The sequence below is a fragment of the Eucalyptus grandis genome, chromosome 6 (genome assembly GCF_016545825.1).
Source record: "Eucalyptus grandis isolate ANBG69807.140 chromosome 6, ASM1654582v1, whole genome shotgun sequence".
Taxonomy (NCBI): Eukaryota; Viridiplantae; Streptophyta; class Magnoliopsida; order Myrtales; family Myrtaceae; genus Eucalyptus; species Eucalyptus grandis.
The window spans coordinates 19030408-19168080 of record NC_052617.1 but is presented as its reverse complement, the minus strand read 5'-3'; the positions used below and the strand labels follow the sequence as shown (position 1 = coordinate 19168080).

At 41.0% G+C, this 137673-nt stretch overlaps 16 protein-coding genes and 1 non-coding gene across 25 annotated transcripts in view; 11 read left to right on the top strand and 6 right to left on the bottom strand.

Annotated features, from left to right (window-relative positions):
- LOC104448792 (thioredoxin H-type 1) overlaps window positions 1–1402 on the top strand; it is a 1704-nt gene extending 302 nt beyond the window's left edge. Inside the window, exons 2-3 of the mRNA XM_010062691.3 lie at window positions 818–940; window positions 1050–1402. Of these exons, the coding sequence (XP_010060993.1) occupies window positions 818–940; window positions 1050–1196 (270 nt within the window). The 3' untranslated portion in view covers window positions 1197–1402. The remainder of the gene's footprint in view (window positions 1–817; window positions 941–1049) is intronic.
- Window positions 1403–2875: 1473 nt separating this feature from the next.
- Window positions 2876–6594, top strand: LOC104448791 (jacalin-related lectin 3). The gene is made up of 7 exons (XM_010062690.3): window positions 2876–3303; window positions 3412–3624; window positions 3951–4427; window positions 4513–4740; window positions 4847–5200; window positions 5545–5763; window positions 5862–6594. Exons 1-7 carry the CDS (start codon window positions 3301–3303, stop codon window positions 6162–6164), a joined length of 1797 nt encoding a protein of 598 aa, XP_010060992.2. The 5' UTR covers window positions 2876–3300; the 3' UTR covers window positions 6165–6594.
- Window positions 6595–7894: 1300 nt separating this feature from the next.
- LOC104448790 (ribosomal RNA small subunit methyltransferase I) lies at window positions 7895–12262 on the bottom strand. Of its 2 annotated transcripts, XM_010062689.3 has the most exons (9): window positions 11948–12258; window positions 11422–11489; window positions 11004–11100; window positions 10776–10904; window positions 10324–10432; window positions 10079–10223; window positions 9793–9835; window positions 8839–9012; window positions 7895–8446 (listed from the first exon to the last, which is right to left on the bottom strand). In XM_010062689.3, the coding sequence occupies exons 1-9, from the start codon at window positions 12179–12181 to the stop codon at window positions 8345–8347; spliced, it is 1101 nt and encodes a 366-aa protein (XP_010060991.1). In that variant the 5' UTR covers window positions 12182–12258; the 3' UTR covers window positions 7895–8344. The 2 variants fall into 2 exon arrangements, with proteins under 2 accessions (XP_010060991.1, XP_039170936.1); XM_039315002.1 differs by lacking the exon at window positions 7895–8446 and having other exon boundaries at window positions 8842–9012; window positions 10065–10223; window positions 11948–12262.
- A 1035-nt stretch (window positions 12263–13297) lies between these two features.
- LOC104448789 (hypothetical protein) lies at window positions 13298–18884 on the top strand. The gene is made up of 7 exons (XM_010062687.3): window positions 13298–13718; window positions 14130–14272; window positions 15150–15421; window positions 15730–15884; window positions 16467–16729; window positions 17171–17233; window positions 18044–18884. Exons 1-7 carry the CDS (start codon window positions 13433–13435, stop codon window positions 18299–18301), a joined length of 1440 nt encoding a protein of 479 aa, XP_010060989.2. The 5' UTR covers window positions 13298–13432; the 3' UTR covers window positions 18302–18884.
- Window positions 18885–19663: 779 nt separating this feature from the next.
- LOC104448788 (26S proteasome regulatory subunit S10B homolog B) lies at window positions 19664–23420 on the top strand. Its single transcript, XM_010062686.3, has 10 exons — window positions 19664–19890; window positions 20543–20662; window positions 20976–21112; window positions 21223–21384; window positions 21522–21608; window positions 21711–21797; window positions 21876–22013; window positions 22588–22779; window positions 22857–22955; window positions 23106–23420. The coding sequence occupies exons 1-10, from the start codon at window positions 19791–19793 to the stop codon at window positions 23178–23180; spliced, it is 1197 nt and encodes a 398-aa protein (XP_010060988.1). The 5' UTR covers window positions 19664–19790; the 3' UTR covers window positions 23181–23420.
- Window positions 23421–25870: 2450 nt separating this feature from the next.
- Window positions 25871–27608, bottom strand: LOC104448787 (bZIP transcription factor 11). The gene has a single exon (XM_010062685.3). The coding sequence runs from the start codon at window positions 26768–26770 to the stop codon at window positions 26270–26272; it is 501 nt and encodes a 166-aa protein (XP_010060987.1). The 5' UTR covers window positions 26771–27608; the 3' UTR covers window positions 25871–26269.
- An 11142-nt stretch (window positions 27609–38750) lies between these two features.
- LOC104448786 (mitogen-activated protein kinase homolog NTF3) lies at window positions 38751–42811 on the bottom strand. Its single transcript, XM_010062681.3, has 3 exons — window positions 42369–42811; window positions 40958–41384; window positions 38751–39812 (listed from the first exon to the last, which is right to left on the bottom strand). Exons 2-3 carry the CDS (start codon window positions 41378–41380, stop codon window positions 39117–39119), a joined length of 1119 nt encoding a protein of 372 aa, XP_010060983.2. The 5' UTR covers window positions 41381–41384; window positions 42369–42811; the 3' UTR covers window positions 38751–39116.
- A 9096-nt stretch (window positions 42812–51907) lies between these two features.
- Window positions 51908–55355, top strand: LOC104448785 (alcohol acyltransferase 9). Its single transcript, XM_010062680.3, is given in 4 exon segments — window positions 51908–52453; window positions 54196–54306; window positions 54309–54363; window positions 54366–55355. Coding segments are annotated over 4 exon segments (1449 nt in total). The 5' UTR covers window positions 51908–51997; the 3' UTR covers window positions 55193–55355.
- Window positions 55356–65263: 9908 nt separating this feature from the next.
- On the top strand, window positions 65264–70628 carry LOC104448783 (bifunctional nuclease 2). 2 transcript variants are annotated; one of them, XM_010062679.3, is made up of 11 exons: window positions 65264–65614; window positions 66332–66649; window positions 67798–67968; window positions 68123–68172; window positions 68284–68340; window positions 68414–68479; window positions 68788–68862; window positions 69333–69451; window positions 69670–69761; window positions 70232–70287; window positions 70416–70628. In XM_010062679.3, exons 2-10 carry the CDS (start codon window positions 66349–66351, stop codon window positions 70282–70284), a joined length of 984 nt encoding a protein of 327 aa, XP_010060981.1. In that variant the 5' UTR covers window positions 65264–65614; window positions 66332–66348; the 3' UTR covers window positions 70285–70287; window positions 70416–70628. The 2 variants fall into 2 exon arrangements, with proteins under 2 accessions (XP_010060981.1, XP_010060980.1); XM_010062678.3 differs by having other exon boundaries at window positions 70232–70293.
- A 2796-nt stretch (window positions 70629–73424) lies between these two features.
- LOC104448782 (phosphatidylinositol/phosphatidylcholine transfer protein SFH6) lies at window positions 73425–81240 on the top strand. Of its 2 annotated transcripts, none has more exons than XM_039314184.1 (14): window positions 73425–73552; window positions 73706–73902; window positions 76105–76204; window positions 76396–76662; window positions 76766–76843; window positions 76959–77060; window positions 77164–77213; window positions 77367–77466; window positions 77562–77660; window positions 77783–77896; window positions 79351–79480; window positions 79952–80349; window positions 80620–80694; window positions 80803–81240. In XM_039314184.1, exons 3-14 carry the CDS (start codon window positions 76148–76150, stop codon window positions 80833–80835), a joined length of 1503 nt encoding a protein of 500 aa, XP_039170118.1. In that variant the 5' UTR covers window positions 73425–73552; window positions 73706–73902; window positions 76105–76147; the 3' UTR covers window positions 80836–81240. The 2 variants fall into 2 exon arrangements, with proteins under 2 accessions (XP_039170118.1, XP_010060978.2); XM_010062676.3 differs by adding an exon at window positions 74695–74995 and having other exon boundaries at window positions 73448–73902.
- Window positions 81241–82806: 1566 nt separating this feature from the next.
- LOC104448780 lies at window positions 82807–87016 on the top strand. Its single transcript, XR_005551779.1, has 11 exons — window positions 82807–82989; window positions 83608–84149; window positions 84222–84605; window positions 84715–84762; window positions 85015–85080; window positions 85333–85385; window positions 85480–85536; window positions 85644–85809; window positions 85901–86024; window positions 86180–86286; window positions 86560–87016. It is a non-coding gene; the product is annotated as a putative bifunctional dihydrofolate reductase-thymidylate synthase (transcript).
- On the bottom strand, window positions 87010–88731 carry LOC104448781 (AAA-ATPase At3g50940). Its single transcript, XM_010062675.3, is given in 3 exon segments — window positions 87010–87410; window positions 87710–88164; window positions 88167–88731. Coding segments are annotated over 3 exon segments (1308 nt in total). The 5' UTR covers window positions 88669–88731; the 3' UTR covers window positions 87010–87059.
- A 2077-nt stretch (window positions 88732–90808) lies between these two features.
- Window positions 90809–95371, top strand: LOC104448779 (abscisic acid 8'-hydroxylase 1). Of its 2 annotated transcripts, XM_010062673.3 has the most exons (10): window positions 90809–91151; window positions 92702–93023; window positions 93193–93342; window positions 93578–93758; window positions 94067–94146; window positions 94266–94352; window positions 94465–94543; window positions 94642–94748; window positions 94870–94991; window positions 95069–95371. In XM_010062673.3, the coding sequence occupies exons 1-10, from the start codon at window positions 91093–91095 to the stop codon at window positions 95190–95192; spliced, it is 1311 nt and encodes a 436-aa protein (XP_010060975.2). In that variant the 5' UTR covers window positions 90809–91092; the 3' UTR covers window positions 95193–95371. The 2 variants fall into 2 exon arrangements, with proteins under 2 accessions (XP_010060975.2, XP_039170985.1); XM_039315051.1 differs by lacking the exon at window positions 90809–91151 and having other exon boundaries at window positions 92822–93023; window positions 93216–93342.
- A 5875-nt stretch (window positions 95372–101246) lies between these two features.
- LOC104448778 (hypothetical protein) lies at window positions 101247–102644 on the bottom strand. Its single transcript, XM_010062672.3, has one exon. The coding sequence runs from the start codon at window positions 102366–102368 to the stop codon at window positions 101541–101543; it is 828 nt and encodes a 275-aa protein (XP_010060974.2). The 5' UTR covers window positions 102369–102644; the 3' UTR covers window positions 101247–101540.
- A 9509-nt stretch (window positions 102645–112153) lies between these two features.
- On the top strand, window positions 112154–116943 carry LOC104448777 (glucose-1-phosphate adenylyltransferase large subunit 1). Of its 3 annotated transcripts, none has more exons than XM_039315971.1 (15): window positions 112154–112516; window positions 112794–113017; window positions 113237–113359; window positions 113449–113622; window positions 113719–113811; window positions 113901–113984; window positions 114065–114120; window positions 114319–114412; window positions 114564–114749; window positions 114920–115000; window positions 115316–115402; window positions 115477–115581; window positions 116114–116220; window positions 116337–116397; window positions 116475–116943. In XM_039315971.1, the coding sequence occupies exons 2-15, from the start codon at window positions 112796–112798 to the stop codon at window positions 116574–116576; spliced, it is 1575 nt and encodes a 524-aa protein (XP_039171905.1). In that variant the 5' UTR covers window positions 112154–112516; window positions 112794–112795; the 3' UTR covers window positions 116577–116943. The 3 variants fall into 3 exon arrangements, with proteins under 3 accessions (XP_039171905.1, XP_010060972.2, XP_010060971.2); XM_010062670.3 differs by having other exon boundaries at window positions 112154–112589; XM_010062669.3 differs by having other exon boundaries at window positions 112154–113017.
- Window positions 116944–119388: 2445 nt separating this feature from the next.
- Window positions 119389–121974, top strand: LOC104448776 (dihydroflavonol 4-reductase). Its single transcript, XM_010062668.3, has 6 exons — window positions 119389–119635; window positions 119800–119969; window positions 120350–120544; window positions 120671–120830; window positions 121278–121470; window positions 121559–121974. The coding sequence occupies exons 1-6, from the start codon at window positions 119518–119520 to the stop codon at window positions 121734–121736; spliced, it is 1014 nt and encodes a 337-aa protein (XP_010060970.1). The 5' UTR covers window positions 119389–119517; the 3' UTR covers window positions 121737–121974.
- Window positions 121975–128319: 6345 nt separating this feature from the next.
- Window positions 128320–135049, bottom strand: LOC104448774 (auxilin-like protein 1). Of its 3 annotated transcripts, XM_039315200.1 has the most exons (9): window positions 134486–135048; window positions 132858–133653; window positions 130182–132554; window positions 130030–130096; window positions 129685–129782; window positions 129534–129599; window positions 129335–129424; window positions 128703–128879; window positions 128320–128534 (listed from the first exon to the last, which is right to left on the bottom strand). In XM_039315200.1, exons 1-9 carry the CDS (start codon window positions 134857–134859, stop codon window positions 128496–128498), a joined length of 4080 nt encoding a protein of 1359 aa, XP_039171134.1. In that variant the 5' UTR covers window positions 134860–135048; the 3' UTR covers window positions 128320–128495. The 3 variants fall into 3 exon arrangements, with proteins under 3 accessions (XP_039171134.1, XP_039171133.1, XP_039171132.1); XM_039315199.1 differs by having other exon boundaries at window positions 129685–129770; window positions 130182–133653; window positions 134486–135049; XM_039315198.1 differs by having other exon boundaries at window positions 130182–133653.
- Window positions 135050–137673: the final 2624 nt, after the last annotated feature.

The following is a 137673-nucleotide window of genomic DNA, read 5'->3' as shown; positions in this document are numbered from 1 at the left end:
GGAATCCTTTTTTGCTACTTGATTGGCCGGGACGACGATACCCTTTTGTTATCATATGCATGCGTGATCTTTTTTTTTTTGCCGTGGATTGCTACGCGATTGGCTCGGTTTTGCGTGGGGTTTGGCTTGTTTTGGTTGTGTTTTTTGACCCACTTCGTGCCGGTTAGGTTATGGGGGTGGTACTGGTGGGTGATGTCGAGGAAAAGCTTGCTGATGGCTGCTTCCCTTGCCGTGGTTTTAGACAGGAGAGTGTATAGAAATGGGGGGTTTTGCATTTTCATTAGAATTCATTTGGGGGTGCAGAGCCTTAGCAAATGGGTAGGGGACATTGCAGACTAGGATGCAGTGACTGGAGTTCCTATCTGAACGCCTGAACTTGGCTTGCATTGGCTTTCACTTTGCCTTAAATTGGTTAAAAGAATTGTTTCTCCGAGATGGACAAAGCCCTTAGCGGAAGTTCTCTCCGCAATTTCGACCGAAGGGGTATCGGCTATTATGAAGCGAGACTCGTATTAGTTCGATCTATATCCATAGCTCTAGAATTGCATCGAGTAAATTAGCTCCTTGCTCTTGTTCTCTGAAAACAACTCTTTCTGACCTTTGTTAAGTCACTCTCAGGCTTTTCATGCCAGTGATTTTGAAAGAGTTTTTGCCGGTTGCCTTTGTGAGACAATTCATTAGAAAACTTCTGACTTTTGCGGTATGAGCGTACTAGACCTGAGTCTTCAAATTGGATGACGTGACACATCGCCTTGCAGTATCACAATTCCTATGTGACTGTTTTCAGTGTTTGCTGAAAGACAAGATTTTTTGCCAGGTGGTGGTGGATTTCACCGCTTCATGGTGCGGGCCATGCCGTCTCATTGCCCCAATTTTTGCTGAAATGGCCAAGAAGATGCCCCATGTTTTGTTCCTGAAGGTGGATGTGGATGAATTGCAGGTAAGCATGTGCCAAAATCTTTTCTGGCTTTAGAGTTTACTGCAAGTAGTATGGCTAGGCTTCATTTGGCTGAATACTTGGATTATTGCTGCTGTTTTTTCGTCCGCAGTCTGTTGCCACGGAGCATTCTGTCGAGGCAATGCCAACTTTTTTACTCTTGAAAGACGGCCAAATTGTGGACAAGGTTGTGGGTGCAGACAAAGAACAGTTGCAGGCGTCGATAAACAAGCACGCGACTGATGCAGTTGCTGCTTGACTGTATATCTAGTACTTCGTGAAAAAAATAAACCGGCTCCGATGTTGGATGCTTTGGAGTCTATATGGTTGGTGAGCTTTCCTGGATAAGTGATACACTGGTGTGTGAAGAACTGAGCTATTTGCAGATTTGATGGTTGATGTAACTTACGTCAATTGGCATCTATGACATCTTTATTTCGTGGACTGGCCTAAAGTTTGGCTGCATGTTTCGTTGCGCTGAAGTTTAAGTAGGCGCTTTCTTGATTGCGTGGCCGGAAAGTATCTTTTGTGCAGGGTTCAAAGTGTTGGTTGCTGGATCAAATTGATGAAAAAAACACTAGGTTCGTGTAAGTTCCGGTGATGTTACCGGCGTCACCGGAAGACTTGGCCACCGAAGCCTGGCAGTCCGATCGCAGGTTTTCCGACAATCTGGTGTGTTTTCGTCGAGCGCGCGTGTAACTTGGACTGTCTTAATCGATGGCCACCGGCTGGTGCGCATGATTAATTAGAGTTGAGAGAGGTTCTCTCATGTGCATATGACTAGAGGTTAAAAACATATAAGGGGTCTGGCGAAAATGAGTTTAAAAACTTAAAAAGTTTATCAAACTGGGTCCTTAATGGAATTTTTGAAGTACCTATTTTAGCTCATTCATGACCCAGTTGCCCATGGGCATTCTCGGTTGGATAAAGCAGGATTGAACCATACATTCTCACTCGGGTCGTCACACAAATTGTAAATCACGGTACCGCGGCGGCGGCCATTGAGGTGGTCGACCTTGTGTGAATGCAGACCTAGGATCGCGAGGGGGTGGTTGTATGTTCGTGTCAATGGGTCCTTTCTTTCTGTGGCCCTGAAGTGATACGATGAGGACTCGCTGTGCCCAACTAGTCGTGGCTATGGAGGTCCTTTCTTTCTGTGGCCCTCGTTGTCGACATTTGCGCTCGTTCTCTCGTTTCCTCAGCCTTGATGTCACAGCGAAGAAAAAGACCGAACATGGAAATATAGAAAAGAAAAAGATGAATAAAAAAGAGAACGTTTCTCAACCGTCCAACTTTAATGATAAAGATGTGTTCCAACAAAAAATGCCAAACTTTAATGGTTTCGAAAAGTATCTAAGAATTAGAGCCTGGGTTGGGTTGGTTGTGGATCGGGTCCGGATTAGATAGAGTATGAGTCGCTCTCTCTGGGAAGTTACCGTGTTTAAACGAAGCTGAACTCAAACCGGCAAAGACCAAATACGAAGTCCATCTACAATATATCATAATCAGAAGGCGAAAGACAGCATGTCCTCGATGCTTCGTTCTTGATTCCTTACGATCATTTCATGCTCGAGGATAGTTCTGCTCGGTGCTTGCATCGACAATGAATACTTAAACCGACAAGTTCGACTTTGAAACGAACCCGCGTCAGGACACCATCTGTTGAGCGGGAATAGACGGTAAACCTTTCGTCCTCGTTTAAAGGTTGATGTGCTTATGCAAACAGAGCACAATGAAGTGCGTCTACAATCATCTATGCAAAGTTTAATAGGGATCTCAGAGCATAATATCACCCTCTCCGGAAGAAAGCTGTGTGAGGTCCATATTCTGAGACAAAAGAAAGAGGCGAATATTTGATCGGCATGTCGTGGTCCGGATGTGAACAGATTTACCTTCTGTCATGGCTTTGCATCTAGGCAGATGCGCAATGGGTCGTGATCTGCCACGAACGATGCCTCAGTGCTCGAAAAAACAAGAGGCGCCAAAGCAAAGTGCTCGCATTCGGAGATGGGAGTGTATGTCCCACCTAAAAGCGAAATAATGAGCTGTCCATGAGCAAAAACTATGAAGAGAGAAAAGATTCGAGCATTTCTCCTCCCAAAGACCTTCAATGGAGAATTTTCATTCTGGTCATAACTGGAATCTGGTTCTCTTCCCGACCATCCTCTCCCTCCTTAGTGGAGAGAGAACAAGCTTCTTCGACATGATTCTGGAACTATTTTATAATGAAAGGGCACGATCTGAATCACCTTTTTAAGCTCGTCGAACCGGAACAATACCATGACTCAATGCAACATCATTGAACTCCCATCGTTGCAGTTCGCCGGCACCTTCCTCCGCTCTCCCACCCCAGCACAACCAGAATGGTAAGAATTTGTATAGATTGATAATTCACAGGCATATAATTCAAATTTCTACCATTGGCGATCATAAGTTGGGTGTTTCTTTCTTCTTCTGTTTTTTAAACTCTATAGAACATTGAGGGGAGCGGGAAGAAGACTGTGTCAGTCGGGCCATGGGGTGGTCAAGATGGGTTCCGCTGGGACGATGGGGTCTACTCAACGGTGAGGCAGCTGGTGATAGCTCATGGAGCCGGCATCGACTCCATCCAGATTGAGTACGACATGAAAGGGAACTCGATTTGGACGGAAAAGCATGGTGGAAACGGAGGTTGCAAAGTGGACACGGTTGGTAATCTCTAACTGTCTTGATTTGAACCTTGATCATTCAGACACGAGGACTTTTAGGGCTGATTTTTCGAAGCTATGACAGTTGCAATTGGATAAATCAACCGGCTCTCAGTAAAAGTGTATATGCAAGTTCACACTATTCAAAGTTTATTCGAAAGAGGGACTAAAGTCTCTTTTAACACAATTATATTCATCTGAATCTGACCGGAACTATGCTGTTCCACAGCAGAGGCATCACTGCATTTTTCCCTATGTGAAATCATCCTTCACCAGAACGTTTTAGTTAACTCACTAAGCCACATGATCTTACTAATTGTTCGCAGGTCAAGCTTGATTTCCCGGATGAGTTCCTAATCTCTGTTCATGGACACTATGGGAAAATCAATGACTGGGGACCCATTCTTGTTCGATCGCTCACCTTTGAGAGCAATCGGAAGACTTACGGGCCTTACGGCGTCCAGCAGGGGGGCTCTTTCTCTTTCCCATCGACCACTGGCAAGATTGTCGGGTTTCATGGCAAGGCCGGCTGGTACCTGGATGCAATCGGGGTTTATCTGAAGCCGTATCAGAAAGAGAAGGCATCTGGAACTCTGGTTAAAGCTCAGAGCGGTGTTGGTGTTGATGTTGGTTTCGGAACCAACAAGGTAGGCTACTCAGTCGTACAAGGGAGCATCGGGCAGAATTATGACATAGTGCTTGCCGTCAGGCAGAAGGAAGTTCAAGGCAATTGTTTCAGGAGCCAAATCTCGAGACAAAGTTCTAGTTCCGAGGAGTCCAGCGATGAAGAAACCGAAGAGACGGTAAGCTCTTTCACTTATCTAGCGCGTACATCTTTTCGGCAAATTGGGTGGAATGACGAATCACTAAACATCGAGTCTGTTCCAGATGCCCAAGGTAGAAAAAGTGCCCCGGAAAATTGAAGGGCTAGTGACGGTCGGACAATGGGGAGGTTCTGGAGGGTCTGCATTCGACGACGGAACCTACACCGGCATCAGACAGATCAATCTATCTCGGAATGTCGCTATCGTTTCTATGAAGGTTCTATATGATTGGAACGGGGAGGCGCTATGGGGAAACAAGCGTGGTGGAACTGGAGGATACAGACACGATAAGGTCAAACAACAATGTCTGGTTCAGTGCTTAAGCTAAATCCAAGAAAATAGTGAGAATATAATTGCATTTTCATCCTTCCTTTTTTGTTATCTGTACTTTTTCACAGATAGTATTGGACTACCCGGACGAAGTTTTGACGCACATAACGGGAACCTGCGGGCCTCTAATGTCCATGGGACCTACCATCATCAGATCAATCGCCTTCCACACTAACAGAGGAAAGCATGGACCTTTTGGAGAAGAGCGGGGAGCTTCTTTTACTTCAAAGTCGAAAGAGGGCAAGATCATCGGCTTTCATGGTAGAGGCGGCCTGTTTATAGATGCTATTGGCATCCATATGATAGAAGGGAAAGTACCGGTGGCCATCAAGAATAACAAGACTGAAGCAGATCTGGCTGAAGTGGACTATCCTCAATGGTCGAATAAGTTTGTCCTTCCAAAGCAAAGGCCAGCAGAAGAGGTACTGTTCGTTGCATTATGAATGCATCCATCTAATTGGCTCAATCCTATGCGCACACACGTCAATATAGTGTTCATGGTAACCTACAAGGTTCGAGTCTGAGCTAGGCAGGCAGATGGGTTATTGTGAAGCTGCTGGCCTTACTTGTAGATACTTCAGCTGTAGCAACACCCAGACACATGCCTACACTGAGGGCGAGCCCGCCTTACATAGCATGCAACGCACTCATTGATCATACTGAATGGAGCTCACTCATAGCCCAGGGGAGAAACATTGATTATACTGAAAGGAACTCACTCATAGCCTAAGGGATCATTAAGTTTGTTGTCTGTTGGATGTCCCAGGTTGCTTACGGAGTTGTCCATGAGCCAGCTCCATATGGACCAGGCCCCTGGGGAGGGGAATTCGGGCGGCCATGGGATGATGGTGTATTTTCCGGGATCAGACAGATAATTCTGACCAGAACCGAAGCTATCTGCTCCATACAGATAGAGTATGATAGAAATGGACAATCTGTTTGGTCAGTCAGACATGGAGGCAACGGAGGACTCACCACACATCGGGTAATCCAAAAAAATCTCTCTTTTGGAAGACAAATTATTCCTGCTAATCTACTATTTCCCACGAGATACTGAACTTATCGCTAATTTTCTATTGTCAGATCAAGCTGGAATATCCAAATGAAGTCCTAACATGCATCTCTGGCTATTATGGCCCCATCAGCAAAGATGAGTGGCCTCAGCCTCAGTTCATAAGGTCGTTGACATTCCACACGAGTCGAGGGAAATATGGTCCATTTGGAGAAGAAGTGGGTACCTTTTTCACTTCAACTACGACTGAAGGAAAGGTGGTGGGATTTCATGGGCGGAGCAGCCTGTACTTGGACGCCATTGGGGTCCACATGCAGCACTGGCTAGGACACCAGAAGCCGGTGAAGTCCTCCCTCTTGAGGATGTTCCATTGATCCACTGTTTCGAATTCACGATATGATCTTTCAAAAATAATTAAACCTTACTCTGTGACTTATGTTCAAATCCAGAGATAATTATGTATTGGCTCTTTGTAATTTATAGCCCTAGTTGAATAAAAAACACATTGAACTAGATTCTCTCTCTAGATTCACTTGCAGGACTTGAGCAAAAATATGAAGAACACCTTCTAGCAATGCATAGTTCGGACGACTCAGACTATGACTACAATGCTCGCGACAGACGAGACTACTGACCGTACAGGTCACTGTAGTAATTCTGACTACAATGCTCGCGACAGACGAGACTACTGACCATACAGGTCACTGTAATAAGTCATTGTAGCATTTAAACTAGGGAAATCATTGTTCACTGTCACTGTTTATATTATGTGAATAATTCCCTAACGGGAATTTCTAGAGCTTCTATATGTTTTGGACCTGTGAGCTTGGAGCTTGGTCCCTGTTTGTGTGTGACCTCCCACTGTCTTTAAAAGGCAAGGAGGATGTATTGTGTTGGGCAGAGCCCCTCGAAGTAAAGTGAGTGTTTTGTGAAAATTCTCCATGACTTTCTAAACTTATCTTTTTCTCCAATCTGATAGGATCATCTTTCTAAACTTCTCTTCTTCTCTAGTTTGGTAGGATTCTCTGAGAAATGCAGCTCGGATAGTTAGAAATGTTACTATCCTGGCATCTCTGAGTGTCTCTAGTCTCTAAACTAAAGGCAAGAGTAGTTTCTTGCTAAAAGACTATCCGAGCTTGAACGAGAGTTGTTTGCCCAGCATATTTGCAGGAAATTGACTCCATCCTCCAATTTTTTATCCTTTCATATTAAATTCGGATTATCCATTCATACATTATCTAATCTTGAAGGAATATGATTTCCCTGATCAACTCCGCTATGGGAATGACATCATGTAGGTGCTCTAGAAGTTAAGCTTCTAAAGCAATGACATCATGTAGGTGCTCTAGAAGTTAGGCTTCTAAAGCTTCGTTTGGTAACGTCTCTTCCAAGGAACAATTTTTGAACAGAAGAACACGTTTGGTAAACTTGTATAATTTCTATTCCTAAAATAAAAAAGAATAGAAACATGTTTGGTAAACTTATATAATTTTTTAAAAATATTTTTATTTATTATTATTTTTCTTTTTTTCTTCATTTTGGCTGGTTGCTAGCTTCAATCATGACCAGTGACCGGCCAACAAAAGCCAACGGCCTCGCTCTCGGCCTTGCCAAGGGCCGGCGACGCTCCAGTGAGGTCGTCAGCCCTCAACGGCCGGTCGTCGGCCATGGCTGAGGCCACCAGCCAAAAAAAAAAAAAAAAAGAAGAAAAAGAAGAAAAAAAAGTATTTCTCGAAAGTGTTCCGCGGAACAAGAAACAAATGTTTCTTATTCTTGTTTATGTTCCAAATTTGTTCTAAAAAATAAAAGTGTAAACAAACGCATTTTTGTTCTTCTTTTGTTCCCCGGAACAAAAGAACAAAAATTATATTTCGGGGAACAGAAACAAAACCCAAACAAACAGGCCCTAAATGGCAAAACATGAAGGATCTTGAAAGCAATGTAGCTGCGTAATTACGTGCAATTTTGACGCAATAAAAGGAAGATGAAAAGATTAAGGTATAATCTGGAGCTTAATTTTACATTCATCAAGAAAATTTCCTTGTGGGCCCATCTCTAACCTTTTGGGGAAAGTGGTTGACTCAACTTAGCAAGACAGAGAAAGAAAGAGACCAATAAACCAAAATTACTAAGTCCAAATTCCAATACATGCAAAAGTCATTCATAATGTAAATGATCAACCTTTCGAGAGACGCGTCAACTGCTCAACATAGATAATTATCGCCAACAGAGCCATGGCAATTGCAGGAATGCCAACGGACACAGTAAAACTAGCAGTTCCTTTAAGTAGAGACACTACAAGGAAAAAGGAAATTGACTGCCATGTCAGTCATGGACTCAATTTCTATATGTAAGGGATGCCGAATAACTCTCCCTTGGAGTCAAAGTTCTTGTCTCCTGAGAATGTTGACGCATGAATTGGCTAGAGATCACTCCACAGGCCGAAAAGTCCTTTCTGCCTTTTCACTTGCACTTACAGTCTGACAGAGATGAGCTAAAGAGCCTTAGCAGAAACTACAGCATAATATGTCCCAGGCCACAGCAAAATGTAAAGTCAGTCATCTCCACCCTTGCGTTGCTGTCCAAGTTTCCGCAATGCAAGTGAATACACTACCTTCCGACTAGTAGATGTTCCTTCAGCAACCACTTTGACAGCCTGAACAGAACCAAACTACATCACACATCAAGAATGCTGGCCTCATTTTACAAGGATTTGAAATAGATTTTTACTGCTAGAAACTGGGGCCCAAATGGCTAAGCTCTTGCAAACATACGGGTTTTTGAAAAAGGACAGTGACAGCCAGAGTAAACAACCAGAGCATTTCCATCAGCATGTGCCTGTAAGGAAACTTACAGCATGTTTTAATGCACTTCGTTCCTCTTTTTAACATGCATTTGCATTGTGGAACGGTGATACATTCTTGCCATAAGGTCCATAATCATCTATACAAGGTTTAATTGGCCCGGGCATGTGGTAAGCTCCACATTGAACTGTTTGAAACATTAGAAACTAATGCGCAACCAGTACATTCAAAATGAGATCAGTACCGCAGAAAGGCTATGCCCACTGGACATCAAGTGTCTTAGTTCATTTTCAAGCTGGTCCTCTGATGGCATCTCAACAGAACACTCTGTCTTGCCTTCAATCAACAGAGTGATTTCTCCCTTCACTTGACGTGTCAAAAATGCTTCTTTAGCTTCCCCCAATGAACCCCGCCAAAACTGATGAGGCATTACAACATTTTAATAATTTTATGAGGAAAATATAAAGAGAGCTCACCTGAAGCTTCAGATGAAAAAGGTCAATGAAGGTTGTGGTAGGATCTATAAGATAAATTTGAGACAAAAAACTACCTAGTAACTCTGTAGTCACCTGAAATACAATCACTTGGAGGAATGTGCATTTTTCTCACTCAGAGATGACTAGAGTGAAAGAGAAACTATTGACGAACTAATAGATTAAGTTGAATTACTTGAATTGCCAAATGTCACAAGCATCGCTTTGTAACTCAAGCTTGATTTATATAAGCTCCTTGATTCAATTACCAAAAGTAGCTCTTACAATATTATCTGAGGTTGAATTGTAACTCAATCTTAACCTCCACCTTTACAGTATAGTATGATATGATACCCTATGGGATTAAACCTATATACGAGCCATATGTTTACAGATATCATCACTATAGCTTTTGACTAGGTCTTCTCATGTGAATTCAATTATACTTGAATCTCAAGTAGTAAGTGGGCCAAACTTCTATAAGGGCCTATATGCACATTTAGTGGAGAGAGAGAGAGAGAGAGAGAGAGAGAGAGAGAGAAGGCCACGGATGTAACATAAAACTGGAATGTAGGGAGACCCATGTGTAATCGACTAACAGCATGTTCTCATTTATATTCGAACAGCAACAAGCAGACATACCAACAACATCTGAAAAAATTCAGCATGAACTGGGAGACAGCTAGCAAACTTAGCAATGAAATAACTTCTGTAGAATATCCTACCTCTTCATGAATCTTAGTAATTTCCCGAGCCACAACGCATCTTCTGCAAGACATCAAGGTACATTATCTCTTGCAGAAATGAAGCACATATCAGATGCATATGAAAAGATTAAGTTATTGAGAAGAGTCTGTCAGTTGGAGCTTGGACATGCATTTAGAAGGATGCAAGACTTCATAGAGTATTTTTCACTGCCTTCAAATTACATGGAAATTGATAGATTATACTTAGAAATCAAGATGTAAATTTAAACAGACAAATTTTACACACATACTCTGTCTTCTGTACCTCGACTCAATGAATATGGTTGAGGCTTCCTCAAGAAATTGATGAAGCTTATGAGGAGGAACATAGAATATCTGAGTCTTTGCTTCATTTGCAGAAATCAATAGCCTCTCTCTCCTTGCTCCAGAGTGTTTTGGCAGAAATCCAACTTAAGAAGAACGGTGAAATGTTAGCTTCTAAGACCAATTAATAACTAAAGGGGTACTCATTGACTTAGACTTGAATGGCCCTGTCTCTTTTGAACTTACCAAATGTAAACTCTTCTGTTGACAATCCCGAGGCAGAGAGAGCAGCTACCAAAGCAGAAGGCCCAGGGATAGGAATAACGGGAATATTTTCTTCCACACATGATTTTGCCTGGGAAGACTTGCAAGTGTGAGGGACTAGTTCAATGAAAGAGAGAGATTTGACACTATATAGCAATAACACCACTGGCACTTTAATTTCGATATTAGTTAGATATCTTTGAAGCAGTGTATCTCGGATTAGAGTCAGCTAGTTATTGAAGTGCTTCCCCATCCCCATAAGACTGTCATTATCTCATTGAAGATTAGTAACTTGCAAGTAACATCTGTGCATATGGGACCCAATGTTGTACAGTGAATAAAAAGTTTTAAATAAAAACATTTCTGTTCCAACTCCTTACCATCGAAAAGTTCTAAACAGATGTAGAATCTTGAAGAAAAGTGCATCAACTTACTAATTCCGTGCCTGGATCACTGATGCCTGGTGTTCCAGCATCACTGATCAACGCCACTATTTCACCCTGCTTCAACCTTTTTAGCACTGTGTGCTCCCTTTGATGCTCATTGAATTTATGGTAACTTAGCTGAAATCTAAAGCATGCAATTAGAATCACATAATAATGTATAGGCAAAAAAAAAAAAAAAAAAAAAAAAGAGAGTACGGTATTTCTATGGGAACTTACGAGAGGGGTTTTAATATCATAATGATGAAGCAACTTCCCCGAGTGCCTTGTATCTTCTGAAAGTATTACATCAGCTGACCTCAACACGCGAAGAGCACTGCATTTATGATTCCAAGATTACCAAGCATCAGAATCATCCATCATGCGCATGCTATGTACGAATAGTTTGCTAGGACATCAAACTAAATATCGGATGCACTAGGTTGGCCAATGTGCAGCAAAAGGAGGGGAAATGGCATTTTAAGACAGTGATACTGGATGTAAGTAGCCGCGTGATCACAAATTCTAAGACATACAAAATCAACAGAGAGCGCCAAAATATATACATAAGAACCCTAAGACGTATGTAAGACATGCAAGACATGCACAAGGGAAGAGGAAAGGCTTTAGTCACAGCAATTATCTGAAAATTAAGTACCGTAGAGTGATATCCTCGAGATTGCCAATCGGCGTTCCTACAAGATAGAGGCCAGGTTTCAGAGGAGCCTGCACAATCAAATTAAGGCAGCGTCGTGAGACAGCATCAGAGAAACAGTTATCGAAGCAAGCGCGAGAGAATTCGAAGCAAGAATGCATCATCAAGAGCTCATTTCCTTCTACAGAAACTTAAAAGCACACTGAGCATTTCGAGCGAGCTCGACACACTACTGACTGCATCATTACACCGCGAGACCTATCTAAGAACATATCTTCATAGAGCAACATGCTATCCATCACAACAGCAGAGCGCACAGTCTCTTCGAGAGCTTGGAAAATCGCCCGCCGGCAGTAACAAAAACAAGATGATTTCTCAAAGCGTTAACTAAGCTACCACCGTACCACCGATGACGAGCTATCTCCGTTACGCTTTGCTTCACGACAACGGAAATATCCAAACGAAAGAGTTCTCCAAATCGACGAGCGCGCGGATGATTAACAGAAAAGTCGGAGGCGAGAATGATTACGCGCTTCGAGGATTCTTCAGGCGCCGCGACGGAGGGCGGCTCGGGGAGCGGCCGCGAGGCCGAGCTGGAGCAGAAAGAGCGAGGGCGCGGCGAGAGCGAGCGGGAGAGGGAGGGAGGCGGAGTCAGGGTGGGGACGAAGCGAAACGGTGTCGGGCGCCATGGACGGGAAGGAGCGGCGCGGAGAGAGGAGGTTGCAGAGGACGGAAGCTGAAGCTGGAGCTGCCGCAACCGCATCTCCGTCGCTCTCCGGGGAAGTGCCGTCGATGAGGAGGGGGGAGGGAGGAGTGTACTCTTGTTCTTGGCGGCGGAACTTAGATTGGATGATTATTTATCGTTTTTCTTTTTCCCGCTCGTGATTATTTTTAGGGTCTAATATAAAGAGGCAGTCTTCAATTTAAACCATCCTGTCGACTGACGATTAAATTAAATATATAAAAAAAAAAGTTAAAGATCATATGTTATGCTAAAATTCGGGTTAAAATTAAAAAAAAATTAAAAAAAAAAATTAAAATTTCATTAACCTCATTACATATTCTAATATATTAAAATTTCATAAATCATTAATATCATTATCCACTTATATTATCTTTTAATATATTTATAAAAAAAAAAAAGACATGAGGTTTCTTATAAATTTCAAAAATAAGAAGAACACTTTAAATTTAGAAATTACAAGAAACTTTAAGCAATTGAAATTTTGAAAGATTTTCTTCTTCCAATATCCATTAACAGTCGGTCTCAATGCACTTTTCGAAATTATAAAAGTATTTTATAAGGTTTTTACTTTATTAAACAATATGACTTATTTCTCGAGGAATTATTTCGTAGACATTTATATTTATGTGATAAGAATATGGTGAAATATTATTTATCAATCGATTTTTAAATTTTTTTTATTTAATTCAAAAGTGTAAGTTGTACTTCATTTCTATTGACTAATGGCAGTAAAGAAAGGAAGCATTGCTATAAATATAAATAAATAAAGTGAGAGATAATAGATAAAGCATAAAGCAGATGTTATTGAATTGTGATTAAATCAAATTTGCAAGCTTGAAATAATAATGTCATTTTAAGAGGAATCTTGTTAGGGAGCATGTTAAGATCATTGAAAATTAATAAAACACAGTTTCGAAAATGAAGGGATTACAATACAATGCGTAAAGTCACCTACTTCAAATGAAATTTTTATATTATTAAAGCACAATTAATGAGATTTAACAAGTGCATTAGGCACTTTAATGTTTTTCTTTTGTAAGTTTTACGATTCATAAACTTTAATGAAAATAAAATAAAATAATTCCTTTTCCTAAACAGAAAATACAGTCTGGTGCTAGATCTGAAACAGAGACGTAGTAGTTGCAGAATATGTTTAAACCTGGCTCTTTCTCCTTGCCAAAGATGATGGAGGAAGTTGCAGATTGCCTGGTGGAAACCTCCTGAACTGCGCTTGATGCGCGCGAGCTCCACTCGACGGTAGCAACATCAATGGCGAAGCCATCGGGCGCGTGGATCGCAATGCAGAAGCGGCGATGGCCCCTGCTGATCCTCATCCTCCTCTTCTCCCTCTCCACCGCCCTCGTCTTGATCACCAGGTTCGCGTCCGATTCCTGCAACCCTAGCGCCGCCGCCGCCGCCGTCTCCTCCGGCTCCGGCGGCGCGCGGTTCGCCGGCGAGAAGGCCCGCGGCCCGCCTTCTGGGGTCTCGCCCAGTCCGCTTGAGTTCATGAAGTCGAAGCTCGTCCTCCTCGTCTCCCACGAGCTCTCCCTTTCCGGTAGTTACTGGCTGACTCTGAATCTTCCCCGAGTGTAGTTCGGATCGATTTGATTTCGGTTTGCGGGAGTTTCTAAGCTGTTTCGGGTTGCTGGCGGAATGTGAAGTGTATTGGAGTGAGTGATTTTGTTTGGGGATGCGGCGTGGCAAATTATTGAGATTCCGCTCCACGTGAATTGATTTCTGGGCAAATCATGCCACTTTTGGCATCATTGCAGTGTAAAATGCAGTATAAGCAAACTCAGTAGTGGCTTTAGATTTTTTTCTAACTTAAATCCAACCAGAGTTAGTTGCAAATGAATTGTATTCCCTTGAGGCAGGCATTCCAAGCAGGCTGTAGATGTAGTTTTTCACTTTTCCTGATGAGGGTTGCATTAAATCAATTGAAATTTTTTCGGTTCTGTGATGTAAGGTGGGCCATTATTGCTCATGGAACTGGCATTTCTGTTGAGAGGTGTGGGCTCGGAGGTTGTCTGGATTACTAACCAGAAACCAGCAGAGCCAGATGATGTCATTTATAGCTTGGAGCATAAGATGTTAGACCATGGAGTGCAGGTAAATTTTTAGCTCATGTTATTGCTTGGTAGTTTGTTCTTTCGTCAGTAAATATTATTCATTGCTCATTGGACTAGGATTGTGTAAAAGCATCAGAAGAATATTTGATATACTTGGGGTATAGGAAATTGTAAAGGTCACTAGCTTCAATTTGACGAGGAATTGGTAGCATTTTGAGAAATGTTTTGCACAATGATATGCAATCCTCTGGTTAATTTGGAATTCTACAAGTATCTATGGTCTATCTGTAGTGTCAATTGAGTCAAAGCAGCGAGTGTCTGGTCGGTTGCAGCACAAATTAGCATTTCCCGTGGGTTGCAATACTAGCAAATTCTTTGAATGTTCGTCATTGAAGACAAAATTGTCAATGGATTACAAATGAATCCATGAAGTGGCTGTAAAACCCTTGATGGGGCCTGTACAAGCGATGCTTGACAGGCCACGTTCACCCTCATTAATTTAAATCAGATTGGTGAGCTTGAAGCCTTAACAAAACCTTCTTAAGTAACTCCTGCTAAGAAGCCTCTTAGTTAAACACAAGAAAGAAATTTCACTGGGAAAATAGGCCTGGGTGCTTTTCTATTGTGCTAACTGCTAACTTCACTCTGAGGGGCACGGGTTTTGTTGGAAAAGTGTAGATGATCCTTCTTGCATGGGCCAGGGAGACAGAAACCTCCTCAAGAATGAGTAGTATGGTGTTTCCTCAGTGAAATTGCAACAAGGCGTGACATCATCACTGACATCCTACAAGCCTAGCTGATATAGAGTCACACCAGAAGGCTATTTGAGTGTATTTTGATTAGTTTTATAATACATATGAAATGAATAAATTACATCATATTGCTTTTGTCTGAGTACGTTCTGTTCATATAAATAGGTTCTCTCTGCAAAAGGACAGAAAGCCATTGATATAGCCCTTCAGGCTGATTTGGTGGTGTTAAATACTGCTGTTGCTGGAAAGTGGCTCGATGCTGTTCTCAAAGACAATGTTCCTAGTGTTCTCCCAAAAATTTTGTGGTGGATTCACGAAATGAGAGGGCATTATTTCAAACTGGAGTATGTCAAGCACCTACCTTATGTGGCAGGGGCAATGATTGATTCTCACACAACAGCTGAATACTGGAAGACCAGAACTCAAGAACGTCTGGGGTATTCTTCTTGCATATTAAATATTTCATGTTTCACCATGGTTTTCTAAGTCTGTTGATGCCTTTTTCACCAATTGCACAGTGAAGAACTGACTAGTGCTGGAGGATTTCGCACGTTCAACTATTCTTGTTTCTTTTTTTCCCCTTGCATTCTCGGCAAACTCATCTGCTTCTTATCTTTGCATTTGGATAGTTTTTATATGGATGCTTTGCAGCTTTCTAGTGCTGTATTCACTGACATTCACTGCTAGTATGTGGAACTCTGCAATTGTATTTGGCCCATTCTCTTTCTAATAATTATATTGGCAGGATCAAGATGCCTAAGACTTACGTCGTGCACCTTGGAAATAGCAATGAATTAATGGAAGTAGCAGAAGATAATGTGGCCAAGAGGGTTCTTCGTCAGCATGTCCGTGAGTCCTTTGGAGTGCGGAATGAAGATCTACTCTTTGCCGTCATCAATAGTATGTTTTCTACAGTAAATTTCTAATTTTGTTGACTGATTATGTCTACTTGTGCAATTCTAAAATGAGGCCTCTGTTAACTGAGTCCTTTCCATTGGAAGGTTTGGGTCCTTTTATTTGACATATTAGTGTGTAAGGTTGGATTAGACCTATGATGAGGATAATGAGAAACATGAACAAATTTTGGTTCATTGCTGAAGTAAGCCTCATGAGTTTTGTAGCACTGCTCTGCGTTTATGAATTTTTTGAGTGCTTCTTTGCTCCTGCATCCCCCCTTTGCACTTTTCACATCCTTTACTTCTGTGGAACTGCCACTTGGTTCATTCTAGGTATCTGAAGCACTGAAAAAAATGAAGTGGTTCTTTCCAAAGGCAGGATGCAACATAGAGTTCCTCCATTTGGAGCTCACTTCTTCATGAATGAGATCTCTGTTTGAGTTTTTTTTTTCTAAATGCTATGTCAAAATCGACTTAACTTCTATTAATTCATTCTGCGTACCATTTGTTGGTTTAATAGATCGTACTCCACTGGTATAACTTATGCTCTTGAACATTGCTTGTCTGTTTTCTGATCTAATTGCAGGTGTTTCCCGTGGAAAAGGGCAGGATCTATTTCTAAGGGCCTTCTATGAAAGTCTGCGATTGATACAAGAGAAGAAATTGCAGGTCCCATCTATGCATGCGGTGATAGTTGGAAGTGATATGAATGCTCAAACAAAGTTTGAGACAGAACTTCGCAACTTCGTAGCAGAAAAGAAAATTCAGGATCGTGTACACTTTGTCAATAAGACCTTGCAAGTTGCTCCTTATCTGGCTTCAATTGATGTTCTCGTCCAAAACTCTCAGGTATAATGGTGTTCATATTTTACCTCATTTGCCTGAGTAGATGCGTTCATGTTCTTTAGTTGGAGTATCCCCATCACATCAACCTCGTGTCTTCTATGTACCTCAAGACCTGTGCAATTAAAATGATTACTAATAATTCATGGTGGGGCTAGGCTTGTGTATAGTGGTATAAAGATTTGATAAAAAGGGAAGGAATTGTATTTCCAATATGAATGTAGGAGTATGACTCCTGCATGCTGAGTTGAGGATCAGTTGGAAGAGTTAGTTCACCAATTTTATTCTATGATGCACCGTTGGCTCTAACCATAGAATGTTAGGTTTGTTTAACCTTTAGTTTTACTTGATTCTAAATGCTGAGAGAACCACAGTGAGGCCGCTCATCTAGTGTCAGACCAATCGGTAGATCTGACTCACTTGAACATTGTACTCTGTCATGTGTAGGCGCGGGGAGAATGCTTTGGGAGAATAACTATTGAAGCAATGGCATTCCAACTCCCTGTACTGGTAAAACTTATTTAGTTATTGCTTTTCCTTGTTGACTGTTTTATGCATTCCATATTTCTTCTTCATCAACAGCAATTTGTGGTCTCTTGGGATGCTTCTATTATTGGGGTATTTGTTGCATCCTTTGAGGGTTTGTCTCTTGGGATGGCGTTTACCTTTGGCACTGCATATTGACTGTCTTTCATGACAACTATAGTGAATGTTAAGAAACTGTTTGGTTGACTTTTTGCCTTGTCCTTTTACTTTTGATGTTAACCTTTAATAGTTGACATGTTTTCACAAGAAATACCCGAAATCTTTTAAAATATAGAAGCAATTAAAGTCACCCAAAAATGGTCCTTTGTTTTTTCATATTAAAAGATCATTATTGCCTTGGTTGTACATTCAAATGTGACTGCTTGAAAGGGCTTTAAGCACAACCAAACAGGCTGACAGTTGACTACACATTTTCATACTTCTTATGTCATCTATCTGTTCTTGGTCTCATTGTACATTCCATTTTTTCCATTTTGGAGAAACGGGTAGAATTCCTCACCTTTTTTTGGTTTCTCAATGATGATGTTTGTGGAAATCATCTTTCTTATCAATTGTGTTCCTTATCCATCATTAATACTAGGATGTCTAAAGATTACTGCACGGAGTTCCTTCTCTCTTAATTGTGATGGCAGTGGTGGGATCATTTAATGCCCTTTGTGAGGTTTTCGTGCTGCTGATTCGCTTTTCACCATGCGCTCATTGTCTTTGAAATGTTTGCTTGCTTCCTTCTAATCTCCAACAGAAGAACGTTTGTTTTAACTCGTTTTAATCCAGGGGACGGCTGCTGGAGGAACCACGGAAATTGTGGTACATGGGTCAACAGGATGGTTGCATCCTGCTGGGAAAGAAGGCGTGATACCTCTGGCAGAAAATATCATCAAATTGGCGACCCAAAAAGAGACTAGGCTAACAATGGGAAAGAAGGGATACGAGAGGATGAAAGAGCAGTTCCTGGAACACCACATGGCACAGAGAATCGCTTTGGTTCTGGAAGAAGTGTTGCAGAATGCAAGAAGACAGAAGCAATCGTGATAATCTTTGTATTGCGATAAACCAAATGATCATGATTACTTATGCCTGGTGTTCATGGTAAATCCTTGGCAGACGGCATCAGCAATGGCGACCTCCTCAAGGTCAAAATTACACTGAAATGGCATGCTCCCAGAAGCTCCTCTGTATCATGAGACTGTACATAAAAAGCAAGTTATGGGAACGGTCCCGGTGTCGACTCTTTCCTCGGTTGATGGGGTTACAGCAGCATACCAGATGACATCTAACGTTATGTTACAATAGGAAAGATCTGAATGCTGTTTCTCGATCGGGACTGGGATGGCCAACTTCTGAGTCACCCTAACTTCACGAGTAGGTTTATTGCGCTTTTGACCAGTCGTGGAGCCATGCGCATTCCCTGTGTGTTTTAGATACTCGAACAGAGCATGTTCTATTCTTAAGCTGCACCGTCAAATCGAAGAGCACCAGCGACCTTTTCCCCTCGCACTGAAACGGGAATGGACGCAAGAATTGTAATGTTGCATTCATATATCCCCGCCAGCGCTACGTTGTTGCTGCCACGGTAATGACCTGATATTAAACAAAAGCAGAACGTTTCGTTTTCTGGTTTTAGCGGTCGGGTAGTGTTTCGGGTCATTTTTCTTGGACTTAAACTAATTCACTTCCCTGACCGCACAATGTTTTGCTCGTGGCAAAATTTTAGCACGACTTTGCAATTGTACACAAGAAAGGCAGAAATTTTGACACACAAGACAAAATTGACGGCCTCTACATGTAGATCGACCATCGAGTGTCAATCATCAACGTGGCAAATCGACTTTAACTTTGTACAAGTTGTATATAACCTCACATGTACAAATATACACTGCTGATATGGGATACGAAGCCCGAACAACGAATGTCGCACACTAACGTACACATGTACCATGTCTATTAGTTTTGTCAACGACGGAGCACATCACAAGAAAAAAGCTTATAAACTTTATTTAGCATAGTACCTGTATAATCTCTCACTCGAAAAAATGCATAACCGGTTATCCGGCTACCAAGCTATGTACAAACGCACACACCGGCATACTCCTAATTTGTGGTTTTCCTAAGAAACTTAATAAACTTGGGAACTTGTTTGGATTTGCTTTTTAAAGATTCGTTTTTTTTTCCCTAAATTAAAAAAAATAGAGGAAAAATATAGGATTTAAAATGTTCGGAAATAATCATATGTAAATGTATATGCTGATATTTTGCGAATTTTGAAAAATTCGTATGGGTAAGCAGCAGGATTTAGTAAAAATTATTTTTCTGGGCAAGAAATATTTATTTTTCGTAAAGTAAACGAAGCCTAAAGCTCAAATATTAAATTCAAATAGGTTTCTTTGGGAAAAAGAAAGGTTATTCCTCGCGGCGTGGAGAGGTATTAGGCTCAAACTCGAAGAGACTCGCTAGCACAGCGAGCGAACCCGCGAGCTACTTCTCCCGCAAGCACAAAAATTTTCCTCCGCCGAGCTCGACGATGAACGACGGAGATGACGCCGCGCGACGCCGCAGCGCCGTCGCCGACTACCGCAAGAAGCTCCTCCAGCACAAGGAGCTCGAGTCCAGAGTCCGATCAGGTCAGCTACCCCCGCCGGAACCCTAGCTCGTCCTTTTCGATCGCGCGGATCTGCGCGTTTCTCTTTCTGAAGCAACCGCTAGGGAGGTCCGATATCTTCGTCCGCGTACTCCTCGTGTTGACGTCGCGCTAGGCTTCTTACGGTAGATCCATTGTCGCGGCTCGCCCCGATTGGACCTTTTCCCCCAATTTCTGCTCGGTGGATAAATCTGATCGACGCGATTTTGAACTTTCGCGTCGGACGAGCGGGAGGTTTTGGTTCTTCGCTCGAGTTGACTGTGTTTTAGGGTTTCTCAGGGGAGGGCGGTTAATTTATGGCGGCATTTTCGCTCGTTTGCTGAGATTGGCTGATAAAAGCTTAAGTTTTGATGTGTCCTGTGAGGTGAAATTGAATTTCGCTTGTATCCTGTATTGGAGGAGAGATTTGATTGACTACTTTCCATATAGTCTGTTAAGTGCATGAGTTGTCAGAGTAACAACTTTTTCTTCGGTTGAATTTGTCATCTGGAAATCAGGGATTCTTTTTCTGTGAAGAATGCATGCTTTCTTATAGCACCGGTTTAGTTGCTTCTTGCAAGCTTAGAGCAATGCCAGTGTGCTAATTTATCTTGCTTTGATTGTGATGTTTAACTGGCATTGTGTAAAATATGCAGTGAGAGAGAATTTGCGAGGTGCCAAAAAGGAGTTCAACAAGACAGAGGATGATTTGAAGTCTCTTCAAAGTGTTGGGCAGATCATCGGAGAAGTTCTCAGGCCTCTCGACAATGAACGCTGTAACTTCCCTTCTTTACTTGTTACCTACTGCTGCTTAGGATACAATCTAATTAGCTATGTTTGCCTCTGCTTTTTCCATTCTGAAAGTAAATTGCTTGAGCTTCTCACTTAGCAAGCATTTATCATGGAGAGTTATATGTTGAAACTTTGACGTGGAAATGGATTTCCCTCATCAATGTCTTTATTCAGTTGATTATTTGGTTAAGGATTGATAAATAATTAACTCTGTAGCTGGTATTTGTACTTTTAGGATCAAAATCGAACTTTTTATCACTAAAGAAGTATCTGAAACTCTGGTTGATATATGAGCAGTGATTGTCAAAGCAAGCAGTGGCCCCAGATATGTGGTTGGCTGCCGGAGCAAAGTGGATAAGGAGAAGTTGACTGCAGGAACTAGAGTCGTCCTTGATATGACAACATTGACAATAATGCGAGCACTTCCTCGTGAGGTATTTGGGTTTTCCCCAAGGATATGATTGATAGTCTGTAAGTTTTTAGAGAGTCAATGATTTTCTCATGTGATCCTACTGTTTTACAATGGCACTTTATGAATTAACAGGTTGATCCAGTTGTTTATAACATGCTCCATGAAGACCCTGGAAATGTCAGCTACTCTGCTGTGGGTGGTTTATCTGATCAAATTAGGGAACTGAGAGAATCTATTGAGCTGCCTCTGATGAATCCCGAACTGTTCCTTAGAGTTGGCATTAAACCTCCCAAGGTGAGTAGTACGCACTCTTTAAAAGGATAATAGGTTGTCCTGTCTGTGCATGGAAGAGGTATGCTCAGCAGCATTCAGATGGACAAATTCTGACTCTCTCTCTCTCTCTCTCTCTCTCTCTCTCTCTCTCTCTGTAGGGTGTTCTTTTATATGGCCCTCCCGGGACTGGGAAGACATTGTTGGCCAGAGCAATTGCAAGTAATATAGATGCAAACTTTTTGAAGGTAAGATAATATATCTTGATATGCTGCAACGCTGCTTCCTCAGTTAGAATATTTTTTTATGTTAATTTTTTCTGTTTAATATTCACTCTTGCTCAAGTGTAGGTCGTCTCAAGTGCCATTATTGATAAATATATTGGAGAGAGTGCAAGGTTGATAAGGGAGATGTTTGGATATGCACGTGATCATCAAGTAAGAAACCCAACTTGCTATCTACTTACATAATTCTCCCAAGAAACCAATTACGAGATTTTTCTGTTGTTTGTGAAGCCCTGTATCATCTTTATGGATGAAATTGATGCCATTGGTGGACGGCGTTTCAGCGAGGGAACTAGCGCTGATCGAGAAATTCAAAGAACTTTAATGGAGTTGCTGAATCAACTTGATGGATTTGATCAATTGGGAAAGGTACCTTTTCCGGGCAGCCAGTTCATCTTTTATGCTGTTGTGCAGAATAAGCACTACCTTTTGCGGTTGAAATGCTCATATTAATGGCTGGTATTAAGTATGATTATCATGTCATCTTTTTTTAATATGGCTGGGGGGAGACTGTGCAGAGAAAGGTGGGGAGGAAATTTGCCACGTGCTATGTATATGTTGTAGATTGGGAAAGTCTTCCTTTGTGCTAAAAAACATCTTAATCACGATTCTTATAGTGCTTAAGTAGAAGAGTGCTCCCATGCTTTCATTCTCCATGTCACAGACTTCTACCACTTCAATAGCATGCTATCTTTGACAAGATCGTCATAAATTGTTGTTGCCTCAAGTTGTTGATTGGAATGTCAATTGAATTGTTAGGGACTTGGGAAATATTTTGAGTACAGTCCTGTGCTATGTAGTATGGGATGGAGACCTCTTTAGGTAGCTAAAATAGCTTTAATAGGTCCTTGTGGGTTTCAGTTGTTCTAGTTTCTCCTTCATTTTGTCTCTGTGGACCTGCATATGAGATGGTCACAACTGGTTGGAAATCTGGCATTTCCAGGTAAAAATGATAATGGCGACAAACAGACCAGATGTGCTTGACCCTGCACTTCTGCGACCAGGTCGTTTGGACAGAAAAATAGAGATCCCACTGCCAAATGAGCAGTCGAGAATGGAGATCCTTAAGATTCACGCTGCTGGCATTGCCAAGCATGGAGAAATCGACTATGAGGCTGTTGTGAAGCTTGCAGAGGTGAGTTTTGAACTGATTTGTGGTTGTTACTTTTATCCCTGGCAAATTTGTTCTGATTTATTTTTTTATTGCTTTAGGGCTTCAATGGTGCTGATCTGCGTAATGTTTGCACTGAGGCTGGAATGTCTGCCATACGTGCAGAACGTGATTATGTCATTCATGAAGATTTCATGAAGGTAAGAGGCCTTCCTCTTGCATAATTTTATATTTCAGTATTCGTCTTTTCGTCTGAGCAAGAACTGGTTACGTTATCATCACAATTAGAATAATTTTTGTTGTTTGCCCTGATTGAGGATGCCATCTCAATATCTTAATTTATTTTGCAGGCTGTTCGGAAACTGAGTGAAGCAAAGAAACTAGAGTCTAGTGCACACTATAATGCTGATTTTGGAAAAGAATAGTAGACGACTTCTCTTTTTCATTGCCATGGATGCTTCAGCCATAGTTTTTCTTGTTCATTCTGTTGTAATGTGCAATGGGATATTAAATTTATTTGACGAAGTTTCCGTACTCCAATGAAGATATTTGCAGTTCTTGGTTTGATCATCGGACTGCTGATTTGAAAAAGGATCTGTTAGCTACAGAACAACAATTACTTACCATCATATTCATTAGTAGGTATCATAATGGCCGTTTGTGAATCTGTGAATTGTCGCCTTGGTAGGAAGCTCGTTGGTTTTCTCCGTTGTGAAGTGAGACTTACCGGGTCGATGCATCTTTTGAGTCAGTCAAGAGCGATGCAAGAGGCTGGTTATTGCTCCGTCTCTTGTAACTTGCTGTTGGTATAATGGTGTGATCATACATTCTCTGTACCACATTATTCACTTGCTTATGGGTGGACTTGTCATGATAGGTCATGGACTTAATTCTGAAGCTAGGTTATTTGGGTCAGTTATGTTCAGTAAATAGGTCATATATAGGTTTAGAGTTGTAAGGCTTAGATAATGGGGGCGTTAAATGGGCATACAGCTTATGTTGACTTAATTTACTTTTACGACTTCTTTGACTCTCGATTTTATTCAATTTCATGCTCCTACTTTTTGCGCTCTTATCTTGATTGGGGAGTTTTCCTACATTAGAATCAATACAGAGTTATTTCAGTAATATTGGTTGGGTATGGTTTGAGTGAGGATTGTGGCAATAAATTTGTATTGCATGAAAATTTGTCGAAAGCATATCATATGGGTCAAATTGGTTGGATCATTTCTAACCTGACAAACCCGTTTAATGGGTCCACTTTGGGGTTTTTGTTAATGGCAAGACATAAGTTGCCGGCTCTCTCGTAGAGGATTAATCTCTACATTTAATTAGGGTAGTGCTTGTCCTCTCGGGAGCCAACATACGATGCCACTGATTCGAGAGATCATGAGATCGCATCTCTCATCCCACTCATTCGCATGAGATGTCACCTCGTTAAAGGTCCGGCCGTCAAAGGTAAGAAATTTTTGTCTCCCAAACCCCACAAATTGCCAATGAGAGACATCCCGAAAAATTGAAGAGACGCCACGGCCCTTTGCAAAAATTAAAGTTGCGGTCGGGCCAATAAAGGTTGGTTCGATGCTCATTGGATCTTTTCGTGGGTGGAGTGGGATCATTGGAGATTGGTGACGCTTTAACCCATAATAGCGGACGCTCACTTTCTCTATCCCTCTCCTTGAAGTCATAGAAATTAGAATATACTTGGCTGACAAAAAGCAAAGATGCTCAGGTTGTCACTGATGCTATCGTTTGAATTTTCTTATTGCTGACCATTAAGACAATGAAAAAAAATTTCGCTTATTTATTTTTGCGGGATAAAGTTAGGGTTTGAAATTCAAAGATTCCTAAGTGAGTCTTCAAAGTAAACCTTATCTTAAATAATTCCATGAAGTGGCCAACTTTACTAAGTTCATTGATTAAGGGGACTCGTTGAATTTCTTGTGGTAGTACTCATTTTCTGTTAACCATACCCTGATTCCTGGTCAAGGATGCTTGTTGACGTTCTTTCTTTGCTACTGCGAAGCTTTTTCCAAGACAATAGACCTGATAAAATTTCTATATATTTTACAGCAACCTTGTGGATACCGTTGTTTGTTGTTCTCTTCCTTTTCGTGGGTGTAAAACCAATTTGCGGAACAAGCCAAAATCTCTCTCCTTCCTTGTGAATTTCATTACCTCCACAAACCCCTCCCCCACCCCACATCCCCACACCCCACCCCCCAAAAAAAAAAAAAAAAAAGAACTCACTAAAAGGGTCACTCACTCCCCCAATAAGAAATATACATAGATGAAAATACGAAGAAAAAGACATTTTAGCTTTTCTCCCTTGATGCATCCTTCCATCATCCCCTCTTGCTGTAACGTGCAATCAAAACCCTTGCACAGAAAGGCATGACGAGAGAGTGCAATATGGGGTTGTCTGGTTCTTTTGGAGGCATACTATACCTAATTTCACCCACTTCTTGGCTCTTTTTTAGGGTTCTTGTTAGTTGATTTCACTCAGCATTTCTTTTTTTGGCATATCGATGATCGCATTGCCTTAGCTGTCGGAATGATTGCAATTATGTTGCTACACCTTGGACATCACCATGGTTTTAAACACCCCATCTGTGCAAGCATCAGGTGCAGAACATCCAATATACTGAGATTTTCTTCTTAATCACATTTGTGCTACGTCAAATGCACTCAATTCAAAGGATGGAATCGGTCCTACTTTTTTTTTTTTTTTTTTGGTCGAAATGATAGATGTTTAATATGATATGGTTCAACATTGCCCTTGGCAGCATGCATTCTGCTTGCTTGTGGACACGATCTCTCTCTACCACCAGCACTCCGAAAGCTCAATCAATATCCATTGAAGAAAATTTCACGAAGGCAAGAGTGTCTTGGCGTGTTAGTTCTAGCCATCCATCCAAAATAAGATACGGGATAAGTGGTGGAGAGACAAATCAGGTCAATTCGTTAAATCCCTTTTCAGATTTCTCGTCTTCCTTTCCCACCAATGCACAGAAATCGATGGAGCCTTTCACTGAAATTAACATGGCGTTGCATGGTGGGACTGAATTCAAGAAGGATCTTCATATACATATAGATATATACGAACCAAATGCTGTATTTTTAAAATATGTAGACCATCCCTTTGTGATAGCCAATCATTAATAGCCAAGCCTTTTAAAATACATTATCACATAATTAATTAATAACCCACAAACAAGAAAAGAAAAAACCACACACAAAACTATAGTCCAAAGTACACATCACAAGTACCACCCAGAATAGCTGATCCAATCCATTGCATCACTCACTCACTACCCCCCTTCTAAATAATTCCTAATTGCCCTTGCCATTTTCCCCCTTGGTCTCTCATGACTTGACCATGCAAAGTCCTAGACAAGAACCAGGACAAAGGCAAAACCCTATTACCCTATTCTTTAACTTCAAATGCTTGACCGAAGCAGCACCACCAACGCGCGTGGACGAAGATTTTCCGGTCCGGACGAGGTTTTCACGTTCAGTACTGAAACGCTTCTGAAGCGGCTATGATTGGTTGGTTCACATGATGGCCCAGCGAGCTGAACGGGTTCAGGAAATGGTCGTGGCTTGCTGTCCGGACGCCCGCGAGCTCGCCGATCTCGCAGGCCCCAAGATTGGTTGCGTTGATGTACTCGAGAATGTCGTTGAGGGACTGGAGCCTCTGGCTCAGCTCGAGAGCCTGAGCCCTCAGGATCGAGTTCTCGGCCTCGAGGGCCAGCAGGTGGTGGGTGGTGATGGCGATGCTCGTGTTGATCTGGTCGTTGCCCTTCCTCAGTCGACCCACCTCGGCCGTGAGCTCGTCCAAGTGCTGCTGCTTCCGCATCCGCGACCGCTTCGCCGACTCCCGGTTCGACTCCATCCTCTTCCTCTTCCTCTGGATCTGCAGCAGCTCGTCTTCGGAGCTCGAGTTTTGAATCTGAGCGGCGGCAGCGGCAGTAGTTCCCGAGGAGGAATTTGAATTCCGGCTCGAGGAAGCCATAGTAACAGTCGAATATTTACACCCGACTCGCAAAAACACAAAAAAAGAAAAGAAAAGGAAATTCACACCACCCAACTCTATCAAAATTATATTAATATATCAAGATCTGAGTCCACTAGTAGAGAAAAAGTCCAGGCAAGACCCAGATCCTAATGATGCCTAGCTAATTCAGAAAGCTATATGCGTATACGACTACTACGTCGAAGAACTGATGAGAGCAGATAAATTATGAAAAAACATAGAACCAGTAGAGGAAGGCAACGGAGAAAGACTGAACTAAGTGTGTCCTGCGCCTCAGAGAAGAACTGATCATATAACCCGAACGCAGGATCTCGCTGAGGACCGGATACATGAAGGTGCTCTCACGCGTTCGAGAACAGCACGACAGATGTCATATATCTAAGTTCATTTTCTCCGCGGAGAAGCACGACAAAAACCCAGAAGTACGGAATCTCTTTGGGTTCGGGGGACGGAAAGACGATACGAGAGGCGTTTCTACGACATGGGTTTTCTGCGGGTGGCGTCGTTCAAGGAGATTGAGCGACAAAGGCAGGAGCTTGCATGGAGAAACAGAGGGGAGAGACGAGGAGGACCGAGGAGAAGGTGGATATGAGAAAAGCAGCGGAACCTCAGGCTCCGAGATCTCAAGGAGAGAGAGGGAGCGAGAGGGGAAGAGGTTCTTCATGGAGTCGAGGGGCCAATTTATAGAGCCAAAAATGTGAACAAGGAAAGATTAAAGAAATCACATGAAGAATAAAGGTAAGAGGACTTAGGAATCTCCTCTAGAAGAAATTGGGTAGTTGGAAAGATAGAGAGAGAGGCAATTGGGGCTGTGGAAAAAGAAGGGAAATTTCCATGGCCCTCCAATTCCATCACAAAGCAAAGGAGGTGCTTGCTTTCTTTTAAGGGTCGATAGCTATTGGATCTTAAAATAGTAAATCATCACAGCCGTTAATCAGACAATGCTCCATGCGAGAAAATTAACACAAGATGCACGTGACTTTACTGGATGATACAATGGGCGGTAAGAAGAGCATGGTCATATTCAACGTATAAGGTGAATCTATTAAACTTGTGATTTATTAGTATCCCTAACGTTATTGGAAGTTAAATCTCAATTTCTCTGCTTTAAAGAAATGGAAAACTAAGTAGAACAAGACGACAAGAAAAGACGGCCGGAGACAGAAGTTTCTGACCGGGGCGGCTTCTAGCGAAGGAATCTAGGAATCGGAGGTGGCATCACTAATTCTCATGGAAAAAGATCATTGACTTTGGGTGAGATTTTAGGAGTAAATTTCAATTATAGAGACAAACCACTACGGCCAAAATCTTTTCCTTTTTCTTAAAACAATATATATTAAGTAGTATAAAGAGATAATGACATAAATATTTTCGTGTGTAATGAGATTCATGAATTTTAAAATTGTTTAATATAGTTTTGAAACTTTAGTACAATATGCGACGTGATTCCTAAATTTTTAATTAATCCTTAAATGTGATCACATCAAATAAATTAAAAATTTATAAACTATGTTGCAAACGTTGGGCTAACGTTCCAATATCACGTTGAATAATTTAAAAATTTAGGAATCACATTACATATTAGGCTAAAGTTCAATGATCGCATTGAACAAATTAAAAATTGAGGAATTATATTGTGTTATATTTCTTGGAATGAATTTGTCGCACCAAATTGAATAAAACCCTCCCATTTAATATGCAAATAGCAACATTACCCCTTCTCCTTTGATGATATTAACCAGAGTAGGACACTAGGCGATAGACTAAGTTTAGATTACAATCCTGACAAAGGCTATGCGTTTGGGATTTGGCGATCAAATTGGTCCAGCACATTATTTGTCGTATAGTCCTGATCTCACCGCTAGCCTCGGTGATTGATTAAAGTGTGAATCCATCACATATGGCCTTTAATTTATACTAATCAAGCGTGGGGACAAAAATATTAACTTAAGAAAGTCGGCTCCCTTGATAATGGAGCATTGAACGTGGTAACCAAGTGTTGCAAGACTTTTATGTGTTGGGAGGTTCGGTTGGTCAAAACCAAGGAGGATGTGCACGAGCAATTTTCAAAGCCCAGGCTGTCCTAAGTCATTAAACAACGGATTAAGCAAGCAGATATTAATTAAGGGTTCTGTGCAGCATGTGACAACAATGTGCTTGTATAAAACCTAATATATCTTTAGACCCAAAAAAAAAAAAACCGAAAAAACTAGTATATCTGCATTGGTAGCAAGCAATTTTTTTTTAATCAACATCACATAGGGCGGATATAACAAATAGAAAAGTTCATAGATTTCAAGAAAATTAAATCATAACAGGTTTTTTTTTAGTTATTTATTACTTTTTTACAGTGACTAACTTATATTTAAGTTATATATGATTGATTCACGAGATTTACATGGCATTTATGAGTGTTCCCTTAGTCGGGTCTTCATGTGTATACCTTAAAATAATGAAAAAGAGAAAAGGATCGACGTCCGTACTTGTCTTTCGGATTGGAAAAAAAAAGGGGGGTCGGATCTCCTATGCTTAATATATCCCAAAATAGATGGACATGTTTGAATGAGCCCTAAAGACGCAAAAGGAGATGGAAAATGATAATTTAGAAAAAGAAAAGCAAATAGGTCATTCGTGCTTTTAATCTATAGATTTAACAAAACATACTTTTTTTTCTTTTTCTTTTTTATCTCGAGTGGAAGTTAAAGCTTTTTTTCACTGCAAGACAGTTTGGAAAACCCCCACCATTGATTCAGTCTCTCTATTGCTGAGAGAATGAAAAAGGATAGAAAAGACATAAATTGATGGTCTCAGAAATTCATGGCCATGGCGCTTTTCATACACCCTTTCTTGATTCTCGACACAGTTCCCATACATTGGAAAGCATTAAAGGAAAATCTACAGCTCAGCCAACTTCTAGATCTCCCACGTGTGGCATTCTTGACGCGGACGTTTCCAATTTAGGGCGGCGCAATTAAGTAGATTTACAAGGTAAAGACTTTAATGAAACTAGACTCTTGCAACTGTATTCCTTTTCATATATAATTTCAAGTTCACTCTTCTCGGCTCAAGCTCGAGCTGGAGGCCGCTCTCTCGGTGGCCATGGAGAGGAGCCATTGAGCCCAACAATGGATGGAATAATGGGAGGGAGAGATGGCGTGGTGAGATGGAGACTATGGGCTACGAGGTGGTGGCTTGGCTCGCAGGGATAGGTGGCGACGAAGAGGCGAGCTTCAGCCGCATCGGAGAAAGGGTGTTGGATAATTGAATTATAGGTATCATACGTAAATGTAGAATTAATGGCGGTGCAAAATTGGTGCGAAAATGGCAAAGTTGAATATAGAACTTGATGTTAGGCGTAACTTGACTAAAAGTGAGTATGCCAATTGTAGATTTTCAAAAGGTGGGGATGTAAATTGGTACAAGGGATGGAAGCTGAAAATGACTTTGAAATTTTGTTTTTGTTTTTGCTTATATAAATCACATTTCTTTCTGTCCCATATAAATTGCTACTTATCAATTTTAGAATCATAATGTATATAGGGACGAAATTGTATAGTGTAGAAAAAATAGCTTATTGAAAATTAAAATAAATAAGAGAGAGGGGAAGAAGACAAATCTTCACTACGGCCCTGTTTGGTTCAGCTTTGGGGATGAGCATTTGGACTCCAAAATCCCTTGGCCAAATACAAACATGTTTGGTTGGGTTTTTTGGACAACTTTGGCGAGATGCAATTGCATCTTCAAGTGACTCTAACTCCAAATGGCTCTAAAGGCCTTTAGCCAAATGGAGGTTCGGAGGTGCTTTGGGAAGTTGCATTTTGAGAATGCAAGTTTGGATACTCTTCATCTTTCGAGGGTACTGTTCATCAGGCAAGGAAAACCACTGCACGAAGGCCGACGACCGCCGGCCAAGGGGTCTCGCGCGCCAGTGAGGCGCCAGCGACCGCCGCTTGAGGGTCGCTCGACCCCGGCAACCATCACCGGACCTCAGGCGACGATCGCCTGGGTCGCGCAACCTCAAGTGACCGTCGCCAGGGTCGCGCGGCCAGCGGCATGCCGCTGGGGTCGCACGACCTCGGGCGAACGTCGCTTGGGTCGCGCCCGGCCATTTGGCCGCCAGATCTGGCGGTCCGGCCGCCGGATCCGATGATCCGATGGTCGGACTTCAAAAAAAAAAATACAAATGTTTTTTTCTTTTTTTAATTTAATAAAAGTCATTTACAAATGCAAATTTTACCAAACGGTATTTTGGCCAAAGTTGTATCACAATGCAAATTTTACCAAACGATATTTGCATTTCGAAAAACCCCATTCACCAAAGGTATTTGCATTTTGGCAAATGCATTCCCCAAAAGCCGAACCAAACGGGCCCCACCTGAAATGACAGCATAATAATTCCCCACGCGGCTTCACCTTTTTATTATTATTGATGGTGAATTAAGCAGGGGATTCAAGGTTAAAAACCAAAATGATTTGATGTGATGGGAAAAAATTGGGGGAAAAAAAGTGGGGTCCACATCTAAAGATGAAAATTGAATCCTGAAATTCTTAAAGTTGAGATCTCGTGTGTCGGGGAAAGTTGATAGTTTAATACTTTAATAGACCGCACAGTTAAGTTTCCAATTTCACGAAGCTCCAATTGAAAAAAGGAAAAGGAAAATGAAGGAAAAATTTCATTTTTTTGCTAACATCTAGCAGTTAAATTATTGATTTATAATTTATTATCATGTAAAAGCAGTAGTCAATCAAGCGGGCACAAAATTCATCTCACATTATGCATATGAGTTGTAATGAGTTATAGATCGGATCTGACAATATATGTTTATGGAAATGGGATTTTGCTAAAAAAATGTGAATTTACATGTTAATGTTCAAATATTGCAAAAACTTTATATTTGTTGCATATAAAAAAGTCAAAGCTCATAGATTGCAACATGTAAATTACACCAAAAAGGGATAATAACAATAATGATAAGAGGAAGTTCAAAAATTTATGCCGATCGTACACTTGAGATTTAATACTTTATTTTTTTATCAATTGAATTCTAAAACTTGTGGCTCTCCTTCAAATTAGTCATGCATTTGGTTCGTTGCCTTTTAATGGACAAAAAAGCTAGAACATGCCTTTTTTTTTTATATATATATCTTCATTTCCGTTCACGTGGCTGCCATTTAAGTGACAAACTTTTTAAAGTCCAAGACGGTGTTGCTAAGGTATTGTGTAAAGGCATTTTGTTTTGCATTTGAAATTAGACTGATGGTTAAAAATCATGAAAATATAAAATAAAAATAAAGGAGGAAATCACCAAGACTAACACGCACGAGTGCAAGGAGCCTCTGTAGATGGTGGCTCGGGCAAGGGCAAGGCGAGGGTGCCTCTCATGAGAAGGGGCAGCTGCCCTTGGCCGGTGGCAAAGGGGTGGCACCACTGGGCCTCCTCCTTAACATCTCAACCTCGATACCTCTCTTTTCTTTTGAATTATAGTTCTTTTTTCTAATTTGCAGTTATTTTTATGTGGCGTCAAATTAAAGCCACAATATAAATGCCACATCAATGCCACTTGCATGAAAAAAAAAAATTTATAAGAAATGCCTGATAAAATTTTCATTCTGGCAATAAGAATTTCAAGGCTTATAGGATAAAAAAAACGAACACTTAAAATCAAAGCAACGGAACCACACGAATTTTGGGTTTCTCACCCTTATCATCCCATAAAAAAAAAAGAAGAAGAAGCAAAAGCCATTTCATAGAATTTTGAAAAGCCTTTGCTTAATTCTTGTGTCAAATCTAGCTAGACAGGCGAATGAGGAGGGGGCAAAATTCTTGAAAAACAATTAAAGATGAAGAAGGGCATGAATGAGAAATTGGAAAAAGATTGATGGCACGACATGGCACGATGGCCGATGCATTTCGTGGCCTAGCTACTAACACAAATGTGGCATGTGATAGGTGCGATCTTTTATCTAAGTTAAAAAAGAAAAGTGGAGAAGAAAAAGAAAAGAAGAAAAGAAAGACGCATGTGATCTTAGCACGTTCCTGTCGCTGCAGTGCGACCGGTAACGTACAGTCCTTACTCTGATTGCCGAAATGACTCTTCCAGATTTGGACCCCACCCGTGATCGTGCTTCCCCTAAGTTTCTTCCAGGAAAGGTTTCTCATATAAATCCTAGTGGCTGTAAGGGCATAATGGGTTGGTTTGATTTGGTAAGATTCACGTGAAATCTGTATAATCACCAACTAACGTGATTGATTTTGATCTGTGGCCAAAGCACGGGTAAGGATTTGTCCGAATTTATCATGTGTCGAGTTGGGATCAATGTGTTGTTTTTTGGATCAATGTGTTGTTAATACCGCAAAAAAATTACAAATTAGTATATCAGTAAAAAAAATTACTACAAGCTAATTTTTTAACTATCCAAAATCATAAATTAGTATACTTATGACGAATTTAACAAAAACTAGATTTTTTATCATTAAAATCCCTAAACTACTATATTTATAATACATTTATCTTTGATTAGTTTCCATAAAATTGGATTAATACCATAAACACAAATTGATAAACGTTTGACAAACAGAAAGTAAAAGCTAAATTGGTATACCCATAAATTATCGTGTGTCATCAAATTAAGTAATTTGACTGTAAAATTTGACATAAATTAATGGAGGATAAATTTATTATAAATGTACTATTTTAGAATAGTTTAGGATAAATTTATCATAAATATGCTAATTTAGAGTTCTTCGTGACGATATTCCAATAGTTTTTGTAGTGGCCAAGTAGTTTTTGATATGAGACAAATTTCACATCATTGTAAAGCATATCTAGAGGCTGAGAGCAACAATGATCCACCGTAGACTCGAAGGAGGGAGGCCAACGGTGATCGCTGCCCCCCAGCTTTAAGCACTCCGTATAAATTTCCTTTTTTATTAATCACAAATTATCTTTGTAACTTTCTTGCCAAATTTCTACATCTCACTCCTTAATATTCCGTAGAATTTCTTAACTCACCCTCGCAACTTGCCTTAGACGTTTCTCATCAAATACATATGTCTCGCTCCCTCGAAATTGAAATTTTATCAAATTTCTCAGTTAGCCCTCATAGCAAAATCTCTACGCTCGCCATGACAGGTGGCAGCGGCCATAACTAGCAAATCATGCGGATCTCGTGTCAAGCTGACATCAAGCGAGTTCAAATGCACTTGCGGGAGAGAGGGTGGTCGGTCCGTAGGGACGGGAGAGCAGGACCCACTGGCTTTATTTTTTGGGGGGTGGGGAAGAGATTAAAAGCGACAGAGAGACATCTGCGAGATGGGGGACATGCCCCAAATCGGCGAAGCATACCTTCCTTTCTTTGCGCATGAACAGCCGTCCTCCTCTTTGCTGTCACATGCACTTGTTCCTCTCCCTCCTTCGCTTTTCCCCGTAGGCCACTTTGAAATCTCGTTTTCTCTCTTTTGCCCCGCTTTTCGCCGCGGTTGGTTGCCCAAAAGTCCTTTGCACATGCCTTGCCTCCCCCTTTTGATTAGTACCCCATCATTTCCACTTGAAAATTCCAAATTCTCGCGCGAGCTTAGTTTCTTGCTCTTGACAAAAACTCGAACTTGTTTTCGTCCTTTCGAATGTCTCCCTCTTTTCCCAAACAAAAGAAGGGTCCGAGCGGTTCGGTTCGACTTTTCTTGTATCATGACTGGGCACTTGTTCCTTCCACTAGTCGTCGTGGTCGGTCCTTCGCGAACTTTCCTCCTTTCCTCCCTCTTCTTTTCAATAATTCAGGTGTACAAAGACGAGGACTTGACCATTGCGAGACCGACCACGTACCACGTGAGTCTTGCAAATCGATCAAAGTCTAGACTTTTCCATCCGTGCAGGCAATCCTGACCTAGAATGACTGGCGGGTAGTTGCTGGAATTCGAACGGGGCCCGGTTCTGCAACTAAAATCGCCCAAGCTTCAACTGACCGCGCCAATCGGGAGTTTCCTTCTTCCTTTTTTTCCTTTTTAAGCCAAGATTTTCTTCTAATCGATGTCGACTACACCTTAAAGTTTACGGATGCTTATAGCGAATACATACACTTTCGCAAGCTGAATATCATCCCTTACAACCTACCATGTTATCTCTCTCTCTCTCTTTCGCTGCGGTACGTATGGTCGGGTGCTTTTATGGTTTGGTCTAGTCTGCTCTGGCCAATGAAGAGAAGGTACGGTTAAAGAAGAGGGACAAGCCAAAGTTCCTCAGGACACGCACCATGCATGCTTTGCTTTTGGAACCGCAAAACAAAAGCAAAAGCATGCCATCTCCCTTCGACACTTTCTCTATCTTATCTTCTGCCACAATTGGTGAGCGCGCCTACACCACTTAAGCCTTGCATTCATTTGTACCTCACCACTCATAAATGGGGGATAATTAATGTGAAAAAAGAGAGTCAAAAATAGCAGGAATATCAATTTAATTATAAACCTTTTGATTGGGCTAATTTAACCTTAAGCTTTTGGACAATTTACTAATATAATTCTTATGTCCAATTTTGATCAAAAATCACTAACGTGATTATTGATCATCCTACATAGCATTATTGGTCTTTGGTGTGACAATTTTTACAAATTTTTAATACTTTTTTTGAATTTTTCCTTCTTTTTTTTTTTTCCTTTAACTCCAGGATAACAAGGGCACCACGGCCCTCATGAGATTTTAGTGAGGGCGTCTTGGTCCTCGTCTATGGTTGGCAACCTTCGTTGAGGTACCAGACTGGCGAGGGGAAATAAAAAAAAAGAAAAAAATAAAAGGGAAAATAAAAAAAAAAGGAAAAAAGGAAAAGAAAAAATTATTAAAAATTATCAACGTCAATGAATCCTAATCAAAATTGGCAAAAAGACTTTATTGACAAATCATCGATATGTTTAGAACTGAATAAATAAAACTGAAAGAGTTAGAACTGAAATTGTGTATCCGCATAATATGCTTAGCACTTCTTCTTTTTTCGGTAATCCGCCCTCCCCCCAACTTACGCATACCCCTTCCATTTCATCAGACATCAGACAAGATAAGTTGCTGGATCGATCCAAATGGGAAAATTTTCGTGGCCGATCCACATCAAAATGTCACACGTCGAGACCGCCTTTTTTTTCTTTTTTAATTTGCCGAATCGCCGAAGAATATTTCCAGGATCTCAAAAGGCGATTTTGCAGAAGCAATCACTAGTTTACTTACAAAGGAGTGTAAATGCGTCGCGTCAATAGGTCGTATCAAGTGCATGCCTCTCTCAAAAGGAGGTGGAAGACAACCGAAACCGAGAGTAGTCCTCTGATCGAAAGCCAAAAAGGGAAAGAGCGTTCTTAGCAAAGCAATGCCCGTGAATAATCTCATTGCGGAAGTCAAAAAACAACGCGGTCAGCGTTGTCCGGCAACACCAACATGTGTAGCTTGGAAAAAGTACAAAAAAAAAAGTCATAAATTTATTGTATTGATATCAATTCAATATTAAATTTTTCAATTTGACCAATTTAATCTTAAACATTTTAATATTAGTAGCAATTGAGTCCATCCGGCCAATTTTGGTCAACCAGAGCTGACGTGAACGTCGGTGAGGCGGCTTCACTCGGCCTCTCCCAGGCCGTCGGCGAGGCGGCTTCGCTCGGATCTGGGTGAGGCTGGCCTCGCCTAGGCCTTGCCGTGGGCGAAGGGGGCCTCACCTGCAGTAAGGCCTAGGCAAGGTCGGCCTTGCCCGGTTCGGGTGAAGTTGCCTTGCCGACGGCGGCGAGGGCTTTGCGGCCCTCGTCCAATGGCCAGTGAGGCCATGGCGGCCATCGCCAAGGCGAAGGCGAGGGCCGTGAAGCCCTCGCCAGCCGTTGGTGAGGGTCGCGGCCCTCGGCCCTCGCCTCCGCCTTGGCGATGGCTGCCATGGCCTTGCCAGCCACGAGCGAGGCTGCCTTCACCTATGGCAAGGCCGGCCTTGCCTAGATTCGAGCGAAGCCGCATCGCCAACGGCTTGGTAGAGGCCGGGTGAGGGCCGCTACCCTCGCCGGCCACCGTTGGAAAAGAAAAGGAAAAATTTTAAAAAAAAAAAAAGAGAAAAAAATTAATAAAAAGTTCAAAAAAATAGTAAAAAATATTAAAAATTGCCACGTTAGCGTTCGGCCGACGTCCACATCGGTGCCGGCCGGCCAAAATTGGCCGGATGAATTGAATTAGTACAAATATTAAAAGGTTTATGACTAAATTGGTCTAATTAAAAAGTTTAGAATTAAATTGATACCAATATAATAGGTTTATAACTTTTTTTGGTACTTTTCCCTACATAGCTTTACACCGTTAGGGAAAACCGGTCGCGTCTCCTGTATTGTATGAGCGAGCGTTGAAGTTTGTCAAGAAGAAAACATGGATCTTACTAATGCTACGTGATGCACCGGCGATAAAGGATCAAAATATAGCTCACGAGGAACTTCTAATTACGCTTTACACAACGGTGAAGTAACCCGACAAGGCTAGGAAGTGAACTCGATGAGGGAAAGCTCCTCATTCAGGAGGGAGAACGGAAAGATGAATTAAGCGGCTGTCCAGATCTTTACAAAAAAGGAAAAGCCGTCGCCTTAGTAAGAAAGCTGTGGTTGCTAAGCAAGCCTGGTTCTTCATCCTGCCGAATCCTGAAAAAAAAGGTCCTCATCCAGTGGTTGAGTTACTTCATTTCTTAGGGGGATTTATAAACCTGCATCCAATAATTCAGTCCTCGCTAGAACCGAATCCGTTCTATCTAATTGAGTAGGCAAAGGCAATGCTCTCGAGAATCCCCGGCTAAATAAAGCTGCGGTTCATGTGGTGCTCATACCACATGCTGACGTGATGTCATCGATGAAAAACCCTCTTGCCCAACGTGCCGTATATCTTGAGATATAGCATCTGATTCCCACGCTGGCGGGCTCGGTGACAAGTAGCCAAATATGCGTCTCACGCGGACATCGTACACTTGCTTTTCAGCTAATTAAGAATGATGAAACGGAATCTTGTTCTTAACGTGGTGGATTAAACAATCAGGTTCCACTCACGAACAGGGATTAAAAGCTGGAAAGAAAAGAGTTTGAATTCAAAGGAGTAGATAAACAAGCTCAACAGTGCTTGTGCATTCCCCATCGCGTTGAATCTGTCATGAAAAAGTAACCAAACAAAGCATCTCTAAATCTAACTAGTCCACTAATAGGTGCTTTTATCCAGAATTTCCATGCCTTAAGCAGACTCGTTTGTATTTAGGTACCGACCCTTATCAAAACTCATTGACTATATACCAGTGCCTTTTCAGTACATTCTTTTCTCCTGGAAGCTTCATGCATATCAGGTAATGGTTGGCAACTTCACCGGGCATGATGGAGAATATGGATATGTTCTTGACATGAATGGGACATTGATGGTGACGATGATACCTCTGATTTTCTTTTTGCAGACACGATATGGTCGGATAAACTCTGGGGAACGGTAGGGGGGAGTCAAAAGGTATCTAGGAAAGGATCTTGGCTGGTGAGCTAGATGTGGATAGAGTGAGTGAATGTTAGGCATCAATACTTCTCCTAGTCATACAGCGGTTAGTGGGCATGCGTGGAGAGAGAACCCTCAGGATTGAGCATACGTGAATTTGAAGACGTATTTGCCTGGCACTAAGAAAGAAAGGCAGGAGCAACGACTCACTTGAATGGATATGTCACAAAAGTTGCTGTGTAAATCATATTTAGCAACATGAAGAGATGTCAGCAACACTTCCAATGCAGTTGCGGGTGCATCGAGACCCGAAATTTAAAAGCATATAGACCAAACAGAGACAATGCATTTTTAGTCTCAGAAATCTAAAAGCATCGACCAAACAGAGAGAATGCATTTTAGTCCAAACCGTCAGTATATCAGATAACATAATCAGATATTCAATGGTGCAGTGATCTAATGCTGCGGACAAATCAAGAAGCACACCGTTGTTACAGCTTTAGAAGTACTCTTATTACGTCCAAACCAGATGTTATAAAAGCATCCTCAAGCATATGATATAATTGTACAACAAGTCTGAAGTCTCATAGCAATAAGGCTATTTACAGGTTAGATAGGAAACCTAGTACATGGATCTCAACCAGACATAGTGAAGAAGAAAGATAACGGTTGCTCAATCATGCATTTTGAACTTCCTGGGCATGATTCCAGCAAATTATTTTATCCCCTCTCTGAAAAAAAGAGGAAAAGCTAGCCTATATGTTAAGAGAAACTACAGAACCATCATAATGAAGTGCAGCAGCATCATGATGGAGTACCTTATCACAGAGAGGCGAGACAAAACAACTGAAGAATGCTTAAGAGTACACCTCTAAATTGCCCACAGCGACTTCGGGATGGTAATGGAGCATTTCCTTCCACATCATCTCCCTTATCATCTCTTCCTCCAGATCTTCATTGACATCTAAGTCGATGGGAACCTGCGCAGGAGGATTGGTATTCGGATCATACAGCGGTGACATGTATGGGTGTTGGAGAGCCTCAGTGACGCCAATGCGCTTTGATGGGTCGAAAATGAGCATCTTTTGCAGGAGATCAATAGCCAGAGGATGCGCATTAGGGTAAAGACGGGATAATGGAGTCCCTGGGGAATTTGGGAGAGACTTTATGAACTTTCTCGCCTTTGGGTTGTCGATAAATTCGATATCCTCCTCTCTTTGGCTGCCGAGGACATTGATGATCAGTTTCAGTTGGTTGAGGCACTCAGTACCAGGGAATAATGGCTTACGTCCGAGAAGCTCAGCAAAGATGCATCCGACAGACCACACATCGATGGATGTGCCGTAGTTGTCACAGCACAGAAGGAGTTCTGGGGCCCGGTACCAGCGAGTGACCACATACTCAGTCATGAACTGTCCCTTTCCATTGCTAGCTCGTGCCAACCCAAAATCGCAGATCTTGAGGTCACAGTTTGCATTGATGAGAAGGTTCCCTGGCTTCAAGTCTCGGTGGAGAATGTTCGCTGAATGTAGATACTTCAAGCCTCGTAGCAACTGTGAATTTGAAAGTAGTAGGGCCCAAATCACGTGAGTTAAAGAAAAAGTAATCGGATTGCCAGTTTAGCTTAATACAATCATCAGTAGAAATTCTAGAATTCATGGAAAGCAATAGCAACGAAATTCTGCTGATTATGAGACAAACAAAAGAAATATCTGGATTGCTAATTTTTACTACATGATTAAATTTTCAAATTTTACAAATTTTCACAATAACATTTCCTACCCTCATTTGCCATGACAAAAACAGGTTGCACTAACTATGCATGTGCATTTTTCACAACCAAGACTGTCCATTTCTTTTACAGAATTCGGAGAAGCAAAATAAGTTGTCAAATATTTTGTGCACAAACTCAAGAAGTCAGAGTGATCATTCAGCTTAAGTTCATCTCTTACAATTTTCCAATGTTTGATGCACTGAGAAGCCATTAAGGCATGACCATAGTAGGTGCAGAACTGCTACAGAGGGAAAGTTAAGCCTACTACCCTGTTGAAGAAAACTCCAGAATGCTATGGAAAAGTAGTCCTGGAGAAGCCATACTCGTGTTCATATCCCCAGTAGACCTCACAGAGACATGAGGCCAAACCATTTTCCTAAGGAAATCATCCTGGCTTGTGGACTCATCTAAGCCTTCCATTGACCATACAGATAGAAGTAGATAAACCGGTAGCCTAAAATGGGGTTTCAACCAACTAAAAAATGTAAACATGAGTTTCCATGAAGCAGTTAACTAACACAAACCGTGTGTCATTGTGGCAAAACTAAAAGATGTGGTTATCAAGAGCATATGACTTCCGTTGATTGCATTGGACTTTCGGGTTTTGACAAAGCAAGTTATCACTGCAGCCAAGAAGAGTGTTTAGGTGGATATTCAAAACAGGAATGATCCAGTCATCCTGAGAAAAAGTCTCTGGATGCCAAATCTAATCACTACTTCCTCATTCTTCATACTAACTCTTAGCAAGGTCAAACTTAGCACACCATGAGCCAGCCAACAAGAAGGATGACTATCAAGATGCCCAAGGCAACACATTTGCTTTTAGCGAAGATGCAGACAAAATCAAACATTATGTGATATCCATGAACTTTCGACATCTCAATCATCCATGCTGTGACAGAGTAACTTATTACAGAGGGATACCTGGAAGAGGAAATATTGGCAGTGGTCATTCGTAAGTGTCTGAGAGGATTTGATAATCTGGTGCAGATCTGTGTCCATAAGCTCATACACCAGATAGACATCTTTGAAACTTTTCCTCTGGATAGGCATCATGACGTCTTTCAGACCAATGACATTCTCATGCCGAAGATGCCTGAGAAGCTTTATCTCGCGCAAAGTTCTCAGCGCATCAACCCGATTCTCGAAGGCATTGTGAATCTTCTTTATAGCCACCTTCTCATTGGTTTCTCTGTTCACAGAAGAGCAAACAATGCCATAGGCTCCCCGGCCAATGGGCTTGATGGGCACGTACTTTGTGTCAATCTCAAACAAGGTCTGCCACATCGAGTAATAGTGCTTTCCCTCGGAATGAACCCCATTTGGCGGCTCAACTGGTGTTGCCATTTGCCTGCACACCAAGCATGGATGAGTCGAAACATGTTAATTCTCACTTGGAAGGAATTCTGAAAAAGTAGTAGGCGCAAATGACTTCTAGGGACAATGGCATGTAAAGCAAGTCATAAACTAGTAACCATTTTAAAATCCGAAGACAAATGCATCTCTGCTCACCCATATAGGTTGGAAGTCTGGAGCAATACTACATTAGGTGAAATTGGACATCTTTAGCTTAGCCACTGAAAGTTGTTTGATTCCCATGTAATAACCCCTCATCAGTGAGTTATATCATATTCAATTAACCCTGCCAATCTAGTCCGCTAAAAGAACTTCATGTTCAAGCCACTCGTAAAGAAGCATTCATAAGCATAAATTCAGAAGTAATAGCACCACGCGAGTCTATCTCCAACTCAGCCATGAGTGAACAGAATTCAACAACAGAAGCACAGGGTCCATTAGGGCAAATCTAAATGCAGGTGAAATCAAGAGGAGATAACACAATAACCTGACACTAGAAGGAAACACGGAAGCCTTTTGATGTCAGTACAAAATTGCAGTTCTTTCTACCTAGGAAAAAATGTTCTTTTTTTTTTCATTTTATTTTATTAATAATAGTGATAATGTGCTGATGCTCACCAGACTTGCGATCACATGAAACCCAGAAACAGTGAGGAACGAAAGCGCCAAATTAGCAGTTGCCCGGTTATTGCAAATAGGATCAGACCATGATTAATGAAGAATTTCGACAATTACTATTACATCAAAATTACTCAAAAAGGAAATCTATCACCGCGAACCCTTAAACATTCTGCTGGTTCTTTACGAGTCCGTGCTTCTCTTCTAAATCCATCCATCCTTCAGACCAAAAAAAAAAAAAAAAAAAAGTTTTCCGGAAAAATTAAGAACAAAAATTAACGTCTAACTAGCGGCTAGCGGATTCTCCAATTCAGAAGCGAACCCAAAAGCTCGTAACATGAAGAAAGAACGAAAGACTTACTTTTTATGTGATCTTCGAAGCGAATTCAAAGAAAGAAGCCATTCTTGCTCAGACCCATCGTCGGATCCCACTCACTCTTCCCCCGAGCAGGCGCAATTCATCAACTCCCCAGCACGACGCAGCCTCAGAGGCCCTTCTCCTCGCAAGAATTCCCGACAGCAACAGATGCCCAAGATCGCTACGCAATCATTCCCCTAACGCATTGGGATCTGCTTATTCCCTCGGAAGGCACTGTTCTTGTCAAGCCACGAGCCCTACGGATCTGACCCCGCAACAAGAGGAGACGACTTTCGATCTCAGATTCGTCACCTCGTCGCGATTAGACCCGGCCTCTGTAGCAGTGACGAGGAAAAGAGAAGGGCAGCAATTATTGCTTATCGAGAAACGGGTGATTCCTGGTCTGCTTCTGCTGCGTGTGTGTGTATGTGTTTTTTTTTTTAAAATTATTATTACTGCAATTGAGGGATGCACTGCTCCTTCAGGGCCAAACACGCGGTCTTCGCCAATGCCACTGTAGCAGGATTTTTTCCTGTCTTTTTTAACTTCTCTGTGGGTCCTGCTTCGGTCATGGCGATTCTTGATTTTTGCCAGATAGGGTCGGGAGGAGGAAGAAGGGGACATCACCACATGGCTTTCGTAAGCCCGAAACGACGCCGTCGAGAGGTGGCCGTCGCCGTCGCCTGAACGGCGCTGCGGATAAGAGGAGGCGCGGGGGAGCATATTCTCCTCGGAACCTTGCTGGATTCTCACGGGACATTTCTTATCTCGTGTAGGCCGTATTACGTTGTCTGATTTTTAACCTTTTTTAAGGTTAGAAAGGAGGCGTGAAAGGCCTTGAAAAAGAAGGATAATTAGATGGACCACATGTATATATGACGTTGTCCGTAAAAAGAAACTCTACTTTTATCATCAGGTAATAAGGATGGGGCTAATCCCAAATGCCGCCGGCATGGACAGAAGGAGAAATAGTCTTGTCCCGATCCGAATTCATGGACCCAATCAAATTGCAGCCATTGATTAGATGACACCGGCTCGTGAAGTCGTTATGATCACCGGTTGCAACAATTGCTAATGTTATTTGAATGGATCAGGTCTAGATAAGAATTTTCCCGTCGAAAGGTTCCTTTCTCGTCAGAAGGTGACCCATGATTTTCTAGTATAATACTTGAGCGAATGAACGAACCATATTTCCTTATCGAGAGGTACGAATTATGGTAATTCTTTTTTGGATTGATATCATAAAAACTCTTAAATTTGTAGATTTATGACAAATTTATATCATCTTAGTTTTCATTAAATTTCACTCATAAATTGTTAAATTGGATAACATACGATAATTTCAATTTAGAGTTTTACCTTGTATTTATCGTATATGTATCGATTTGTGGTTTTTCATGATATTAATTTAATTTAGTGGAGAGTAAATATACTAATTTGTGGGATTTTGATGGTTATAAAATTAATTTATAGTAAAATTCTTATAAATGTATTAATTTGGGAGGTTTTCTTGATATTAATTCTTTAAATAAAATGCCAAAAAGTGGAAAAGAGGAAGAGACCAGTAACACGTAGTTCTCGTCATTGCTTGAACAATTGGTAAGCCTATTAAGTAACTGATATAATTGAATCGCTTCCCGAAATGGGTGAGCAAAACTTGTAAGCGAAACGCAATCATCTTGATCCTGAGGTGGGAAATGATAATTTTAAAAAAATAAAATAAAAGTTTTTTTTTTTTTGAGCAAACAAATAAAAATAAGGTTGAACGCGTATATATTATTATGTACCCAATAAATTTTTTTCCAAATAAAAGATAAGTCCGAACGGGGTAATGATTGAATTAGTCCCACGAACTTCGAGCTCGATTGCATTTTTCTTTAAAACGTGCTTTGCTTTTTAGAGAAATGAAATAAGTGAGTTCCATCTGTGTCCAACTTCCAAGAGGTCAAATCTAATGAATGAACATCAGGCATGGGATATGATTTTTTACTTTGGAGTCGGCTTGACTCCAGTTCTAACGCATTGAAAAGTCACGTTTAGTGCGGTCAAACTTATGACCTCTCTGTATAGCTTCTGGAACCAACTTATGATTTCAGGTCGATCCAAATTTTATCCAAAACTCAGAACTTATCCTCAGTCGGAATCGATTTTAGAAACTTAAACCTATTTTACATATTTCAGAACTTATTGTGCATGCTCTGAAACTTATTTTATCAATTGGGTTTAGGGTTACTCACGAACCAACTAATTTCTTTTTCTCTTTTGTTTCATTCTTTCTCTTTTTTTTGTTTTGTTTCATTTTTAGTTAAGCAAAATAAACAACAACAAAGTAACAATTCATCGGAGATGAACACATAAAATAAACTATATAATAAAAAATTCATAACACGTAACCACAGTTCATTGGTTCCTAGTTTCCGATTTGGTTCTTACCTAGGAACTAGGAATTAAATCACAAAGTACCAATTCCACTTTTTTTAGAACCAAGAACTAAATTGGTAACCGCGAAAATCTGGAACTAGATCAATTCCTTTAGCTAGTTCGGTCCGATTTCCGGTTCTACTCTAAACTTATACTCATCCCTATCTGTAGCCCAAATAAAAGGACCTTTAAATCATACAAACTAATTCTCAAATCAATTTTTTTTTAGAGTGAAAGATACTAAGTCTGGTATAATGATCATTTTCTAAAATTAACGGTTGTAACTTTTCTTGGAGTATCAAAAACAATTATGACAAGGTAATCTTTTCTGTTTCCATTTCATCGTGATTGCCCAATTTTGTCATTTTTTCCTTTAGGTTGTGATTGTGAACGTCGAGCAATTTTCATTGTAAACGTTCCAACATGAAACTACCATTTTGCTAGTAGAATGTAGCGCCTTGTTCTTGTGAGTTCTAGCATCTGCAGTTTATTTTTATTTTAAAGTTGACATCTAGAATAATTTACTATTTACAAAAGAATAATTACTCTCTCTTGTTCTTCAAAGAAATAACTGGTGTTGAGGCTCGCGCAGGTGTGATCATGAATGATTGTCATGAAACTCGCTGAAATCGGCGTTGGAGACGCTAATGGACTTTGCACAGCTCTAATGGCTTGTGCCGAGGCTGCGGCAATGGTGGCCTTTGTTGATGATGTAATTAGCCGTCACAAATGCATCCACCCAAAATCTCAGTGGAACTTTTGAGTGATAGAGCATAGCTAATCCAAGTTCAACGATGTGTCGATGCTTTCTTTCAGAGACTCCATTCTGTTCTGGAGTGTGAGGACATGATATGAACTGTCTTATTCCATGATGACTCAGAAATTTTTGAAATCTAAAGCTTACGAACTCTCCACCTCCATCACTCTGGAAGATTTTAATCTGATGATTATACTGTCGTTCAACTAGCTTCTGAAATTGAACAAATATATCATAAAACTCAGATTTCAACTTCATGGGATATAGCCAGCAGTATCGAGAAAAATTGTCAACAAAAATCACATAATATCTAAACTTTTGAAAGGAACAGACTGGTGATGGTCCCCATATGTCACAATGAATTCTTTCTAATGGGGAACTTGATACAGAATCCGAAAAAGGAAATGATAGAGCTGAACTTTTGGCTATTTGACAGCTGCTGCAAACAACTTGAGATGAAGAAGCAAATTGTATAAGCTTCTGTTTTTGTAGATGCTTAACTACTTGAGCATTTGTATGAGCCAAACGCGATGCCATATGTCTTCACCGACTGTCTTTTGTCGCCGAGTAAAGAAGGCTTCGTGGTTTGTGGATTAGCTTGATAAAGACCCCTAATTTTCCTTCCGAGCTTCACAGTTGTGTTGGTATTGTTGTCCTTTACATAAACACCCGTTTGTCAAAAATAAAAGAACAAGGGAAGTCATCTCGTGAGTTTAGATACTGAAAGGAGGTTCTTCTTTATCTCTGGGACAATTAGAACATCGTTAAGAGGTAATGTATTGTTCTTTGTTTTGAGCCAGGTGTTGCCAATGTGAGTTACAGGTAAACATGATCCATTGCCTATCATAACAGTATCATGTCCTTGATATTTAGAAAAAGTATGGAGCATACCAGGATCAGCACTAATGTGAGCTGTAGCTCCAGAGTCAGGATACCACTCACTGCCTGTTGAGTCTTCAATATGCATTGCTGTCAAGGCTGCTGGAATATCTTCCGTTTGATAAGAATTGTCAAACCGATACCAAGAGCGAAGAGCATCATGTCCGAGACTTTTACATATTTGACACTCTAGTCGAATGCTACTTGTTTCTTTTCATTCTGCAAATTTTTACTTGAGTTTGCGAAGGATAAGTCTTGACATTTTGGTACCTCTGTGAGTAAGTAGTATAGGGCCTAAACCCTTGGTTTGTTGTAGGGATAACATTTCTCTTTGTCTAGGGTGTTGATTTCCTTGCCTGGACTGAAGATATCCGTTCTGTAATTCGATATCTCTCAAAACCACGACCCCTATTGTTACCGGTTCGCCACGACCATAGCTTCGACCACCTCTCGTATCCTCCTCTTTCGATATATAAATCCAGAAGCTTGAGAAAAGTAGTTTTCATTTGTGGCATCTTTAGACTGAACCTGAAACTGTCTTTGTCCAAAATACGCCAAATTCGGATTGAACTGACTCCTAGAAAAGTTTTTGAGTCTCAATTCAAACCTTTCTAATTGAGCAATAACCTCATCATACTCTGGCTGAGGCTTTAAACAATATATGGTTGTCCGAAAGTTCTCATACTCTGGACCTAAACCTTCCAATACACCAAACATCTTGGTTATATCATCCACAGGTTTGCCTATTGCATTCAACTGATCACATATGGATTTATATTCCCTGAGATAATCAGCAAGGGTTTGTTCATGCTTATGACATGTTTGCAGTTTCCCCCTTAATTCAAACTCTCTAGCAATTGATTTCTGTGTAAACCTTTTCGAAGAGTTTGCCATACTTCAGCTGATGTTTCTAATCCAATGATTAGGCTCAAAATATTTTCGCAACAGCTCCAGAGATCCATGATGAAATCAACTGATCTGCTCTAATCCAAATCGATACTCGGGGATTAATAAGATCGGTTTCACAACCTTCATCCTCTGTTTGCGCATTCGAGAGGGTGAAGGAATATCTCCATTAACAAAACCAAATAAATCTTGGCTTTTCAAAAACCTTTGGATCCGAGCTTGCCACAATAAGAAGTTGTCCTCGGCAAAGTTTGATTGTGACGAAGTTTGTGATATTCACATGTATCGGAAAAGGATATTTTGGAGTTCTAATCGCCATTAATATGATTCTTTGAAGAAGATGATAACAGTAGTGCTTATGAGCTCTAAACCTGTATGTGTTTACCTTGAACCCCGTAGGGCTTCGGTGTTCGTCTACTTCTTCGGCTTGATTCACGATCCGGTTACTTGATAGATTCTATTCGACGCAGTTGATCTTCCCCGCTTCCGATACCATGAGAACTTATAGAATCAAGAATACGAAGATGAAGATGAAGAATGACAAGATGATCCGTGAAGAAGTTTTCGATTCTCGTATTTCCATTCAATTGAACAAAAGAAGATGTTCTCCATAATCATCAACCGATTACAATACCTCTCTGTATATATGCGGAAAACAGAGGACTAACAACTAGAAAAACAAACTAACTAACTTTCGCTAACAAACTTTACAGCTAAGCAAAACAGAACAGCAATCTTGAGACTTTGGTAATCCGCAGCAATCTTGAGACTCAAGCAATCTTGAGACTTTGGTAATCCGTGTCTTTGACATCTGTATGATCTCCACCGTTGATGAAACTCATTATCCATGAGTTATCAATTTCTTCAACTCTTTTTGCTTCTTGACTGCCTTCGGTGATCCACATCTATAATTGTCGAGGACTTCACCTCCCGTGATTGACTTCTCAATATTGCAGACTTGGCTTCTGATCTTGATTCTCTAACAGCCTTCGCGGTTGTAAGCATCTCTGCAGCCGAACTTCCCGAATGTGGAAATGCAGATTAGTCTTTTGCTGAATGCTGATGATTCTTTCTTGTCAAACAGTTCGTATCCCGGTCTTCAGCTCAAGCAGTCGCCGATCAAGATGCCAGGTCCTGAACGTTGGTAAAACTCCGAGCCTGATGAGCTACGTCGATTCTTGCAACATTTCTGTCCGCTGGCGAGGTAGATACTAGTTAGATGGACAGTGGAGGTATTTAAGCAAACAACCCGGATTCATTCTACTTGTTCTCTACCTCTCTTACCTTGGCATTCTTATAATATATTGCAAGCTGCTTGACACAGTGCATGTTTCTCGTACTAGTCTCGACAGCAGGCAACTTCGTGTGTGTATTGAAAAATGCTCTAGTGTTCATTCTGTGGGCAAGATTTTAAGTTTGCTGTGTCGCTTTTTCTAGTGAGTGATCACTGACTCTTTCTGGCTTTGTTAAACAGTTTTGCTATCTGTTAAAACTTGAAATGTTAAACAGGAATCCATCTGCCAAGCTATGCTTTTTCACAGCGAGCATAAATTCGCATGAAACTTCAAATAGGTTTGTCCATCGGAGGCTAGTGTCACAGGTGGCTATTTCAATCAGAGATCAGACGAATGCTTGAGATATTGTTCTACAGACCAGCGATCCTCTCCTAACTCATGAATTTGAAGGCTTAATTGCAACAGACCATTCATTCGGGAAAACATAAAGATGACCCGTAATTCGGCAGTCACATGTCCTACTAGGAAAATGGTGTTGTCACTTTGTTGAATTTCGCAAGCATAAAAGAAGGAAGATTCAGCTTCAGGATGTAGTGAACGGAACTTAGGTTAAGCGACTTATGTCCAATCTGTTAAAAAAAAGTGGGTTGTCCAATTCAATTGAATCATATCAGTTAGCTAAGGTCTCACATTTTATCCCAAACTCGAGAGATAGATAACTGTCTCTATGTATGAGGAATTAGGACTGTAAAGCAGTCACGAGAAAACTTCCTCATTGGCGTCTGTATGTTGATGATAATGAACATCGGTAGCCTGAAGCAAGATTTGGAAGCCTCGTGAACAATTGTAAAAGGAATGAGAGTACAACAAGATGTTCCAGCGTTCAATGCTGTCGTTGCTCTGCATCAAATCTAAATGCCTGAAAAATTGCCTTATGCATTGTCACTTGCTGCCTTGGATAGGAGGAACGATCTAGAGGAAACAGCACCTCTTGATCTGAATCTTATGAACTTTTACAAGTAGTTTTCACCTTAAGTGGATGCGTCGAAGCAGGCCCAGACCAGGCAGAATTTGATAGGCAATACCAACCTATAACACCATGGTAGGGGAGATATGTCACATGTATGAACCCTGCATACGAGATTTCGGTTGATCCAATTGATGTCGTACAGGAATGAATTCTTCAACTGCTCTTGCACTTGAATTTTGGGAGATCACTGCTTCAAGTTATTGCAGACGTGGGACTAGAAAGAACATGACATCAAAATATCGGGTTGCATCTTCGGGTGAGACGTTTCTTGTTCTAGTTAGAAAATATATGCCTTGGAGCTAGGATGGTTACTGGGAGGCAGAATTTGATAGGCACTACCAACCTATAACACCATAATAGGTGTGTTACATTACATATATGAACCCTGCATACGAGCTCTCTATTCTATGTTACTTTTCGGCTGCTGGCACTCGAGTTTCGGGAGCTCTATCGCTGCTTCGAGTTATTGTGGATGTGGGACTAGAAAGAACGTGACATCGAAATATCGGGTTGCATTTTCGGTTTAGATGTTTCTTATTCTAGTTAGGGAATATATGCCTTGGAGCTGAGATGGTTACTAGCCAGAATCCGATCCCGCCTTATTTTCCCTTCAGCCCTTGAAATGAAAGAGAACAAAGAGCGGAATTAATCTAATTCCTGCTTCCGATAAATATATATGGCTGGTGCTACTATTATATGCTTAGCCAATACAGTGCAGGAGTGGGATGAGTGCGAATTTGATATCAAAATGTCGATTCCATTGTCAACTCCCACTTTCCTTTACGGTGTTCAACTAAGATGTGGTTAAGTGGGAATCGGATCCCACTCATCTCCTGTTCGGCCGTGAGAACTGAATTAATCTGACCACTGTTTTGGCATAACTGCAAAAAAGAAGAAGGAAAACATGAAGAAGCAGATGTACCTGTTGATTCCGAAAGGCTGACCGAATAGAACCGAAAGCATGGCGATATGTATATTCAGCCGACACGCTTTATAATAACCCAGAAAAAGTTTGGTGTAGCTTGACGTGCTCTGCTCTCTAAACAAGCCAACTTCACCACTAATCTGCATTAAGAATTGGATGCTGATTCAGTGCCTTCCATTTGGAATATAGTTTCGCTTGGTCATTTCTTCGACGAGTTTTCAGTGTTGTTGGAGTCGCTTTACTTTGACAATTGATGCCTTTCCAATCATCCAAATCTTTGAGCTCGTGGACTAACTTGGATGTAGATGTTGCATGAAAGCGTTAGATACTTCCCATTCATGCGAGCATGGATTGGTCGGTACGGATTTCGGTCCAGATGAGGAGGAAATGTCATGAACGTGACTCAATTTTTCGAAGCATCTGAGGGTCGATGACTTCATGCAATCATGCGTTGCTCATCGGTGAGCACGGTTGTGAAATGAAAGCAACCTGACAGTGAATAGGAAGATACCCTTTCCAGGATTCGATTCGAATAGACTCTGCTTGCGCTAGAGGGGAGGAGGGAATAGTCCGAGAGCTCGCTCCTTTAAAGTGCATCTTTTATGCATCTGATGTTGAGTTCGTTTGATGACATCGCGATCGAATATGACAGCGAGAAATCACGAACCTTAGCCACCATATCACAGGCGAGTAATGGACGGTAGGACCAACCGAAACACCGTAAATTTGGACTAATGATGGATAGTATTCGGTTGAGGGGAGGAGGGAATGGTCCCAGTAAGGTGCATCTTTTATGTATCTGATGTTAAGTTCATTTGATGACATCGCAACCGAATATGACAGCAAGAAATCACGAACATTAGCTGCCATATCACAGATGAGTAATGGACAGTAGCACCTATCAAAACGCGGTAAATTTGGACTCGTGATGGTGCTCGGTCGGGGGTTATACGCTGATGATGCATTCTTCTCTCGGTCGCTGTGATCGCCGTGTGAGAGAGCTATAGTCACGGGATGCGCCATGACTTCTGGAGACCGCATGCTGCTCTTTACAAAAAGGTGTTTTGGCATGTGCAGCTCCAATCTCCTTTTCGACGAGCATCTCCTTTTGTACAAGCACGCTCGTTGTGAACATGGGTATATTTAGATTGGTTCGATAAATTTGTGCAATAAATGTAACCGCCGCGACCGGTGTTAAAATATCGACGGCGACCCACTTGTGTAGAAGCCTGTTCACAGCCAACCATATCGCTTGTATCGTATCGATTTTAGTAGACCGGCTTAGGTACGCGTGTTGAAATCAAGAATTCGGTATGTACCGTCCGGTTATACGAACCGTGGATCTTAACTACGACGGGGTCCAGACAAGAATTTCTCCCTCTACAAAAGCCCCCCACCACCCTCCATTTTCTTCCCTTGCCTTACCATCTCTCTCTCTCTCTCTCTCTCTCTCTCTGTGAAGAACAAGGCAGTCTCACCATGCCAACAACCCAAGAGCTTCCAGATTGCCACCTCCTGAAACCGCCCATACTGATCACCCCGAGCGGCCCAACACCCCACCACGCGCTCTCCCTGTCCAACCTCGATGACCAGAAGTTCCTCAGATTCTCCATCAAGTACCTCTACCTCTTCAGGAAATCCGTGCCCCCCGAATCCCTGAAAGCTTCCCTTGCCAAAGCACTGGTGGATTACTATCCGCTGGCCGGGAGGTTGAGGAGCGCCGGAAATACGGACGGCGGCGGCGGCGGCGGCGATGTTGATCAGAGGCTGGAGGTGGATTGCAACGGAGAAGGTGCTGTGTTCGCCGAGGCCTCCATGGACATCACCGGGGAGGAGTTCCTGGAGCTCTCGTGGTGGCCCAACAGGTCCTGGAGGAAGCTGCTGTACAAGGTGGAGGCTCACAGCTTCCTCGGCGTCCCTCCCCTCATAGTTCAGGTGAGGCTATTCAGGATCCTGTCTCCCTGTCTCTCCTTCTCATGAAAGTCCGCGTGTCTTGTCACTTTAAGTCTGCGTTTCCTGCGGTTTGCACGTGCTCTCCCGGCACACTAAGAGCAGGCAAGATTCTCGAGCAACGCCGATTTACAGAACCGTTGCAGGAAACGATGTTGCAGATATTTAGAGATCTGCAAACGAGTAAAGATCATATTCCACGCTCAATCAAAGCCCATCACATTACTTACTATACACAGCATCATTCACCAATTTTTTTTATGATATGCTATCCAACCCACTACACAGGGAAACCAAAGTTACCATTCTTATCCTCATCATCTGTCAAACTCTAGTGTTTTCAAGAAAACGAACTCTACCTGGAAGTACTGCTACATCTTCTTTAGGGCTAAGAGGTTATCTTCAGCTCTCCTTTTCCTCCTTCACTCGCATGCGAACCACCATCTTTCGGGGCTCAAACAAAACCATCAGAATCAGAATCCAAGGGGTGGGGGGGAATATATCCATACTCCTAAAAGAACCGCGAAGATCTAAACAGAGCAAAAAAGGAATGATGGAGGGGTGGCATGATCTGGCGCACACCCCGGCAGCCTAACCAAAAAGCAAACGTGGGTTCATTAATTTGACGGGAAATGCTGCAGCTGCAGCAGCAGCAGCAGCGGAGCAGGGCGATCGTGTCCAGTCCAGTCCGGTCCGTTCTCTCCCCCTTCTCTCCCCCTCTCACCCGCTCCCCCATGATTCCCCCCTTTGCGCGCTCTGTTCTGATCGTCGTCATGATGCGAGGTGGACCAAGAAAAGGAGGACAAAAAGGCTACAGTGGCCTGGAGTTGGTTCAGTGGCGTCCTGTGCGCGACTGCTATATTCCCTCCTCCCCCTAATCTCTCTCACTCCCTTTCGAGACAGCGACCCTCCCAAGCCATGCGTCCCCACCTCTCCTCTCTCCACTCAGTGGCTTTGCTTTTGAGGTTGGTGGCGTATGGTGGTGCCCCCAACTTCTCCTCGTTTCCCGCTGGACTATCCCTTTGTCGATGGATGGATGGATATTTTTCTTTTCACTAGTTTAGACCCCTAGTGCAAAGCCCACCTAGCATTTTTCCAATCGCATTGGGTACTTAAATCTTTTCGATAGGACTTAGCCCTCATGGGTTGTACACCGACCGCCCCCGTGTCCACGTCTACCGAGTACCGCATTCGATCAAAAAGGCGCAAAAGCTTCGGGATTAATCCAGGAGGACTGTTAGAAATGATACCGGAAGCGTACCAAATCGAAGTGAAGGAGGTACGGAGGAATCGAATTTGAGGGTGGAGCGAGAGGTGCCCCGTCCTTTAGGATTCCGCACAAAACCTTTCTCCATATGTGGGGTTTCATTGTTTCAGTGATCTTTTGACAACGTGGTGATTGTTTAGACTTTTTTTATCGATTCATCTCCACCAATGCACGGAAATTCTTATGCCCTCTACTGACATGTGGTTGTTATAAATAGAGTTTTACTAACATAATAGCCACATCTTATTCTTGAAGAAGTAAATTTCGTCTAAGATAAATTATATTTTTACGGTAGATTAAAATCATCGTTCAATCATTTCTCTTATAACTATTGTTGCTGCGTAAATTAACTAAATGCAAATATGAAGTACTGATTTATGGATGAAGTAGATATATGTGTGTGTAATTTGAGGATGTTGTCTCTATTGAAATTTCTTTGGATTCTTCTTTCTTTCTTCAGGTCACCAATCTCCGCTGCGGAGGCATGATCCTGTGCACCGCCATCAGCCACTGCCTCTGCGACGGCATCGGCACGTCCCAGTTCCTCCACGCGTGGGCCCACCTCACCACGAAGCCTGGGGCCCCCTCCCCGTCCTCCCCTTCCACGGCCGCCACGTGTTGAGGCCTCGCCCCCGCCCCACGCGAGCTCCCCGCACCCGGCCTACACCCGATCCCTCCCCTCCCGAAACGACAAGGCCGCCCCCCCAGCCGACGTACACCGCTACCTCCAATCCCAGCCGCTGGTCCCCGTCAGCGTCACCTTCTCCCCGTCCCTCATCCTCCGCCTCAAGCGGCGGTGCGTGCCGTCGCTCAAGTGCACCTCCTTCGAGGCCCTCGCCGCCCACACGTGGCGGTCCTGGGCCCGGTCCCTCGCCGACCCCCCCGCCTCCGCCGCCTCCTCCCTGACGCCTCTCCACGCCGTCAAGCTCCTGTTCTCCGTCAACGTCCGGGACAGGGTCGACCCGAAGCTGCCGCACGGCTACTACGGGAACGGGTTCGTGCTCGGGTGCGCGCCGGCCGCCGTGAGGGACCTCGTCGGGAGCAACCTGGCCAGCGCGGTGAAGCTCGTGCAGGCGGCGAAGTCGCGCGTCGACGGGGCTTACGTGAGGACGACGCTGGAGGTGCTGGAGGACAAGGCGGCGAAGACGGACCTGGCCGCCAGCCTGGTGATATCGCAGTGGGCGAACCTGGGGCTCGAGGGAATCGACTTCGGGGAGGGCAGGGCGGCGTTCATGGGGCCGCTGACCAGCGACGTGTACTGCCTCTTCCTGCCGGTCGCCGAGGAGCCTCACGCGGTGCGGGTGCTGGTGTCGATGCCGGAGTGCGTGGCGGAGAAGTTCGAGTTCTACATGAAGGGCTTTGCGGAGAGGGAGGAGGAGAATGGGAATGGGAATGGGAATGGGAATGGGAATGGGTGTGGCGGGGAAGGAGACGGATTGTGTTGCGAGGACGTGTGAACATGTTCATGCATGCCGTTCTCTCGTGTACGTACGATGTCGATCGATCGATCGAGTTTTGTAATGAAAGCGCACAGCAGATCGACACAGATGTTTCCAATAGAATGAAAATGGCTATAAACCCGACCAGATATTGAATCATGCACCTATAGATTCGAGATTATGGATTATGAATTTACGATTATATACGGGCGATCGATTTACATTAAGTGGACGACAAAAAGATATACACGATTTGAACCACTTGAGAAATTTCGACTCTTACGTGATATTATGTAAACTGTAGTATAAATTTACTATAAATTAACTTTCAAAAGGTCAAATGATTGGTTCAAAGATCATAAATTCATGTCCAATTCACTTATTTTGCTCATGGTAGCATTGGGAGTCACATTCGTTGTCTTATTACTGATATCATCTTCTAGTTCTTTTTTTTTTCAAATAAAATACAAAGGCTAGAATTTTCTGCTTCTTTGAGACGAGCAAAGTGGCAAAAGAGATCATCAGCTGCGAGCTGACTCTGAATACAAATTTCGACGACTGATCCAGGATTTGAAAAAAAAATACTCAGAAAAGGGGGAACTCTGCACGTACGTGAGTGCGGATTGCACGCGCAGCATCATGCGCCATCGAGACCTTATCGAGCTCAACCAGGCGTACCTCTTTTAATCAGTGCTTTCGATATTATATCGGAGCAACCAACCACGACCAACCCCCCCTCCAGTATCAGCCAGAAAACATTAAACAAAGCTGTAAAAAAAGGAAAGAAAAATGAATATCGGCCCGGACCCAACCGAGGGAGAACTTCATTAAATTACTAAGTTTGGAGAAAAAGGCTGCATTTATCTTGTCCCGATTAGCGACACGATGAGTGATATAGAAACCCAGGTGCTCATGTCGTGCAAAGCGCCATTGACCCGTGCAATATGTTCATAAAATACGCAAGTATACGATCGTGGTGCCATCATGAGCATTCTTGTTTTTCACCATGCCTCATCCCCCGTCCCTCTGCCGTGCTCTTAATCGGATGGGAAAGCGAATTCAGTGCTGGAGATGTTGCTTGGTTGAACCAGGACGAACCAACTGAAACCGGCTAAGAAGATCTGGATTGGGAATCGGACTGACACCTGATTAAAAATTTGATCGAGCATGTCCTTGATTTACGAAACATTACATCTCATCACGTCAGCTGACGGCGATATGATCAAAAAAAGTGTGGCATGATATAACTGCAGACCGAAGCGAGAAGCCCCACATCAAACCGAAAGTGGTTGATTGAGGGTGCGTTTCTTGAAGTTGCATGTTCGGAAAGATAACCCCTCCGTCACCATGTGCTCATCAGAATTTGGCCCCAGAGGGAGTTAGAGATCAGTCGGCATCAAGTTGATGGCTGAACTTGTCCTTGGCTTTTGAGAAAAGGCTAGATGTTGCTTCGTGTCAACTCCAAAAGTACGAGGGCCTCCGTTGCCACCAATTCATAGGCACACTCCAGCTCGTATGGAAGGTGGAAGAATGCAGGAGCCAAGGTTAACTTTAGCATCCACACGCGCTAGGAGGGGCAATTGCTTCAAGACATTATTAGCTGGAAGCCTTGAATTTTGATGTACCAAATTCAAGTCGGTCGTATACTGTTTGATTGGCGCGATCGGGTGCAACCCTTTTTATGAAAGGCGGCATCCGAATCATTACTTCACCACATTTTCGTTTATGGAAAAACTCCAATGTGAGCATATTTAGTTACGAAGAAGGTAATCAAAATATTCGAAATAATAGATCGAGAAATCATGATTGAGAATAGATGATCGTATATGGAAGTAATTTACAGTATAAGGATCGATGGGCTCCATCTTCCCCAGTTGAAGCAAGCTTCCTTTGATTAGCACTCTGATTGTGTGAGTTACAACCATATTCAAATTCTGTTATTTGCAAGTAGTTAGGTAGGGCGCATGTTTATAAGCCACCATAATGACTTGGTTGTTGTATATGGGATGGTCAATCTCCTATCGTCATGGTACAAGTAATTTTTAGTACCCCACTAGACCATTGCTCGATTGGTACATAGACCCACATTGAAAAAGATAGGTCATCTTGAGAAAAATCAAAAGATTCCCAAGACAGCTAACCCATTTTCGTTTCTCACTGCGCAGTTCAACCTAGGTACACTGTACTATGATATCTATGGAGAAATTCAATAATTTTTATGTTTCTACTCAGAAATAGGTCGAGAAAATTCAAAAGATTCCCAAGACAGCTAATTCATTTTCGTTTCTCACTACACAGTTCAACCTAGGTACATTGTACCGTGATATCTATGGAGAAATTCAATAATTTTAATGTTTCTACTCAGAAATAGGTCGAGAAAATTCAAAAGATTCCCAAAACAGCTAATTCATTTTCGTTTCTCACATGCATTCGACTTAGGTGATTGTCAAAATGTACGGTGATATATATGGAGAAATTCAGCAATCTTTATGTTTTTATTCAGCGATGTGACAATATGTTTGAGGACATCGTTACATTGATGGATTCACCACTCGCCCAAAACTATCAATCGACTTTCAAAGGAATCATCTTTGGCGTCAAAGACAGTCCGTTTGCTTCTTCTTTCTTCTTCTTTTTTCTCAAGAAAACGATCTATCTGGAAGACTTTTGGTTATCAATAGCCACTTTCCTTGACACGATGAGAATCACGGTCAAAGGAGATTTATTTAATGAAAAGAATTTGCAAGAAAAAGGCAGCTTTTTAGCCTAGTCGATCCTCACTTATACGCAATGAGAGAGAGCATGTGACCTCACGAAATCCCCGCGAGCCATGTCGAAGATCGCAATGCAACGTGGACCGGCCAATCACCATGGAAGGAAGCCGAAGCTCGTGAGATGAAGGTCGACGATGACCAGCATCTTTTAATGATATAAAAGCATCTTTTAGGAAGATCCAAGTCGAAGATCGCGGTATAAATGATATTGATATCTCGTAATGGGCGGGGAATTTTTCTCCTTTAGTATAATAATGGGGGGAAAAATTAAGGTCACATGCTGTCCGATCTGGATTTGCTAAGGTCGATCGAGGATTCCACTTGATGGGACCGGCCCATTAATCAAAGTTGAATTGAATTGTTCAATGTGCTTGATCATTGCGATCCTCTCTTCCTGTTTGCTCCCGTTTCCACTAACTTTCATCGTTGCCTGGTCATGCGAATCTGAACTAGCCGACACCCTTTGACAAATGGACGTGAATATAAAAGCCTCCCTACGTTTGCACCTACATTCCAAATGATGTCCACTTATTTGAAACCTACAACTCGCATCTTGAGTTTTGTCACTTTCAAAACAATTCACATCGTCATAACTCTACTTATTCATAGAGCTAAAATTACCAAAAAAAAAGTCATAAATCTATTATATGTCAATCAATTTAGTTTCAAACTTTATAATTTGACTAATTCTTTTTGGAAAAAGATTTCTTCCATTGAAGCAATGAAATTTGTAGAACATGAACGAATAGTCTCTGACATAACATATCCCAAAGGGGTCAGGGAGGTTTAATTTGCCAATTCGGAGGAAGGGTTCTAATTCGCTAGATTTTTACAATCCAATTTGTTACTCAGTCTGCTTCTCATGGGTAATGGACCATTGTAACTCCTTTCAATTGGGCCAAGTAGCTAGAGCATTCCTCAATGAGGTTTCGAATAGCCCATGGCATCTGGGCTTTATCTGATAAGCACTCCGCAGTTGGTAAGTGGTTTGAAGCCACTTCCATCCTCATATCACTTCAGTAGTTCAGTCTCATACAACACTTCACTTCATCATGCACAAACATAGACAAGAGCGCCTCTTTCACGGCTAGGGTTTCAACTACAAATATCGATGAAGCTTGCATTTTCTTTGTGGAACCAAGAATTATCAAGCCTAGAGAATCTCGGCACACTCCTACAATCATACCCTCCAAGGACCCATGAATCGTTGACGTTAGGACTCATGAACCATTGACATGGATGCTAACTGTCTTATGTGGCATGACCGATGCTAACATAGATAATTTTTATATCTTTTTTTTTTCTTTTTTTCTTCTAAGCCCAATGAGGGTCGCTAGCAACAACCCTCTCCTAGTGGCCTACTTGCCCATTGTCAGCAAGGGCCAATTGGCAACCCTCACTAGACTTCACAAAAGAAAAAAGGAAAATAAGTAAATAAAAAAATAAAAATAAAAATAATTATATATTATAAAAATAGTCGAGAGGATGACATGTCCAACTCCAGCTAACGCATTAAGTGTTTTATCAATCACTATAAGACTGATGAAAAAGTTCTCCATTATTCATTGGGTTTGAAGTAGGTAATTTCTCAATCCATTTAAGATCCATTAAAATGTTAAGCATTTATTTCTTTAAACCCACTTAAACCTGATTTTCAAAGTTAAGGCAACTCATTGATTACTTGCATCATTAAATATGGGTTAAAAGGTAAGTTCCAAATCCATTTTGCCACCTCTACTTGGTGACAAGAGGCATTAGAGGTGATTTTAGGTAGCAATGGTACAATAGTGAGGGATGGAGAGAGAATCTCTACTGCAAGGTAAGCATGAGTGAGTAGGTGGGTGGAGGAAGAGAGGGAGGGAGGAAAAAGATATATAAGTAAGGTTTTAGGAGATATGTACATTTTGTAGGCCTATATAAAAGAGACTGTCCAAATCAAGAACTATTTAGACCGGACCGAATCGACCGATTGTGTCCGGTTCTTGGGAGTGTCAATTTAGTTTCGATTCCTAAAGTGAAACTGGTGTCTGAGTACTCCAGTTCCCAATTCCCAATTCCAAGCGGGAATAAACCAGATTGACTATGCATCTCAATTCCCAATTCCAAGGGGGAATGGACCAGACTAACTATGCATACTCTAAAAATTAAAAAAAAAAAAAAAACAAAAGTACTCTGCTTCTTCTTTTTCTTTTTTCTTTTTTAAATTTCTTCATAACATAAGGCATCGAGTAGTGGGGAAAAAAAGTGACGGGTTCCACCTTGGAATCAAATCAAATCAAGAACCGATCACTCCTCATATTTTGAGATTGAAGGAGATATAATTTGAATATTTTAGAAAGTGATGATAGTTTTTGATATGTGGATACTAATTTCAATATGGTTTTTGTGATTTTTTCTTATCTTAATTAATATAAATTGTAATTAGATAATCGGATTATTGTTGGTATTTGCGCTAGCCACTGTCTTATTTGGCCGATTGGCGGGCCTATGAAATTGCATGTCATTTGTTTATCCATTCCAAATCTGGCACTCTAGCTAATTATATAAGGCAACGGGAATAAATACAACTCGGATGCGCAGGTCTGCAACAAAAACTAAATGGAAAAACATATCATACGCCTTCTGTATAAGGAAAATTTAAAAGAAACGATCTCGTCCGCCGTTGATTTAAGGATTATGCTACCAACTTTTTGTAATCAATGGCGCATAGAGTCGTTTGTCTAATTCTTTTACACCGTCAGACTATGCTATAATTACTCAACATTTGGACAAAATGACAAACTTCATTTGTTTCATAGAAAATAAAATGGTTTTGAAAAATCTTTCTTAAAAATGACCGATTATGTCACGTACAAAACTGAATAATTGAAAAATATTTTTATTGTTCACGATAATGTTTATATATAAATTGTTGCCGATAATAAAAATATTTTTCAATTGAATAATTATTTTAAGTGAAATAAGCAATTATTTTTTAGAAAATATTTTTCAAATTATTTATTTTTTAAGAAACAAGCAGAGTCTAATAGTGAACAAGTCTAAAAAGCATTGGGATCATTTTCACCAAAAATTAGTTCAATTTAATTGTGAATTTCGAGTAAAATAAAACACTACTCAGGACATTTCCCATTCATTTATATCAAAGCATTAGCACGTTTTTCCCCCGATGTCAAGCATTGACATTACTAACCAGCTATCATTGGGATGCTCCTATTGATAAAGATGATTCTCAAACTATCACTCCTCAACTGAAAAAATTACATCAAAAGTCATATATCTCATGTACAAGCTGCAATCAGGTTTAGTTTTAATGAAGTGTTCACTCATATTGAGAATCGCAATTTAAATCCTACACTTACATTAAAATTGCAACTCAAGGATGTCATGTAGACAATTTTTTAGTGCCATTTAGACAATTTTAGATACCGCTCTTCAAAATGAATGCATTATGCTTTTCAAAAAAATAATGATTCCATCAAACCAATTAAAAATTTCAGGACTTGATGTGAGATTTTAAGTTGCTTGCTTTCTTCTACATCAACCACCTTCACTTGATTCTTCGTCGTGTTTTTTCTTTTATTTTCTTTTATTTTCTAGCTATTTGTTCTCTTATGTTATCCAATGTCCATAGTACATCTGACCCAAATAGAGGAAAATCACATGCATGCGACACCGACATGTCCTTCATGGATTTTTATAATCTAGAATATATTCTGGAATTGAATGCCATCAAGGTTTTAGATCAGAATATCTTATTGTACTCACTCTTGATTGTGAATTTAATCTTTATTTATTTATATACCATAAGAGAAAAGTTTATGCTATGCAGCATGTGCCGCAAATCATGATAGATAGAATTTCAAGAATCAGAAATATATTTTATTGTTTACAAAAGCGACAGGTTGTTAAGTTTATGAATACGGTCACATTTGCTTCCGACATAATAAATGTACATTGTACTTTAAGCTATGGTGGCCTTAGATGGTTTCTTCTTTCCATTTATCCTTTCGAGGTCAAAGCTTAAAGGTAGAGTATAAACATGGGCATGATTGAATTGACTTTACATTTTACCCTTTGCTTGATCAAAATATTGCGGATCGCGCACTTTCACTTTTCATAAGCTGAAACACTCAAAACTTTCACAATGCAAATATCGACACATAAATTTTCATATATTTTTTCATATCTTTCTGGGATATAACTAATATTCTAAATTTTAGTGAGGAAGCAAAAAGTATCCCTTTGGGCCTAAACTCAAACAATTAAGGCGCGCATGGAATCATCATTTCTGTTTCTTTTCATTCTCGGGAACAAAAAAAAAAAGTGTTTCGCTTCCGGGAACAATTTTTGAACAAAAGAACGCGTTTGCAGAACATTTGGTCCGAGAATAAAAATGAACAAACACGTTTGGTAAATTTTATTCTTTTTTGTTTCTTTTAATTTTTTAAACATTTTTATTTTATTTTTCATGTTTTTATTTCTTTTTTTTTTCTTTTTTTCGGTCGGTCACCACCCTCTCCAGCGACCGGGCGACGGGGCCTGGCACCTCGCCCGGCCCACGGTGAGGCTCACCGGCCCTCGGCGAGGCCGAGCTCGCCCGGCCAAGGCGAGGCTCGGCATCGCGCGCGCGGCGATGCCGAGCCTCGCCTTGGCTAGGCGAGCTCGGCCTCGCCATGGCCGGGCGAGCTCGGCCTCGCCGGGATCCGGGAGGCCGGCTCGCCCAGCCAAGGCGAGGCTCGGCATCGCCCGCGAGCCTCGCCATGGCTGGGGCGAGGCCGAGCCTCGACGGCCGGCCGCGCCATGGCCGAGGCCGGCGAAAGAAAAAAAGAAGAAAAGAAGAAGAGAGAGAAGAGAAATGTTTCTTCAAGAAATGTTTTCGAGCAAAAACAACAAATTGTTGTTTCTTTTTTTGTTCTTATTTCGTTCCTGTAAACAAAAAAAAAAAAAAGAATGAAACGCAACCAACGCGTTTCTGTTTTTTTTGTTCCCTAACACTTTCCGTACGAAGTGTTCCGGAAACACTTTTTTGGAGTGTTTCCATGCACACCCTAAGCCTTTCACTAGGCTCGGTGGGTTTAGGCCCAAAACACGAAAGAGGCCGAATCCGCGGTTTTGCTCATTGTTTTCGACCTTTGAAGTGAACGATGAACTTGCCAGAAAATGGTCTCTTATGCACGAATTGCAAGTTTGGCTAATGTTTTAGTGCATAAGGTATAGCCAAATCATTGATCTGATAATAGCTTTTTGCAACATTAGTGAATAGCGCACATTTAATCCCGTCATGAATGAATCGAAAAGCAAAATCGAATATAAAGTAACTGACGATTAACACAAGATTGACTCTTATGGGCCTAGGATTCTTCATTGTGGAAGGCATTTTTCCTTGATAATAGCCGGAATGCAGATGGAGAGCAGAACCATTGTGATTCACTTTGGTTTGCGCCATTGAAAAGATATCACGTAATCCCGATACTTAAGTTAATGTGCTTCTAGAAATTAAGATGGAATGATATTTACATAATTTGGTAAAATTTAAAACTACATTGCACGGAGGAATTTTATTGTCCCGAGTGGTTGTATGTTGATAATTGCTTGAGGAAAAGGCAATTTTTCTTACAATTTTTTTTCTTATTTTGATTAAATAAAATCGGAGGTCGCCAGTTGGAGAAAAAATACAGAAAAAAGAAGAAGATATTTTTTGGCCAGAGGGAATCCCTATCCAGATCACAATGGCAACAAGGAGCCACGTGGCTCGCATCTACGAATCTCGAAATTTTCAGCCGCCGGCGAGGCAAAACATCCAACGATGACGTCGTCCTACGGAAGGGCTCAATTGTCCAAATCCGCTCCCGTTGTCGTTATTTTTCAGGGCATAATGTCGGAACTACCCCCTCCCTCATTCGTAATTATTCTTTTGGCCTTTGCTTCATTTTTTTTTTTTTTTTACTTATTTTGATTTCCTCCATATGAAAGTATTCTAAAAGATGATACGCAACTTACTCATTTTTATAAATTCCACCAATATCTTTTTTTCTTATAAGTGCATTAAAAGTCCTAAAACTTATTATGAAAACGTAAGTAAATCTTAAAACTATCAAAAAAATGCAATTAAGTTCTAAAACTTATCACGAAAATTTAATCGAGTCTTAAAACTTTCAAAAGTTTAATAATGTCATAAAAATTGTCTCGAAAGTGCAATCGAGTCATAAAATTTTCAAAATATTCAATCAATAATCAATTAAATGATTTAGATTGAATCGTTTTGACAAATTTTAAGACTTGATTGTATTTTTGAAAATTTTAGGATTTAATTGTACTTTATGATAAGTTTTAGGATTTTTTTGTACTTGTCAAAAATTTTATGATTTAATTGTATTTTTATGAAAAGTTTTAGGACTTTCAATGCAATTACCATTTTTTTTTAATAATGATGAGAGAAAATTGGGTTATCACCAACCCTACAAAATGTGACTCAAATGTAAGGTCGATGTCTTGATGAGTGACTCGAATATGAAAGTATTTTAATTTATAAACCGAACCAATATTAAGTGCCTAATTTACGTATGTACTCTAATCCAACTCTTTCTTGCCCATAAGATTAATTCTAGTGAAAACAACATTAGCTAGAAAAGCTTTTTCTCTTCATTTCCACGTGGTCGACCCTATTTAGTCAATATAAAGACGCTCTTCAATGTTCATTGTGAATAAAATTTCAATTCATTGGGAATAAAAACTTTGTGTCGAGAAAAGGATGGGAGGTGCTTTGCATCCCATGTGATTTATTAAAAATCCATTAATAAGATCTCTCTATACTTACAAGAGACCTTTTCAACATAGATAATTTCGAAGTCAATATTAGACCGAGTAAAGCATGACGTCAATTCGACAGAAAAAGAAAAGTACAACGTCCTATGGAGAATGCCTTTTTCTCTTTGACTCAATTTAGAATAATATAAGAAAGTTCTTTTGAAATCCACTTTTAATCCTATAATATTATTAATTTATTCATGGATGAAAATTGATGCATCGAGCATGCGATGGAGTGCCGAATGAACGGTATTTGAGAAAGTAAGCCGCATAATTATATCAATTCAAATACCGTCGCGTCACTGGCTCGGGCGCATCATTTTTCGAATCAATTCCTCACGAGTTGGTAGTTTTTAAGAAAATCCAGTCAGTAATAAGAGCCCTGCACCGAGGCTACAATCGTAAATCGGTATATAACATTATTGGATAAAATTAAAAACGATCCTCGTATTCAATCTAATTCCGAGTAGAACGTCGTTTTAATAATATCGTCTCCCTCTCTTTCTCTCTCTACAGACAGAAGAAAGAATCTCTTATCCTCTCTCTCTCTCTCTCATCTCTTTCTCTCTCTATCGGCCAGTTTTATCCGATCCTCCGTTCTGCTTGTCGGTCCTTCGATTCCTTTCTTTTCATTCCCTTCTTCCACTCTCTCTCTCTCTTTCTCTCTCTCTCTCTTCCGTTTGCTGGTTTCGATCCTTCCTGCTCTGAGAGTTGCCTCTCGCTTTGGATGTAATTCCAGTCTGACTTGCACGCGCACGCCACCTGCCCGCGGACGGAATCTTGGGTCGGGTTTCGCGCGGCTTTCCGGTCCGGCGATCGGAGGCGGGATTCGGCATCGGCGACTGGTTTCTCGCTCGAGGTGCGTTTCGATTGGTCTTTGTTCATTGTATCGAAAGCACTGGGTGTGGATGATGGGCTAGGGCTTTGGACGATTCACTCGCGATGTTCGAGGCTCGAGCTGAAAGCGTTTGAACTTTGTTTTGAATCGTTTTGCTAATGGCGACAGGGTGTACTGTAGAGATTGGAGTTTCGTGTATGTTGCAGTTCGAGCAGGAGTCGCTGTTTTTGGTTGGGAGTTGCGAATGGCGAAACATCTGATGACCGAAAAAAAAAATTCTTTCTTTTTTATTTTTAGGTAATTTTACGCGCGTCCAATTGGGTTGTGTCGAATATGCTTGCCATGGAAGCATTTTCGTCGTAGCAATTCAAGATCACTCGGAAGTCGAATTCAGTTCGGAACCCTTTTGAAAATGCCTTTGTTGTATGGAAAACTCAGAATTTAGAAAACATTTTTCAAAAAATAATTGGTCGTGTCGCTTAGAAAAATTAGTCGAGGGAAAATATTTTTATTATTGGCAATAATTTAGGACCAACTATTTTCGATAGCGAGAGAAAATATTTTTCTAAGCAATACAAATTATCATTTTGGGAAAATGTTTTTCAAATTTTGAATTTTTCGTGAAACAGACGTATGTTTAGTTTGTGTCACCAACTCTTTTTCCCCCTACTTCCTGTTTTATGTCCTCTTTCGAACTTATTGTGATTCTGTTTCTCCATCAATGTTGTCACTCCATAGACTTTGGTAGAGGAGGCATGGGGTCATTACAAGGACCGGTTATTTGTCCCACCGTCCGTGCGAAGCAAGCTGGTGCCTACACTGTCCCTGTGACTGCCCCGCTTACGAAGCCTAAGCTTCTTAGAAGCGAAATTTGGGGATGCAGGGGATCTTTTAGAGCTAAAACCAAAGCTGCAGCTGTTACTCGCCTATCAATTGCTCGAAGAGGCAGGGCGCCACGGTGCAGCTTCAGTTCGTCCTCGGACGGTAATGGAAGCACTGCAGAGAACTTCAATGAAAATGATGAAGACTATGTCAATTCCAGTATTGTTGAAGCTGGTATGGAATCCAGATGTTGATCATCTGGTTGCTTCTTGGTCCTCTTAAAATTCATTTATGATTTCTAGCCGGCAGTTTTTTTTCTTTTTTTCTGGTAGTTAAGTTACTATTTATTTGCTCAACCAGGGTAAATCATGGGTTGACAAATCCCATTACATGAGAATATCACAACACACCACACTCTTTTTCATAGAACGTTGAAAACAAAGGAAGACGGGGCAACAAAACAGCCTCAAAGACAACTAAAAAACAATCTCATGCATCAATGTGCAGTTGATTTCGGTCAATTTAATGACATTCACTTTGGCATTCATCCTTGGCTGAAAAGGGAGACTATGGTCCGTGCTTAGGTTTCTCCTCTTGGGCTGTTGATTAAATTTGTAAATATGTGTTTAGTGACAACAATGTTAAATCACATGCTTGTCAAAAGCTTATATTTTTATATGTGAGATAGATTCTTTCTATGTTATCTTATTATTGTGACCTAATTTAGGTACTACCAAAAACTGAAAGTTTGGTACTTCGAATTTGAATTGCAATGCAGTCATAGCCGCAGTCTGGTTAATGCTTTGATATAAAAGTGTTATTGCTTTCATGATTAGCATAATTAATTCATGTGCCTAATATTAGTGACAAGGTGCAAATAGAAGATTTGCATCTTTTTGTAAAAGGGGTAGAGGGTTTAGTACGGTTCAAAGCTAGGTCTACTGCAGTCCTTGAGGCAGGCTGCATTTTCCAACTAAGCAAGCCTTTGATAAAAGATTTCATAAATTTTACAGTAGCACCCATTACACTTTTGACATCATTCATTCACACTACGTACAAAAAAGTTTTTGTACCTGATACTCTTTTGAAACGTAGCATGGTTTTATTAACTTCTGGAATTAAAGATTTTGAGAATGGGGTTCGAACCACTGATGGAAGAATAGTGTGAACTTTTTTTGGTTGATTGCTGAAATAGATCGAAGCTTTGAGTTTCAAGCAATTTCCATGGGGAATGTAAGCCTCTTTACTTAGATATGGTTTCCTGATTTTATAAGAATGTGTAAGTTCTTTCCTCAAGTAATTCTCTACCCTAGTTGAAGTAAAATACTTGCTATTCATAGTCTAGATTGTTGATATTTGTATACCTCATTCGTTGTGTATAGTTGAGGTGAAGAGTGGGGCAGAAGGTTTCACCATTAAAATGAGGGATGGGAGGCACTTAAGATGTGTCCATAACAATCCTCAAGGGGGACATCTGCCCGATTATGCTCCGCATCCTGCTATTGTCCTAAAGATGGAAGATGGGACTGGTCTTCTCCTCCCTATAATCGTTTGTATGTGCATCTTTTTTTCTTTCTTTATTTTTTTAAGATGAGCTCATTGTTGCATGAGTATTATTGGGAGTTCCCCTGGCTGCCCTATGGAATGTTCCCATCCTTTTTTAATGCCCCATCCTTATTTAATGCCTTTCTTCCCTTTTGACTGCAGTGGAGATGCCAAGTGTTCTTCTCATGGCTGCTGTGCGGAATGTTCAAATTGTATGTCATTATGTTTTTTTTCTTTCAATTGTTTGTTTTCTGCACTTTGTAGTAGAATGATGGATTCTGTTGGTTTGAGAATGAAACAATCCTCTTTGCTTTTTGTTCCAGGCTAGACCAACTTTATATCAAGTGGTTAAGGAAATGATTGACAAGATGGGTTATGAAGTAAGTTTATGCTTTATCTGGTTTTTGTTCAGAATAATGCTCTTTTGCATTGTCATAACCGTGGTTCCTGCAGGTCAGACTTGTCAGGGTCACTAAGAGAGTTCATGAGGCATATTTTGCTCAGTTGTATCTTACAAAGGTTGGATACTTTTACTTGAATTCGTCTTTCTTTTCTGAAGAAAAAATATAGTCTGGATTTATTGCATGTTATGCAGACATCTAGATGTAGTCTTAATACATTTAAGCTGTTTATATTGGTCTTTTAAACGGGTAGCATACATATGCTTATGAGGAGGAGGATAAATTACCAGAAGTTTTTGTGATTTATACAGATGTCAGAAATTGATTTGCCTCTTGTAAAAGAGGGTGATATTTAAGTAGATTTTTATTGTAATCTTGAAGTAGAGTTTTTCTTGATGAATGAGCTTAATCCTTTATTGATCACAGATGGGCAACAAATCAGAATTTGTCAGCTTTGATCTCCGACCTTCAGATGCCATCAACATTGCAGTAAGATGCAAGGTACTCAGGAGTGACAATTTATGATTTAATTATTATGGGTGCATAATTTGAAAGTTGAGGTTTTGGCTGTGAAGGTGAATAACAGGACGAAAGTAAAGTTTTGTGTAACTAGATGACCTCTGTTTAATAAATGGCCCACTTCACAATCACGACTTAAGGACAGAATGCAAGATCTAAAAATAAATCAATTGCATCTCATCTTAAGTATTCTGTTCCTGCGCTGGAGACTGAGTAGTGAATTCAGTATACAATTAAATAAAAAGAAGAATAGAATCTGTATTTTTTAGGTCTTTCGGTACATCTTGATCTTGAAGTTAATTAACTGATTCCATCATTATGAGATAGACATTCCAAGAAGCATTGCTGATGAACGGTGAAGCGGATGGACAAGGATAGTAGATAGGAGTTGTCCTGCAATTTGCTCTTTTTATGTCTCCTTGAGTGAAGGTGTCGCTTCTGGTTGTTGGCAGGTGCCAATACAAGTGAACAAATATTTGGCTTACAGTGATGGAATGAAAGTAATTGAGTCTGGCAAGCTTTCGGCACAGACCCCTGGATCAGATGGGTGGTTGTTCACAGAACTTGATAGGTTTGTCTAATAAGCTTGTGTGGTTTGCTAATGTCAGTACTTACGGAATTGAGAGCATCTAGTAGAGTGCATATGTTTTGTGTGCTGGATGTGTGAACAGATGTGATATCCTCTTGTGGAGCATTGTTTTGTTCACAATTCGTTTGAAACAGTTGTACTTTAAGCTGTGTTTTAGTGAACATTAATGAAAGAAGAAATTAAGACTTCATTGCTTTCAGGCCCAGTGGTCAGCCATGCATTGAAACGAAAGAGTTTGATCTGGTGCGCAACATGCTCATAGCTGCAGTGGAGGAGCGCTACAGAGATGCTGGTATGTCTTGCTTTCTAAATTATTCTTTTTTTCCCCTTCTTGGAGCAGGATCTAAATGAGGGAGGGTATCAGTCTTATTCCTCTACATAAAGTTGGTCACTGTGGTTTGTTTGTCTATTCATTTATATTTACCTAATGCATGTATTCCCAAACTGGAAGCTTTCACTTGTGGACTCCAATCCTTTCCGTTCAATGCCCTGAATCTTTAAAATCTTTGTTTTTATTTATGGGTGTGGTCCCTGCCCGGGCTTACTTGTTTTGGTTTTGGTTAGCATACACCTAATAAATTCGGCTAAGATTAGGAAAATTTTCTTTTTCACAAATCTTTTGAAATAACATCTTAATCGGAGAAAAGTACCGTGGATATTCACGCATCAGCTGCTTGTGAAGTGAACTCAGGAGAATGCATGTTCTTTTCCTCTCTAGTTTTTGGTGAATGGGTTTTGTGGTGATCCTTTGTTCTGTGGCAGCTCAATGGAGGGACAAACTAAGCCAGCTGCGGGCTAAAAGAAACTTCACATGACAGGTAAAGGTTTTTGTATCATACTACCCTTAACTCCTCCCTCGTCCACCCTCCTTTTTCCTTTTCCTCCGCTCCTCCCCCATCCATTTTTCTTCTCATGCTAACGGAGAACTTGTTTGTTTTTGTTCCAGATGTAGCCATGAGCTCAAACTGTACATAGACATTATTCGAATCCAATGAGGACGCCATTTCGAGTGATCCATTGTGTCTGCTCCCCCTGCCTTCTCTGTATGTAACTATATCTGTGAATATATGTATAGAGACGAACTCCCCAACTGTTAATGCTACGGTAAATGCGAAAGTTGGTCTATTGAAGTCAATAATCCAGGCTTGAAATCCATTTATCTGTCTGCATTTCGATTTCCCGATACTCTTTGTGAAGAGGCATTGTCTATCACAGAATGCCGACATGTTACTGCTGTCTGAATGATGGGGTCGATCGGTTCCGGCCTGACATTTGGACCGCATTCGTCGTGCGTGGATCGCAAGTTTTGTTTATGGGGTGCATGTTGAGTTGTTGGTGAAGTGGAGCATCATTGAAAATTACATGATGATGATTGTCGCTTTGCTGCGGAGCTCCAGGGCCGTTGGAAATTATATGGTCCGTCTTTATGGGGCCGGTTCGGCATTGTGGGATAAAAAGCGAAACAATAAAAGGTGATCCAACAGATTTGCTTTCTACAAAATTGAAATTTTTGTCCAATCGCCGGCACGTAGGCTGCAAAAATTTAGCTAGTTTTCACGTAAGTTTACGATTGGTCAGATATTTTATCAACGGTAATATATAAGAAATTTTTCGTGGAATATTAGAAACTATAGTACAGATCAAATTAGGCATGCCAAAGGAAAGTTACGATTCATGAGGTAAAGTTATTAAGAATGGGAAACTTTTTTTCTTTATGAATAGGCAGACTAATGTTATTTTGAGTAAATAGCATGAAAATTTTTCAAAGTGGTATTCTTATGATAGCTAAATCAATTTTTTTTTTATTATAAAAATCCTAAATTGGTATTTTCATGATAAATTTGTCTTTCATTAATTTTTATTAAATTTTAACATTAACTTATTAAGTTAAATAATACGTAACAGTTGATAGATATGTGAGCTTGAGGTTTTACTATTTATTTATTACAAGTGTATTGATTTGTGGTTTTCGTAGTATTAATTTAATTTATCATAAATTAATAGAGGATAAACTTATCATAAATGTATTAATTTAGGATTTTTAGTGGTTAAAAAATAATTTATGGCAAATTTATTTTAAGTGTATTAGTTTAGAATTTTTTGTGATTTTTTTTTTTTTTTTTTTTTTTTTTGGAAAAAGTTGTTTTCCGGTGGATCTTGGAGACGAATAATTTCAGCTAACTAATGAATATCCAGGTGGTCTACTTTTCACTCTTTACTTGAGTACCTTTGGCCTATCCTACTTGACACAAACATAGAGTTAGCCTTCAGGATTAAAATAACTTCACTTTTCCGAAAAAAAAAAAACACAAACTTCTTTTAGGTAAGAAAAAAGCACAAACTTTTACTTAAGAAGAAACATTTTTTTGTCATTATCTTCTTTAAAAAAAATTCTTATGTGGCAGCTGGTGTGGTTAATAATGGTGGAGTGAGCAATGGACACCTTAACTAAGTCAAACCAACGTCAAGTTTTTAAACGAAAGAGTAGAGTCATGGTTAACACTGTATACTTTTAAAACAAAAGAGAAGTTTTTTCAATAGGGTTATTATCAATTTTTTCAAACAAATTTAGATAAAAGGATTTAGCCCCCTACATTGAGTTTGCAGATTCGATGAGTAGGATTTTACTTCAAACCGTTCATAAATTAAGATATCATGTCATAATATTTGAGCTAATTTGTAGAGTTTGAGCAAATCGGGAAGTTGGATCGGGGTTTCACTCTTGCAAAGTAGGGTTCTTTGTGTCAATCAAAACTAGGGGTCGAAATCATAGATTCAAAGCAGATCAAGTAAATAATCCCTTGTAAGATAAGCAAAATGGCATCATTCTGGCTCAACAGACATGCAACTTCATCGTCATTGGTCACATCGGATCCCAAATAAGCTTTCTTTGAATGAAAGAGTTAACAATTAACATTTCCTGTCCTTCGAGTAAAAGTTTGTCTCTACTTTTTGTTCTTTTTTTCATTCGACCGAAAAATTCAATATGAAATTGAACAATATATTACAATACATCTATCAATAATACTCACGTTAAGGAGCGGCGGTTCCCATTGCTCAAAGATAATGTCAATGCCCCGTCGACACGAACCGGATCTTGTTTCTCTTCTTGTTGGAGCTGTGGGAACTCCCGCGATTTAGCACTCGAGATTTACTGGGCTTGTACGCACTGCCCACCGATTTTTTTATCTTTTTTTTTTTTTTTTTTTTTTTTTTTTTTTCTATTCTGGGGACTTGGGTTAGTTGGGGGTGGGTTTGGTTTAGGTAGGAAGTCGTTTCTTGGTCTACTTGCCACTAAGTTTTACGTTGACTTTCACTTCTCACTCAAAGTTCCATTCCCGATCATCATTGCTCTCCTTGTTTTCCCGCTATCTTCCTCAAATTTCCGGATTCTATCGTGATATATAATCAACCTAATAATCCCAAAACTTCCGACTATGAAATCTGCCGTGTGAGTCAAACTTCTTTAACGGGGAGAGATATTTTTTTTTTAGTTAATATTATACAAAATCTCAAATTAATATATCTGTAATAAATTTACTCTCAAATTAATTTTTGATAAAAAAAATAAAAAATTAATACACTTATGATAAATTTATCTTTTATTAAATTAACAATTATAACAAACGAAAGGAAAAATCTGAAAATGATACATTTATTAGTTTCTAAGTGTTATTTAATTTATTAATTTGACGGTAAAATTTAAAAAAACTAACGATGGATAAATTTGTTATTAGTGCATCGGTTTGAGGTAAATTTGTCATAATCATACAAGTTATGGATTTTTCTGAGATATCAACCCCTTTTTTAATGTAACTCAACTGCTTGGTGTTTATTTACTTTTTCTCCCTTTTTTCCATCTCAAATAGTAAATTGTTCTATTTTCCTTTCTCCCCAATTCCCTTTTATTTATCTATTTTTATTATTATTTTTTTTTTTGGGGGGGCGACAAAATCAGTGGGCACAGTCCTCCCGCCAAAGCACGCGAGCGCTGGAAATCGCCCTCGACTCGACCATCATCATCGCCAATCCGCCATCGCCATCATCTCCTTCGCTCTCTCTCTCTCAACGTCGCACCGCAACGTACGCCCCTCTGCGTTTCTTCTTCCCTCTCTCTCTCTCTCTCCCTATTTCTCTCTCCTCGTCGGTTGAGCTTTTCGCTTTGGCGTTACACTACGGCCTTGACTTCATCTTCTTCTTCACCGCCCCCGCGGCACATGCACCGCCTGATCCCAGCCGTTGTCGCGGGAGCGCCGGTTCGTCTTTCGAGGGGGAAGGGCGGTCGCCGTTGAACTCCAGCGCCTCGCCGCCTCGGAATTGGTTCCGCGTCGTTGTATTCCGACCGGTCGCTTCTCTCGTCGTCGTCGCGGAGGAGCTCGCGGGGGGGACTGCGCGATCCATGTCTCATCCGGTCGATCAGGCCGCGCGAACGTGTGAGTCTACTACTCCTCCGTCTCTTCGCTGCTCGCTTCGCGATTATCCGCCTCCGCTTCGCTCTACTGTTTCATCGGCATTGCTGTCCTTTTTCTTTTTCGGTTACTTTGTTCTCGCGGTTTTTCTGATATCTCGGATGAATCGTCGAGGCTTCGAGTCCGACGGCATTGCGCCTTTATGATCTGATTTCGTTTGCACCGTTGAGTACGCCAACAGAATTTATCACGAAGTTGCCACAGGCGCATGAATTTATCTGCTCATGAGAATGCGGTCTTCTGATTTTCTCCCTCTTGCGAATTTGTTTTTTGATACGTTCGAATTTTTTAGTGAAGTTTGAAAATCCACTTTTTAAAATGAAGGTAGAATCAGTCAACTAATGTGGATGCCATGTTCTATGGTATGACTGCCTTTTGGTTCTCCATATATCGTCTTTCTATGCGGATTGATGAATTCATTCACAGTCTCCTGTTTCCTTGCCGAGTGAAATGTGGACATGTTAGGTGCATGAGGTAATCTCTTTGCCGGAGTTTTGAAACTTTCGTTCTAATGGATATAGAGTAAAAGATAATCTGTGTGCTAATTTTCTCACAGTACAGTGGTAGCATAGATGATGGGTTTGCTTCAGTGTAGTATCTTGTTCTTCTTTGACCATCTTGTGATTTGATGAATCCGGCACTTGATGCTTTGATGTACCGTGATCTCTTGACATATGGAAGCAATCGGTATAGTCTATTCAGTGTGTTTCTTGGTCAGCTTGAGTTTGAACTTGACTGAACCTTTAAATGTTGAAGGCTCTGAGGGTCCCTCTGGTCATGATGAAAGAAGGGAAAGGAAGTCCGATTTCGAGACTTCAGAGGATGACCGCAGGACAAAGATTGGTAATCTGAAGAAGAAAGCGATCAACGCATCTAGTAAAATCAGACGCTCTCTGAAAAAGAAAGGCCGCAGAAAAAGTGATCCTCGCCTTAGTTCTGTTTCAATTGAGGATGTTCGCGATGTAGAGGAGTTAAGGGCTGTAGATGCATTTCGGAGGGCACTTATTTCTGATGAATTGCTACCTTCAAGACACGATGACTATCATATGCTCTTGAGGTCAAATTCCTAACTTTTTCTCGTGTGTGCATTTGTGTGCATGTACAAGCTTCATCACACTAATCTGCGAGAGGACTGATTTACTGGATTGCATTTTTTTCATATGGGCATGTCAAAGTGGAAGCATCTGTCCTTCTCCTCCTTATTGTTCCTGCTGCTTTTCCCTTTGAGGCACGTTCAGATTTCAGTGGAGTTTACATCTGAAGATTGTTGATGAGCTTTTGCTTTTTAACAGAATGAAAACTGAGTGATTTGGGTCACCCTGCACTTTGTTGGCTGTCTGTCATGCTTTCTTTATGCTTGACTACTGTTACGGAAGTGAATCAATGAGCAAATGACTTTGTTATTTTATTTTATTTTATTTTATTTTAAATGCAGTGATTAAAAATTTTGAAATGCTAATTCTGCTCATTAGACAAGCATTTATGAGTTTCATCACCACATTCTATGCTTGAAAAGCTTGTGCTTTGATGTGTTTGAAGTACCAAATGCAAGAAAGCATTTTCTTATTATTGGAATTCTAAATAAGAGCCATCCGTTGGTCATTTACATTGAAGAGATGAGATTGCCAATACAATCTGTCTAAGAGTTTTCTTTTCTTTTCCAGAGACTGCAAAATTTCAAAAAGATAAAGGTTTTCGTAAGAAGGGCATTTATAGGATTTTTTGCCACAGGCTATTCTTTTTTGATTTATATCTCGAAATCTGGGACGACCTTTCTCTGCTGTCGGAACTATCACTTGCAGCCCTTTGCCCATGGATTTGTACTTATGGGAATTCCTTCCTCCCATCATTATCCATGATAGTTTGTGGAAATCTTGTTGTGTTAAAGTTCCATGTTTCTTCATTGATGTTGACGATTTTACATTGGAGTTTTCACTTTCACAATTTGCATGCTCGACATTTGTTGCTCCAGTTTGGCTCTCTCGTGAACTAGTTTTTAAATGGTTGGTTATTCAGTTTGGTCACATTCTCTCGTTCTCTACATTTTCTTCAAATTTTTTTGTGTACAGTGGATTGCATTTTGCTTGCTCACATCCTTGTTGATAGATGATGTACTGTTGGTGTTGCCGCCTTAGAACTTCTCAAGCCATCTGTTTTGTTTCTCAGATTCTTGAAAGCAAGGAAATTTGATGTTGAGAAGGCAAAATGCATGTGGGCAGACATGATCAAATGGAGGAAAGAGTTTGGCACGGACACAATTCTCGAGGTATTATGGACTTGTCTTTCTTATGACATCTCTTGTTTTTCAAGAATAAAATTCTTGTAATGTTAATTTTTTTAAATCATGCCCAAAACAGGAAATATATAAGGCTAAGCCGCAGTTTTGCGTGCTGTTTTTTTCTTACTTGCTGTTGCTACTGAGTTGAAGACACTAAGAATGTCCCTGCATCTTTTCAGGAGTTCAATTTCACTGAGATAAACGAAGTCCTAAAGTACTATCCTCAGGGTTATCATGGAGTTGACAAGGAGGGAAGACCTGTTTATATTGAAAGTCTGGGAAAAGTTGATGTTAACAAACTAATGCAAGTAACTACCATGGATAGATATATCAAATACCATGTTCAGGAGTTCGAAAAGAGCTTTGTGATCAAGTTTCCAGCTTGTTCGATTGCTGCTAAGAGACATATTGATTCAAATACAACTATATTGGATGTGCAAGGCGTGGTATGTTGCTGGATAGGGTATTTCAAGTTCTACTGTTAAAGCATTGTGGCGAACTGTCTTGATTTGTCAAAAAACATATTCTTTTTGCTAATTGCGATTACAGGGCTTTAAGAATCTGACCAAACCTGCTCGAGAACTTATCATGCGGCTGCAGAAGATTGATAGTGACAATTATCCTGAAGTATGTTCCAAGGAAATGAAATAGTCATTTTTTGTCTTACACACCTTGTCATTTAACATTTCAACTTTGGTCTTTATTATCTTATTCTCTTAAATAATTATATCACATATTTCAGACACTTTCCAGAATGTTCATCATTAATGCTGGTCCTGGTTTCAAGCTTATCTGGAGCACAGTGAAGTCTTTTCTTGATCCCAAAACTACTAACAAGATACATGTATGTTTCTGTTTGTTGATATTTTTCCTTCACGCCCTTCAAAGAACTATGCAGGGTCTGTGAATGTCATTTTCAGATGCACTCACTTGGAATTTTTCCTTAGGTTCTCAACAACAAGTACCAAACCAAACTATTGGAAATAATTGATGCTAGGTAATTGAAACTCTCCTGCTTCTTTCAATTTTCTCGCTTTTTTCTTGGATAGGTGCGTCCATACAAATTTTGACAGAATGCCAACTATCATTGCTTTTGTAAAATTTATTCATCCTGACCTTGGAGTTTTCTTTACTTTGCAAATTTCTTCAGTGAACTACCAGAATTTCTTGGCGGTAGCTGCACTTGTGCTGCAGAGGGGGGTTGCCTAAGGTCTGACAAGGGCCCCTGGAAAGATCCCAGCATTTCCAAGGTCATAGAGTGATATTTTCTGCATCTGACATAGAGTTTAAAATTGTCATCTTGTCAGATTGATGGATTTAACAGGAATTTGCAATTTATGTGTAGATGGTTCTTAAAGGTGAAGCACAGTGTTCTAGACAAATTGTGACCGTTTCAAGCTGCAATGGCAGAATTGTTGCCTGTCATAAACCAACTCATCCAATGGTATGGTTTACTGAAACTGTATCATAATGCACCTCTGAACTGGATGTTTAGTTTCTCCATGGCAAGATCAGGATTAAGTATTTATATTGATTTTAACAATTTTGAATGACCCTTGGATGCAGATTAAAACGAGTGATACATCTACAGCCGAGTCAGGCTCTGAAGTGGAAGAAATTGTTTCTCCTGTAGCAACCAGGAGCTACGTACTTCCAATATTGACCCCAGTCTGTGAAGAAGTAAGTATTAAACAAGTGATGCCCAAAAAAGAAATAAGAGAATGGAGTTGACGAACAGAAATTTTTTGTGGAAGAATGAAGTGCTATTCATTTTTGACTTGGGAGTATAATTTGATGCAAGTTTTGCTGCTTGATTCTAATTTAAAAGATAACACAATCATAATCTCATATTTAACAAGGAAAAAAAAAAAGCTTTTCTTTTTGCCCTGCAATGTGGTAATAATGATCCTCTGCATTCTGTGTTGTCAAAGTTCATACTTTGTACTTTATAGTGTGCGCACTGACTATGCATCCTCTGTATACCACTGCAATTGTTAAGAAAAAGCTATGAATGTATGCAAAAAATGCAATTGTAAGCTTTAGAACAATTAAGGTTAATAAAAAACTGTTGAATTAAATTTTCCTTGAATAAAAGGATTTGCTTTGGTCAAATGATCTCTTTCATTGGAGAAATGCACATAGCCTTGGTCTTCTCCTTCAGCTTTCACTTAGTTATGAAATGGAGTTATACAAAGAAGAAGGAAACCTATGTCAATAGTCTTATCGATTCATCCAACAGAAAATTTCTGTTGTAGCCTTTCTGATCTTGGGCTAGAGATTTCAACAAATGGCAGTATCTTTTCTGGAAAGGACATGAACTCTGTTTTGTGGTTTTTTGTGTTGTGTTCACTTTATAGAGTCGATCACCTCTGTGATTTGTTGTGTCGAAAAACAGTAGAATGCTTAGTGGTTAAAAGTATTTTCAACTTCATTGTGCGCACACAGTGTAAGTAAGAAATACCTTAAATGTTTCAGCACCAGGATAGGGCTGGTTGAAACGTATAAATGCAACATTACTATTCTTTTGGTCTTCAGCTGATTTTGTAAGGTTCTGAGGCTGGTGCTCTCTCTCTCTCTCTCTCTCTCTCTCTCTCTCTCACGAGCGCGCACGCGTGCACACACAAATATGGTTACAGATACCATAGTCAATTTCTGAAGTACTTCTAAGACTCTGTGCATGGTGATTTTTTTTTTTCAATTTAAATATTTCATGATATCAATTGCATTAATTGTGGACCATATGTTCTGTATAGCATGTCTTGCAGTGTTCATTTATCACTTGTGTTATATGTGCATGTGGCAATTAAATTTGTCACTTGATTTACATTTTTCGAGGACTGTGACAGGTGAAACTTGTCATGCTGTAGTTGTCTATTTCTTAGGTCTGTGGAACTTATCAAATAATCTGTCTCCTAGACTTCACGGCTAGAAAGTATGGCGATTTGTTATGCCTGTCATCTCTTGAAGAATGCAAAAAGTGAATGGCAGGCAGAGAGGAAATATTGGACTGTCAAATTGATTTCCTTAGAACCTTGATGCGTCACCTAAAAAACATATTAACATGGGCTTAAACATACTGCCGGGTTTATCTAATTTAATGTGCTTACAAACAATCCATTGTGGCATTTATGTAGGCAAAGATGATGAATAGGCCTAGCTACGCTAGCCATGGTGTGGTGTATGATGAGTATGTGCCAATGATTGACAAAGCTGTGGATACGGCTTGTGAAAAGCAAGGGCCACTTCAGGAACAACATGTTTCAGGTCAGCTACACTTCACCACGTTTGCTTGGTTATGCTTGGACCTCTGCTTTTTCTAAAATAGTGATATTGAAGAACCTTATTACATTGTATTGTCTTATTCAAGAATATGGAATTCCCTCGTTCCCATTTTGGTTTCTTTTGAAGTGTGATATCAAGTGTACTGAAGAGCACAATGTTAGAGAAAAGGGAAAGCTTTTTGTATTTGCCTTCTTCAGAGTATTGACATTTTTGTATTTTAGTTTCACTTGTAGGTGAAAAATAGATTCTAGTAACACTAGGCCCATGACAGGTAAAAATGCAATTAGATCTGTCTGGTCCTTAAAATTTGTCAGATCCCTGCACATTCTATACGGTGCAGTAGAGTACCATTCTTGCAATCCTGACTCCTCATTTTATAAACTCGCTGTGCCCACTGCCTGAAGTTAATACCTGCTGAATTCATATGATCAGAATCTTTGAAATATATTGCAGGGATGGATCCTCTGGTAGCAGAAAATAGAACTGTGGAGGGGTTAAATGCCCGTGTTTATGCTGTGATCATGGCCTTCTTGTTAGCCTTGTTAACTCTTTTCCGTTCAGTCCCATACTGGGTGATTAAGAAACTTCCCAGAAGCATGTGGGGTAATGCTCATGATATTCTCGGCTCCAGCGTTCAACCCAGTGAAGTGTCGCGTCACCGTTCTACTGCACTAAACTATGCAAATATAGAACTTCTGTCATCAGTCTGGAAGAGGCTGGGCAGACTTGAGCAGAGGATAGAAATACTTCAGGCAAAGCCACGTGCAATGCCTCATGAAAAAGAGGAGCTGCTGAATGCTGCTATTTGCCGTGTAGATGCTCTCGAAGCAGAGCTAATCACTACGAAAAAGGTTGGTATGCAGCTTGTGTGGTTTAGATTTTACTCACATACAGCCATTGTGAATGCAAAATAGTTGTTTCCACCAATTTGAGATTATCTTTGAATTGGCATAAAACCAAACTTTTTGTTGCTAAAGCCTGGAATTTGTGCTTGAGAGTAATGTTCAATCTTCATCAGCAGGCAAACTTCGTGTCTTTTTTTTTTTTTTTGTTATAGGCTAGATCGGTGTCATTGCAGAGAACATTTTAGTGCAATTTTTGTAACCCCTCTTGCTTGGCAGGCCTTGTACGAAGCGCTGGCGAGGCAAGAAGAACTCCTTGCATACATAGATAGTCAATCAGCAGCAAAGTCGCAGGTTAGATCAATAATTTTGTATGCAGTAATATGGAAATACTGATTTGCAGTCTGTCAAGAATTCAAGGCAACCAATTTTGGTTAACCACATTTTCTGTATGCGATGCAGAAAAAATCATGCTGGGGAAGAGATCGCTCCTAAGATGGATGGCATCCTAGCCGACCGTGAGATGATTGGACACTTATTGTTCCAGTTGTTACACCAAGATACGCACTATTCTCTACTACAGCGTGGGTTTGTTCACGCTCATATCGCTATCAGCACTCCTTTTCTTTTCTTTTTTCTGTCACATGTATGTGAATAAGAGCTCCATTTATCGCTCTCTAGCATTCTGTATTTCCCAGAGTGCTGCTCCATCAACATTTGAAACTGCCCATACCATCACTATATTGTAGAGCACGTCCCGGACGTACGCATTTGTTTTGCACTCACAACTTGAGATAGAATTTAGATGAATCCATCCCCTTTCATCTGTTCCGCTGAAAACACAACTTGTCCTGCGAGTCCCATTGCAATAAAAGGTACCGTCATATGATTACGTTGTTTCTATTTCTCAACTCTTTACACGTGCCGTATTCGATGATCTATCTTCCTGGAGTCGGGACCTTTGTGAAGGCATTGCAGTAGGCACCATCGCGCGACGTGAAATGTGGCAAGAGAGTGAAATCAAAGCGAGTCATATACTGGGAGAAAATAGGGGGTACCTTCTCGACGGTCAATGTCGATTCTGCTTCCTTTTGATACTGGTTGGTGTTGAGTCGACTTCCAAATGGGTAATATGTTTATGGGGTTTACATGGACGTAATATTCATGTAGTCTCCATTTAAATCACATTTAAATTTTTAGAATAATTGGGAGTTTTCTCGTGAAATGTTTGACATTGTATTGTAGTTAAATTCCGCCTTAGGTTTATTTCCCCTGTGAAGTTCTCTGTTTGTCAATTACACTCGCCGTCTTTTGATTTGCATGTGAGTTGATGTTAAAGTATACCACGCCGTCTATGGGTTTAGATAGGATTCAAATGCATACAGCTGCCATATATCTTGGTCCGAGGATGAGTTGCAATCACTCCTACTTCTAGGTTGGGTGAAGTTGCCTTGATTTCGATGGTTGTGTAGAGGGAGGAACTTTTGCTTTCTAGTTTCAATATACCCTCGGTCTCCTTTCTAAATCTCGACTAGGACCTACGTATGCTGGATATGGCAACAACTGGTCGAGTTACGAAACTTTTGTCAGAGTAGGTTATTGTTAAATCTATATGAAAATTACTAAAACATATTCCCCGGTCACTTTGTTTTTTTTTATGGGATAAACATAAGGTACTTAACTAGTCACTTTTAACTCAAAGATCAGTTACATATCATAATATCAAATTCACACCAGAGTTTTATCTTTAAAAGATCACTTTACACCTTCATATCAATTATATTTGTGTCTCAATCTTAGATAATGTCTAGTCCTTATCAGTCTACTAAAAAACCACAGCAAGAATCTGCATTCAAGATCCTCCCATTTGGATTTTTGCGACCATTGCGGAAAATATAGAAGAAAGAAGAAGGTGGGGTTGGGAAGCTTCCATATGTTGCTAAAAAAAGATGGCATAATCTTGCTTACCTTTTCTTTTCCTTATGAGGCAAAGCAATAAAATCATGTATTTATATGTTCAAACCATGCAAAGCTAATTTTTCCTTTTTTTCTTTAAATTTTTGTATGATATTAGAGATCTTAGAATGATAACATAGCACATTATCCTAATAATAGGCTCTGCACTCAGCCTTCTTGAGGATCCTTGTGCATAAAAAACTGTGGCTAGAAAATCTTATGTTCAGGATGAAGGTTTAACTCGATACTAAAAGTTAGTCCCAAACAGGGTAAGGACTAAGAGAAGCATCGCAATGGAACTCATTTACTAAGTACTTGTTCCAAATGTATACTCTTTCAAAACCGTCAATCTTCAAATCCTAACTTCGCGCATCCACCGAAAATCAAACTTGCACAAATCACAAGCAAGATGCTAAAATGATCTCGCAAGGAGGGACAATTTGGTCTTCCGAATTTCGCTGTTGGTCTCTCCTCCAACAATTTCACGAAGTCAATAAAATACGAACGTCGCTCACTTCCTTAACGTTGGCAGAGACTCGAAGCGTGTCCAGCTGCGGCCACATGTGCAACCTCGCTCCCTCTCGCAAGCTCCCCCGATGCTCGGGTCGGCTTCCCAGAATCAGACAGTAGAACTCGTGCGGCTACGCATCTCGTCTCCCTTCCTTCCGCGTACCCATCGCTTCCGTTGCCATGGTAATCCCTGCCTTTCCTTCTAATTCCCTCGGTTCATTGGGCACTCGTTCGAGACGCTCGTGCGCGATTGCATTTTTTCTTTTGCGGGTGTAAAACGGTTCGTGGGTTGTGTATCATTTAGCGAAATTAGTGACAAATCCATAGCTTGACGATCTCCTTTGCTGGCGTTTACACTTGCCGAGGACAGAGAGAGAGAGAGAGAGAGAGAGAGAGAGAGAGAGAGAGAGAGAGAGCTGTGGAATTGGGAGCAGAGCGTGGAAGATTCTTTTGCCGATGTGTTCCGGGCTGTGGAAATTCTATATTTGAACGACGCTATCGTGCCTTCGGTCAGTGTCGCCCGACATCTGATTGTCACTACGCGCTTTACGTTCAAGCTCAATGTTTGTAACTAGTGTAGAGGCACCTTATGATTTCCTGGGAACTACTGCGACATTGTGGTGTGAAATGGTAAAGAACTCGGACTTGAAAATGCGCTCTATTTAGATTGTAGCAGGAGCACAGAAAACGGCTTGAAAATTCCTACCCATTTATCGGTAGTGTTGAATGTTTAATCAAAATGGTCCTTTTCGTTTGGTAAAGGAGTTGTAGGATCACATAGTGTGTGCTTTCTGCTTTCAGGTTCCCCTATTTTCTCGTAAAGTTGGCTTCTTTATCACCAATTTCGTGTCAAGATCCTCGAATTGGTTTGGGCTTCGTAATGTTGTAGCCAAGTGCGGGTCCTCCTGCTGGCAGTATTCGGTTGTGGCTTGTGAAATTGGTGGTGATGGAGATGCAGATGTGCATGACGTGAGCAAGAGAAGTTACCAAGTTGTTGTGGCTGCGACTCGCGACATGGGCATCGGGAAGGATGGGAAGCTGCCATGGAAGTTGCCTTCGGATCTCCAGTTCTTCAAGGAGTTTACATCTACTACCATGGATCCGAGAAAGAAGAACGCAGTATTGATGGGTAGGAAGACTTGGGAGAGCATCCCTCTCCAGTTTCGGCCTCTACCTGGGCGGTTGAATGTCGTATTGACCCGCTCTGGGAGGTTGGAGACTAAATTGTCTGAAGATGTTGTTTTATGTGGAAGCAGGGCATCAGCACTTGAGTTGCTTGCGTCGTCTCGCTATTGTTCAGCAATAGAGAATGTTTTTGTCATAGGAGGTGGCCAGTTACTGAGGTGATGTATTTCTTGGTGTCCGGTACAGGAACTTTGCAATTGCGCCATACTTATAGATGAATCTTGATACAGGGAAGCACTTAATGCTCCGGATTGTGTTGCTGTACATATTACTGAGATTGAGGATCATGTTGACTGTGACACCTTCATTCCCTCTATCGATTTGTCTGTGTTTCGGCCATGGTACGCATCTCCTCCAATGGTGGAAAACGATTTTAGACATTCCTTTGTGACCTATGTTCGCGTGAGGGATTCTCAATTGGAGCACCCTGCATCAGGCAAAACAGCCGACTTTTTTTGTGCTTCAAATTTCAGAAGCTTTGACTTCCTCCAAAGCTGATTCTTGAGAGACATGAGGAGTTCGCGTATTTGAATCTGATTCAAGAAATCATATCAAGTGGGAAACATAAAATTGACAGGAGAGGGACTGACATTCTGTCAATATTCAGCCGTCAGGTACTTTTTTTTCCCCAACTCCCTAGGGTTCCATCTTTCCTTGAGTTGACTAGATACTGCATTAGCTCTTTTGGATTGCACTTCTGAGTACTTCTTTTACACTTTGCAGATGAGGTTCAATCTTAGGAAATCTTTTCCTCTCTTTACCACGAGAAAGGTTCTATTCCTCTTCTCTAGTGGCTTGCACACCCACTTTGTAATACCATTTTCACAAGCTTTATTCTTGACAACAAGATTTTGATAACGTTTTAATCACTGTAGCTGCGTAAATTTCCTGTTTGAGCCATGTGTCCTCAATTGGAAGTATTTGATATTGATCTGGGGTGTGCATCTGTTCTATGTTTTAGCCATTTTTCAATGTGATCTTTAGTCTAGGCCAGGCTTTAACTTACAACTCTTGTCATTGCAGGAGCTGCTATGGGGTGAAATTGTTGAAGAACTCCTCTGGTTTGTCAGTGGTTCAGCTGGTGCAAAGGTTAGAGTTACGGCACTTGTGACAGTCGGCATAATCTTTGTGGAGTTTGAATTAAGGTTTCTGCACCTATATAGGTTGTTAAAAATGAGTGTTTAAGATTTTGACAAGTCACTCCATTGGGTTATTTCCATTCTGGCCAGAAGTATCATGATGTGCCGTCTTGGATACATGGCTACTTGGACATTTGTTTGTTCGAATATATAATATCTGCTTCTGTAAACATTGGTGATAGAAAAATACTGTTGTCCACAGGTTCCACCGGAGATGATCGGTCATACTTGGGGTGGCAGAGAACAACTTAAAAGGCAAGTGCATGGCCACCAGAAGGCACCATCTTTGAGTCAATCCATGCAATGTAATATCATTCTTGACAATTCCCTGAAGCAGTTTGACATATAGGGAAGAAGATGATTCGGATGCAATGTTCAAATTTCAGCATAGACAATTATCTGCAAGGTCAGTTAGTGTCTGGTTGAAGATAACATAATTATGTTCTATTTTGTCCAATGCTAACTTACTGTTTTTCTTTTGGCTGAAATTGCTGACTTATTTTGCATGTGCAGAATTGAAGGTGTGTGTGCTGAGTACAAGGGCCGAGGGTTTGACGAGTTGCTCATGATTATTGACAAGATCAACAAAAGATTGGATAATGCACTAGTCATCCTCTCAGTATGTGATCCCTCAGATCCAAAAGTCGAAGAATGTCCACCTGGTTACACATTTGCACAGGTCAGACTTCAAACGTGCTTTGACGCTTGTCTTGTTCCTTCCTTGCTACATGTACACAATAATCTAATCCAAGATTCTGGGCAAAGTGCAGTTTTCTGTGGAGAAAGGAGAACTTTCCTGTCGAATATGCTGGGCATCTGCTGATGTTGGTCATGGCGTTCCATATTATATAGCATCTTATGCTCTCTTGACCTGCCTGATTGCTCATGTCTGCAGTATGCATTCTGTCTCCCTCATGGAAATTCTGAATATATTGCACTTGAAATTCCATGATTTCCACCATGTTCAGTAACCCCTCAACCGAACCCGGATAAAAGAAAATGACATTTTTTCCTGGATCTTCTGTAACTCCACATCTCTTATGTTGCAGGCTTTGTCCCTGGTGACCTAACTGCTGTACTTGGGGAAGCTTATGTTCATGAAGCTCATATTAAGCCACTCCAAGAGCAGCTTCAGAGATATCCTAAACCTTTCCCTGTAAGGAATGCCGAGTGAGCTGGCTAAATTTTTTTATTACGTGACACATACTCATGTTTCCTGGAAGTTACATGATCTCATTATGCTCGTTCAGAAGTAAACCATCTGCACGTCATTCTGGGCCATGTGTACACTGATGAAGTGTGAGCTATGCTATTTGCAGTATCCCTTAGGAACGATACGTCTTATGGCCACCAATTTTCTAGTTTATCTAATTTCTTGCTTGAGCCCAACAATTGCTTGTTCATGCAATCCATTATTCCTGCCTTTCAGATTTTGAGGGTCAACCCTAGAAAGAAGGATATCGATTCATTTTTTGAAGCTGATTTTGAACTCACAAACTAGCACTCTCTCGGATCACTGGAGAAGATGGTGATGCAGAGCCAAAAGAAGGGTACTAAGAGAATTTGAAGCACCGTCTCCTCTAGGGCAATGTAAAGTTGTCTCTCTTATAACCTCGAGGGACATGCTCTGAACAGTATTCGTCTCTTTCAGTGTCTTGAGGGTGAAACTGCTTTTCTACCTACCAACTGTTTATGAAGTAGCTATCGTTCTCATTTTCTTGTTCTATACAATTCCTCATGCATAGGTAGGAGGAGCAGCTTCATGTGCCCTCTCAATTTTTGTGAGAATACATGTGCATAAAATGCAGCAAGTTAATCTGGTCAATTTGATTTTTGGAAAATGGACAAAAATGCTGTCTTATCTGAATAACTAAGGCTCATCATTCTGTCTTGGATTTCTTTTTCGGTAATAGACATTTCCAACATTTCCTATGGAGTTCTGCAATGGAGAAACTTGATCAGGCCTTGAAGTGCGAAATCCGGATGCTTAGTCTTCATGAGCTCGCCTGCAATTTCAGCAGGTGTCGCTTGAACCACCTTCAGTAACTCCTCGACCTTTTCGAACAGTGGATGATCCTGAATCCCCAGGTAGTTAGATGCCAGTGTCTTGAAACCGCTGAAAGAGCAATAAGACATGTGGATGTGCAGGTCCATGCGACCAGGTCTCAGTAACGCCGGATCAAGGCGTTCCCTGTGGTTTGTGGTGAATACGATGATGCGTTCGTCTCCACAGCACGACCAAAGGCCATCGATGAAATTGAGCAACCCTGATAGAGTAATCTGCAAAAGCCAAAGCGCAATCAAACTCTAAGCTTCACTTATGTGTCTAAAGTACGTGAATTTTCGTGCCTGTCAAGTGTGTTGTGAAGGAAAATTTTATCCAAAATCCTTCTAGTTTTCACCAAAAGACAATCCCTATACACAGATCCACAGACTAAACTTCTACCTGTATAAACGAACAGAACAAATTGGAAGGTGGTCTACATATACTGAGCATTCGAAATTGACAGACAAAAACCAAAGCATGTATGCACCCCAAAATGCATCTCCGAGAGAACAAAGTAAAAATAAAATCTTACCTTCTCCTCATCTAAAGTTTTGGACTCCTTTGAGCAATCGATGTCCTCGATCACTATAATTGACCGGTTACCAGTTCCAATCAGCAACCTCCTCAAATCAGAATTGCACTGTACTTCACTCAAGTCCAGATCATACACGTCGTACTTAAGATAGTTCGCCATGGCGGCTACCAGGCTCGATTTCCCCGTCCCAGGCGGCCCATACAACAGATACCCTCGCTTCCATGCCCTTCCCACGCGTTTATAGTACTCCCTCCCTGCAACAAATTGATCAAGGTCATCCATCAAGGCCACCTTCATCTCAGGGTCCATCGCCATGGTATCGAAAGTTGCAGGATGATTGAGATTGATGGACCCCCAATAGTCCGGTCCATTGTAATCCACCGTATGAAGCTTCACCGTCTTCCTCCCTTCCTTAATTTCCTTTGCCTTGCGTAAAATCCAGGGCAAGTAGATTTAAGCACCATTTCCCTGTGCTTCTTGTGAAAACTGAGCTCGAAGTACTTCGTTTCCGCCTTCAACGCCCCTCGGTCTCCCGACACTTTACCCTCGGATGCCAAGTTCTCGTGAGTCGAGGACATCAAGACCCACTTCAACTCCGCACCCATGAACAAGTCCACCAGCTCCTGGTCCGCGTCCATCCTGAGGACCAGCTCCTCCTCCTGGAGCGGCTTGTGCACGTCGATCCTCTTGGTGGATGGGGATAGCTTGGCGCCCAAGTAAAGGTGGGAGGCTTCAAACATCCGGTTCGGGGTGAGCCCGTCGGAGTCCTTGATGACCACGGTGAGCCGAGGCGACAGCCTCGCGGACAGGACCCGGAGGCGCGAGAGGAGGCAGTACTCGGCGGCGGCGGGAATCCTGTCGAGCAGGCGGAGGGCGAGGGCCGAGAAAGTGACCGACGCGGCCACGGAGAGGATGGTTCTGGAGGAGGGGACGTTTGCCTCTGGCGAGCGGAACATTCTCGATTCTTCTGCAGTGAAGTTCCGTGGAATTTAAGGGGATGTCAATGGTGTTGGAAATGGAGGGTTTAAGCCATGCCAGGGTTTATGAGGTTTACGGGTATAACTTGGAGAAGAAGAAGATTTTTCCTTCTTCTTTTTTTGGCAGAGTCGGTTCGTTAGACCGCCTCGCGCACGACCTTGGACTCGGCCCACTAAAAACCGGATTGAGCCCACTAAAATTTCCTAATTTTTTAAAAAATAAATTGGATGTTAATTTTATACAAACATTGGAAATTCTTATATTAGATTTACCAAAACATTTATTTGATTATTTATAAATTGCTAATAGTTTCACAAATTTTTTTTTTTTATACAACCCGCATCCACTATAACTTTCAATCGGATATTCTTACTTTCTCTCGAATAAACATATCAAAGTCGCCAACTTTTATATGAAATTATCAAAATTAATTCGAACGAGTTACTAATTTTTTTTCATGAAGTTAGCGATTAGTTCCAAATTATCATTTCTTATTATGAACCACCTATTATTATTTATTTGATGGATTCTAAGAACCTAACTTTTGTAATGATTCATCAAATTTGGGAAAATTATCAAAATAGTCATAAACCTATTGTAAATTTTTCCAATTTCAATCTAAATTATTTTTTTACTAATTTAGTCCTAAACATTTTAAACCTGTTTGACCAAATTTGAGCTCACCCTCTTCGGGAGCGAGCTCAATGAGGGTGAGGGCAAGTGATGGTGAGGGCCAAATTTGACCTCGTTGGCAAGGGCGAAAGCGATGGCTAGGCCTCGCTAGCCATAGCCTCTAGTCAATCATCAAAAGGTTTAAAAAGACTAAAATTAAAAATAAAAAAAAAAAAAGTATCGGTTTGGAATTCAATTAGAAAAATTTACAATAAGTTTAGGATTGTTTTCTTAATTTTACCCATCAAATTTTATTACAGCTACTACTTTTGTACCTACTTTATTTGAGTTATGTACCAACTAGTTTAGAGTTACCAACTCTTATTTGAGTTACTCATCAAGATTTATTTCATTTCTTGTGGGTTGCCAACTTTTTGGCATCAGCATTAGCATCACGTGTCCTTAAAACATACTGGAAGAACAAGCAATTTTTTATTAGTTAAACTAGATAAAATCAATATAAGACTCGAGTGTATTATTTGAACAAGTTTTAGGACATATTAAAAGATTTTAAAGACTTCTATAAAGTAATTACCTATATTAAAGACAATTATAATATTAATGTTGATTATTATATCTCTTTATATTTTGATTTTATTATCTTAAATAGTCATCTCATAAAGCCTATATAGGTTGATGATGTATTCTTTATTTTATAAATTGAAAAATATACATAATTGTCTCCATTTCTATCTTTCACATTATCACTTCTTAACTAAAAGTTTAAACTTGATTGTACCTTGACAAACTTTAGGATTTGCATTGTATTTATTATTTTTATTTAAAATAACACCTTATTTTAAAAAATATATATATATATATATATAAATTAGCATTTAAAGGCACTCTAATTTTTCTTAAAATTAAAATATTGGTCATTGACTGGAAGGCTCTCAAGAGCTCCACTCTGTTCAAATGAAAACAGAATAATAATAATTATATAATAATAGAAGACAGAAAGAGCTGCTTGCTTCTGAGAACAAAGAAGAGCAGTAAAAGCAATATATGATGTGGGTGATGAAATGGCAAATAAGCTCCAATGGTTTTCTGCCTCTCTTCCTAAATCTTCGTTCACAATCAAAAAAGCCACTTCGCAATTGGGAATTTCTTGATTTAAGAAGGTGGGTCATGTAATAATTGGAAACGTCATGAATCACCATCGACTCAGCTGGGTCGTACAAAGCGTCTCTTCTGCTTCACCTTCTGGAACGTACTCATTCAAGCAAAGAACCTTTCGATCTTTTCGCCACTTCATCATGCTTTGCTCTGATATTATACCTCCCAAGTTGACCAAGAAAAGGTTCAGAAGGGGCCAAGATAAGCTTTGGCTTATTGTGGAAGTGGAGTTCAGTGGACTTATTACGTCAAGCACTGCATGAGGAGCAACCCCAGCCTTCAACAACCCCTCTCTCAACCGCACGCGTGTCCTCCTGCTGTAGAACGCTGAGATCTTTAGGTTGAAGAAACAATGTTAACTGGGCAGTCTCAAGGCCTCGTTGCATTGTGTCAGCAGAGTACAGAAAAGAAGGGAGAGCAAGCATGCTTCTTCCTCTGTATCATGCCTGGGCTTGCCTTTGCTTCTGCGCCGCCCTCGTTCTTGGCGGCTACGTGCTTGTGATGATGTATGGGTCGGTGGGACGGTCCGGCGGCGGAGAGATTATGAGGAGTTCGAGGTTGATGTCCCTCCCGGAAGTCTAGGACTGCCTCTGATTGGAGAGACACTTCAGTTTATGGCTGCCATCAAAAGTGGCAGAGGATTTTATGACTTTGTTGAGAGCCGTCGCCTCCGGTAAGGGAAGCACTTCTTATTTGTGTATATTCAACTAGATGATGGAATCCATCATGACGCCTGAAAAGATATTACCTCTCGGATTTTTTTCGCTTTTCATGTGGCATGCTAGTCTTGAACATTGATCAACATGACCATAGTAAAGTAAGATGAATTCCTTTGCTTTCTACTATCTTAGAATCCGTTTGGTAACCATTCTACTATCTTAGAAATTATTTTCTATCAAAATGATTTTTTTTTATTATACTCCCGAAAATAAATTTTAAGCATTTTATTTATTTGATAACTGTCTAAAATTTTTATTCTCAAAATAGAATTGTGTTTGGTACGTTCTAAAAATTTCTAATCCAAATGATTTTCTTTTACTTTTTTTTTTTTCTTTGCTTTCTCTTATTTCTTCAAGGGTTGCCAGTTGCAAGCCTTGGGATGACTAGCAACCGGCCAAATGAGGGCCCGCAACCTTGTCGGAGTGTCACCAACCTTCGGCAAGACCATGCCTCATTGGCTGAGCCTTGGCTAGGCGAGCAGCCTTGCGCCCTGGTCCACACGAGGCTCACCAGTGGCCAGGGATGCTTGGGTGAGGAGCCTCGCTAGTGGCTAGGCTGAGCCTCATCGGCGGCTAGGCACACTTCCGGCGAGCTCGCTAGACCTCGTCCTGCTTGGCAAGCCTCTAGCAAGCTTGCCAGACCGGTCGCCGGCGATGGATGATGGCGACAATGGCGATGGCGTTTGAAGAAGGAGAAAGAGGAAAGAAGAACAAGAAGAAAGAAGAGAAAATTGAAAAAAAAAATGGATTGACTTGATTCTAGAATTGTTTCCGAGAACAAAAAATTAACTTATTTTTACTTCTTAATTCTATTCCAAATCTACTTCTAAAAAAAAAAAATTGTTTCCGGGAATAAAAATTTTACCAAAGAAATTTCTGTTACAAATCTACTTCCGGAAATAAAATAATAGAAATTGTTATCATTTAGTAAATTGCCAAACGCAGCTTTAGTAATCGCCATGTCTTTTTCAGTCCCTACTTTAATGAAATATGACAGGAAGTTTCTGTTCATGACACTGAAGAAGAGCACATTCTGGTGAACATGTGATGCAAAAATGGAGATGCTACTGCTAGTTTGTATATGCATGCAAATCGACCGTCGCTACTTACTCGTTTTATTCGTATTCATACACCTAGTGCTTGATTCGATATTTCTCTGTGGAGCTCTTCTGACAACTTACCGGCGCATGGCTTCATAAAAAGAAGAGTCTCGGTAACTTGTCTTCTCGATGTACAGCCACAATGCGGAAGGTCCTGGGATAATGATTCACAGTTGACCTCGACATTCTGATAGCTTAGAAACCTTACAATACCATCAGAGATGATAGATTGGAATAGTCCAGATCACAGTGGCTACAAATTGTTGGTCGGATGGTTTTGCGTGAATGCGCGTCGCCCACTTCAGTAGTGTGCTTAGTTCATTCTATCATAGCAGGAGACTGCATCGAGCTCCAAAACGTGACTTCTCTTTCGGAATTAAAGATGGCGACCAAATTTTTTGCAGGTGTGGAAGATGCTTCAAGACGAACATCTTTGGAGAGACCCATGTTTTCGTCTCGACTGCCACATCGGCCAAGATGATCCTAAATAATGATTCGGGGAAATTCACCAAGAGATACATAAGGTCAATAGCACAGTTAGTGGGCAATCAAAGCCTACTGTGCGCATCCCATCAACAGCACAGGCATGTCCGCGGACATCTGAACAACTTTTTCTCCACATGCTCACTATCAGCGTTCATCCAACAATTTGATGTACTGATCGTGAAGTCTCTAGATGACTGGGAACACAGAGGAACCGTGGTCGTTCTCAATGAAGCACTCAAGGTAAATTTATTGTTTGCAGAGGATATTATGAGAAACTTTGATTATTGAGAAGAGCTTGAGCTGGACGGGACTCTTGTGATCCGAGATACTGTGGTTTCTTGGCACATGATTGGCTGAACTCGCGACCTTTTTAAGTCAGATTGATGTTCTTGCTGATTTTTTGGTGCAGATCACTTTCAAAATAATGTGCAGGATGTTGCTGAGTCTAGAGAGCGGACGCCAGCTTGAAATGTTGCAGGAGGACGTCAGTATAGTTTGCAAAGCTATGCTCGCGTTCCCGCTAAGGTTACCCAGGACTAGATTCCAAAGAGGCATTGAGGTAGCCTCAAATCCTAGAGCGTCTATTTTTCATATATGATTCTGTTGCGGACAAAAATCGACTCGTAGGGGAACATAGTCATATGATGCCACTGATCGAGCCAACATCCCCATTTTCCGATTATGCCTTGATATCTACACTTTGGCTAAGAAAAACAAGTCATCTCGCTATCCCATGCTTTGAATTTGGAAGTATTTTTTAGCAGTTCGAGCTTATTATGGTGAGTAATATGCAGGCCAGAGAGCGAATTATGAGTGCATTGGAGACTTTGATTACTCAAAGAAGACTCGCAAGAACTTCTCACGAGGATTGCCTGAATTACCTGCTCTCAAATGACGATGAAACAGAGTGCAAGAAAGATCCAAAGCTAACCACTGGAGAGATAAAAGATAACATCTTGACAATGATAATTGCAGGTGAGACGATCTTGCTATAACCAAAAATTTTATTGCACCGATCCGCATCTTCACCCCTTGGCAAGAATAAAAAGAACTAAAGACAGCAAAAGGAAAATCAAGGATGACCCAATACTTTCGTCCAGAACTTGTGAACAAATTCTTTTGAGGAAGGTGCCATTTCCGGTTTTAAGTCATCATAATAAGCCCTTCTCTGCTCCTCATTTTCTGAGACGTCAATTTGCTGCATTAACCGGTCAGTCATGATCGATTCAACTTTACAAAACACTTGGATATTATTTCACCTGCTGAGGAGAAATTTCTTGCAGGTCATGATACGACAGCAAGTGCTATAACTTGGATGGTGAAGTTCTTGGGTGAGAACGAAACAGTTTTAGACAAACTAAGAGTAAGTGACAAAATAGCACTAACTAGAATGCTTCTCAAGTTTCGAATCAATTCTGAGCGATGACCGACATCAATGTTGGCATTGAGGATTAACTTACAAGGGGCATTCTGGTTGAGCAGGCTGAACAAGTATGCTTCGCAAAGAAAATGTCAGGAAGGCCATTTCTGAAACTAGAAGACATTGGCGAGATGTCGTATGCTTCCAAGGTACATGTGGAAGGTTCTGTGCATTATGTTACTGGCTTTCCTCCTAAGAGTTCCCCCTCGTTAGTTATCACAGTGACACACCATAAATGTACTAACTAGTGGTTCGAAGCAGGTCGTCAAGGAATCCTTGAGGATGGCATCTGTGGTGCCGTGGTTTCCAAGGCTGGTGCTTCAGGACTGCAATATCGAAGGTTGTCCATATTTCGAAGCCCGAAACTCGCTCAAGTCATTTTAAGAGAATATTTTTCAACTGAAAATCTACCTACATACTTTTTTTGCCAATTTGCAGGATATAAAATCAAGAGAGGATGGAATGTCAATGTCAATGCGAAATCTGTACATTTTGATCCTGCGGTTCATGACAACCCCTTTGAGTTCAATCCCTCCAGATTCGATGTAATCCTCTATGTTTCTACCTCAGTTCTGGTTATAAGAGATGCAGAAGAAAGGGGTTACGATCCTTAAATTTCTGCTTTTATGCTAATTGATGATCCAATCCTCCTTTGTGTCACAATAGGATGAGTCGAAATTACCATACAGCTTCTTAGGTTTCGGCGCTGGGGGAAGGACTTGTCTGGGAATGAATATGGCTAAGGCCATGATGCTGGTCTTCCTCCACCGGCTTGTCACCACCTACAAGTGAGTTCTCCCTCACCACAGGCCTCATATCTGCGATTGCACGGAAATTAACTGGTTAATCCACGAATCTTTTATAGGTGGAGGGTCCTTGACCCCGACTCAACTCTAGAGAAGTGGGCGCTCTTTTCGCGATTGAAAAACGGCTGTCCTGTGCTCGTGACGCGCCTCGCAGAGGAAACAACCGACGCCTTAGCAGATTGAAGAGCCCTCAGTCAAGCAGATCAGTGTTATCAGTATTGGAGAAAGCTCCTTTTCCTAGTTTGATGTTTGGTTTGAATGCCAATTAATAGTTTAAGCTCAGCATTTTGGTGGGATGTCAGTACTGCTAGTTCATGTAAATGGTGCATAAACAATGAAGCAATCTATTTGTCATCAGTTTATTAGTATGCATTCAACATTATGTCATAGTTTTAACGAATCAATTGAACTCAAAATAATGTCTACGGCGACCCGATGCAGATGACAAGGGTCTCAGGTTAAAACCTCAGTTCTATCCTCCATGGGAACACATAGTCTGTTCAGCAGATAGACAGGTTTGTCTGTTCAGCCTTTCTGGAAGAGCTAGCTCATGATGCACACAGCATCAGTCAACACACCACAAGCCTGACAAAGAGAATTGCCGGAATTCATGCTTATTATTATATTTTTATTTCACTTTCACTTCAGATTTAAAAAGAAAAGGAAAAATAAAATAAAATCTTCATGAACAGAACAGTCAAATGGATACCACCTCCTCTCTCTCCACCATCGACCACCAAAACAGTCAGAGAAAAGCCCCAAATTTAAGGCAAAGGACAAGACCGCTGAATTTGACCAAATCATTTCTCTCTCTCTATCAGTGCTCTGAACTGGCAGTGGTAGAATCGTAAATATACGTAAATTTCTAATTTGACCTTTTAGTTTAAGATCATACAGCTAGACATGGAACTGTTGTAGCAGAAAAGACAACTCTAGTTGTTCTTGAATATAATTCTCCCATTTTGTGGGGCACCTGTATTTTCATATAGAGAAATCATCACCAAGATTCAAAACTAAGAGAAACTCAACCTATCATAGTTGAAGTCCTAGTCAAATATATACCATACCCTGCACTAATACGTACGAATCCCACTTCGTTTCTACACAGACAATGATTATTTTGTCATACCAACGCTACGACATGAACTCCTGCCATATTGTCCTTTTATTTTTTTTATACGGGTAGTGTCAAATTGAGAACTTCTTCAAGGCCTTTGTCATATAATTTAATCGGGTGCCAAGTTCCTAACCAATGGATTTGGCAAAATGGATCAGAACCCCAATTCAGCCATATCATATTCTAAGAACTGTTGCGTATATGCTGTATAGGCTAGAGGATCAGATGGTACCTACAAAAGTCATAGGTGGCTCATTATTGGCTTATTCTGGATGAAAGTAGCGTGAGCTTTTTTGTTTTCTTTTTTAACTGTTCCTCTGGAAATTGACCCTCGCTGTCATAGTCCTCCACTGCATTCATGTCAATAATAAAATATCTGAGATTGGTCTAATTTATCATTAAAGATAGACAAATAATTGATTGGGTTGGTTCACAAGGTATAAATTCATGTCTTTCCATTTTGTGTATATGATTAGGCATCATTTGGTATCTAAAAGCTTACAACTTGAGAAGTAATTAGGGTAATTTTTTGCCGTCAAATCAATAGCAAGGCTCGTATAAAACAAAGATCATATCATCATGTACACATGGTAATAATCTGCAAATCAAATCAACATAGACATGATTCATGCTAAATAACTTGCAACCTTCTAAGAAGCTTCAAAAGCACATCCACACAAATTGAAGGGAGACAGCACTTTTGGACATTAAGTATAGATAACCAAAAAGAAACCCTCCTGTCAATTCATCCTCCCCTTTGCCATCACCCTTTTTCTCGTCTTTCTCAAAGGTGGAGGGGGTCTAAAGGACAAGGAGGGAAAAAAATAAAGGGAGGGCATGTTTTCTGTTTGACAACAATGGCTGTCGATTGTTTGTTTCCTCTCATGGTGAATATAAAATCGCCGACCCAAACAGAAAATTTGTATGTTTCAAGACGTTTGCAAGAGCAGGGAAAGGAAAAAGAGCAACTTGATATCTATAAAAAAGCAGGTAGGGACAGTGATATGTGAAGATTATTTTCACCGGCACCTAATTGAAGTGGGAAGTGTACTCATCTCTCCTTCCACAAAAAATCAAGGTCGCAAGTTACTACAGAAATCCAAGTCATGATGTTGACCCATCCAACAATGAGCGCACGTTCCTTAAGCTTAATGACTTTTTACAATGATCTTTAATTATTACCCACTAGATCTGGATGGAGTGCTCATCCCGTTTCCTCCTCCCTTTCGATTAGGACTAAACTGGGTCCGAATAGCTTTAAACAAATCACCGAAGGTGAAGCCCGAAATGAGAAGGTAAAGATTGAGCTGTTATCCTATGTTGTGAAGAGAATATTCTATAATCGAACATGGCTTGTTGCAGAAGAAAAACCGCGGGCAATCATTCATCCCTGTGCCTCTGTTTAGGTAAAAGATCAAACGGAGATTTTCCCATGATTCGTTCTTTCAAACTAGAAACTTGCTCCTCGTAGACATACATGGGTACCGAGACATTTATGAGAGAAAAAGAGAGGAGACACAGGTATTATTGCTTGATAATGGAGACAGCTGCGGTTCGGCAATACCATATTTCTCGACCGCTGTCGTCTGTTGGGCTGTCTAATTTTTGCTTAGTCAAACACCGTTGCCGTTGAAGTATTTATGTTCATTGCTAGCTGCATTAATGAGGACGAATAGGCTCTTCTAATAATTGATGGGACGAGGAAGATGATATTGTCGGGTCAATGCAGTGATTCATGAACACGACTCGAATTTGCAAGTGAAATTAGTCCGACTAGGATAATAGGTCAGATTTGGACTCTTATTCTTCTTACTTTTCCCGGTGTTGAGGTGTTAAATTTCTGTTTTTTTCTTTACGTAAAATACATAAAATATTGATCGGGGCCAGATGAAATGCTTCTCATAGGAAAACGAACATGGAGAAATTAGGGTTTGAACAAACTGCCACATCATTTTCATCTAATATTCCCACCACATTTATTATTTTTCAACGTATGATACTGTCACCGCCCTATAGTTTTCTATATGGGCCAGGCGTGTACGGACAACTGGACTCTCCAAGCAAATAATTGAGCAGTTTGTTATAGAGACTTGAGCATGAAGTTGGTGCTGGTGTCCTTTGTAGAGAAAGAACAACGCTTTTGGGTTCTTCTTTTGCATCTAATGGATGGTATAACTTTGAACTTTTGCTTTTTATGTTCCTAAATACTCAAATCTTAAGTGGATAAGAGCGAAGCTGCTGCCTCATAAAGAAGGTCCTTTATTTTTTAATAATCGCGTGCATGATTTAGTCTTTATACACCCACGCCAATTCCTCTCCTGGTCCATATTGGAGTAAGAGCTGAAAGAGGGAAAAGGAGGATTGTGGATGGGAAAGTTGGGAAGAAATGGATAAGATTAGGTGCGTGTAGAATAGGGGAAAGTACTCATTGTTGATTTAATGCCTTCACTAGGAGGAAAATTCTTGCATTATCCGCTTTATTAAATCGTTTGTATCGTATTATAAATTCTCTACATATTTTTAGTATCAAGAACGAGATTAAGTTTGGAAATGCAAGTCTTAAAATGTTTTAAATTTAACATCTTTTTCGAGGGCACCTTGAAAATAATGCATCAAAGTAGCGTGGGAATAATACTTGAAAAGTAAAGTGCTGGTACAGGAAATTAAAGAAATCAAGAAAAAAAATAAGAATTAAATGAAACTGATGGGAAGATTAAAAAAGAAATCAAGGGGAAATCGAATGCAAACACTGAAAACGAAATAACCAGAACATAAACATCACTAGGTTGTGATCAAAAGAAAAGTTATACTGTGTGCCAATATCCACAATAAAGATTATAAATTACAAATTTAACTCTTAAATCTAAAATCGAAATAGAATGACATTGCTTCAAATGAAAAGGCATTGGTGGAAATTTCGCAATGACTTGAGGGTGTATTCCTCCTCTAACTCCTGCCACACATTTCCAGGATATTTTCAATTTCCGACAATCTTTGCAACTTTTAAGCCCCTCGTGCATCTTACATCAAGTGTCCTTTCACATTCGAGCCGCTTCATTCTAACCTTAGTCAGTAGGCTTTCGGTCAAGCTAGAGCTAGATATGTCTTCTCTCGACTCAAACTCACCTTTGGACCGTGATCTTATGCCGACAATCCTAATAATAAAACTTGTACTAAACACATGTTGGTCGGAATCAGCACTATTGCGGAAACCCCCTCCCCAATGGTGCGTCATGAGAAACATGGACATTCACACAGCTAAATCTAGATTATGGAATATACTACGAGCGCGACAATTGAAGTCCCCATTAAACAAGGAATGACCCTTTTAAGTGATTCATAAGATCCATATCCAAAAGGTTACTATATCATATAATTACTTCAAGCACTTCTTTTGAGAACTTAGCTCGTGTGGAACAGATAAGGTATTCTTATCATACCCATCGAACGTGCCGATAATCTCAATGACCAGATTAGACGCCGGTTAAAATCTCAATGAATGATTGATAAAGGAGATTCTTCACGTTGGGTGAAGTAAGGAATTGAACTCATGTCTCGTGACGAATACTTCTCACATAAACAGATCCCATCCCCTTAGTCATTAAACCAACTTTGGCCGTTCGAATATCGTTAACTCATCCGATGAGACACACCAGAGAGAGAGAGATACCAAAAATTTCTCGTACGAGCAAGTGCCAAGTAAAGTTATGATCCCGAGTGTCGCTCCACGATCATCCATGGAATGATGAAGGGTACCAGCTTTTCAGCTCTATGATAGCCACGTCACGGATCATGATTAGCTAAAGCAAGAAAAGAAAAGCGACCTTTGCGAACAGCTGAGCAATTATTTGCATGCAGAATGCTCGACCCATTTTGAGGAACATGCGCGCAATTCTTGATATTCGTTTCCCGCATGAAGCTGCCTGTCGCGTTCTATTACTATTTTGTAATGCATCTCGGTCTCACTCCTTTGAGAAACTGTGCCTACATGTGTTTTTTTTTTTTTTTTTGGTGACCCGAGAACCCTCGAACAGCCAGCAGCTGACGGGGTAAACCCGAGGCGAACTGAGCCACCACCACAGATCTAGCCGTGGGTGAGTCGCGCAATGGAAACGCGGAGTTTCGAACCCCTCCCCCTCCGGTGGGGGAGAAAGCGCGAAACTATCATGACCACCGTGGGCAATGGTGTGCCTACATGTGTTGCTTACTCTATAATTATTAGAAAAATTCTACATATATTATATGGTAACTAATTCAATCCCAAACCTTTCGATTTTACCAATTGTAGAGATGAATCCATAGATTAATAGACAATTTGATTTTGCCACCCTAGAGAGCCTTCTCATTTGAATTCCAATATTTGTACATGCGTGATTAGTGATGCTCGGATAAAACCGACCCTCAGGTTTAACATGATTACGACAGGTTTAATTCGACCATTGTACATCCTCTAACTAGGTCACATACCCGTAGGCGATTTAAACTCGAGACATAATCTAACAATGTCAAAATTTAACAGTTTCAGTGGATTCCGGCGTGATCAATGAACCGTGCAGGACTTTCTATGGTCCCGACCGGTTGGTGATTAGTCTAATCAGAGCCGTGCGACCGACTTCGCTCATCGACATGACTTCAACAACGGGGCGTCTTTAAAATCTACTCGAGGCCTCCCCAATCGGAGTGAGGCCAAAAGTTTAGGGGCGACTAATTAAATAATCAAGCACGCTAATCGGTGCGGGCTAATCCCATTCCGTCCTTAATTCCAAAAAGCGAGGTCCTGGTGGAAATAATTTGGAGGAGAAACAAAAGAAAGAGAGGGGGGAAGGAGAGGAGGGATCTACATGGGTCGCTTTCTCGCCATGGCCAATTTTGTCTCGTGCCTAGGCCCCACTAGAGTTCGGCATCTCTATCGGAGGCATCGCTCTGTCGCCCTGGTCTCGCACAAGTAGAAAAATCAGACACCCTGGAGGGCAATTCCGTAAATTTGGGTCGCAATAAACCTTGGTTCATGCTGATCTTTGTCAGTGATTATGAGCTGTTAATTTTTACCTAACTTAAGTGGATATTGTAATTGGAGAAATTTGGAGCGCGCTGACACGCTGCTTATCATCATAATAATCTGCATGAAAATCGCCATCATATATATATCTCTGTGCAAGAAAAAGTACACGATCTCGCAGCAGTAGCAATAGCGACCGACCTAAAATGTCAGAAATATAGCTAAATTAATTACGAAATAACTCTCCTCGGAATTTCCCTCTTCATTTTTTTTTTTTTTTTTCTCTTATGTACTCGACTACTCGCAGCCTTAAAATTCACAAATTTATTTACTCTCTCTCTTTTTTTTTTTCCCCTTTTTTGGGCCAGTCTCATCATCAACTGCGACCGACGGAGTGGAAGCTGAGAACGGCGTCCTACTCCTCGGCCATGATCTCCTCCCTCAGGAAGCACTTCGTCTTCGCAATGAAATTCTCCACCGTCAGGTTGAACTCCTCGTCGCTCAAGTCCCCCACCGACGGCGACGGCGACGGCGGCCGTCGCTCCTCCTCCCCCGCCCCACGCGATGGACTGGGCCGCCCGTTGTCCGTCGCCCACCTGCGCAGCTCCGCCCGCGGCCACTCCTCCCCCTCCCCCGCCGTCACCTCCGACCGCGTCCTCCGGTAGCGCCTCTCCGCCGCTGCCGCCGCCAGAGGCACCGCCCCCGGCGCGACGTCTTCCTCGCCCGCGCCCTTCTCGACGGCTGGGCCGACGGTCAACGGAAGAGGGTCGGGCTCCGGCGCGGGAAGCGGCACCTCCGTTATGATTTTCTCGTGCGCCGGGAAGGCTTCGTACGGGACGATCTGCTTGTCCTCATGGACCTCGTCCGGCGTCGCCACCGTATCCGGAGATGATCCCCCGCCGGAGGCTCTTCGCGCGGAGAGGTATTCGTCGTAGATGTGGGACGGCTCGTGGGGGTGGCGGCGGTCGTCGCTCTTCCGGGCCGAGAAGAGGATCATCCCGATGATGCCGTTGCTGATGAGGAAGACGACGAGGGGCCTCGTGAGGAGGCCGGCGAGGCGGAGGAGGAAGTCGCCTGCGGCGGCCGAGAGCCCGGAGTACCAGGAGACCAGGAGCAGGGCGACGAGGAGCTCAAGGGCGCGGGCAAGGGTCTTGAGGTTCCGGTTCCAACGGTACCTGAGCATGGCCTCGGCCTTCTCGGCCTTGACGCTGTCGAACTCGTGGGGCGATGGATGGGGGTCCATCCCTTTTTTTCTCGAGAAAATGCAAGAAAGCGAGAAAGAGAGCGAGAAAATGATGAAGGGTGACTCGAAGATACCCGTGGATAAGTTCCGGATTTCTTCTGCGAGGATCAGAGAGTCGGATCGGAGTAGAAAATTTTATAGTATGGAGAAGAAAGTATCGGTTCTCCGATGCACAGCATCAGCGTTCAAGCAGCAGTTTCTATACTCGAGTGCTTTCTTGCTGTGGGTTTAGAGAGAGAGAGAGAGAGCGAGGGAGGGAGTGATGGTTTTTTTCTGTGGATCTGGTGGTGGGCTTATATAATTGGAGAGGGAGAGAAGGTTCATAAAGTTGGTTTTTTTTTTTTAAATATTTATTTCATGCATTTATCTTATTTGTGCTTGATAGGAGGGTTTGGATAAAGAAGATATTAGGTGAGGGAGATGCTACGTTATGATGGGGGAGGAGAATGTCCTAATTAATAAGGCTCATAATTTGTTTAAAGCAAATTCAAAATCAACCCCGCCCGCTAGGTATGCTAAAATTAACATATCAAATTAATTTCATACTAAAGTGAGCAATTAAATAGGTGGACCGCCTATCACGTCGCTTTATAAGCCGAACTTTGTAAATTGGGTTTTCATAAAGTCAGCGTCTCTCAATCCTCCTCTTATTCCGTTCTCGAATAAGAGAAGCGTCTAAGTAGATTTAAACCTATCAAACATGAAGAAGCCAATAAGATGCATGCTTGACGTGGAAAAAAGAAACAAACGCTTGCTTTCGGGTAATTTTCACACCATGGTCAATTGATCATCCTATATTTCTTTCTCCATTTATTTGGCAATGGCAACGGGACGTTAGGAACTCTACAAACCCACTACTAACATCAACTGTAGCCATCTCTTATAGTTATGTATGTTGGGCTTTGCGGTCTTGGAGGTGGTGACTCCTAGAAACTCCATTGATCGGGCTCCTTTATTTATGGCTTTAAGGACTCGGGTCAATCGAATCTTTGGCGTTGGAACGAACACCCCCACCCCCACGGGTTCAGCAGGTGTGCAGTGCACGGATTGACGTCTCGAGCACGTCCCCCCGCCCTAGTTTTGCTGTTCGCTCCTGACTCATCCTCAGCTACGCCTCTTTGACCATCTCTCTCTCTCTCTCTCTCTCTCTCTCTCTCGTGCCTTTTAGCTCCCAAGATCACCGGCTCCAGGTACGGTTGCAACAATCTTTTACCGGGTCGTCTTCGATCCGTCGCAAGCACGCACATTTCGTACAGTAATTTCAAATGACCGTTTATATCCGCAGCATGCGATGCGACCGAGAGCAGATGCATGGAGGGATCTTAGGAAACGACCCGCACCGCTGTCTCCAACATCGAATCATATGCGCGCTCGGTCTTTTCGTTTCTGTTGGCTTTCGCGATGAGCTCCCTTTTTGTTATCTGCGGTTTCGAGCGAAACGTGGAGCCCATCTCGTGTTCTCTCTTTTCTTGGCATCGTCGGCCGAATTCTGGTTGCAATCATGAAGGATAAAGTGCTCGCTTTCGTTTATTATTCTTTATCGTGGGGCATATCATAATGCAAAAACCTAGCACTAGGAAGAAATAGAAGAGTGAACTTTTAGCTGTAGAGAGGATTGGAGACAGGAGAGTAAGTCCAATTTGAGCCGTTCTTTTAGAAACTCGCGGCACCACGCGCGAAACAGGACACACGGGGAAGAGACAGAGAGCATAGAGATTAGGCAGTCGATAGAGCAAAACGCATCCACAACTAGCGACTTCCTTTAGCATTTCACATGTTCGTTCTCCCTGTTTGAGGTGCTTATAAGGTCAAGAAGTTATACTGCTGTAGAAATTGGTAAAATCATCGATTGCCGGGTCGGAATGTGGAAGCCTTGGCAAGAATTCGAATGATAGAGTTCTTGTTTGTTCACGTGAACGAGAGGAAAGATTACTTTTCATTATCATTGTACGAAACAAAAGCTCAACTCAACTTGGAAATCAAGATCGCCTTAAAGGTACTCTGCTCTGCTTTTGCTTGAGCATTGGTACATGTGAATTGGGACCACGAAGTTAGATGTGTCCTTGTACTTCTCTTCTCTGCCCTTCTCCTTCATGAATAAACTAAGACCACGTTGGCTCGCCATGGAAATTGAATTATTCATAGAATGAGAATATTGGTGCTGCGATTTTAGAGTGTGACGTTGGCAAGCGCAAGAATTCGAGCGATGGCAATTGTCACTGTTCCTGCAACCCAATTCTAAGTCCATGATGGACAAATTGAGGGCCAGAAGCAATGTATCGGAATGGTTCCCGATCGGCCATCTGCTCATTTAAGAGAAAGAGCCAAAAGGCGAAGGAATGAAGCAGGAAAAGGTGTGGACGCTCCCAATAATGTCAACGTGAACTCCGCAAATTGGCCTTGTTTTAATAGGGGGCTCATGACCAATTCCCCCAAAAAGGACACGAGAAGTTGGGAGTTGGAAAAGGAGACAAATCACGATTCATCGGCAGCACTTGGGCTTTGATTTGAAGAAACCCTCATTAATGGCTCAAAATCCTCATACATTCACTCAAAAAAAAAGCAATCTCTCTCACAAGAAAAGATGCCAAAGAGGCAATATATGTCGGGCTGGTTTCTGTACCACAGAAACTCCGGAACACGTGACCCCCCTGAAACCAACTGTGCTAAAGCGAGCAACTTTATGACCGAAACTTCAAGAGGGAGATGATCCCATTGAATCCCACATTCCCACTTTTTAGTTTCTTCTCCAGTCAGGAGGATTATATGGCACAGAGAGAGAGAGAGAGAGAGAGAGTTAAAAAGAAGAGAAAAAGAAACAAAAGGGCTAGAGAAAAAGGTCGCGTCCGACACGGGACGTGGACTGTCTGTCATCCATTGATTCTGCATAAAGTAAGGTAAAGCGTTGTTCCATAATCTTGTTTTTTATGTTGGGTAAGGGGAAAATGGGTGCCTTTGTTTTTGACATGGGCAACAATGAATGGTGGAGATCGGAAAAGAGAAGAGGCAAAAGTTGAAAATAGTGAATCGGTAGATGAGCAGTTGCAGTCATTGCTTCATCAACCTTGGCTTATTTTAATTGGGATCTTGTCATGACATATTTGGGGTAATAATTTAGGTGAACTGAAGTCTCAAACCACGTTTAGCATGGTGCAAGAGTATGACTAGGGATGAGCAATCCGGATTCAATTCGGAAAACTGGCTTCTGTAAAATGCGGTAGATTGGTTCAAGACCAATTTAAGGGAGAAAGGAGTGGGTTCTCAATTAAAAGAAAAAGAAAAAGAAAAAACAGAGAGAGAATTGATTAAGTTTGATTGGGCGCTCGAATTGATGGTTGAACTCGTGACCTGCTCAAGAACCAGATCGACTAGGTTAGTTCTAGTATGGAATCAGTTTTGAATCGGTCAAGACTATGTTTAGAACAATTTTTTCTTTATTAATAATTAAATACTCAAAGAAACAAAAGACTAAAGGCAAGCACAAGTTGTTGCAAGCCGGGTCTCAAAGCATTTTTTGGCCCGGCTAGAATATATAAGGCTTGGAATCTGTAGGCTTAGACTGAACTAAATCAGACCCAACCACAACAGCTGAACCTGTTCATGCTTAATTCAAAATTTTCTTGAAAATTAAAAATAATGAATCATTATAAGGGTGTGCATGATAATTACTATATTTCACTATTTTTCTATTTTTCCGTTCCCAATATCAAGTTTAGAATAGAAATGGTAACTCAATATGATTCTTCTAATCTTGGAACAAATTTTTACTCTAGAAATAGGTTCTTTTTTAAAAAAAAAAAAAAAAAAAAAGAGGTAAAAACTTTCTACTTTCTATTTCTAGAACAAAAGTGGAATAAAAACTTTAGGCCTGTTTATTAATGTTCTTTGTTTCTGTTTATGAATAAAATTTCTATTTTTTTGTTCCAAGGAATAAAAAAAAACACGTTTATTTGCGTTTTTGTTTCAAATCTATTTTTTTGTTCTAAGGAACACATTTGGAACAGAAACAATAAATAAGAAAACGAGTTTCTTGTTTTAACAATTTTTAAGAACAAATTTTCTCTCTCATCTCTTTTTTTCTTCTTTTCTTTTTCTTTTTTTTTTGGCCGGTCGCCGACCTCGGCCATAGCCCGCGACCGCCGTCGAGGGCCGACCTCGCTGAGCATCGCTGGCCCCTGGCGAGGCTCGGCCTCACCTTGGCTAGGCAAGCTCAAGCTCGTCAGATTTGGGCGAGCCCGAGCTCGCCTAGCCAAGGCGAGGTCGAGCCTTGCCGACGCGGGGCAAGGCTGGGCGAGCTCGGCCTCACCGGGGCCGGAAGGCCACCGGCCAAAAGAAGAAAAAAAAAAAGAAAAAAGAAAAAAAATAAAATAAAAAATTTAAAATTTAAAAGAAACAAAAAAAAACACAAATTTACCAAACGTGTTTCTGTTCATTTTTTATTCCTGGAACAAGTTTACTAAACAAGTTTTTTATTCAAAAATTGTTTTTCGGAACATAAACATTTTTTTCTATTTTTATTTCCTGAATAATTTTTAAATAGAAATGTAACCAAACGCGCCATTTATCATCATTTGCCCTCGCTACTAGCCGCCACCTACTCATCACCACCTGCCGTTGGCACTCGCCAACCACCACTCAAGAGGGAAATATTTTGTGTCATTATTAAGCGAATTTTTATTCCGACAAATAGAAATTTTGTGTAGTTATTAAACGTGTATTTTGCTCATAAACTCACTTGAGACATAGAAATAATATAATCTGCTTATGAGCAAAACTTGATTTTTAGAATAGAATGATTATCATTCATGCTCTAAGTAAAATCATGAATAAGGTAATTTCCGTTATTTACATCTTCATGTCTTATATTTATGATATTAAAAAAACTAAGAAACGTTCTTCTTCTTCTTTTATTAAATCAAGTAAAGCATAATTATGCAACGAAGTACGTTTTCATTTCACAGGCGCCCCCCCTTTTGGGTTTTCATGATTAGGGAAGTGATTGAATGAGCTAATGCCGATTTCCGATATATCGGAGGGGGCGGCAATGAAAAAGCACACGACCAAACGGGGCCCTACAGAATCAAAAGGTAATAATAATTGTGCCTTTGAGATTTACGTTTGTTTGGCCCACGAAATATAAAAATAAAAAATAAACGAAAAAAAAAGGCATTAGCCGCATGAGCGATTGGCAATATCTTCGTTTAATCCGAGGCGACATTACTATAAGATTTGCCGTCCCGATCGTGTTCCCCCCGAAATCATTTTGCTTGCCATTGCCGAGCATTATTTAATGTAGCGTGTGCCTAAGATGTGAGTGGGAATGTTTTTTATGGGCATTGATTGATCGGTCGACTGTGGTGGTGATATATAACTTTACTACATACATAAAATGTAAGATTTTAGATTAGTAGAGATGCATCGATGCATTTAACTTTGTCGCGTTAAGTCCAAATTTTATCGCTCTAGCTAGAGATAGCAATATGCGCTATAAATCTATTTCTTTTTTAAAACCCGTTTTCAATGAGACAGATAACAAGTGGGCGTCTTGAATTTCTTTATTCACGAACCTAGATGGGTTAAGTAACTAAAGTTTGCCTGGTTTTTAGCTGAAGTGGATGTGAAATAGACCAATTTGCTAACCCTTTTCAGTAAAAAGAGTGCAGTTTGGAATTGGAAAGTCTAAAAAGAAATGAAGGAGGCCATTTCCGAAATAGAAATAGGTTGGGTTTTGGCCGGCTTCGATATGGCTTGCTATTGTATTGTGTAAATATGGGTTACTTTTAATCAAGTCATCTTCGACCCAACTTGCTTATTTGATCTTCGGAAAAGAACTTTTTCGTTCTGAATTATTTGTTACATTTGCTCAATTGCCTTCACCTAAGGCAATCATTTTTTTTCCCTTATTCTTAACCTTTGGTACTTAAGGAGAAATTGGTATCAAAAGAGACAATTTTTTTCATCAAATGCTACTAAGTTGGTGCCAGCGACGATTTCAAAAGCGACAAAATAAGATCGTCTTCTTCAAAGGCGACAAAACTCAACAAATTTTATCGTTATAGATTGATCAAGTGCGACTAATGAATAGGTTTACCCTAACGTAACGAAATTTCATGTTTGTCAGATGAGTCCAAATTATCCCATTTTTGATTGAATCAGTAGCCGCAAATACGATTTGGAGAACATATATCAGGACCCGACGATGGGGCTTGGCAGCAACAGGCCCTTCCCTTGCCAATTGAACTCGATGACCAATTTGGGCAAAAAGCTTGCAAAAGGGCAATTAGATATGAAACCCCACGTCATCTGGATTGAGCTCAAATCAGGCCCAGTTATCCCCCAAGCACTAAATCGATGGATCGCGTTGGGCAACGGGATAGGCCCAACTGGCCCAAGCCCGCAATTTATCACCTCTAGTCCAAACTTTAGTCCATCGTACGTAACGAGAAATAAGAAGATTTAATATCTACCTATGCATGTCGAGTATACGGAATTTCACGAGCTCCACTTGCAAAAAATGGACTTTTGGCCGGGCCGATCGGGTGCGACTCGATGGGTTTCAAGAGTTCCCTTCCCCTCAGCCAAGTTGGGCTTGAAAGTCGGCGATGGTGGCAGTAGGCTTTTTCTATTGCGAGCCCATCGGTCAGGCTTAACTCATTGTCCTGGAATTGCCCTTCACTATAATATTCGTGTATAAATTTGTCTAGCTAGAACAAGCTTTCTAACTAATCAGCCTAACCCCGGTCAGTCCAAAAATGCTCCTCAAGTGCGTTTGGCTCGGACGAGCCGATGAGCCATCAGGCGATGAGTAGATTTGATTTGATGTTACGTCGATCGCACTTTTCAAACACCTCATCGCTTTTCAATCATCGGGTGCATAAGGTCCTAAATAGAGCTCAAACCAGGTGGCATGTGGTTGAAGAAAAGCCATTAGCTTTTTGTCTGGATTGAGGTGATGTTATGTTGAGGCCCTTGCTATCAATGTCAAATGAGAAAAGGGATTGGGGGTCCTTCAGGGGCAAATGTAAAGCTCTGTTTTTTTTTTTTTTTAAATTAATTTTTTTTTGCAAGAAAATTATTTTATCTATCAACCACAAAAGAAAAATTCTAAAAAAAAGTTTTCTTTTTAGTTTCGCAAAATATTAAGAAAAAACACATTATAAATTTTCACTTGGGTATCACATTTTATTCTCCCCTTTCAATGAATACCTTACCAAAAATCCTAAAACCTAATCCAATTCGTCCATCGAGTATCGCCATTAGCTCTATCCAGTTGACCTGATTGAGATATATGAAGTGCCCCTTTTATTTATTTTTTGGAGCCACATGGTACTAACAGAACATCAGATGAGTACCATGTCACAAAAGACCAAAAAAAAAAAACACATACCCAAAAACAAAAAATTCCAAAGCTTTGAAGGGGCACCGCCCCAGCAGCTGTCCCCACCTTTGCCAATTGAGGGCTGTCGACCTTCTTATCACAAACTTGGCGATGGCCAAGGCCGACAGTCCTCACCATATTAAAATATCGCAGGTATCTTCATGTGCTTAAATTAAGAGGATAATAACATAAATAATCTCTAAACTTTGACTTAATGTATAATTTGATCTCTAAACTTTTAATAAATTCGATATAATTTTTGAATTTTTAATCTATTCAATGTAGTCCATAAATTATCAGTAATGGACTGTATTGACCATGTACAAAAAATTCAATGACTATATTGAATAAATTAAAATTTCAAGAATTACATCACATATCGAGTTGAAGTTCAATAACACTTTGAACAAATTAAAAATTTAAAAATTATATTGCACATTGAGTCAAGATTCTTACATTATTTTCCATGTAATCATCAACTTGCCAAAAAAAGGTCATTAGCCGGTGGGCAGACAAATATAAGCTTAAGAGTGATTTACATATAGTAAGCTTATATTCTCACGCCTTATACCTGCGATTAGAACTCCAAAAAAAAGAAAAAAAAGAAAAAAAAGAATCGTTTTTGAAAATTTACTAATGGGAAATGCTGCAAATTTATTTCATTAATTTTTTTATATATCCAATAATCCAGGCCATCGAAAACAGTAACGATGCTACCAATTTTGTGAATGGAACGAATAAGCGATGATATGAATGCGCCAGATTCCGTGCACTGGCACTGCTTCCATGCGGAATGATAATTTCCATCTACTTTACGAAGGATAATCCATACGAAAAGTTCTTCTACGTTGGAAAATAAAATCATCTGTACTATAGTTCTTCTCTTGTTTTGGAAAAGGGGACAGACTCGATGGATTGTTGGAAATATACCAAAAAATGAATATGCGACATCCTTCACTAAATGACCACTTAAACACCTCTATTGTTGAAATATAAGATAGATACACTCAATTCTTACTTTTGAAGACCACTTCCGATATTTACATTAATAATTCTCATGTCCCTACTTTAAAAAAAATAAAAAATGTCACTCTCTTTTCGAAAAATATGTCAATTAAACTTTAAATTCTCATGCCCATCCAAAACGTTCCAAACCGACTTTTAACCATGCCACCCAGATTCTACGCAAGATGTTAAAATGAGTCTACTAGGTAATTTAGGATTTTTTTAACGTGAACTTTTGGTTAGGCGTATATAAATAATTTTTGCTAAAGTAGTACGTCAGCGGTGATGAATGCTTTGTGCATTTTGGGGCCAAAAAAAAAAAAGACGTTTTGGCCACGCGTCGGATGTCGCTATCGCGGGGATCTTTTGTTATAAAATTTATAATTCGTGCAAATAATATCAGCCTCGCAAATGAACTAGGAAAAGTCAAGGTCCGGTCCCAGCAGAAGCCTAGTGTCCCCATTTTCTCATCATTTTGCATTGATTTTTCTCATTTCCCAACTCGGTAGATAAGTGTCGACACGAATTATCACTTCCTGAAAAAAAAGATAAAAAAAAAAAGAACTCTACGAATAAAATCGGTTCATTTGATTTATAAGATGTTTTTAGAAGAGCCTTTTGCACATTTTGATGAACGATTTCTTTATGTAATTCGCGAGATTTAATGTTCTGATGTCCATGTCATCTTAAGAAATAATAAAAGAGGTGATGCTTGAAACTTTTAGGTTTCGGTTGGGTGAGTAATGGAGTTTGGGTCCAGCTTCGTACCGAGTGGTTCGGAACTTAAAAGCATATCAAAAGAGAGACATATTTATTAATTTTCTTAGTGTATGGCCAAGAATCACGAGTGGTTATCATTTTTTGAATTGATAGATAAGCGCCATGTACTTCTCAAACTACTTTAGTCTAGATGATAAGAGTTTAATTTTATTGATTGATTTCAACAAAATAATAAAAGGATTGAATAACTAAGGACGTTATCAAAAACACGAGGATGGACACAACATTGAAAATTAAAAAATTTGAAAAAGGATTAGGAGGATGACAAACATTTTTGCTCCATGGGATGGGTACAAAAAAATGGCACTCATGCCTTTTCTCACAACTTCCCATTTCGATACCATGCACAATTTTATAAAATAAGTGCAAAAAATGATCTAAAAAGGTTGAATTACCACATGAGTGTACAGTTTCATATGTGAAAGTATAATTGATGATGTCCACAGACTAAAAAGTCCACTTCTTTTCAACTATATTTACTTTTCTGCCACTACATTTATGTGGAATGGTAGTAGTGCCTTTTTTTTTTTTTTTTTTTTGCCTTTTCATCTATGGAAAGTTTCTTGATTGTGAAATCTGAACAGCCGGTCGCGTCCCTGCATCTCCATCTTCCACGGTCTTTTTTTTCCCGACCGATGGCATGTGATGGCTTAATCGCCCCTAAACTTTCTAAAGCTATCGAGAAAAGATATGATTTTTCTACTCTTAACGCACTAATTTAATAATCTTGAAACGGGAAAAATCGGTGATCGCGGCTCGGGATTCGAAGTTCCCTGACGGCTCGCAGCGAGCAGAGCCACGGACGCTGCCGAAGCCACCGCTGCTGAAGAGCCCTTTGGCTTTCCTTCACGCCAGCTTCACATGCCTCTCGTGCGAGCACGCCTGAAAACGTCCTTTTCTTGATCACATTATTCACTCGCTTCCTCCCTCTCGCTCCTGACCTGAAGTCTCGGTGTGGACTGTGGACTTTGCACCACCTCCGTCGGTGATCCGTCTTTCTTTGTTCACATCACCTTTCGACACACGTACTTTTGTAGCCAAAGTTCTATTTTTTTTTCGTAAGCTCTTCTTTCTGCAGTCTTTTGGGAAGTGTTCTTGCGTTTCTTCTTTCTTTTCTTTCTCTCAGATCGTTCGGTTTGATGACAAGTTGGGATCTTTTTCTTGTGGGTTCTTGGGTTCGTTCGATATTGGGATGCCCATTTGAAGGTTGAACTCGAAATTTATCTGGGTCTGGCTTCTTCTTCGCTGGGTCCGTTTTGTAGGGATGGATTCTTGCTTCGTGAGCATGAAGGTCGGTGCGCGACCCGTGCCAGGAGGAGGCATTATCAATTTTAGTGAGTTCTGGGGTGAAAACTTGAGGGTTGGTGCTAATAAGCAATTTGGAGCTCGGTTATGTAAGAGCTTGAGAAGTGAAACAAGGATTGGACTTGTTAAACCTGGAATTGCTTACTCTGTTCTTACTCCAGAAGTTGACAAAGAGACCATGGTATGATGGATGTTGCATTTGTCAGCCTACTTTTTTTATGGCTCTGTTTAGTTTTGCATTTCAGTCTTGATGTTTCAACGAGAGGGGAGTTTAAAAATGGGGAAGTTCTCAGTTGAAGATGCTCTCCTCTCTGTCCTCTTATCTGAGATTTACTTTTGATCCCAATATGTTGTTCCCTAATGTGGGTTACTTGTTACTTTCCTTGAACTGTGATTTCAGACTCTTCAAGCTCCAGTGTTGGAAACTCCAAGAGCAGATCCGAAGAGTTTTGCTTCAATTATACTGGGAGGAGGTGCTGGAACACGACTGTTTCCACTTACTAGCAGAAGGGCCAAGCCGGCAGTAAGTGATTATTTGTATATGCCCATTGTTTACCCACGTAGCACTCTCTCAACTATATAATCAATTATGTGGTTTTTTTAAATCTGCAGGTTCCTCTAGGAGGATGCTACCGGTTGATTGATATCCCAATGAGCAATTGCATTAACAGTGGTATCAGAAAAATATTCATCTTAACGCAGTTTAATTCCTTTTCCCTCAATCGCCACCTTTCCCGGACATACAACTTTGATAATGGTGTTAGTTTTGGTGATGGATTTGTGGAGGTATAATTTTTTTCCGATTTATTACTTTGGATTCCTGATGACTTAACTCAAGAAACGACTGAATTTAACATGAAAAAAATTCGGTAACACATATAGGTCCTCGCAGCAACTCAAACTCCGGGTGAAGCTGGAAAGAGGTGGTTCCAGGGGACTGCTGATGCTGTTAGGCAATTCATATGGGTCTTTGAGGTGAGTGCTTAGGGTTTTGGCAATTACTTGTGCAAAGTTTTTTGGAGTTCCTCTTGAAGTTGAATGTTGGTTTCAAATTATTTCCGCAGGATGCCAAGAACAAGAATGTGGAGAATATCTTGATTTTGTCTGGTGACCACCTGTACCGGATGAATTACATGGATTTCGTGCAGGTACTTTGAAGATTTCATTGTAAACTCCTTCATCTAATATGTTTGTGAGTTTAAACTGACCAGTTGTGGCTTGATTGCAGAAGCATATTGATTCAAATGCCGATATCACAGTTTCATGTGTCCCAATGGATGACAGGTTCTTATTGTGATTAAATATATTGCCTTAAAAGATTTAAGAGCATATAAAGCTCAGTTCTCCTTGACATTCCACTTATGGTTGGGAAGAACCAGATTTTTGTGATTATATTGTTTCTCACGTCCGTTTTCAGTTGCACTAAATTTAGAGCTACTGATGAGTTTTGCAACTAACCCTTTCTGGTTTTTGTTGCTGCAGTCGTGCATCGGATTATGGACTGATGAAGATTGACAGAACTGGACAGATCATCCAATTTGCCGAAAAACCGAAGGGCAATGAGCTGAAAGCAATGGTATCATTAATGCAATAAACACTTCCTATCATTTTACATGACTGCTTTGGCTGATTCCTTAGCAGACATCATCTCTGCACATCATTCAATGCATCAACTAGTTACTAATCTTATTTGGATTCTCATCTCCTGCACAAACCTCTGCCCACAGCAAGTCGACACTACTCTTCTTGGGCTATCAAAGCAAGATGCGGTGAACTTGCCATACATTGCCTCAATGGGCGTCTATGTATTTAAAACCGACGTGTTACTAAAGCTTCTGAGATGGAGCTACCCCTCATGCAATGATTTTGGCTCTGAAATAATTCCGTCAGCTGTTGCAGAGCATAATGTCCAGGTCAGGACCTTTTCCTTAACATAGACTAAGCTGCGGGCTCTCTCTCTCTCTCTCTGTCCCTCTCTCTTTCTCTCTCTCCCCTTCATTAGAGACGTGTGTTTATATGTAACTTGTACTTGCAAGCTACCTTAACAGAAATGCTGACTTATCTGGATGCATTTATTTGTCAGGCATATCTGTTTAATGACTACTGGGAGGACATTGGAACAATCAAGTCATTCTTTGATGCTAATTTGGCCCTAACAGAACAGGTGGGTGTGTGGTATTGCATCTTCTGCTCGATAACTCAAAGTTGGAGATGTCAATGTCATCTGCTAATTCAGTCATAACCTTCTATAGTCGTTAATCACTTCATATGCTGGCTTAACCTTAGGGCTGGAAAAATAGTTACTCTTTAGATCTTTTTGGCTACAATTTCTATGTCAATCTGGGGCTCTATCTCAATCACGTTCTCAGAAAAATCATAGAAGCTTTGAGTTCAAACTTCAGCTGTCATAAAGTGATACTGTTTGTCCTTTGAGGAGACAGTGGCTTTTCTAATAGTGGGTTAATTTCCTGTAATGCAGCCTCCAAAGTTCGAATTTTATGATCCGCAAACACCTTTCTACACGTCTCCACGATTCTTACCCCCAAGTAAAGTTGATAAATGCAGGGTAAGCTTGTCAACACGATAAGTCTCTGTTGTTGTTATGGTCTAAACTCTCTCTTATTTGAACTGTTTCTGCAGATTGTAGATGCAATAATCTCTCACGGTTGCTTCTTGCAAGAATGTAGCATTGACCACTCCATTGTTGGCGTGCGCTCGCGTCTAGACTATGGTGTTGAGTTTAAGGTGTGCTGCTTTCATATACATTCTTGGACCTTTTGAAGATCACAATGGCAATTCCTTGAGAAAATTAATTTTCAGACTCTTGGAGGATTTGGTTGAAATGTTGATATTTTCAGCTTTCAACTTTTTGGGTTAATAGATCCCATCAGAACATTTTGAGGTGGTGGACCATATTTAACAGGGGCAAATGATGCCATTCAATTTGTTCATAAAACTCTGGTGTACAGTGATATTTTTGAATTGCTGTATCTTCATCTATTGGTTGTATTTCCTCAAGTTGAAGGTATAGTGGACTTAGACCAAGTCAGGATGCTTCTAAGACAAGTCTTTTGATTACTTGATGGTCATTTTACATGTCGTTTTTTATAGACACTAATTTGCCTTGTCAAGGTAATGTACTAAGCAAGTCATCAGTATAGACATTCCAAATTTGCTAAAAGTTCATAATACTGGGGTTAGTTCGCGTGCCAATTTATGTAGCAATGGCAACATACTTTAATGGGTGCTGGTTTTTGGGACATGTTTGAATTTGCAGGATACCATGATGATGGGTGCAGATTACTATCAGACTGAAGCTGAAATCGCATCTCTTCTGGCACAAGGGAAGGTTCCTATTGGGGTCGGACAAAATACTAAAATCAGGTAATTATTCATTCTTTGAATAGGCATGTCTACAGGAAATTCTGAATCGACGACTTGTTAATAGAATAGTTCACAATCCTTCCACTGACAAATTCCCTTGCTTTTCCTTTCTCAAGGAACTGCATAATTGACAAGAATGCCCGGATAGGGAAAAATGTGGTTATTCACAACACCGATGTAAGTATTGCCTTTTGCAATCCTGATACTTCAATTCCATCTGGATTTATGACTGGATGTGATCCTTCCATTTACAGGGTGTTCAAGAAGCAGATAGACCAGAAGAAGGATTCTACATCAGGTCAGGGATAACAGTCATACTGAAAAACGCAACAATCAAAGATGGAACTGTCGTTTGAGAAGAAAACAAGAAAAAAGAAGGCCAGCGGAGTCTCAGACATCATAGCACGTGTGATTCAGAAGAAAGCTGGCTAAACCCATACACGACTTTGCTGTTTTCATGGCTTTTCTGTGTCCAGAGAAACTAGATGCTGTGCTGCTCAGTTGTGAAGTAGTTCTCAGTTATGTGACTAAGCTAGTAAGAGGCATATAATCTGAGTTAGCTAGCGGGATGCATATTCTGTATAAGAGAAGATACTATATGCTTGAGGGGTGTGCCAGCCTGTGGGAGGATGTACTGAGCTGTACATATTAAGTGTAGAGAGACTTGGACCACATGAATATGAGACAGTTATAGTACCTGGCATAAATGCTACTCCCTCTCTCTCCCCTAGTCCTTATTTTTCTCATGCCTAATATGCTATCGCTCGTCGTGGCATTTAGACTGCCGAAATAAGCAGATTTGGTAAGACAAAATGACAGTTTTCTGTCCCATTCGTTGTCAGTTTATTTTACTGTTCGTTTCAGTCTCTTTGTTCTGCCTTTCGTTAATTAATCGATGAGATTTTTAGGGTCTCCTTCTTCCCAAGTCTCCGCCTGCAAAAACTACCCTCCATGGAATCGACTGAGTCACTGCTAATCTAATCTTTTTTTAAAGTTTTAAGCACTAGTAGATTGCACAAACTGAATGTCCCGAGCTCAAGACGTGGAGATGCCTAGCTATCTGCGAAAGCTGCTAGTCAGGGGTTATGAGAGTTTCTTAGTTTGGTGACTTGTTTTGGCACGGGAAGAATGCTTCTGCATTTTTCGTTTTTCTTCGAGGATACAGACGAGGGAAGGACACCCCAGCACGTGAAGGCTATGGAACGCATGTCAATGTTGCGATGGAGATCCGATCTTCGCGACATTCCACCTGTCCATACGGACAAAGGAAGAGGCCTTGGAGTTGAGACGACAAGCGTCCAATCTCCAGTTCCCAACTCGGGACATATGCAGAAACATTTTTTGCACTGATGGATTAACGGGGACCTGAACCGAACGAACTCGCGAGTACACAATAAGACGAAACCAAGAAACAAGATGTGAAGGGAGGGTTGGACAGCAGCAACGAGGATGTTCTTGGATTATCAGGTGGGGGAATGAGGGGAGTAGGTGATCTTTAGGGCCATCGCGTGAAGACCAAACCCACAATTTGGCAAGCACGTTTGGCTCTAATTCCAACCCCGAGAGAGAGAGAGAGAGAGGGGGGTTTCTTGTGGGGAAGGTCAGAAAGTTAGGCTGGTTGGTGAAGTTTCTTGATCTTGAGGGGGGCTGGCCGTTAGGTTTTGTATTTTTAAACAGGGAATCTGTCGCCCCAAGAACCGTAATTTCTTTCGTCATCGCCAGGTCTAAAATTCAAGTCACTGCGTTTTGTTCCCTACTCCATAGTCATCTTCTTCAGGAGCTCCACTTTGAGAATAGGAATTCAGGCTGGTTGGTGAACATTTTCCTAATTTTGAGGGGAGCCCGTTAGGTTTCTGCCCTTTTGTGTTAGCTACCCAAAATTATGTTGATTTTTTATTTTTTTTTAACCTATAGTATTCATAATCGCAAGCAGCCATTGCTGCTCGAGGCCTTAATCAAATCACGACATTTTACTTTGCCCTCGTATGAGTTTGGATTGTTTCGCATGATGCGCAAAAGGGGCAAGTACCATGCTCAATGGGGACTATTGGGATATTTTACTAAAGTATATCTCTTGCGCTACGAGAAAATCTGTAAACCCGACACTTACAAAAAAAGAAGAAAACTTAGAAGATTATCTCTTTTTAGTGCTTTCCTCCCTCTTTTTCCTTTGAAGTGTTTCTACCATGGGAAATCCCGGGGACCATCCCTTAGGAGGGTTCCAAATTAGTGTGGCTATTGTTAAGTTTCTAATATTGAAAGTGAATGAACTTTAGAGATATGGCTATTGTTAACAAATGTTTCAAGAGCATTTGTTAAGTATGCTCAACCTTTAAAGTATTGATTGTGCATAACACGAGAACAATCAACACACTGAAAATTGTAAAATTTCATTAGTTAGCAAGTCTCTTCTTAACAAAATTCCGATAATATTGTCAAAGATCGTGACCATGATCCCTTTTCCATCGGCAGCTAAACTACTAATTAATTTGCTCCGTATTTTTGTATACGTATAAATTCTTCTCTTGAAAGCCTTCATGGATTCAAATGAAGGAGTTCAAAGACTGTAAATTTTTGCTGTTTACACATATCATAAGACAAATTTGCACGTTACATATGGTAATTTGTTGTTGTTTAATCACTTAACATATGTTTTGTACATACTCTTTCAATAAAATCCAATCAAAATTACGCGAGACTCAATATGTCCATGTATTACCTACATCTATGGCCCCTCATCGTCTATTTTCTTCTACAAAATATGTCCAAATTCAATTATCAAAGTTTGTCAGGGCAGCATCAGTAAGATTGCATCATGAAATCGATCCAAATAACATGGCAGATCCTCTCGCTCCATTCAAAATTATCCAATACCTCAATTTTGTCCAACTGACTTTAGTACTAGCCTTGACATTACCCCCTCAATGTATTGTCTCACAAGATGTGCAAAAAATGTCAATTTTGCTGACTAGGGACTTCAATTTTGTATCATAGCAATTCTTTCGTCTTATATCAAATGGAAAAGTTAAGGTTTTGGGAGTGGGTGGGATAGCGAGGTGCCAACGACCACGCACGTGCCATAACTGTCGGGTGGGGGAGGGTTTGAGCGGTAGATCATCGGTTTTTTTTTCTCCTCCGCATTAATGGAGTCACATACTATATATCAGCCCATGCAAATTCCACACACACTCCCCCAGCTAAAAACCATCACCTTGCAAGATCGGAAAGCAGACAAAAGAAAAAGCCATCTTCTCAACTTCAATCAAAGAAGGACAAGAAGAAGAATCAGCGGCAGCTATGGGATCGGAAGCGCAAGTCGTGTGCGTCACCGGCGCCGCCGGGTTCATCGGCTCGTGGCTCGTCATGAGGTTGCTCGAGCGCGGGTACACCGTCCGCGCCACCGTCCGTGACCCCAGTTAGTATCTTCGATCCTCCTTATTTTATCCTCGTGCTGCTGCACAATCGATATTCCCCAATTTGCCGGATTTAGCATAAGCCGATGATGTCTGGAGAGGTGAAGTGTTCTTTTTTACTGAGTTCGATGGTCTTGACTTTCGTGTGCCTTTGGTGTTGACCCAGACAACATGAAGAAGGTGAAGCATCTGCTGGACCTGCCCCAGGCGAAAACGCACCTGACTCTCTGGAAGGCCGACCTCAACGAAGCAGGAAGCTTCGACGAGGCCATCAATGGCTGCACCGGCGTCTTCCATGTGGCCACTCCCATGGACTTCGAGTCCAAGGACCCCGAGGTTTGTAATTTCGCTCCTACTCCGTGGACGGTCATTTATACAAATTGCATGCGCGCGTGTGCTCGAGCTTCCCTTCTCATGTTTCTTCATAAGCTTGTGAGCTGCAGCCGCCTGCAGCGCGTTAGAGTAGAGGAAGGAGGGGGTCAAAATGGCAAGAACAGGAAGATTGAACATTTCTTTTTTCTTTATTTTGTAAATCTGATTGTTTTGTTTGCTCGCTTGCTTTGTGTTTATTGAGGGTTTTATTTATTATAGGCAGTTCTTGTCAAGTAAGTCTAATTCGTATAGAGTGGTTCTAGATGAATGTCAGATGATGCAATGCAATTAAATCAGAAAACTGAGGAGTAACTCGGGGACTTCCCTAATTTCTCTTTTCCCAGAATGAAGTGATAAAACCGACGGTGGAGGGAGTTCTAGGCATCATGAGAGCATGCGCCAAGGCCAAGACGGTCCGGCGGCTCGTGTTCACCTCCTCGGCTGGGACTGTCGACGTCCAAGAGCACCGGAAGCCCGTCTACAGCGAGGAAGACTGGTCCGACATGGACTTCGTGCTCGCCACGAAGATGACCGGATGGGTCGGTAAAACCGCGCGCGTCGCCTTTTTCCCTTCGATTCCCTGTCTATGTCTTCTGCTCTTTCCTTTGAACACTGTTTTCCTAAGTTTCATCAATCATGAAGGGATTTTCGTGCTGGTCACGCAGATGTATTTCGTGTCCAAGACGCTGGCAGAGAAAGCAGCTTGGAAATTTGCGGAAGAGAACAACATTGACCTCATCAGCATCATACCAAGTCTGGTTGTGGGCCCCTTTATCATGTCCTCAATGCCACCTAGTCTTATCACTGGCCTGTCGCCAATCACAAGTAGGGTCCTTTTTTCTGTTAATTCACTCATTGTTTACTGAATTAGTAGAACTCCCTGTTATCATCAAACTCGAGACTTATCCAAACACTGGTGGTACACAATTTGTGAATTGATAAGGAAAAAAAAGGAAGATATCAGCTTACAAATTGAAACTTTTTGAGGTAAGGTGAAAGGAAGACCTTACATGAAGTTTCCTACATGGTTGTGAATTGCCTAAGATGCCCATGCGTTAGATTGAATGGGCTCTAGCATGGCCCAATGCAATGAGATGTTCTGGTCTTTACTTTTAAGCCAAGGCCAGCCTAAGGGAGAGTGTGGGGGGTTTACAGTCCAAGATTCACCTCATACCCATTGCAGCTTTCATGGTGTGAAATAGCATCCATTATACACATCAGACCAATCTTTCCTCTTTGATCATTTTGCACGATGTTTCACTTCTGAACCAGGAAATGAAGCTCATTACTCCATCATGAAGCAAGGTCACTTCGTCCACACCGACGATCTCTGCGAATCCCACATCTTCTTGTTCGAGCACCCGGAAGCCAAGGGACGGTACATCTGCTCCTCCCACGATGCCTCCATCCTCGAGGTCGCGAATTTGCTCAGGAAGAAATACCCAGAATATGATATTCCCACGGAGTACGTCATTTCATTCGTGTATAGGAGGAGTAGTCCCGGATAGGGAATTGGGCATCGGATCATATTAATGATAGTAATGATTTTGCAGGTTCGAGGGAGTGGATGAGAATATGCAGAGTGTCACTTTCTGTACCAAGAAGCTGTTGGACTTGGGGTTTAAGTACAAGTACACCTTAGAGGACATATTCGTGGGAGCCGTGGAGACATGCAGAGAGAAAGGGCTGCTTCCTCTTTCGCACGAGAAGCACGTGAAGGGCGCATGCTGAGACATACCCTCGTCTGCGGCGCTGCACTCTTTTCTTTTTCCCTTGTCTGTTGTCTCGCATAATGCGCAATCGATTGATGAACTGGATATTGTCCCTGCTTCAATTCAACGTACCATGGTGATAACGAATAAAGAAGGCCTGTTTCTGTCAAAAGTTATTTTCTTCATGGTTACAGTGACAGCTGAAAACTTTGAGTGAGCGGTTAAGATTAATTTTTATTTAGTAGTGCGTTAAGAGATGAGATTAAGTTTAATTGTGGAAGAAATGCAGGAGGCCGCATGAAACTTTATGCTTGCTTAGCCATGAATCGTTGGAAAGGCGGCTCACTAGTTGATGCTTATGATTATCGCATGGTGTATGAATGTCATCTTGGAGTGCTTGGAGGATTTTTATCAAAGATCAGGCCAGATCGTCTAAAACCAAACTTTTCTACATAAAAATACTTCTCTAGGACTGAAACACATTTTAAAGCGATATTTTTGACTTTGCAATATGTTAAGATCTCGGCAAATACCTAGGTGTGCCTTTGACTCATGGAAGAATATCTTCAAGCCTTTTTCAACCATTAAGACAACAGCCCAAGGGAAGGGGAAGGGGTCCTCTTTAGTCCCATATCGCTTAAGGGGGAGTCCTGGGGCTAGTTTATAAAGCCTTGGGGTCCCTCTAATCTGTGTTACGCGTTTCATATACACTTTCGCTTCCGCTGCGCTTGTCAGCTCAATCTGCAGTAATGTCAGCCCAAGTCCCACATCTTGTCAACGGGCCTGTCAGCCCAAGTCCCACATCTTGTCAATGGGCAATGGGGCCCGGGTCGAAAGCAGACAATATTACACAGTGAGCCGACTCCCAGCCCAAGTCCCACATCTTGTCAGCTCAATCTGCAGTAATGTCAGCCCAAGTCCCACATCTTGTCAATGGTAGGCCACGTTACGTTAGGCCACGTTACGTTAGCTCAATCTGCAGTAATGTCTATACCTACCTAAGCATTGCATACACCTTTTAAATTAGAAGACTGTTTGTAAGCCTAAAAATGTAGTGGTCTTGGTCTTAGACCCCTTTAAGTTTAGTACCAAGGTTTCTTGATGAAACTAGCATGGGGCTTCAAGATGTAACCCCACTCTTTATGGTCATAGTTTTTGCATGCTAGATACTATTCACAACAGAGAAATATTGTTCACGCTAAACCTAATGATTCTATGTTATATAAAGCAATTTTTAATATTTGGCCAACTTTATCTAAAACGGACAAAAAAGTACGTGATTATATAAGGAATGGGAATCGGAACTTTTTCGCTTTTCCAGGAAATCTTACCAAAAGATGTAATCCTCATAATTCGGCAATCAAACCACCGGTTGCCTCTGATGGGAAAGATAGTCAATTGTAAGAATGTAATGATAGTGGATCTTTCTTTGTTAAGACAGTATGTGAAATTATTAGAAGGATCGACAATCAAAAAATTGACGGGATATGACCCCTTGTACGAAAATGAAGGGGTCCACAACGCATCGGATCCTTTGGCTAGCAGCACATATGTTTTTATTAACCAATGCATTGAGGACATCTCACAATTTGGGATGTAATTATCACTGTTTGCGTTGTGAATCTTTAGTGGAAACAACAATGCATGTTTTGTGGGATTGTCTAGTTATCTAGAACATATGGGTTGACCTTGTCCCACAATATAATCTTGAAGAGTTCTTCTCAATGAATGTATCTCAATGGTTGAAATTCAACCTGGCAAACAACGGGAGATTTAATTCCCACTATGATTGGAGTACTACTTTTGGTGTGAGCATATGGCTTTTTTTTTTTGCAATGGCGAAACAAGTCACTCTTCCAAGAAAAATTTGATTTTCCTTCCACCCCTATATGAGTAGTTTCATTTTAATATGAAGGAAATCATAGTTCACCTGTGATCAATTTGTCTAAAAGTGGATCACATACTTCTCCTATTATGGTTGACTGGGATGCTCCACCTCTGGGATGGATTAGTCTGAACACAGAGAGCATCTAAAGGTAATCCTAGACTTACACGAGCCAAAAGATTATTTAGAAATGAAGGAGAAGACTAGCTTGGCGATTTTACCTCATTTCTTGGAATATGTTCCTCTTTACAAGCATAACTATTTGCTTTATGGTTGGGACTTACCGTCGCAAAAAAACAAGGTTTCATTAAGCTCATCATTGACATGGACTCCAAAATTATTACAGAAGTCGTTAACCAAGAGAGAATAGCATATGACACTGGATCAGTACTATTTAAAGATATAATAAGATTACTGAACTCTCATTTTAAGTTCAAAATTCATCACATTTTTTCGGGAAGGCAATCGACATGTTGATATCTTATAACAAAGCGTATACTATGTTATACTTGCAGCCTCCTAGAGAATTATCTCATATATTTGCTTAGTGATACAGTTGGGATTGTAGACTCTAGATGTTAATTTTTCTTAGTTATGTACCTTCTATTTACCAAAAAGAAAAAAATAATCACCACGTCCACCGCCAAAGAGGCTATAAATATGAGAAGTGCAATATGTTTGGCCTTCTTGAAATTAAGAGAATTGGCGCGCCCGTGCACGCGCACAGAGGGGGATTAATTTGGCCAAATTCAGAAAATAATTAAGGAAAAAGAAAGAAAATTAGGAGAGAAGAAAGGGTTTTGGTTCACTCTCATTTCGAAGTTTTCGCCAAATTGAACTAACACCGTTTCGAAGTGCTCAAATTTCAAAACTTTCCGAGCCACGTAACTATTGATTTGGCTTTTGGTTAGCCATGTGACACAATCTGTAATTCTCCTGTACCCGTGAACCTTTGGGAGTGAAGTTTGGAGTTATCAAGTGAAGAGCGAGGGCACAGAGAGAATGGACACAACTGGTCCGTGGGAATGGCGTTAAGACGGTTAGTGCTAGGAGTTCTAGAATAAAAGGATAATATTACTTAGGAGCTTTAAAGGTAGGGTTGGCCTCCCGTGCACAAACTGGTCAAGAGCTGATGTTGCTCTCCTAATGAGGTCATGACAGGCCGAAACCAGTTGTTAGGCCTAAAGAGGGTTGTTGTCTTGCTTAATGGACTAGACGCCCGAACCAAGCTAGACATGGTACGATCTCGTATGAAAAGAGCTATTCACCGTATTGTTCATTGGAACAACTATAGAAAGAAAGTTGGCTTGGTGAATTCCGTTCATCAGGCGCCGCACAGGTTAATCCGCGGTCAAGGAAATTATTGACTCGTGACAAATGGTATTAGAATAGGAATCCTTCCAATATGTGGGTGATTTGGGGAAAAACCTGTGGTCTTCCCGGTCCTATGAGGGCAGAGAGTGATTGTCAGGCCAAAAGGGCTCAGATAACATGCGGCTCTTGTCTAGCTTCTAAGATGGCAATGGGGGCCTAGGAAGGAACCAAATTATTCGCTAAATAAGGATAACATTCCTGGAGCAATGAGCGAATCTTAAGAAAAGGTCTACGATCATGTTTCCACCAAGGAGGACCCTCTATTGGCTTGCAGAGATCGGGAAGAGCTTAGTAGGCAAAAGAAAGTGCTGCCATATGGGTGCAGTTGTTTAGGGGTGCCGCACTTGTCAGGGAGTACAAGTGTTTGGAGATTTGTGAATAGGTTTGATCAGGAGAAGCAAGCAATGGAGTGGTGTGACTTGTTCTGTTAGGTGAGCGTTGCTATCTATGTAAGTTCCAAGAAGTGTAACTGATGATTAGGGAAACGCAAGAAAGCGACAAAACAGCCCGCAACGAAGGCATTACGAAATTGGGAGGGGGAGTTTGACACGATCCGTGATTCTCCCGTACCCGTGAACCCTTGAGAGTGAAGTTTGGGGTTATCGAGTGAAGAGCGAGAGCGCAAAGAGGATCAACACAACTGATCTATGGGAGTGGCGTCAAGACAGTTGATGCTAGGAGTTTTAGAATAGAAGGATAAGATTACTTAGGAGCTCTGAAGGCGAGATTGACCTCATGTGCACAAACTGGTCAAGAGCTAATGTCGCTCTCCTAATGAAGCCATGGCAGGCCAAAACTAGTTGTTGAGCCTAAAGATGACTGCTTTCTCGCTCAATGGATTAGATGCCTAAACCAAACTGGACGTGTTACAATCTCGTTTGAAAAGAGTCATTCATCGTATTGTTCATTGGAACAACTATAGAAAGAAGGATGGCTTGGTGAATTCCATTCGCGAGGCGCCACACAGGTTAATCTGTGGCCAAGGAAATTATCGACCCGTGACACATGAGTGATGCTTATCTATTATTTGATTTTGTAAACCGATATCATGATAATGGTAATAATTAGATATATTATGAGTAATTAAAAGAGCACAGTATAATTTTGTTAAAAAGGAAAGCTGGTGTTTTAAATATATTTATTACATAAAGTTGGATCGAGCGTTTACTATCCTTTTGATAATTGGATATGGGAAAGAATCTTTTAAAATAGTCAAATTTGATTATTTGTAAATGGCTTGAAAAATGCTTTATCAAAAGGATTGCTGAAAGATTATATTCATTGATTCATGAATTTGATTTATGAAATTTATTATGCTTGATGAATTGAATTGTGAAAGCTTATATGTTTTGGTTAATGAATCTGATTTATGAAATGGATTCTAGATAAGATTTGTGGATTGCAAAGGAAGATTCCATGATTTTATGCTCATTGCCACTACGTTATGAATTCATCAAGACGTTATGACCATGTATAAGTTGTTCAAGATATCATTATGGGCCAAGCCATATGTTGATAAAGGTAGAGACCTAGCTAAGGAGGATCTTGGTAGCCTTCGTCATTGTTGGATATTGAGCATTAAATTGATCAAAGGGATGTATGTTGATTTTTGATTTGATATTGCTAATCAAATGGGCATTTATGATATGTTGAAAAGTTTGTTGAAATGTTATAACTAAATTTTTGGTGTTGTTTGTGTATAAATACTGAATTTGGATAAATGAGCTTATGGTATGGGTTTATAATTATGCATAGTGGATGCTCCATTGACTTAAAAGAGGTATGTATTACTTACTGAGTAATGATTGCTTATTCCATTAATCTCAAATCATTTTCAAGTTTTTCGGCAAGCGGCAAGTATGAAAAGAATGCTATTAGCAGAAATTTTTTATATTTAAAATTTTGGGTATGAGTTTAAATAATCGTATATGCACATAAGATGAAATTTGTTGGGTTTGGTAATTGTCTATAGTGATGTATATATTTATTTTGTATATTTTAGAATTCTAATTCTGTAATACACTCGCCATTTTATCAGATACATAGATAGATATATACTTTGATAACTTGTTTATATTGGTTTGTATTTGAAGTTGCATTTTTTAGTTGTAGGAGGACCATGTCATTTCCCCACACGTGGAGAGTTGGACCGTGATAGATACAATGAGAAACCTATTGACGGTGGCATAATCATCGACATTGCAAGAGAACAACCTGAGGAAACAAAAATCATCTCCTTTGACAGATTGATTTTCGACACAACATATCATTGCCTAAGTCAAGCTTAGAACCAGAACCTATGACCATAGATAGTCATGTTATTTTCTTTTCTTGAGCAGCGATGGCATGCAAACCCTCTGCAACTCGAACCTGGGCTCTTCGCAGTACATGAATATGAGGACAAGAGATGGAAGAGCTATACATGACAGGATCGCAAACAGGCCATGCCTTTGTCCATAGTGAGAGCCGTTGTTATGTAACTTGTGAACACAAGCGCAATGAGGTAAGGAGATGAACGCGAGCTTTTTACATCACCTTACGAGGTTTCGCATCGCCAGAGTTTACGATGCTTGAACTGCCCTTAGTATAGAATGTTTAACTCCTTTTAAAGTCCAGTACTGTATTATTAGTTTTTGGAGCTTTCAGTTAATTACTTATTGTAACTTTATTGTAACTTTAAAGAGTTTGGAGTACAAAGTTGGGCGCCATATTCATTAACTTAGAGAAGGTAAAATTTCGTAAGAGAGAAGATCTCATCACTTGGAAATCTTTTTTGGGTAGATCTTTTATATGGCTCCGCATGACTTTTGGAGAAAAATTCCCTTACAACCACGAAATTATTGGAGAATAAAAGGGAATCAAACTATAGGAACGCGTCTCCTTTCCTCTGGCCAGTTGCAAGAAATTCGAAAGTGGCAAAATTTGAGGAGAGAGTATCTCATCGCTCAGGCATTTTTTTCGAGCGATCTTTTTTTCTTTTTTGTATTGCACGTAACTTTTCATGAGAGATTTTCCAGTAAACACGAAATTAATAGTAAATAGGAGGAACCAAAACCATCATAACGCACTTACCAAAAAAAAAAAAAAAAAAAAAAATCATAACGCTCCTCATGTTCTTACCGATTGTATATTCATCTTTCCCTTTTTCTTAGAAGGAAATAGATTCTTCTGAAATCCGAATTGGTGAAATTCTGTCAAATTAATTGCTTACCTCTCTCCTTCACGGAGTGAACGCAAGCCCCTCGCTCCATATATGATGTGTAGAGTCATGTTGAAGTGGCTGTGCATTTTAAGTTTTTAACTGCAACATTCCAATGTCAATTTTGACTTTTAAAATTAGGACTAGTGACTACAAAGACTTAATGTTCCTCACCTCAATCTTTGGAAACAGCTACACATTTGGAAAGAATGGCTCAGAACTTTTCTACTCGTAATTATTTCAGAGCATAAATTACAGGTTAGTTTGTTCACAATAGAAAAAAAAAGCAAGGAATAGCATTTTCAGGGTACACACAGGTCTCATCTTTCTTCGGCGCTGCTGAACTTGTTCCACGCTTCCTGGAATAACATAATCAACAATAAAAACATCCTTGTTACGAAGTGTGAAACTAAAATCAGGATTTTGCTTTCAAGTGAAGGTGGTTAGTTGCCGCAATGAAAGATGAAAGTTTATCTCAACTATTGTGATGGAAGTGATGAAAGCTCATGATTATAATGGCAACAGACCTTTAAGAGATCGAAAACCTTTTCGCAGATGTACTTCTGCTGCAAGCTAGCACCTCGCTGCTGCAGTTTGTCTGGATGGACACAAAGGGTGGCTTTCCGGTATGCTTTCTTTACAGCAGCCGTAGTTACAATTTCTGTCAAGGTAACAGGCTGCCAACCGCTATCAGGCCCTAATATCTGCAATTAAGGAGAAAAGATCATTGAGATGTGCGGCTGTCTTAACCAAACTGTAAACTAAACATCTCCATCTGTTTCTCGCTAAGAAGCCAAAGGTGCATACAGCTTAAGAAGCGAATTTGCAAGTGGCTTCTCGACGATAGTAAAGAAAAATGCTGTAAAGAGGGATATTGAATACTGACATAAATAGGGTGGAACCTCTTGAGGGGTAAAAGTCAAAGTTGCGCTATATAATAATGGCAACACACTGTTAGGATTCTTTTTATGCTAGTTTACTTTCAAGAAAAGCTATTGGTCTGCAACATCAGATCTAAAGCAAAGCCATCAACTGAGGGTATCTAGGCACCCCCTTCGTTTTAAGCAAGTAAACTTTTTAATAGGTCGAGCAAGTTTTATCTATCAAATGAAGTGTAGAGAGAGAGAGAGAGAGAGAGAGAGAAGAAATTAGCCCATACATATTGTAGCGTTGACAGCAGAGCACGCAAGTTTCCTAGCTTCCCACTTGACCACCTTTTAATATCAGCATCAAGAGATTCCGCCAACCTCTGCAGTGGAAGCCAAAGGAAATAAGACAAATTTTTTTTGCACTGCAAATATCTCTGCCCTCTTGGCTAAAGGAGCGAAAAATTATCAAACCAAGTCGCAAAGACTTACATTTCTTTCCACTTGCTCTCTCTGAGCAAGAAGATCGCGCTTATTCTTCTCTGCAAGAGCCGTTGCCTGAGATGAGAGAGCACAATATTAAGCTCATCACATGTCAGAAAATCTATTTATTTTAAAGCGTAAAGAAAAGCAGGAGCCATACCGCACGTTCTGCTGTTCTTTGATACCTCTCCAATCTAGCTTTACGCCTCTGAGCTGATTCGTTATTTGTCCCTTCAGATTTCTCACCTGAGCCAGCAGCTTCATGAGACAAGGGATAGTGCTCGGAGTTACTAATCAGGACTCGGAACAATTCATCGCTTTTTGAAAGGTAACATAAAAAAAAGCATGATTGCGTTTCGTCTAGTGAAACATCGACTACGAGTTACTAGGATTCACCCATTTCCTTTGCTTGCTTGGCCACATATTCTAAAACATACAGTGAAGTGCATACGTGCGGATGCACGAGCACGTGTCATCAAAGGTAGTGAAATTCTTTAAGACATACCATTAGTATCTGAAGACTTTGGATGTCTTGAATCACTGGAAGGGCACGAGCCTCTATGTTGTGGATCCTACAAAGATAGTAAGATGAGCTCCTCCACCATGTATCATATCCCACAAAGAAGAGAAGAGAGATCATAAATGGAAAGTACTTACATGTGACGATCTCTGTCTGAGTTTGCGATCTTTGCCAGCACCAGACAACTTTTCAGCCAATGCCTTTTCAAGGGCACGCTCCCGTGCTTCTGCAGTTGCTCTTTCTACAGCAGCACGTTCAGTTTTAAGTCTGGCCTCTACAGAAATTTTTTCGCTTAATTTACCATTTGTTTCAGTAGAAGCCTTCCCTGTCTTCTCCCGAGCTTGGCCCATTACTCGCTGTCGGGCTTCAATGGTTGCTTTTCCCACAGCAGCCTTTTCTGCCCTTTCCCGCGCCTCAGCATAAGCCCTTTCACGTGCTTCACGGATTGCTCTTTCAACTGCTAATCTTTCCTTTTCGCGTGCCCTTTCCCTCTCTTTTTCTTCATCAACTTTCTTAAAGCATTCTTTGTCCGGCCCTATTTCCTTTTGTTGACAATCTTCAGATATCCTCTCTTCCATTGTCAGGGTTGTGTAATGATTCTCCTCGATTTTTACCTTACTTTGACTAGTTTCAATACTTTGATGTGCTTCCCGAGTTCTCTCTTCCTGCTTGAAGGTACCATTAATCTGCTCAGGTTGCATAGTCATTTCATCATCAAAACTTCCACCTTTATCAGAAGATCCTACATCACTATTCACTTCTTCGGATTTGGAGGATTCGGCCTCTTCTTTCCAGTTCAAGGAAATTTCAGCCTCATTCAGATCATCACCATAGTTGTTCAATTCAGGAGCCAATCCTTGCACAGGCACTTCCAAATTTGGAATCGTATTGGATTCTGGTACGTCTTGTTCATTTTGTTTTTCTGCACTACTCATCCCTGCATCGCTCAAGTTCACGTAATTCTCCCTAAATTCAAGGGTCGCAGTGGCTTCACCTACCTCTGGATTCGTTTCATTGGCTCTCAACATGAAGCAGGTTATATCACTTGCTTCAACTTTACATCTTTTCTCCAAGTCATAATCATCTGTAGAGGATCCTGAGCTGCAGTCATCTTCTTCCTCTCGAACAGAAGAATTCATTTCCACCATCCTTTCATCCCCTTCATTTTCCTTTTCATCCATCATATGTACATCAATATTTTCAATGGAATCGTTGGGTTCATCACCTTCTTGAGTACCGATAAGCTCCTCACACGCCTCCCTGCTAGATGTACAAATTGCATTATGATCCCTATTCTGACTTTCATGACTTTCTTCTACTTCATCTTCCACTCCCTTTTCAACGAGTTCCTCCATATTATCAGTCTCTATGCTAATAAAAGCTTCTTGCTGTCCAGCATCAGCATTCATCTGCTTAGTATCCTCGTGTATCTCTTCATTCACGTCTGCTCGTGCAACCTTGGGAATATCTCCCACTTCTTTTTCTTCTTCAAGTCCTTTGACTTCCTTAGATTCAACTAAATCATGAGATCTCTCCATCAATCTTTCCTGCTGATGGAGTGTCTCCAGCATTGCTTCACCATCTGATCCCATGCCAAAGTTGTCATGCTCATCATCGTTTTCTTTAGGGTTGCAAGTCTCCTCTCGTTCTCTCTCAACCACCAACCTCTCACAAGTATCTTGCAGTGCCTCATCTTCTTGGCTACTCATCTCTTTCAATGTGCCATTGCTCATCTCACCCTCACATTTATGATTATGTGCATTAATCGGTTCTCCCTCGTGAGCTTCTATTTGTTTCATCTCATTCCCTTCCCAATCACACTCCTCCCCTACACTCCGTAAATTATTTTCCTCCAACTCCTGAGCTTCAAGCCTTTTCTCAAACTCGGATTTGTTCAATTCCTTTGGTTTATCCTGATACTGCCAAGGATTAAAAATTTTCATGAACTTCCACAGACTGCCTTCTTGCTCCAGTGTTACTTCTCCCTTAATTTCACTCTCTACTGTATGATTCAATCCCTGAGCAGATTGGACCTTGACTTCTTGCTTGTCACCTTCTTGTGTCCCTCTTACTCCAAGCAGATTTTCATCAAGTTTCTCCTGATCCAGAGTCTCTTCAACAGTTGTCAGTGAATAACCAACTTCTGCTGCCTTCTCAAAATCTATCTTTGCCGGGGTTTCACTTGAATGCTCATCACAAGATGGCGCCATATCATTCACTCCAATCCCTTCCTTCTGCTGCTCTATCGTTGCTGATGCATTTTGCTTTGTTTCAGCAGCTTGATAAGAATTTTCTGCTTCTTCCTCCACCTTTCGTAGCCTCAAATCTGCACGAATTTCTTTGTTTGCCTGCTGAAGTATGCCTCCAGAGAATGCTTTTGAACTGGCAAGTTTCTCCTCATCACCAGATTCTACATTTACAGAGCCTGGTTCTACATTATTGACCCCTATAGCCCTTGCAGTCAACTGTGCTGGAGTATCGGTTTCACGTATTACCTGATGTTCCTTCTCCTTGTCACTGCATCCAATCCCTTCCTTCTGCTGCTCTATCGTCACTGATGCATTTTGCTTTGTTTCAGCAGCTTGATAAGAATTTTCTGCTTCTTCCCCTACCTTTCGTAGCCTCAAATCTGCACAAATTTCTTTATTTGCCTGCTGAAGTATGCCTCCAGAGAATGCTTTTGAACTGGCAAGGTTCTCCTCATCACCAGATTCTACATTTACAGAGCCTGGTTTTACATTATTGACCCCTCTAGCCCTTGCAGTCAACTGTGCTGGAGTATTGGTTTCACGCATTACCTGATGTTCCTTCTCCTTGTCACTGCATCTGTTAGCTTTCCTAGCCATTTTCCGTGCCCTCTTGTCATCGGCCCAGATCTTTTCCTTAAAGTTTACATGACCTTGAAGACCTTCCTTCCGTCTTTCCATTAGTTCCCTTGCAACTTTAATTTTTGCTTGAGCCTTCTCAATTGCTTTCTTCACCGCAGCTGCAGAGGCAGCTGCAACTGAATTTGCATCCACATTCTCATCAAAGTCAGGTGGCGAATAAACACCGGCAGCATCCTCGAAAGCACTGCTTGGAGAAACCCCAAATTTTTTTGAGTTAGATGAGACATTAATGGGAGTTTGAGCTCCAAAAGGTTCCTTTCTAAACCCATACTCATATGCGTCAAATAACAGATCATTTGAAAAAGATCTGTTTTGATCAGATTTCTGAATGGAGATTCCTTCTTTAGTAGAAGGTTTGTCAGAACCAGTAGCCAAGACTCCTGACTTGGCTTTCTCGTAATTGTTGGCTTTGACCACACCATCACCAGCATCTTTACTAGCATGACCATTCTCGACCACAGACTTTGGCTTATTACCTTTCGACTGTTCCAAGAGAGCAGATTCTTCAATTACATGGGCATATCCTGGTACATCTCCAAGCTGGGTAATGTGCACTTTCTTATTTGTTTCGCCATTGGTTTCCAAATTTACTTTGCTATAAGAGACATTGAACTTCTTCTCCCTATCACGTGAATGGTATGATGCTTCACGAGATGAAACCTGAGTCTCATTCAAACTACCAGCGGACAACTTTGAAGAGGACCTCATGCTATCTTGTGTCCTAGACAAGTAGAAACGTAAATCCAGTCACATCACATGGTCACGAGTTTAGCTCAAGCACAAACAAAGATACAGTCAAGGGTGAACTGGGTCGCAAAGTATGACAAAAGAAGAGCAAACAGAATCGTGAGCTATTTCAAGTACTTGGTGTCCGGTGTCCAACTTGTACATAATGAAAATCATCCCTCTTGAATCCAAAAGCTCACTTTTTGAGAAACCTTATAAGCTCTCCACAGATTCGTATCAATATAAAGACTAATTAAGCTGGGTTGACAAGCATTGAATGAATTAAGCCCTAGACAAGAAATATCCTTTGCCAGAGTACTCTATCTCCGGAGTTCTTGCTTCTCCTCCTTTAGAATTCAAATTTCCTCTATAGCAGAGAGCCTAAATTGAAGGGGAGGGTGTACCTCGTAAAAATCCGAAACTTAAATGTTTCTGTCACGCATTACCATTTCAAACGACGACCCACAAAACAAAGGCATCCCTGTCCGAAATAGCCCACTCTAAAATCTAACTAAAGAAAAGCTATCACAATGTGCAAACACGGCCATTCTTTAGCCAGCAAAGCCGCATTCTTCAGCCTTTTGACTTACCAAAAGTCCGTACTCAGTACTGGATGAAGCTCATGGAAATAAAAGACAGAACTTGCGCATTATCACAGCAAACAGAGGCCATTCAAAGCCGATCGAACAACACACTCCTGTTCCGGTCAGCACAACAGCAACCCCCAGCAACTGGAGTCGCTACGTGCTCGTCATTCAACGCCCATTCAACGGAAACACCGCCGCATGCAAAGCAAGCCGAAAAAAAAAACAGGGACGCGAACTTGCCTCGCTCCATCTGCCACGCTCCTCCTCTCGGCGTGCTCGTTCACCAGCTCCTCGTACGACGCCACGTCGCCCCCGAGATCGCCGAAGCCGCCGAAGATTCTGGAGTAATCGAGCTTCGACCTCCGAACGTCCACCGCGGCCTTCCGCTCGTGGAGGCCGGGGAAGCGGAGCACGGGGATCGAGGACCGGCGCGCGTCCCCGGAGGAGCCCCCGAAGATCTCGGCGTAGTCCTCCGACCGGGAAGAGGCGCGGGCGGCCCCGCACTTGCCCGCGCCGGCGAAGACGCCGTCGTAGACGCTCGTCCCGCCGAAGCTCCGCCCGCTCGCGAGCTTCCTCGCGAGCGGAGGGGCCGGCGCCTGGTACTCCGTCGACATAGCTCGGCGCTACGGCTCGGCGCGCGGCTCGGCGCGATGAGGTCCCGGCTTCTTCCTCTCCTCCTCCTCCTGCTCCTCCTCGGCGCTCGTCACTTCTGTCCGTGCGCAGAGAGGCTGAGAGAGAAAGAAGAGAGAGAGGGAGATGAGAAAATGAGAGTTTCTCGCCGTTTCCTCTCGCGAGAAAATGAGGAGAGAGAGAGAGAGAGAGTGCGCGCCGTAACTGTCGACCAGCAAGCGTTTGGACTGGTCGCGTGGCGTTTTGACGGGGAATCGGCGATTTTTTGGGACAGAGACGGGCCCCCGAGAGGGTTACCGGCAGAGCCGGTGGACGGTTCTGTGGTCGGAGGAGATCGGTGCGCGTCGAAGTTATCGAACCAACCGTCCGTCCGTCCGGCCACCGTCCCCGCCACCCTTAAAAATAAATGATTGGATTACTCGACCGTCGGTTTGTCGCCGAGAGCTAAATAAAAAAAAAAGGGCAATGCGAAGCGGGGTCGCCTAGGACCCGGACAACTACCGTCTTCATCATCGCCATCGACAAGGACCCGGGGAGTTGCCGTTCGGACAACTTTGGCACATCATTTGATTTTTGACACGGGGAAAAAAGTAAAAGAGAGTGGGAGCGAAGAGTGCTGTTTCGAGCATGTTGAGACTTGGTTGCAGCAGGTGATTGTATGGTTCGTTTTGGGTCGATTTCTGATCGATGTGGACCGTCTTGTGTACTGATAATCAATGTTGACGCTGATTCTACATGGCGAGGAAAGGATGGAGAGAGAGAAAGAGGGGGAGACACGGTTGAATGGGTGGACCAGAGTTAGTAGGCCGGGGACTGGGTCTTTGCCGTATTGTCCTGGTCGACCCTTGGAGGAAAGATATTTTGCGTTAGTTGCATTGCGACACGGCAGGCCCGTAAAAAAAGCGTTTTAGCCGCATCGTGCGCTTATTATCTCTCGTGACGCTTGGTTTTCAATATCACTGAAACTGTAATTGACCCGTTACGTCGCGTGCGCTACAGCACGATCTGACGAGGACATGAAATTATCTTTTTCTTCGGGGCAAGCAATCAAATGAAAAGAAAATCAACCTATCCATTCCCCGAGTCCTGCACAAAAAAGAGTAAGTGTTTACGTAATCTTCTTTTGTCCGAAGAAATGATTCATCAAAATAATGAGTCACCATCAATATTGACCCATCTAAGATCTCCAAATGTTCGCGAGTTCCTCTATTCAATCCTTTCCCTTCTTCTTGTTGCTACATATATCGTTTGTACATATCTTCTTTTGTTTTCTGAGCCTATAGTGAGTTATAGACAAGAGTTCGAAAAAGTCAAATCTTAGATGATTCCATCATATATGGAGTTGCGAAAACTTCTGAATAGATACCCTACATCTGAAAACAGAACGAGCCCGTGTTGTTTGGGAGGGAAAATGAGAGGAATAGAAGTGTGGGTGGAAAATCGAATAAATTTTTAAAATTTTTTTTCATGAGGAGAGTATGGAGTGAAAATTTAAAAAGAATTAGTCAATTTCACGGAAAACATGCAAATGGAGGATGTCGGAGGGAATTATAAAATGACGATGTCCACCGATCTTTGGTTCTTGCCTCTCTGTATTCCTCCAGGTCAAAGCCCCTAACATCGAAGACGGCTATATATAAACATTGCACGGGCGTTAGGTCGATGTCGCTTCGCATCGAGATGCAATGCGTCGGTTTCTAGGAAATGAAAGAAGTCTCCCAGAGGGCTTCTCACATGCACATGCGAGAGAGAGAGAGAGAGAGAGACGCTTCATTTGCCGGTGGATTCTGGGACCACCAAACCCCAATTATTCAATGGTTTTTCCCCATCCCTCTCTTTTGACCAAAACTCCTAGGATCTGACCGTTTAGGACACGTCCGTAGGGGTGAGCATGGTTCCAAATTCTGAAAAAATTGGTTCTAGTTTTCAAAATATGCATGATGGATTTCCGGTTCTAAAAGTAAGAGAACATGTTTCGATAGATACATTCTAAATTATAAGTAAATGGAACACAAAATCTGAATCTATAATATTTTTTTATGTTTTTTTCTTCTTCTATGTCTTCACATGATTCTATAATATTCTACGACGTTTAATGATAAGTGTGTAATTTCATCTTATAATCGAGACTTTTATTTAGTCATGTATTTATATAAATTGTAATTAACAAATTAGCAATAATCACAGTTATAATTCACTATAATCAAACATACAAGTGGAACTATATATATTCTGAAATCTGTGATACGTAGGTTTCGGATTCCAAAATAGGTAGGGTGCGTTCAGGGAAAATCTATTCAAACGGGTTGATTTTAGGTTCATGGTGAAATTTGGAACCATTTGCCTTTACACTCTATTGCTTGGAGAGCAATGGTATACTATTTCCGTCATTCTTAAGTTCAATAACAAATAATTGGATCTATGAATCCGTTCCTTGTTATTTTTTTATCTGTGAATTGATGGGCAGTTTTTGGGCAGTTTTTATCCATGTCGTGTTCCTGGATATCTTAGTCGAATCGATCAAATTGAGATGGAGGAGATGGGCAAATTAAAGAGGCGGTGCTGCCAAATGATTGCAAAAGGGCAATTCGCCATTCGAGAATCAGAGTGAAAAATGGAAAGGTTGTGCTTTTGTGTGGGAATTTGAAATCGAGACGTTAGCCAGCCTTTTTTAGCTGGTAGCGTCCTACCGCAAGTCAAATCAATCGCAGGTAAAAGCCAAAGTCTCTCTCTCTCTCTCTATTTAATTATGTTTGTTTGATGATTCGAAAAGGATGTTGAGGGTCGATCTATTTTGA

Bases quoted from the DNA above. Each gene is read 5' to 3' on its own strand.
- LOC104448790 (XM_010062689.3), bottom strand. From the start codon at position 12,181: ATGCGGTTGCGGCAGCTCCAGCTTCAGCTTCCGTCCTCTGCAACCTCC. The intron at 11,490-11,947 runs GTAATCATTCTC...TTGATTGTGCAG, and splicing joins CTGAAGAATCCTCGAAGCGC to GCTCCTCTGAAACCTGGCCT. The intron at 11,101-11,421 runs GTACTTAATTTT...TCATAAATGCAG, and splicing joins CTCGAGGATATCACTCTACG to TGCTCTTCGCGTGTTGAGGT.
- LOC104448783 (XM_010062679.3), top strand. From the start codon at position 66,349: ATGGGGTCATTACAAGGACCGGTTATTTGTCCCACCGTCCGTGCGAAG. The intron at 68,341-68,413 runs GTAAGTTTATGC...TGGTTCCTGCAG, and splicing joins TTGACAAGATGGGTTATGAA to GTCAGACTTGTCAGGGTCAC. The intron at 69,452-69,669 runs GTTTGTCTAATA...CATTGCTTTCAG, and splicing joins TTGTTCACAGAACTTGATAG to GCCCAGTGGTCAGCCATGCA.
- LOC104448778 (XM_010062672.3), bottom strand. From the start codon at position 102,368: ATGGACCCCCATCCATCGCCCCACGAGTTCGACAGCGTCAAGGCCGAG.
- LOC104448776 (XM_010062668.3), top strand. From the start codon at position 119,518: ATGGGATCGGAAGCGCAAGTCGTGTGCGTCACCGGCGCCGCCGGGTTC. The intron at 119,636-119,799 runs GTTAGTATCTTC...GTGTTGACCCAG, and splicing joins CGCCACCGTCCGTGACCCCA to ACAACATGAAGAAGGTGAAG. The intron at 119,970-120,349 runs GTTTGTAATTTC...CTCTTTTCCCAG, and splicing joins TCGAGTCCAAGGACCCCGAG to AATGAAGTGATAAAACCGAC.
- LOC104448774 (XM_039315198.1), bottom strand. From the start codon at position 134,859: ATGTCGACGGAGTACCAGGCGCCGGCCCCTCCGCTCGCGAGGAAGCTC. The intron at 128,880-129,334 runs GTATGGGCTAAT...CCTTAATTGCAG, and splicing joins TGCTGTCAACGCTACAATAT to ATATTAGGGCCTGATAGCGG. The intron at 128,535-128,702 runs GTCTGTTGCCAT...ATGTTATTCCAG, and splicing joins AGGTTTTCGATCTCTTAAAG to GAAGCGTGGAACAAGTTCAG.
- LOC104448791 (XM_010062690.3), top strand. The intron at 3,625-3,950 runs GTTGGTAATCTC...AATTGTTCGCAG, and splicing joins GAGGTTGCAAAGTGGACACG to GTCAAGCTTGATTTCCCGGA. The intron at 5,764-5,861 runs GTAATCCAAAAA...TTCTATTGTCAG, and splicing joins GAGGACTCACCACACATCGG to ATCAAGCTGGAATATCCAAA.
- LOC104448786 (XM_010062681.3), bottom strand. From the start codon at position 41,380: ATGGCAACACCAGTTGAGCCGCCAAATGGGGTTCATTCCGAGGGAAAG. The intron at 39,813-40,957 runs GTATCCCTCTGT...TCAAATTCACAG, and splicing joins GCCAATATTTCCTCTTCCAG to TTGCTACGAGGCTTGAAGTA.
- LOC104448782 (XM_010062676.3), top strand. From the start codon at position 73,869: ATGTCTCATCCGGTCGATCAGGCCGCGCGAACGT. The intron at 76,663-76,765 runs GTATGTTGCTGG...TTGCGATTACAG, and splicing joins TATTGGATGTGCAAGGCGTG to GGCTTTAAGAATCTGACCAA. The intron at 77,214-77,366 runs GTAATTGAAACT...AAATTTCTTCAG, and splicing joins TTGGAAATAATTGATGCTAG to TGAACTACCAGAATTTCTTG.
- LOC104448787 (XM_010062685.3), bottom strand. From the start codon at position 26,770: ATGGCTTCCTCGAGCCGGAATTCAAATTCCTCCTCGGGAACTACTGCC.
- LOC104448788 (XM_010062686.3), top strand. From the start codon at position 19,791: ATGAACGACGGAGATGACGCCGCGCGACGCCGCAGCGCCGTCGCCGAC. The intron at 21,385-21,521 runs GTGAGTAGTACG...CTCTCTCTGTAG, and splicing joins TTGGCATTAAACCTCCCAAG to GGTGTTCTTTTATATGGCCC. The intron at 22,014-22,587 runs GTACCTTTTCCG...TGGCATTTCCAG, and splicing joins GATTTGATCAATTGGGAAAG to GTAAAAATGATAATGGCGAC.
- LOC104448789 (XM_010062687.3), top strand. From the start codon at position 13,433: ATGGCGAAGCCATCGGGCGCGTGGATCGCAATGCAGAAGCGGCGATGG. The intron at 15,422-15,729 runs GTATTCTTCTTG...TTATATTGGCAG, and splicing joins AGAACTCAAGAACGTCTGGG to GATCAAGATGCCTAAGACTT. The intron at 17,234-18,043 runs GTAAAACTTATT...GTTTTAATCCAG, and splicing joins CATTCCAACTCCCTGTACTG to GGGACGGCTGCTGGAGGAAC.
- LOC104448777 (XM_039315971.1), top strand. From the start codon at position 112,796: ATGGATTCTTGCTTCGTGAGCATGAAGGTCGGTGCGCGACCCGTGCCA. The intron at 113,812-113,900 runs GTGAGTGCTTAG...TTATTTCCGCAG, and splicing joins AATTCATATGGGTCTTTGAG to GATGCCAAGAACAAGAATGT. The intron at 116,221-116,336 runs GTAATTATTCAT...TCCTTTCTCAAG, and splicing joins GGACAAAATACTAAAATCAG to GAACTGCATAATTGACAAGA.
- LOC104448779 (XM_010062673.3), top strand. From the start codon at position 91,093: ATGGCTGCCATCAAAAGTGGCAGAGGATTTTATGACTTTGTTGAGAGC. The intron at 93,759-94,066 runs GTGAGACGATCT...AATTTCTTGCAG, and splicing joins CTTGACAATGATAATTGCAG to GTCATGATACGACAGCAAGT. The intron at 94,749-94,869 runs GTAATCCTCTAT...GTGTCACAATAG, and splicing joins TCAATCCCTCCAGATTCGAT to GATGAGTCGAAATTACCATA.